This window comes from Haliotis rubra, unplaced genomic scaffold, assembly GCF_003918875.1.
Source record: "Haliotis rubra isolate DU_JTF1 unplaced genomic scaffold, ASM391887v1 Scf718, whole genome shotgun sequence".
In the NCBI taxonomy this organism is placed as follows: Eukaryota; Metazoa; Mollusca; class Gastropoda; order Lepetellida; family Haliotidae; genus Haliotis; species Haliotis rubra.
The window spans coordinates 62328-168624 of NW_025767433.1; the positions used below are offsets into that span (position 1 = coordinate 62328).

Genomic DNA, 106297 nt, shown 5'->3' on the forward strand with positions numbered 1-106297 from the left:
TTGGATGACTAAAAGGAATGATGCCCTTCATCTGAAATGTTCTTCAGTTGTAGAATGTATTGGAGCTTCTTGGATGTCTCGATGGAAGCGACCGTAGTGGAGAATCTACAATATCTACCTCCAGGCAACTGAAAACTGGATCGTCATGCATATTCATATTAATAATATGATACTATCGTGCTGTTCATTATTCATTGTTAGCGGTATGAGCATACCTGGTGTTGAGTTTGGCGCTATAGTATATAAATGGACACATTATTATATTTTCTAATTGGAGACGGGTTGTGGGGTGGGGGTGTGAGGTGTGTGGGATGGGGGGTGTGGGGTTTGGGGTGGGGAGGGGGTGACAACCATTATTGGCATGAGCATATATTCATTACTACTGAGAAAGCTAGATGACACGTTTTGAAAGGGTCATAGAGTCGATAGTTACAGGTCCATAAGTTGCTATTAGTGATGGACGCTATGGATACATTTTATTGAAATAGTTCTCCCTTGTGATGGAAAAATCAATACAGCCAAGCAAGACATGCAAAACGGAGTGAGTGAGTGAGTATGGTTTAACGCCGCTTTTAGCAATATTCCAGCAACATCACGGCGGGGGACACCAGAAATGGTACATTGTACCCATGTGGGGAATCGAACCCGGGTCTTCGGCGTGACGAGCAAACACTTTAACCACTAGGCTACCCCACCACCCCTGCAAACCGGAGGATCCTCAACTTTTAACAAGTACTCATGTATATATCGGGTATGACCAATGCGACACCGTCGCATAATGACCTCTTCAAATCTGCATTGATAAATAGTTCAATGTCAAAACAGAGAAGGGTCTTTTTAACGTTAATTATTATTTAATTATTGCATGTTTAAAAAAAATAGAATAGTTACATAAATTTTGATCAAAGGTTTGGAAACAGATAAATATTTTACAATTGTTAGTTTAATTGAGCAGCTGAAATTGTTAGTGGAGGGGTGAAGTATTGTAAAAATATTTTCCTCCTGTCGGGGTATGTAAGTCCCAAAACATTCAAAAAAATGAAACTTTCCGAATATTTTAAATGTAGTACTTTAAATCATGTCTAAATTTAACGACAATAACCAACGCCTGAAGGGGTGATGTAAATCCGGGTAGGGTCCATGCAAGTAGCAAAAGTACTGTAAGTCACCATGGTCTCCAGCATGGAGATCTACGTTCAGTTGCTGGTGATCCGGTTTTTTTTATTGTATTGCTAATTATGATGATATATTTTATAGTTAAATGCTAGTTTAAACACCATCTGTGATACTCTAGTTAGTTTTACAGTCCTTCGATGACTGGCTGTTTAACATATTGTATTTATTGTGCAAAACCTTTCTCATCACTATATGGCTGAACTACTGACGAGGTGACGTCAGATTTAACTCACTCACTCAGGATACGTTGGGAATCGTCCCATCGACATCGGCTTTTAGCAGAGAATGAATATGGTGACTGCACCCTGTGATAATTTAATGTCAGAGTTGATAAAGTTTGTTTTATAACTCCCATCATGTATATTTAATGACCTTATCGCTCTCGACACAGGATGTAACAATGCATAGGCAGAGATTTTCAAGGCAAATATATCTAGTCAAGTCAAGTGTTTATTTCCAGTACGAAGGCCTCAGGCCCATATGCAGTGCAAAATATATACAGTTGTATATACAAGAGATAGATTGCAGTATTGCTTTAGTTTACAAAACATAACATTATAGATATATATATTATGGTGAACAAATATTGTACATGTGACATCTATCATCTCAAGTGTTCTCAAGTTTTACATATACTCTCTCTTAATTTATATGCATGCCATAAGAATTTACTTAAGCTTTTTAAAACTACTACATTATCCGTTGATAGAAAAGATCTAAATTTGTACATGTTCGGATTTTGATGATATACATAAGGAAAGTATTTGATTCGTAGAGTGCTACATAATGTACAAATGAATAAAAAATGGTACTCGTCTTCAGTAGCTAAATTACTTTTATACTCACGATAAATACAATATCTGGAGCTATTATTCAGAGTACAAGTCCAACACTGGTGTCCTACCCTACCGATACTACCTTGACATTCACAGAATTTACCTAACACGGGAAATCGTTAACGCCAGGCTTTATGTCTGCCAGAGTGTTGTTCGGCAGTATGTATTTCGGGTAGCTGTGTTCATATGGTGATCTACCTTCTGTTGCTGGTGATCTATAGCCCGTCTGTATAGATCACATTGTCCTGCATTATAGTATAAAATGTAAATTTCATGCTAGTTTTATGTTTCTATCAGTCATAACCTAGTTGTTTTACTGCTATTTGTTGACAGGGCTTTTTTATATAATTAACCGTTAATTAGTATTAATCAAAAACTTGATTTAATTATGATATAGCTGAAATACTGCCGATGTGGCTTAAAATCTTAACTCACTCACTCACTCTTGGGTCCATCTACTGACCAAATCTACTGATACAAATATGTTTGAATCTTCAATACTTTCAGTTTGGCACAACTTCTTGTCAACGTTTCTAAATACAATAGATCTGCTCTTCATTTTCAAGTCCACATTCCTCTGTGCATTTGAACACGGCAGGAAAAGCATGACGTGTTTACGATAGATCGCAGTAAAGATGGTTACTGAAAGAAATCAATGTAACGCACATTAAACATTAATACAGATACCATAATACAGATAAGATTAAATCATGTCATATAACCTGAACCATATTTGATTAACATAAACACACAACTTTTTAAAAGGTTTTTGACCAAATTTCGCTGTGGGAACCATAATTTACGTATTGAGTCAGGACGTTGGGAAAGTATTTCAGTTGAAGATAGAGTGTGTTTACATTGTGAAAAGATTTATTCAATAAGATTGCTTGAGGATGAAGAACATTTTCTTTTAATTTGTCCATTGTATGAAAACTTAAGAAATGAATACATACATATTGCAAAATATTATTATAATGTTACTAATATCATGTCAATTTGTAACAAGCAGCACGCCTGGAAGTTAGGAGCTTTTATATTTTACAGCTTTAAATTAAGACAAAACTGGATTGAAAACAATTGTAAATGATTTAAATGTATCATGTAAGCATATTCAAATGTTGTTGGTAAATCAATCAAATATTGTCATATGTCCTAATTTAAATAATGAGGTACTCTGTCAAGTATATTAAAGGACTATGTATGTGAATTATGGGTCGGATGGACTACATTTCTGAAATAAAATCAATCAAATCATGTCATATACATTTCACAGTACAGCATTCCTGCCATCAACCCTATTGACCAGTACAGCCAGCCACACTTCTGGCATCAACCCTGCTGACCAGCAACATTCACCATTACCACCCCTGCAGAACAGCTACATACCCCACCAACAACCCAAGAAGGCACACTTACCCACTCTCACAATCCCAACAGCCTACATACCTACCCTATCACCATCCCGACATGCCAGCAACATTCACCATCCCAACAGACCAGTCACATACCCCATCTCCATCCCAACAGACCAGCCACATACCCTATCACCATCCCGACAGCTACATACCCCACCAACAACCCAAGAAGGCACACCTACCCACTCCCACAATCCCAACAGGCCACAAACATTCCCCATCCAGACATACCAGCAACATTCACCATCCCAACAGACCAGCCACATACCCCATCACCATCACAACAGACCAGCCACATACACCATCACAACAGACCAGACACATACACCATCACAACAGACCAGACACATACACCATCATCATCCCAACAGATCTAGACCAGCCACATACCATCATCATCCCAACAGATTTAGACCAGCCACATACCCCATCACCATCAAAACAGACCAGCCACATACACCATCATCATCCCAACAGATCTAGACCAGACACTTACACCATCATCATCCCAACAGATTTAGACCAGCCACATACCCCATCACCATCAAAACAGACCAGCCACATACACCATCATCATCCCAACAGATCTAGACCAGACACTTACACCATCATCATCCCAACAGATCTAGACCAGACACTTACACCATCATCATCCCAACAGATTTAGACCAGTCACATACACCATCGCCATCCAAACAGACCAGACACATACACCATCATCATCCCAACAGATCTAGACCAGACACTTACACCATCATCATCCCAGCAGATCTAGACCAGCCACATACCCCATCACCATCAAAACAGACCAGCCACATACACCATCATCATCCCAACAGATCTAGACCAGACACTTACACCATCATCATCCCAACAGATCTAGACCAGACACTTACACCATCATCATCCCAACAGATCTAGACCAGCCACATACCCCATCACCATCCAAAGAAGACCAGCCACATACACCATCATCATCCCAACAGACCAGCCACATACCCCATCATCATCCCAACAGATCTAGACCAGCCACATACACCATGACCATCCAAACAGTCCAGCCACATACACCATCATCATCCCAACAGACCAGCCACATACCCCATCATCATCCCAACAGATCTAGACCAGCCACATACACCATCACCATCCAAACAGTCCAGCCACATACCCTGTAATGATAAAAGACTTGCACACAGTCTACATGTACACTTAACCAGGCGAGCCGGACCGGTCCCCTACCCGGGTGTGCCTGCCTCGCATGTGTTTCTCGCGAACCGTGTCACCTTGTACACATCGCATTCAGTGAATCAATAAAACTTGTGCTGTTCAGTCGTCTATTGTTGGTCCTCCTCCTAGCGTCACATTGTTACATATACATCACCATTCCAACAGACGAGCCACAAACTCCATCACCACCACAATAGACCAGTCACATACCCCATCACCATCCCGACAGACCAGCCACATACCCCATCACATCCCAACAGATGTCTTGGATTGTAAGTGTACAGTGTTTCTGCGATTGTTGCTGGAGAGCAACGTTTTGAAACTTTTGTAAGTTCGTAGTGACATCAATTGTTCAATTTTGGCAGGCATTAAAGTTTGCTGTTATAACACTCATTTCTGTGTTAATTGTTTAGCCGTTCATTCTATCCACACAACATTGTCTGTACAAAGAAGCCAAGCGGAAAAGACTCTCTGAACACAGGGTAGAATTGATTTTCAGAACCCCATGCTTGAGAAGGAAGAAACGAGCTCGGGTGGTCAGGTTCGCTGAGTTGGTCGACACAAACTGATGCCCATTGATGTCAGTTACTGAATTACCTGGTCCTGACTTGATAATTTACAAATACAAACCTGCTGAGTGCGCGATTAAATAACAAACAAACACGTCAGGCCATCACTCAGATGCTCAGAACAAACGATTTTTACATGTGTACATGTCGTTTCTAGTTAAGCTGCAGCACATTGCTATGCTCATTGCTGAATGTTTCTACATCCTGGCTGCACTGAGTGGGCGGTGGGGTAGCCTAGTGGTTAAAGTGTTCGCTCGTCACACTGAAGACCCGGGTTCGATTCCCCAAATGGGTACAATGTGTGAAGCCCATTTCTGGTGTCCCCCGCCGTGATGTTGCTGGAATATTGCTAAAAGCGGCGTAAAACCCAACTCAGTCACTCACTCACGTCACATAGGATATAGGTGGTACTTTCGTATAAGGCTTCACAAAATGCGTGTGGGAATTTCCTTGTCACAGTTTCCTATAAGGATGCTCCGTGATATAATTGAAACACTGAGAAACCAAATTCGCTCATACATGTCTGAGACACTACACTTTGCCGAGGTGTGTTATAGGTAGTTTCTAGGCATGTCAGTCAGCTCGTCACCACGAATGTATCATTACTTTGACCGTCTTAGGGGCCATGACATTGCCGACATGTTGTGTTCAAAGCGACGTTAAACCACTAGGGAAAGTTATGTCCAGTTTGAAAGTTAATTAGCATAACGTGATTAACTGCCCTAGGGAAATTATTTCTATTTAAAAAAAACAAAAAATTGTACTTATTTTGATAATCATTCTTAATACATTACACGCGTATTAAGTATGCCCTCGTGGTGTAAGCCGTTTAATCACCCTCACTACGGTAGTTATTTAAATAAAGCTCTCGCTATGAAATACCGTATACCATGCAGCTTTTTCATCGCAGCCTATGCCTCTTGAAAACAAATGATGACTTTTCATCCTGTTTGAAATATGAACTTTCTCCATGTCCTCTATCACTATTCGATGAGTACTCAATGAGAAAAAAACCCAGAAAAATATGTCATATACTCTGTCATTGATTGTTTGCCAGGCAAACAAAGCCTTCCACATGATGGGGAAGTTCCTCCAGATGCTATGTACATAGTTGATGGTGGATACTTGCTGAGAAAAGTGATATGGCCCAAAAGCAGAACATACAATGATGTTTATGATGCTTATCTGACATATGTCAATAGACACTTTGGAAACAATTGCATCATTGTGTTTGATGAGTATGGCGAGTCTGTGTCCACAAAAGGTGTTGAACAGAGTCGGAGAGCTTTCAGATTTCTGAGCACTGATAGTGTCTTCAATTCTGAAACACCATTGACGATCCAACAGGATAAATTCCTGTCTAATGGTAAAAAACAGGCCACATTTGATAAAGGATCTGACACAACAATTTCATGAGCTCAGTATCCCAGTGAAACAAGCCAGTGCAGATGCTGACCTTCTCCTTGTACAAACAGGTATTGATTGTGCTGATAATGGGCACAAAGCCATTGTTGTTGGGACTGATGTTGATCTTCTGGTGCTCCTCATCAATTTGTGTGCTTCAGAAAGATTATACTTCCTTAAAACTGGGAGCGGAAAGATTGCTGATCGTCTATATAACATTTCGTTGTTACGGCAAACATTGCCAGAGAGCTTCATTTCTGGGTTGCTCTTTCTCCATGCCATGACTGGTTGTGACACTACATCAGCCTTGTATAGACAGGGAAAGAAAAAAAATGTCATGTTCACAAAACGACAGGACTTGCAACCACTTGTCAAAGCATTCCATAATCAATTATCCACAAAGGATATGGTTGCGTTTGCAGGAGAGCAGTTCTTACTGGCATTGTATGGAGCACCTAAGTCTGTTAAAGCTCTGAATGAACACAGATATCATTGTTTCACAAGAGCCGTTGCCAAGTGTCCATTGACACACAAATGCAGTTATCTGCCTTGCCATCTACATCAGCAGCGGCAAGAGAACATTGTCTGAGGGTTTATCTGCAAGTGTAGTCTGTCGCACAGTCCCTGAACCACATTAATTTCCCTACTGCCAAGCCTCTCTGCAGTGCTAAAGCCCTTAGTAAAGCAAGTCTAGATTTCCTCAGGTTCTGAATCTCTGGTCTCCCTAGGGCTCCTTTTCAATATAAATGGGCTTGTTTGTTACTATCAGAATTATATATATACCCGTGATCCCCCAGCACCAGAGACATTGATCAACATGATCAAATGCAATTGTAAAACAGGGTGTGAGCGTATGTGTGGGTGCAGAAAGGCAGAATTGAAATGTTCGCGTCTATGTAGATATTGTCACGGTAGTTGCAGCAATTAAAAGACAGTACACCTTGCAGAGGAGGATGAACAAGATCATGAACTACCATCTGATGAAACATCTCATGAATTGTCTTCCAGCGACGCTGATGAGAGTGAAGTTGAAGATGAGCCATAGCCTTCAACTTCCTCCAGACTGACAAGGAAAAGGAAACTATCTTTTTAGATCTTTAATCATACGTGTTTGAAGATGTCCTGTTACATAATCTGTAAAAAGTGTTTGGTAGTCTTCGTATTCTGCAGAATATCAGTTATTTTTAGGTACTGAGTTGGTTGAGTTATGATATTTTCTTGAAATTGTGAGTATCCAAGGGCGATAACTCTTTTTTAAAACATGGAATTGGCTACTTAAATGTGTTTTTATGAAATTATATAGTTTCACTTGCTTGATTTTTGGGTGTAAAAAATCAAATTATTGCAATTGTTCGGCCATTTTTTAGTTTTCATTGACTTCTAAAAATGCCCCCAAAAATCAAATTTTCAGTTTCATTCAAAAAGTAAATATATGATTTTATTAAGTTATATTTGGTGGTTTGTGGTGGAAAAGACATTGAACAATACACTTCAAGGTCTTTTGGATATATCTAAGCCTTATCATTATACCTATAGGTCTTTATGTCACCCAAGGGTAAAAACATATATACATTCTATTTTTAGCACACTAAAAGGCCATAACTCCGAAATGTGAAATTCTTTTCTTTCTGAAATAAGTCAACAATGTTGAGATATATTCACTCAGTTGTCAAACATTTATGTACTTATGTACACAATTAAAGAAGTTGTGACTATTTTATCAAGCACATTTGGTCTTCTAGGTTAGCAAAAGGTTGCATAGGGTAGTCATGTTTGCACGTGCACTGTGGATTTAGCTCAAGTGAATTTCATGTTGAGTGCGTTTTAGCGATTCACTACCAACGTGAGTGTAACGTTTTTTTACTCAACGTTGTTTTTAAACGTTTTGTTTGTTTTGTTCACATGTTGGGAATCAGCATGGATTTGTTTGTGTCACATATTTTTCTAAAATTCAAATTGTTCCTATGTCAAGTTTCTTTTTTTGAAGAGTATATATTATCATTACATTAATAAGAGAGTTGATGCTGTTTCTATTGACAATTCAAATAGACAATAAAAACATTAAATTGGGTCAGAATGTTTTCTTTTATTCATCTCATACACATTACTTTACAGTTTTAACAAAATTCTGTACAAATCTTTAAATATAAATATATAATACTCAGACTTCATCACACAAGGCGGGAACAGGACCCAATGCTGTTTTAACCTGGGTCTTTGTCTCAACAGTAACAGAGGTAAAATTCAGTTCCTGTTTCTTTTTTCAAGAACCTGGAGTGTTTTTGGTTCTTGTCATGATTCGTTGACCTTCCCTATACTCTAGTGGCTTAAATTCTGCCTGGAACACATGGCACCATCTGAATATCATAGTCAAAACTCTGCTGTATGAGGCAAAATCTAAGTATCAATATCCTGATACTAAGTTTCTCTGACATAACATGGACGGATTTTTTCAACAGTTATTGTTCAAAACATTACTCGACAGATCACAAGGTTTGTGCTCAACAGGTCTGAATAAATTATATATGTTTAGCAATATTCGAGCAATACGGCAACACACTGTACATAATCGAGTATGAACCAGACAATTCAGTGACAGCCTGAGCATCGATCTCTGCCATTGGGATACCTTGATGTAGGGGAACAAATGACGAAATGCAAGTTACACATGTTTTACCAGGAAGGAATCTAAAACTGATCAGGACCTGAAATATATAACATCTCATTCAGCAGTATTCCAGTTCTATGTAGTTCCTAAGTGGGTGTGTAGATATCCAAGACTAGACCAGACAATCCAGTGATCGATATTAGGCATACACTGATGACATCCAATCACCCAAGTCACCAAGCCTATCCACAAAATCATGATTTTTCGCCTGTATAGATCAGCAAACGTTGCAACCAATGATGTAATTAGAATTCACAGATTCGCCACCAAACTCAAAGATATGGGTGTAAGAAATAATCAACAATTAATCAACACTTTTTGAAAAAATAAATTCAATACGGTTTGCTTGAAGTGTGTCAAACTGAAAAATCTACAATCTAACCAACAGCTGTTGCAAGACATTTGATTTGCATACAGACACACCTACGTAATGTCATTAACTTAAGACAATAGACATACAAAAATGTTAAGTTAAATATACTACCCAATATTTTCTAAGGACCAAATCTTCAAATAGATGACTAGTTTGGTCCTGTCTTGCTGAGAAGTATATTATCATGCCGAATTGTAGCAATAGTGTTTCCAATTACAAACATAACTATCAGATTTCGATGTTCTTGGTACCGTTCGTTGCTCTCTTCCAAAGCACAGCGATGCCAGACAAAAATATATTATTATATACAGCTCAAAGGAGGTTAAAGAAAGAAGGCTGTGCCGCAATACACACCAGACACAACACATAAATTATAGATATATGTAATTATACGTAGAGAAACAAATACAGGAACATAGAAAAATTCAAGTGTTCTTTTAAGATTTTCTAGTTTTCATCATCAGCTTTGAATAGCGCTGTGTTGATGAAAACTGGAAAATAATAAAGGAACACTTGAATTTTCCTGTGTTCCTTTATTTGTTTCTCTACACATGTTTTTGTCCAAGCGACTTTCTGAAACACAGCTGATGCCTGTATTCTGCATCATAGAAAGAAATTAACAGTCTTTGCTATGCAGTTGTGTGACAGAACCAATATGGATGTGTTAGACCAGTATTGCTATCGAGAATGAGAGCATTTACATGCCAACTTGTCAAAACAGTGAGTCACATTTTGTCAGTCAAAAAGAAATATATGCCGTCTGAGGATATCAAATTGCAGGTTCCAGCAGTGTGTCTGAGTAATCCTATTAAAGCATATATGTGTGACAGTGAGTATAGTCTTATGCCGCTTTTAGCAATATTCCAGCAATATCACAGTAGGGGACTGCCGAAATGGGCTCAAACACTGGACCCATGTGGGAAATCAAACCTGGGTCTTCAGCATTATGAGGCAGCACACTAACCACTCAGTTGCCCCAACCCATATATCAACATGGCCATATACATAACAACTAAATAAATAAACATTGTATTAATATATTCGTGAACATTATAAAAAGAATAGCTATCACAGCACTTGGTAAAATATCAATCAAACTAAAAATGCTTCAAAATGTTTCTTAAAGTATCCTAAAATGTAAGTACAAGTCATGTGTATAATCGCCGCAACTCAGATTGTTGTTTCCAAAACAACATTCACCATGCATAATTCAACATTTAAGGAGAATATAAAAATATTCCACTGAAACCGTGGACATAGTCACATTAATATATAAAACATTTGGACGGAAAGATGTCTTGCCAAAACTAATTGTTATGCTACATAACTGAGTAAAGAAAATAAATACATCTGAGGTATTTTATGTACATCGAGTATATCTTTTGTTGTAATGTTAACAATGTTGTACTGAGTGAAACAGTGAGTGAGTGAGTTGACAATAATTACAACCTCTTTGATTCAGTCACTAAACCACAGGTGCCTAAACTATGCATAACCTACCGGTATCTGTAAATTGCAGTAATAGTAATTTTATTTATTGGTCTGTCATGATCCATGTAATGTTTCAAAGTTCAACTGTTTTTCATTTCAAATTTCTATTGCTGTCAACCTTCGTGTTCAAATTTGAATGTCCAAACTAAGCAAAAGATTGCAAAAAGGTAAAATACCATAAAAAACAAATGACTCCATGAAAAGTCACTAGCCAGTCGGGCAAGTGACTGGAGATTTACTGGTCCAACTGGATTTTTACTAGCCACGGGCTAGCAGGCCAGTGGCTATTTCACACAAACTTGCTCTATGTGTATACATGTAATTTGAAGCACCATACATGTACATGTCTAGCTACAATCATTTGCATATATATTCCTGATGAGGAAAATTTAATAAATATACATATTTTGATTAAATAATGACTATTTTTTTATCAATCTTCGTTGATGGTATGGATTGTAAGCAAAGACAATTTCCCCAAAATGACTGCATGGTAACAAGCTTAGTACCACCAGAATAGTGAGACTGCTTTCCACACAACTACTTCTGAAATGAATTTAAAAGAAAAACATTTGTAATAAATTAATTCTGTACATACCCCATATTAACACTCAGAGCAGCATCACGTGTATCACAAATACGCAGCAATAAATGATATCAGTCATTAATACATCACATAAATAGATATCACCACCTGAAAATATGATTAATAAATATCTGCCCCTTTCATATTGGAAAAGGATCTTAAAGTGGATTACCATTCTCATTTCATATAGGGGTATGGAAAAATAAATCATTAAACTTCAAACCAGAATTCCACTTGTCTGACAAAGTCTACCAGATTAGTGACCAAAATGGTGTTTTATCACCAAATACATGATGCAAAATATACAATTTTTGAGAACAGTGTACATATTACTTTCAAGAATATACAGCGGTGTTGAGTAGAACATCCTATTGTCATGAGTTTTGATTATTTTGCCCAAGATAAAAACATCAATTTAGCATGGAACATTGGAATTAAAATGTCTGTAAATCCATACTGAAGAAGACAAGTTGCCAGTTGTCCTGTTAAGACGGTTATAAAACGGTCTTCATTTTAACATCTGGACTTAAGTTTAAACTGAGATAGGAGTTGTGGTACATGGTTTTGAACACTGTGCATCAGTCATATCACAGAGTGTCAACCTAATGGTGAATCAAACCCCAACTTAGTACAACTCATGGACACGTGTATGTGAACAGGCATAGGTATGGAACAAACCAATGTACACCGTCAAGTCAATCTGACAATCGGACCAATATCCAACAGATTTCATCAAGGGTCACAACTCTCTTGAGTAAAATGAGTTTCTTGTCACCTCATCAAGCAAAAAAATTTTATATAAAAACAACATTTTAAATAGTTTTTATTTAGAAATATTCAAAAATAATGCTGTATTATACCAACAATAAACACCCAGTCAGAGGGGCATCATAATATCTTAATACTGAGCAACATGATTAGTGAGAAATAGTAACACTGAGTTTGAGTGTGTCATTTCTAGGAATTAAAATCCTTTCCTGCAACATTTTATCTGTAATCTCCATCTTCATCATCAGCATCTGAGACTTGTATTTTATTGACGAACTCTTCGGGCGGAACGTCGCTCAGTGTCGGCCTTTTTTTGTTGAATGCGCTCGGGGGCCGGAGGACGACACTGCCGTACGTGGTCGGGGTTTTGGTCCCCCCGGCGCGGAGGCGGCTCGGGAGGGGTGGGAGGGACTTTGGGGTGGCTGCACTTGGGTCTTCGTCTTTGACTTTTTTGACTTTCGGTCTTTTTTCTTGCCTTGTTTCTTGGGGGGGCGGAGTTGGCGATAAAGATCTGCTTCTTAGTGACTCTGAAAATGTGCATGTATATCATTTTAGCGGTTATCTGAAATGTCTTAGGAATGACAATGAAGTGAAAAGACAGACCACCCGACCCCATTAGTTGACAAGAATAATTATTCCTGGAACTTCCTGAGTCTCAGATCAAAGAATTTCCAGGGTACTTCAAATCAGTTGTATGATAATTCCTATTCTCCAACCTTGAAAGCAGCATGCTAAAATGTACTACATTTGGACAATCATATGAATTTAGCTAACATTAATTAAAAGTAATAAACTTAAAACAGACTGGACCATTTAGCAGTTTCCCTATTCCTCGATCAGCATATGAGATGTTTGACAAGTTTTTCGAGTATGTATTCATCTTAAAGATAACCAAGACAAAACATAAACCATCAAATAGCAAAACATAGCTGCCAAATACTTTTATCAAGAGAAGCATTTTAGCATTAATGAATCAGTGAACATTAATCTATGTGTTTAATTGATATATTCCATCAGTAGATAGTGTTGAGCTGTCTTGTATCATGCTGTGGAATGAGAGAAGATAAGAACACCATGCTCAGTGATAACATCCATATTTGTGTACTGCTTCGACTTAATGCAGTTGGTGCCTCTAGATATCATGCTCCTGAACCAATCTGTGATCTGTTCATTCATTCCATCAGTAAATTGTGTCATATCATGCTGTGAACTGAGAGAAACAAGAGTACACCATGCTGTCACAGAATGATGCAGTTTTCTACCACTGAAATAGACCCCCTGTGCCTAAACAATCATGCTGTGATTCACAGACACTTTATGCCCTCAAATCATGCACCAGGGCATAGCTATCATTACAAAAAAGAGCCTATCGGGCTTACACGAAAAAAAATGACTTCCTACGCGCCTGTGCACTGAATCTGATTGTGTCTGTTTTGATGCACCATGATCTCACAAAGAAAGTAAAAAAATCTCTGCAGTGCTGCGAATGTAAGGACATGGCATAAGGTGAAACGATGCACCTTAAAATAATCAACTTGATAAATGACTCATTCCAATGTGACATCGTGCAGGAGACCTACCACCGCCGTCAGTCTCCACAACCGTTGCCCACGTCGCCTCCTCCAACATGGCCACAGTGTTTGGAGAAGGGACAGGCAGGGGATTCTCTTCCGCAGAATCCGTAGTCTGATTGGTTTGATATGTCATATTGTCCGAATCTGACAATACGCCCTCTTCATTTTGTAACAATTCCGTTTGAGAATTAATCAAATTTTGATCAACGTATGAAATCTCATCATTCTGAGAGTGAGTCGACATGCGACTGAGATTTGATGGTGAAGCCCGGCCAAAGTGGGTCGAACTTGGAGCAACACCATTTTGTTCAAAGTTTGGCGACAGACCGTTATGTTCTAATGCCTTGTTAATGAGGCTATCACTGCCATGGGGAGATAACTCTTTAACTTCCTCAATTGCAGGCATGGGCGTTACGGCCCGATATTCCCCACTTGTCAGATCTTTCGTTGATATTTTGGAATCGTTGCCTGACTGAGCATTCTGAATATCTTTTTGTTTAGACGTCTGAGAGCTATCCAGCAGAGAGGATGACAGCAGAAAAGGGAAATGAGCAGAAAAATTAAAATCTTATTACATTGTTGACGTTCAGCTTTCTTACCATCAATTATTCAAAATTTGGCATACCAGGGATTTATGTATGATTCTGTACTAAGTGGCAGAAAAAATTGTCAAAAATTACTTTTAATTTTTTTTTCAACTTTCTTAAAAGTCTTTACTTTGATGTATTTAATGCAAAAATCTAAAACTAAATATCACAGTCTATTGTTTATTGATACTGTTGTCAGTCAAATGCAACTCAGAAATGCAATAACATTAGATATTACAAGCATACACTGACAATTTCTGACAAATGTTTAGTTTTCCACAAGTGATAAAATAAGGACATCATTATGTTACATCCTTTCGTGTACTGCCACTCTTAGTAACATTTAAGCTATATAGACAAAGATCCATCCAATCGGATGATGTGGCACACCGTCAACCATGCCACTGAGCATGTTATGTATAAAATTGCCTCACATGGCAAAAGTTTCCTTGGACCAGTTCTAACCAATATTCCCTTCTGGGCAATTTTATGTAGACTGACAAATGTACAGAATACTTACGTTCCATTCAGCTTCTCTTCAAAGATGGGGACCTGCACAGAAATGTTGGTCTGAACACTTCCATCCTCCGATCCTGACTCGCTGACCAGAGCCTGCTTGTCTGACTTTTCCGCTCGGTAGTCACCCATCTTGTAGCTGACAAACTTCATGTTGGTCTCACCAAACCTGGAGATATTACACATACATGAGAACGGCAAAGCACAAAACACACCGAAAATTTAGCCAGGGGGTTTGGGGTCTTATTGGCCTCACCAAACCTGCGATATAACAGTAAATATGTGTGAAGACATTCATGTTGGTCTCACCAAACCTGGGGATATGACGGTGAATGTCTGCAAAGTCTGAGCTACTGAAAGAACCCTGATGATAAAACATATCATGGTACAACAACAGAAGTGTGACAATTGTAAGGCTCTGTTGACAGCAATATCCTACCTGTCCACGTAGTGCCACTGTGTGCCTCCCTCGGGTACAACCTTGGTCACCAGACAAGGACCTGGAACACATAGATCATCACTGACTGGTTGATGTCTGTTATAGAGACCCTTCAGTACAATCACATAAACATACAGTTAAAATAACATAGTTACAGAGATTTGGACTTTATCCACAAAATATTGAGTAAAAAATGCTTAAAAAATATTATGCTTCTCACTGTTCGAAAACATAAATTTCTGCTACAAAAAAATACATTCTTGCAATACGTTAGTTTGGAAAATTATCTTATTTTATTAAACAAACATGCAGGTGTAGTTGAAAAACTATCGAACTTTTGTACATTGTCCCCAGCTACAATATAATATAGCCAGTCACTTACACTAAACACAAGCATGGGATGGCAACCTAACACAACATGCTTGTTGTCTGTCGTCTATAGAACCGCTACAGCTTTAGACGCTACAATATCAAACACTGTAAATAGCCAATAGTGTCTTCGTGTACTTACAGCATCTCTCAATGACCCCCCTGCAGCAGCAGCAGACGATGAGGATGATGAGGAGGAGGATGAGAAGAATGATGATAATGATGATGGCAATCAGCACCCAGTCCATGTTCCCGGCTGTACTTGCCCCTGTATCTGTTGAACAAAAATAGAGCGAGTATAGTTTTATGCCACTTTTAGCAATATTCAAGCAATATTGCGGCGGGTGACACCAGAAGTGGGCTTCACATGTTGTACCCATATTGGGAATTGAACCCAGGTCTTCGCGTGACAAGCAAACGCCTTAACCACTAGGCTACCCCACCAACTCTTGAACATAGAGGAATAGTAAGCAAGTACAGTCAACACTATGAGAACCCTATCACAGAGATTTAAAATACATCAAATTTGGGCCTGCCCAATCCTGTCACTAACCACCAACATATCCAGACAATGCCTGTTATGAATCACTTGCGTATTCACTGAATTAAAGAGTATCCCTTTATGAATTTAATTCGTTATTCACGATCAGTGGAATTGGTTATTGACCAAAAGGTTATATAAAGCTGCATTGAATTTGCACATTACTTATCAAAGTGAGATTTGCAACAATATTCACTATATTTGTAAAAGAGGTAACAAAAACCATATGTAATTATATATATACTGGCTACCAAACAGTTATCGCTATATTTAAGCGGTATTTACATTACTCCACCATTCGTTAAATTCGAACTAACCTGTAGAGGTTTCAGATTCTTTGAATATATTCCTCCTTGGGGTACTTATAAGCATTTAAATGTCCATTTAAATTCCCTACGACAGTTGTAACAATATTTGAATAAAATATTTACAAAACAAAAACTACGTTTTGTCTTGTGAGACCACCCTTACAGGGCCTTCCAGTCCCCTACAGCCAAGAGCAGGTAACTCTAGACCGTAACCTCATACCTCACTTTCCATGCTGAACGAAGTCAGACAGAATGCGGGGAGGTGGGCAGGCGTACCCCAAGGAGGAATATATTCAAAGAATCTGAAACCTCTACAGGTTAGTTCGATTCTTTTTTATATATTCCTCCTTGGGGAACTTATAAGCATAAGACAGACTCCTAAAGACGGATCTCAGGAGCGGCATTCTGTCTGCTTAAACACCCCCGACAAGAAGTGGAATTTCCCAAGCTAATTATAGCAGAAAAGGCACACTTACCGGTCACGTGTCCACCAAAGCCAATCAGGCGGGGCATGAGCCAGGGTCAGGGTTAAACGTTATTCAAATTTGTCCAGCTAAACCTCGCTAATGCAACGAACGAGACACACCCTCCCTCCTTCCCGTAATCTACTCGGAAGTGAAGATAAGGGTCCCGCAATAAACCCAGAAACGAAATGCCGGAATGTGAACAGCAAAGTTTCCAAGGGCAATTTAGTCTAGAGCTTCTCGGTTAGAAAGCAAGAGACATGGGAATAAAAAACCAGCACCACATAAAACCCATCACCAAGGGAAAATGTAACAAGATTTGTAAAACCCAACACCAGTGTTAAAAATTGGCAGATAATGGTTCACACAATAAAAAACCTCGAAAGCTCAATCGGCTAGAGAGGTGGAACCATGCCCACTGGAGAGAACTGACTGACTGAACCGAGCACGCTCACTGGAGAGTCTGTCAAGTTGGTAATGACGGATGAACGATTCGATCGGCTCCAAATAGCAGCGGAGCAGATCTCCTCAATGGGCAGGGCTGCAGCGTAAGCTGTCGATGTAGCTACTGCCCTAACCGAATGAGCTTCCAACCCTACAGGCGGGATACGCCCTGTTTGAGTATAACTCATATGTATGGCAGAGACAAGCCACCAAGAAATGGTCTGCTTGGTGCCGGAAGACCAGCCTGAACCCGCCATAACAACAAAACAATTGGTTACCCTTACGGGTACCCTTTGTTCGTTTGATATAAGCCTGAAGTGTCTTACGGACATCTAAGGCGTGAGCACGTCGTAGAGAGGTACCTGGACAGGGAAGGCTGAGTGAAAGCTGGGAGCTCAATAGAAGCGCCGTCACATGGAAGGGACTATCCTTCTTAGGACGGTAAGTCTCAGGCAGCCGAATGCTAACTCTGTCTTTGTGAAAACTGTAGCGGGATCGGTCTGACATTGCGTGAATATCGCCAACCCGCCTGCCAGAAGTCACCGCCACAAGAAACGCCGTCTTCCACGTCAACAGCTGGAGGGAAAGAGCCGACAGATTGTGAAACAGTGGACGGACAGCCAATCAAGAGCGATTGACAAGTCCCATCGAGGACTAATCCGTCCGGACAACCGGACGGATTCTGTCCACACCTGCTAAAAGCTGTACAAGAGGGTGCTGCCCCAAGAGAGCACCGTCAACAGGAATATGAAGCGCAGAAATAGCCGTAGAATATCCCGAACAGTGGAAGCCGCTGGGCCGGCTTCCAACCCGAGACTGGAGGAATTCTAACACACAGACTAAATATGTAGAAAGGGATCAAGAATCCCCTGTTGACACACCAGCGAATAACAGGCCCATCTATCCTCATATTGAACGTTTGTCGAATCCCTCCGCGAAGCCAGAATTGTGTCTGCAACTGGTGCAGGAATTCCGTTCGCATGGAGGCGATCCCTGATAGCGGCCAAGCCACCCACTGAATCCTGGGATTCGGGTGGGGCGCTCCGTTCTGGGATAGGAGGTCCGGTCGAAAAGGTAATAGAACAGGAGGCTGAGCCAGAAACCTGAGAATTACCGGAAACCAGCTTTGTGCCGACCAAAGGGGTGCCAGAAGCACAAGTAGCCGAGCTGGTTGTGCGGTCAGCTGCGACAGGACCCTGGAAATCAGTGGTATCGGGGGGAACGCCCACAGTACCCTGTCCGTCCAATCTAGCTGAAAGGCGTCGTTGGCTAACGCACCTGGATCCGGAATCTGGGAGCAAAACACAGGAATCTGGTTCGTCACCCCAGACGCAAACAGATCCACCTGGAACGACCCGAACAACTGGGAGATAATCCCGAATATCTCCCGGTCGAGCATCCACTCGTGTGGGGCTAGTATACGCCGTGAGAGAGCATCTGCACGGACGTTGTCTACCCCCGGGAGATAAACAGGCAAAACCCGAATGTTGAACTGATCGCACCACAGTAGAAACTGCCACGCCTCCTGAAGGAGCGGCGGAGACACTGTGCCGCCTTGCTTGAGAATGTAAGACATGGCGTTTGATTGTCCATTTCTAGGCGAACCACACGCGGCCCTGCACCAACACCCGGAAGCTTTTCGAACACCTTGCGGACTGCTCTCAGTTCTAACACATTGATGTGTAGGCTGACCTCCCGCTCCGACCAGAGGCCGGAGGCTGAGTGCTCGCCCAGGACCCCCAACCTGTGAGGGAGGCGTCCGTCTGAACTGGCGGGGAAGGTGTCGGGTGTCGTCGGGGATCCCCCTGGACAAATTCCGGCGTCCGTCCACCATCGCAAGTGAGGGATTAACCACTCTGGCGTTATGAGCATAATCTCGTAGCCCTGCGTAGTGGGACCACAGCTGAGCTAATGCTTGCTGAATTGGTGCATCCTCAAGCCAGCGCGCGCCAAACCACGTCCACTGTCGCCGCCATGCTGCCCGAGCAACCCGAAGCCATGTTGGGCCGGCCTTAGCGGGAACTGGAGGAACTGTAACACAGTCCAGCCGGACTTTGGCGATGCGGTCGAAGCAAGGAAACAATCCCTAGCGCCGTGTTGAATCTGGCTCCCAAGAATATCAGATCCTGCGTCGGAACGAGGTCTGATTTCTTGAGATTGATAATCAGCCCAGTGACACCAGAGTATCCAGCTTGCGCACAGTGTGGAGGCTCTGCTTAACTGAGCCCTAAGGCCCATAGAAGTCAATCGTCCAGGTGCGGGTGACAACACCTGCCCTGAGACCGGGCTAACTGAGCTGGGATTAGCATAAGTTTGGTGAACACCCTTGGCGCCGTGGAGATGCGAAGGAGGAGCACGCTGAAACTGGTAGCACGTCCCGTCGAAGGAGAACCGGAGGTACTTCTTGAATTGAGTGCATTGGAACATGGAGGTATCGTCTTTGAGATCGATTGGCGTAAGCCAATCCCCTGTCACCGACGGAGGAGATCACTGACCTGAGTGTCTCCATCCTGAAAGACGGCACCTCCAGTAATTTGTTCAGCCCTCTGAGATTCAGAATGGGTCTGAACCCTCCGTCCCTTTTGGTCACGAGGAAGTAGGTGGAATAAAACCCCTCTTCGCTGACTCACAGGAACCACCTCGATGGCGCCTTGGTCAGTAAAGACTGAACCTCGGCACGGAGGACTTCCGCCTTGTCGCTGGGGGTCGGCACAGGCGTGTGCGAACCCGGAGAAGGACGGAGGATCGGCGCCTCCACTGTGGCAAATGGCCATCCCTGGCGTGGACAGGACCCAGGGATTTGAGGTGGCTGCCTCCCACTCCCGGAGGAATAGGGACAGCCGACGCCGACAGGGGCGTGTGGCAAGAGGCAGTGCACCCCACCGTCGGCAAGTCTCCGCTTGCGTGAGTGGGGACAACAAGGGCTCTGGGGAATGAATCAGTGGGAAGCGGGGCTGGCTTCCCCTTGCCCCGAAAAGACTGCTGCGCTGGAGCAGGCTTGCCCCTGCCTCTCGTCGCCTGCTCGCTTGGACTGCAAAGGGGCAGCCCCTTAACAACATCGCGCCGAGGGCAGAAGGGTAGCGGGCGCAAGCGGGGAGGGCCGATGGCGAGGGGCGGAGGGCTGCTCCAACAAAGGTTTGAGTCTTAAAGGTAGAGACAGCCTCCGCGCGGCCTCCCCTTACCACCTGCAAGGCCCCAGGGAACAGGGAAGATCCCATGGTATAGGGCAATGACAGTAGAGCTTGCTGTGTGGCGGCGAATACCGCGCCACAGACAGCCACAGGCGGCGCAAGCCCATGAAGGCACCATCATCTGGCTGGCACAGCACCCGAATGCTGTCGAGCCAGATGCGAATGTACGTCCGTTAACTGCCGCGCGAGCACCGACTCGATGAATCGGCACCGCATAGCGCTGTGGGCCACCAGCTGTCCCTGCAATGCGAACAGACAGGTAGGCTGAATGGACGGCTACTTTAAGTTGCTGGGCGCGTGCACGGTAACATTCTTCGAATGACCGGTAGGCAGACTTCAGCGGCAGTGGCGTACTAGCGGAAAAAGGGGGCGCCTGCCCTGCCTGGCGAGGCCAGGGAAGGCGAAGCGACCCTCCTAACGTGACTGAGGCAAAGGCGCTTTCGTCCACCACTGGTGGTTCGAAGAAGCGTCTCTCCTAACTGGTACCGCCTGCCGGCGTCAGGCAAATCAAAAGCAGCGGCGAGTACCAGCCAGGGAGCGGATTCACCACCTCACTGACCAGTGATGGGAGAATCGCGTGGCGTGCCTCTGCGACCGGTTAGGTCGCGAGCGCCTCCCGGGAGCGAAACTCAGCGGGGTCGGGTGCGGGGGGAACAGCCACCTGCGGCAGGACCCGGCGATCTTATCCCGAACCTGCCGCAGGGACGAGGCAAAGGAGTACGGCACTCCCGCCTCCGATTCCACCGTCCCTTCCTCCTCCTCCATATCGACCTCGGCAGAATCCTCGGCCGCCATAATCTCAGACTCCTGAGAGAACGCCGAGGAGACGCCAGAGGCAGGACCAGAAAAACTCATAAGGTCAAGAGGAGCCAGGGGAAAAGCATCGCCCTGCCGGGAGGAACCCGCACCAGGTCGCCGAGTCGCCCGAGAGGAACCTGCCGCAACAGGCTTCCCAGGCAACCCAGACTGGCTGCCAGGCGCCGAGGTGACCGCCAGTCGGGACACCAGGCAATGACAGGGGCAAACCTGTATCGCCGGCACCAGGCACAGACCAGCGCATAAAGCCAGGTCGCCACCAGACGCCGAGGGCATGCTATCGCCACGGCCGAAGCCAGGATCAAACGCCCGAGGCGGCGTTCTCGAGCAAAGCTTCGGGCGCAATAACCCCAGATGTGTCAGCTCCGTCCCCGACGACCGCGCGGCTGAGCTCCTTACGGAACCCGCTGCGCCCGTATCAATCAGGGACTTGACTGGCGACATCTGCTCCTGGAAAAAAGCGGTTAGCGAATCAACAGGGCGCTTTTTTACAGGTGCTGAATCAAGAGGGGGTGGCGGGTACAGAGGCGGAAGCAGTTGGAGATGCAGAAGGGGCATGAGTCGCGTGAAGGCGAAGCCGCCTTAATTAAGCCTTTAGCTTTTGGGAACCCGGCTCGGCGTGGGAAGCGGCTCCCGTGGACCCTTTTTTAACTATGGGGGCGCTTAGGCGGGGATCTGTGCCCAGAGATCACCCCCGCCCGAAGCAGGTTGCTGTAGAACAGCGTGTCTATCCGCCTCGCCCGAATGGTTTGGGGCGAGAACATGGCACATGCCACACACCCCTCTTCCTCATGTTCCTTCTGCACTAAATAAGCGTAAAGCGAACACTCGTGGGAATCCCGTGCGGGAATTGCAGCAAAAGGCACGAAGTACAGGGTTTAAACTGCAACAAGTAAAAACCTGTGCAGCAATCTACCCTATACCCACATACAAATACATGTAAAAGACGCATGGGCGACACAACTAATGCGACAAGCGTAGCATGCAGTTGACAACCTAGTACACACTGCAGCATAACTAACAATTCCACGGGTTTTTAGCGTAATATAGAAAATGCGAGCAGTAGACATCGCCCTACATTACAAAGATACAAATTAAAACCACTAAAACCACCTGTAACATTGAAAACCACATGGGAAACCAATGAACAGGAAGGCTAGCGAAGGGACCTGTCCGCCATCTTGACACGCACTAGCGAGCCGACCGCGACAGGTACCAAGTTACAACGAGAAATTATGAATGAAAAAATTCAGAAAAAACCTCCAATTCGCCCATGCAGGGAAAAAAGAGAACCATACATACAGTTGCAGTTTCTGAAACACTCATAACTCTCTTAGTCGCAAGGAAAAACCTTCTGGTATGGACCCACGTCTTGTCGGTACAACGACAGCATGGAAAGTGAGGTACGAGGTTACGGTCTAGAGTTACCTGCTCTTGGCTGTAGGGGGCCAAATATTCAAATATTGTTACAACTGTCGTAGGGAATTTAAATGGACATTTAAATGCTTATAAGTACCCCAAGGAGGAATATATAAAAAAGAATAACGAAATAGAATTAATTATGATACTTAATTAGCTATTCACTGATGTGTCCAGCCCGATCACTGCCGCCGATCATGCTTTTATATAACGCGGTGGAAGGGAATCATGACAGTATAAATAGATGTTTTCTCACAACTAACTGTAACACTTATCGCCATTCAGAATTTGTCATGTCATTCATGAAATAATATATAGATTTATATCATACAGTAACCTCGAATAATTGATTGTGTGATAGTAGATTCACAGGGAATGAAACAATTAATGACTTGTGAACTTGAACTTGCTATATACCCGACTAAGTTAAAAAAATGTTATAGGGTTCATAACTTTATATTTAATTTTCTCTTATGTTACTTACCGTGAAGAATTTTCTTTTGCTTTCCTTTATTGTTGTCAAATACCATAGGAAAAAATACCGGAATTGTAATTGACCGGAACTGCGCACGGATGATACTGATGTATTGGCGATAACTGTTACACGGCGATAACTATTCGGCAGTCAGTATAGGTACAACAGAGCTGGGAACACGCCGTGTTTAATAAACTTACTTGGTGGTGATGATGTGGTTGTTGCACCGACAAAGTCATCTGAAAACACAATACATAGTGAGTGAATGAGTGAGCGAATGAGTATGGTTTAACGCTGCTTTTAGCAATATTCCAGCAATATCATAGGGGTGGACACCAGAAATGGGCTTCACACATGGTACCCCTGTAGGAAATCGAACCCAGGTCCAGGCTACCCCACAATACATAGCATCCTGATGAGCTTGAACAGCATTTAAGAAGTTCTAGTGAATCAAAACAAGGCAAGATACTTTTATGGATAACAACTTCGGTTTTTCTATCATGATGTACCATAGAGATCTTGATGCTCATAAATTGCAAAATGAGTCAATATTAAAATCATGAATACATGTATTTACATGTATTCGTATTCATAACCCATTATTCGCGATGCATGTCATATTTGCCTCACAGTGTTCTGCTATTCAAAGCACCTTTTCAATAATACGCATGTGAGGATGACGTTGCAGGAAAACTCAAAGCATTGCCCATCTTGGTCATGAATCAATTTGTTAAAAACCACAAGGACGGGGAAGGTGGTGACAAACTTCGGAACATAATCGGGGTGAAACGGGATTTGGACAGGACACATGCAAGCCATATGCAGAACATAAAAGTGTCATGATGAATTCAACTTAAAGCAGATTGCCCCAGTTTGTGAGACTCAGTCATTTTGTACAACCGATCTCCATATTGACAAAATCATGCTTCACAACACAGACTGTCCCAGTTTGTGAGACTCAAACATGCAGCCTCACTCAAAAAACTGTCTCACCACTGACTGAGAGTCTATACTCTGCCATTTTGTACAACCAGTCCCCATATTCATAAAACCATGCTTCACAACACTAACTTCTCCAGTTTGTGAGACTCAAACATGCAGCTGCACTAAAAGAATCAATATTTAGTCATTTTGTACAACCAAACCACATATTTACAAAACCATGCTTCAAAGCATAGACTGACCCACTTTGTGAGATAAACATGCAGCCGCACTCAAAGACTGTCTCATCCCTCACTAGAAATCAATACTCAGCCATTTTGTGCAACCAATCCCCATATTGACAAAACCATGCTTCATAACAGAGACTGTCATACAAACCTGTAGTAATCTGATAGACTGAAATAACCAATGGGATTGATAATTAGAACAGGTTCTCTGTAACCATTGCTGGTCATTAGAGGTGAACGATTCAAAAACTCCATGACTTGCTTGATTGTTTGTGACAATACTCCAAACAAACCGAAAATAACTATTGTTTTTTTTACTGCGCAGGGCTCGAAAATTCCACTCGTACGCTCGTATTGACGAGTAAAAAATATTTCGGGCAAGTGAAAAACATAATTTGCTGGTCCTAGAGGACGAGTACGTTTTCTGACCCAAAAGTAACATTTTAGTTTTTCTTTGAAGTTCAGCTACTAGTATCTTAAATGTTGGATGAATTCAATTTTGTCAAATATTTCGTACAGAAGACAAAGTAAGTAATGTTTATTGCAGTTTTATTCCAAGCAAACATTTTGAAATAAAGTAATTTAAATTCATATTCATTGTGATGCATGATTTATAGGGCCAGTACAATTTTAGAAGGACGAGTTCATATTAAGTTTTCGAGCCCTGCTGCGTGTGACAAAATCCCTAAACAAACCAAGATACAACAGAATTTTTTCATTACATTAAAGATGCTTATAAATATGTATAATACAACCATTTCTTATGACCAGCGATGACAAAACATTATGTTTTTCATATTTCACCAAGTCAGAAAGTATTGTTTCTCTCTTTCAAATACATCCTGATTGTATTTGGTTGTTAGGTTAAACCAAACATAAGATCACAGCTATTTGATTAAACAACAGTCTAGACGAAACTAATTACTTAAGAGTGAGAGAGTGAGTTTAGTTGTACGCCGCTTTTAGCAATATTCCAGCAACATCACGGCGGGGGACACCAGAAATGGGCTTCACACATTGTGCCCATGTGAGGATTCGAACCCGGGTTTTCGGCGTGACGAGCCAACGCTTTAACCATTAGGCTACCCCACCGCCCCCAAGAAAATAACTACACAGTAAGTATTATCAAAACATTTTAGTTTCATCAATGTTTTAACTGAATTTGATCACAAGATTTCTGAAAATGAACTTGTGACTGATTTCCATAAGCAACTAATTTTATAAATTTTCTAAAAGATCAGGCTGCTTGTCAATACTGCTCAATCTCTGAAGATAGATTTCATTTGAGTGAGCACAACCTTTAAAAAATTACTAATTAGGTTCAGCACTGTGGCCAATATGGCATATATACGGAGTACAGTTAGTGGTGGTGTTCCAGTTAATTGAAATAATCGAAGATTGGTCGCAGTGACCAAATGACCAAGCAATCAATCACATCAACCACAAACGATTTATAAGATTTAGCTCATGTGGGTACTGTACCCACTGTATTTTTTGGAGAGGGTATTATGAATTTTGAGTGGGTATTTCATTTTCCGTTATCCACTGCTTTCAAATATGTGCGTATTTCACATATTTCACATATTTCAGTCATTTTACTCACCTAGTATTGTGTCATTGAGTAAGTTTACTAAGCAGGTATGTTCTGCCTTATGTCAAACCTACTTAAATATAATGGAAATGATTTCATAAAAAATCACTCCTCCTATACTAACAGTACAACTTGATAGAATTCGATGTCTTTTTCATTACGCAAGCGATTTTTATAAATATATTCCGTACACATTTGTTTTAAACTTTTTGTGTATCTAACATTTTAAATGGGTAATTGCTACGCAACAATTATTTTTCAGTGCGTAATTGGAAATGTTCTATGCGTATTTTACCCGGATACGCAGCTTATCTGGGCCTCTGGGGAACTACTGTTTTAGTGTTTGAAACACTTGACGATGAAACATGCCTCATTTCAGAAAACTTCGCTTACTGAAGTCATGACTGAATATTTTTTTAAGACTCCAGGAAGTTTATGTTCATGATATATTAGTCATCACTTTAAAGCACGATGTATCATTTTAAATTGGATGTGTAATTTGCAAATGCAATTTGCACAGTTTCTAGATAAAGCAAAAAACAACAGATGTTGTACTTATCTGCAATAACAACCTGAAAAGGAAAATCTGATAAATGACGCTCACCAATTTTTTCCGATGATTACTCACTGGTAATGAACCAATTTTGAGATTGCAACCAATTCCCAACAGTAGTACTTACTTCCACACTGTGTGACAGAGGATGACCCCACTGCTTCTGTGGTAAGCCCCACCCCACAGGGCTCACAGTAGAAGGTCCCCGGGGCAGGCTGGTAGAACCCCAGGGGACACTCTTGGCATTGCCCCACAGTCAGATTGTAGAAATTGCCGATAACACACGTCACTGGAATCAGAGTGAATATTGAGGTTAATGAAGCCATGTAGAAAGTTGTTTAAGAACAGATATGTCTTGAATGGTCATCTGTTTTCAATCAGAAAATGTCAGGGCTTCAATGATAAAAGAATTTTAATATTCTCATTTATTTGTCAAAAGTTTAGGAGTGGGGTATGAATAGTTTGCCATGATTTTAGAAATTCTCAATTCTGATTGGTTAGTCGGAGGTTTCAAATCACAGTTACCACCTCTGAAAGAGTGAGCGAGTGAGATGAAATTTAAAGCCACATCAGCAATATTTCAGCCATATCATAACACCTCTGAAAGAAACAGCTTCTTAAAGTGTTTGGTGTATAAGACAGGTCAAGAGGTCACAGAAACCTTGTAAAAAAAACCAAAATATTTATTCCCACTGTTGATTCTCTCCATGTGAAGTAATATAATAGGTGTGATTTCCAGCAGACATTTCTTCCATGGATGTTATATCCACAGTCAGTTTCTGCAATATTTTCTAAGATACATATTCTTGCTTCGAAAAACTATTTGAGCCGGAAACATTATTCTTTTCCATTCTCACCTCTACACTCGTCTTCTGTCTGTGCTCCAGTGTTGGGCGTCGTCTTGCCTCCAGCACACAGCTGACATGGACTTGACAATGCCGTCCCCACCTGACCAACGTCCACCAGGTATGATCCGAGCTGACACACCACACACTTGCCCGTATCTGTGTTGAAGTAAGTCCCTGGCCCACACTCAGCTACAAATACAATACAGGACATGATGACGTTCTTGGACAACCATTTGGAGAGTCCATTTGTTGTTTAACGCTCACTCAGCAATAAGGGACATGCTGGGGGTGCAGTGAGGGGTGTGGGGTGTGTGTGTGTGTAGGGGGGTGGTGGTGTTTTGATGATTTTAAGGGGGGACACCCATTTTGTTCTAGGGCATGTACTAGCGGGGTGGTCATTGATTTTGTACATGACATGCAAGGGGTGGGAGCTTACTTTGTACATAAATTTTAGGGGGGCCATTCACATTGTACATGCGTCTCCATAAGAATCATCATCCCGCCCTCCTAGCCATAAATTTTTAACATTCCCTAATCAAGGTGTATGATGGTGGTTTATAAATTACTGAGATTGGACTGGACAATCCAGTGATGAAGTATGTAATAGGTATGGACAAGACATTCCAGTGATTAATGTTATGAACAGTGTTAGTCAGGATACGTTGATATGCAGTCAAAAGAGTCACAAAGACAGACAACATGGGTCCTGATACATAAAAAGTTTGTATGTTCGTAGCGATTCAATCGCTTTGTGGTGCAGGACCCTTATCCATTCAGTCACCTTTAGGACAGGTTTTCATCTAACCATGGGATCAACTCCGTTGGGGTTGAAATGTCATTTGGGCTTACTTTGTACATAAATTTTAGGGGGGTCATTCACATTATACATGCTTCTCCATAAAATCAGTACCACCTATGACTAACAAACAACGCCACTACCAGGAACCCATTTAAACCCAGAATCCTCATAGGTAACAGGATTATAATCTTTTATTGATGATGGGAAGTCATATGAAAGTCACTTTCTGAAAGTGAATTACCAAACACACCCTTCATCTTGCAGTGAGTGAGTGAGTTTGGTTTTACACCGCTTTTAGCAATATTCCAGCAATATCACGGTGGGTCACCAGTAATGCCTTCCTCTTGTAGTCAGTGAGTGAGTGAGTTTGGTTTTACCCTGCTTTTAGCAATATTCCAGCAATATCACTGCGGGGGACACCAGCAATGCCTCTTGCAAAGAATTATGTCCTTGATTGAGAGAAGTATTCAAGTCGAGTACATCATCCAGTACACCAAAATCGTGATAAACTGCTGACAAAGGGATTCAGGGTCTATAGGATGGAGATGACACAACTTTATGGATGATCAACTTCTTTATTTTAACAATAGCAAAGTTTCAGTGTAGATTCTTATACCATTTTTAAGCATATGGGGGAATGATGGGGTACACCAGTTTATATACAACGATATAAGAACCTAGACCGAAATGTCGCTATTGTTAAAATAAAGAAGTTGATCATCCATAAAGTTGTGTCATCTCTATACCAGCAACTTCTAGAATGCCACTCAAACAAATCTCTAGGATGGGTGAATAACGTAATTATAAACGACCTTACCACAACAGTCTCCAGTGAGTTGTCTGCCGCTGTCACATGTTGGAACATCCACTGTCAGGAATGACGAAACTATCGGAGTACCGAGCTGGGGAAAGACAGATTCATTGATCTACATATTCGGCATCTCGGTGAGCTGGCAGTGTTTCAGTGTTTCAGAGAAAGCCAGTGATTTCTTAGACACTTTTTGATTGTTTGACGTTTAACGTTGCACTCAGCAATTATCCAGTTATTTGGTATCGGTGTGAAATAACTGAGTCTGGACCAGACAATCCAGTGATCAACAGCATAAGCATCGAAGTACACAACTGGGATACGATGACAAGTGTCAACCAAATTAGCAAGCCTGACCACCCGATCCCGGATCTTTATGTGTATTTCAATCAAGAAGAATGCCAGTGATTTCTAATGTCAGCAACACCAACAAGATCGACTACTGTTCTGATCACTCTAATTGAACATTGGTGACAGAGGTTCTGAATACATGTACATAAATGTATCAGTTAGTGGTAAAGAAGCCTTGAGTTAAATAGAGGCAAAAATCTGTCCCCACAATACCCCCTGCTCTGTCTTACCTGGAAGTCAAATTTCTTTTCATCAATGATGGCCACTGACAAAATCTCTTGTGCAGACATTTTCAAAGAGTTGGCATTGGTCAGAGCAGTCCTGAAAGAACAGTGTATATAATATAAACAAGAAGACATGGTCATCAATATCCCCCGCCACACGGTTCATGTTTTTAACTCCACAATGACATATATGTCCTGAAAATACACACCATTTCAGGGCTCCAGATAACTTTTGGGGGTGCGAGTGTACTTACACATCATATTGCAAGTGGAGGTGTACTGAGAATTTTGAATGAGTACTGACATGTTTTTGTGTGAGCGAGTTGGTGATGTGGTTTGTGGATGTCAGGTCCGACTGGATATAAATAGGAACAGTGTAGTTTTTAGCCAATCGAAAAATAGTGACACATATTGTTGCATGGCAACGCAAGTGATTCCTACTGTCAGGGTTTCCTCGTGTCAAATCGTGTTTCAAGAGAAAAGAAACTTGACAAGTATAAATAGATTTCCATTTGCACGATACGCATGGAAATTAACTGTTAGATGTAAAAGGTATTTATGTGCGTACCACGACACGCTTGAAATCTTATATTATGTCGTGACTTAATTGATTTTGAGGCGTACATTACGCCTGTACGCCCCTTTATCTGTAGCCCTGCATTTGTTTTCCCTATCTATAACTGTTTTCTGAGAAAATCTTGCCCCAGCCCCCCATTGGGGATGTTACCATGCACTAAGTCCGAAACGCACAAGGGCCATAAGTCAGTAAAGAACCATAACACAGTTTCCACTTTCAAACTCCATCAAGGCATTGGTGTTCTGAAAATACATACCAAATTTGGTTTTCTATCTATAACGGTTTCTGACGGAAAATCTGTCCCCATTGGGGATACCGTCCCTATCATCACAGACGGATGCTCAAACCAATATACCCCTCACTTCATGGCGGGGATAAGAATGATAATGATGATCAACATCAATAACCATACTACTAAACCTACTACTGACTGACTGAGTTTGGCTTTATGCCACTTTTAGCAATATTCCAGCAACATCACGGCAGGGGACACCAGAAATGGGTTTCACACGTTGTACCCATGTGGGGAATCGAACCCGGTCTTGGCGTGGACGAGCCAACGCTTTAACCACTAGACTAAACAACTGACTCAGGCAGTAGGGATGTCTATCTTACTTGACTGTGAGGAGGCGGATCGTGACGGCCATCATACGAGTGGCCTGTACACACACAGTCTGCACATTCACACCAGAGCAGGTGGCCGCGTTACACAGCTCCTGTCTCCATTGGTTGTTGATTTCTGACAGCGCATTCTTGATCTGCCTCTGGAGCTCCTCCATGTTCTGAGTCTGGAGCGGACCGGAGCAGAGGGACTGCATGAGGAAGTCCATGGTCACCACGATGTCATGCTTTGGTTCAGTGCAGCCTGTAGCAGAAACAAGTGATATATGTTTACCTTTTATATCAAAGGTTCAGAAGCTCACCTTCAATCTTAATGAGTGAGTGAGTGAGTGGGTGAGTGAGTGAGTGAGTTATGCCCCTTTAAGCAATATTCCAGCAATATCATGGCGGGGACACAAGAAATTGGCTTCACACAATGTACCCACGTGGACAATCAAACCCGGGTCTTTATGTGACAAGCCAACGCTCTAACCACTAGGCTAGCCCATCGCCCCTTAATGAATGTGAACTATTGTGTACTGTGTGTCGTTGTGTAGATCGCATGTGTTTTGTTGTTTCTTCTAACATTGCTCATCCCCTGATAAAGATGCACACATAACATCATATTTTTTACAGCGTTTGGTATAAAAATAGCAAACATCTGATTCTGGGTACAGGGTATTAACTGTCATATACTATACTGATATTTAATCAGTAAATCCTGATTCTGAGTCCTTTCGCAATTCATCATTCTTATTTGGAGACAAATGGACTCTTGTTATTGTAATCCCTGCATTTCATACAGTACCAGTAAACACAATTGGGATGGAAAATCATCCTGTGTAGTGATGTTTAAAAATATATTTCACATTTCTTTTGAGAAGCTTGTTGTCTCATGTTCATTCACTTGAAACGACATAGTTTAACCTTTACACAGATTGACTCCTTTATACCTAGTCCTCAAATCTGACTTATGTACCGTCATACACAAACGTCGCACAACTTGTCCAGGATGACTGACACTGAGTGTCATTAAATTGAAATTACCAAGCGTGATCAGCATCCCATAAATAACGACCATCAAATGATTAGGATTACACAATGCCATTTAGAAAGTGGTCAAACTTAACATATGTTATATTTGGAATTACACTTCCTTAGTAAAGTAGATTCTAGTAGTTTTGTTGGGTTGAGTCCAATCCGGGATTCGAACCCACACCCTCAGACTCAGACACCTAATTGCCAGCACACAAAGTCAGCCGCCTAACCCACTCAGCCACCGCAACTTTCATCAAATCAACCCTACTCAAGTTATCAACCCTCATCCAAAGTCCTAAACAAAAGTACTACTAAAAAAGTGTAATCCCAACATTACATAACAAATGTTACATCAAATGATTCGCGAAATATACACGTCATGGCTATTGGTAAATTAGCTTTTGTAATTAAATGGACAACGGTTTCCTCAAAGTGGTCACCATGACAATACACTGAAGGTGAGGTGAGGTGAGGTGAGGTGAGGTGAGGGGTGGGTTAAGCGTCGTGTTTGTGTATGTGTATGTATGCGGCTGCTTGTACTAGCCCAGACTTAAGCTGGTTTTATAGTGCTAGCTCACTGAGATACCATGCGCGAGTGAAGCATGAATACCCCACTCAGACACAGTATACTGACTCGAGCCGACCAGTCCTTGTTGTAGCCATTAATGCCAAGCGACAGACAGGGACCAACAAGTACCATATTTTAACGTCTGTTGGTATGGCGGTCGGGGATCGAACCCGTGACCTTCCGGCTCTCGGGCGGATGCTCCACCACGGAGACGGCCATACACTGATGGAATTGAAATACAGTATTCAGTGCCACCTACTGGTGCATGCCGACAGCTCGTAGGGTAGTGGTGTATCAGCTTCCTGGTACATGCCGTGGACGCCACAGCTGTAGTATTTGGGACCCGGTGTTGCCATGGCGAAGTTGTTCTCGGTACATTGCACTGTACACCGAAAGCCTCCTTCTATTACTGTACATGTCTCATCTCCAAACAGAGGCTGGGTCGGCACCACACATGCTGTGCCTGAAACAAACATAGACTGGCTGACTGAGTTTTGGTTTTACGCCGCTTTAGCAATATTCCAGCAACATCACGGCGGGGGACACCAGAAATGGGCTTCACACATTGTACCCATGTGGGGAATTCGAACCTGGGTCCTCGGCATGACGAGCCAACGCTTTAACCACTAGGCTACCCCGTCGCCCCCGAAACAAACATAGAAGAGCCATGATACGCCTACCTTGTATCGATACGTACACCTGAGTCTCGATACTCAATTAACAGATGTATGCAGGATAATATACAACGGGCCCCTGGAAGGCGAAATGGGACAAAATCATTTTCTTTAAAAAAATGGAACTTGTTATACTTATTTTTCTAATTTAAGTGAGTGAGTTTTACAGCTTTGTAAAGCCAGAACATGCACACTGACTGCTGATCTCCACACAGAGTGGTACTTACGTCGGTTGTAGAGCCTGAATGTACACATGGCTGCATCTCCATCTTCATCGCTGCCAGCGTACGCTACTCCATATGTCCCCCACGTCAACTTACTCTCTGAAAAACACATGCGCTAGGTTTGTCATCAATGTTAGGTCAGTGTCATGCGCAGGCCAGCTAGCTTATTTACACAGGTGGCAGCTTGTTTATATAGGTGGTAGCTTGTTTATATAGGTGGTAGCTTGTTTATATAGGTGGTAGCTTGTTTATATAGTTGGTAGCTTGTTTACACAGGTGGTAGCTTGTTCTTAGGTGTGAGGTTGTCCCGTTGATAGAGGTGCCAGCTTGTTCATATAAGAGCTATTATGTTCCTAATCATGCTACCTTCTTTACATTGGTGCTAGCATCTTCACATTGGCGCTTGTTTCGATAGGTGTCAGCTTCCTCATATAGATTCTAGCTTGTTCACAGAATCAAATAATACTGGGGCATATATCAATGCTCTCAGGATACTCATGAAGTTCAAGTAGATTCCTATTTTCTGATAATACATTGGTCTCGAGGAATTCTATATTGGTTTGAGAAGAGATCTAAGCACACGTACCTCCGGACACATAGTTAGCTCTGACAGTGGTGGCGCCACTAAACACAGGCACTGGCCATACTGGCGTGGACTCTCGGGGAGGTGTCCGCAACTGGTCATCAGGACAAGAAGTGGGGCTTGGGCTGGATGTCACTGAAAGCAATTTTCTCAATGTTTACAACACATCTGTATATTTCTCATCTTACTGGGGAAATTGCTACCAATTATAGCGTTACACAAACATACACATTCATTTCAGTTCCATGTAAGTTTATTAAGAGATATTGTGAAAAACTTTGCTAAAACTGGGTTTTTCATTTATTATTTCACTAACAGCCACCAGTCTTAAATGAAGATATTCAACATCTAGTCACAGTCTGCCTTTTCTTCATCTATTTCATTCTTAATCATATCAACAAACTATCACTATAACAAAGACAGACAAACAACGATCTAAGAAGCCACAACCTGACTTGAGCTATGAGCTATGACATGATCTATGATCCCACCCGGGATTTGAACCCACACTCACAGCACCTAATTGCCAACACACAAAATCAGCCATACAACGCACTCCTGATCACACTTTTATGTTATCTTTGTGCTAAGATGAATGTACCGTATATGACCGACTATAAGTCGGAAATTTGATACCAGAAAATGTAGGTAAAAAATCAGACCCGACTTATACTTGAGTTCATTAATCTACCCAAAAAATTCCCGAGGTCAGGTGTGTGAATCTGCCAGCTCTGCGAACTCAACTGGCAATGTTTACACCGGAAGCAGGAAGCATATACGTACTGACAACGTTTCCAAAGGTAAATGACATCGTGGGACAAATAAAACATAAAATATAAAACTTTGTTGTTTGTCTTTTGTAAAATATATTTTATAGTATAAACAATAAATTAAATTTAATCAGATATTTTGATCACAGCTATGTACCTACCGGTACTTTGTTATCGAGCGATAAAGTTGGGACACGTGACACGACTTGACACGACATGTTTCACGTAAAGTAAACTTATTTGTATTCTGTGGCAGTTTTGTGTGGTGGTTTTGAAAAATACTGTTAATGATGAAAATGCAAGTTTACATTTATAATGTCCAGATAAACCACGAAAGAAGCAAAAACTAAGACGATTTTTTTCCATTTGTGACATGTCATAACATGCCCGTGACTTTTTCTTTTATATTTTCATTTTTACGTAATCAGAAAATTATTATAAAAAGATTTCTTTCCGATATCAGTGGCTTTTCGCTCGGTAACATGACACAACAACGGAAAATACCTCCGTTTTCGAAGCTTCGTATGAATAACATGTGAGGCGAATCGTTTGATGTCGGGCATCGTTCGAAAGCTCTGAACATCAACACTATCACTGTACCCTTGCCGAGAGTATTTTCACACTTGTAAGAAGCAATTTTATTGGATAAAAATTGGTTTCTAATGACGCTTTTTTCGCCACAGTCTGCTATAAGGGTCGTGATTGGTCAAAACCAGACACGTGACCTAAGGCAGCCAATCATATTACGGCAATGGATACCGTCCTCGTAAACGAAAACCTTTAGATATAGACGAAAGTTTTGGGTAAAATAATGCTATTCTGAACATATTAAGCAAGAAATCGCTACCTATACGTAAATTATGGGATTTATTTGACGTATCGTGCTAGGTTATGACCTGTGACAAAAATGCTTCATGCATATATTTTCGCATTAAACATCGTGTCCGAGCGTGAAGATTGAGGCGGCGATACCGATTTGTACGGGGAAAGGGGCCGACTTATACATGAGTTACATGGTTTTGGCAAGAATTTAGAGGGTTGAGAAAGGGGCCCGACTTATAGTCGGTCATATACGGTAAGTCTTTCTGAAGTTTGGTAGCTATGAATGTCTGAGTCCAGGAAATTTGAGCCTTTTTACAAAGCCATCACAGGACTACATTGATCATAAGCGAGTGAATGAGTTTGGTTTTATACAGCTGTTAGCAATATTCCAGCAATATCTTGACACCAGAAATGGGCTTCACACATGGGCCTCTAAGGTATATTGAGACTTGCTTCATTTTGGGCATTGACATTACAGGCACTGCTGGGACAAAGGGAAAAATTAGCGACTGACTGCACTACTATTTGTTTGTTTGGTTGGTTGTGTAACTCCACATTCACCAATATTCCAGCTATATTGAGGTGAGTCTTCACCAGACAATCCAGTGATCAACAGCATGATCATCAATCTACGCAATTAGAATACAATGACATGTGTCAACCAAGTCAGTGGGTCTGACCATCCAATCCCCTTTGTCAAGGCATGGGTGTTGAAGACCAATTCTAACTTGGATCATCACGGGTAGACAAGCATGGGTTCGTGCAGACCAATTCTAATTCAGATCATCACGGGTAGACAAGCATGGGTTGCTGAAGACTAATTCTGACCCAGATCTTCACAGGTAGACAAGCATGGGTTGCTGAAGACTAATTCTGACCCGGATCCTCATGGGTAGACAAGTACAGGTTGCTGAAGACTAATTCTGACCCGGATCCTCATGGGTAGACAAGTACGGGTTGCTGAAGACTAATTCTGACCCAGATCTTCACAGATAGACAAGCATGGGCTGCTGAAGACTAATTCTGACCCGGATCTTCACGGGTAGACAAGTACGGGTTGCTGAAGGCTAATTCTGACCCGGATCTTCACGGGTAGACAAGTACAGGTTGCTGAAGGCTAATTCTGACCCGGATCTTCACGGGTAGACAAGTGCGGGTTGCTGAAGGCTAATTCTGACCCGGATCTTCACAGGTAGACAAGCATGGGTTCGTGAACACCAATTCTGACCGGATCTTCACAGGTAGACAAGTACATGGGTTGCTGAAGGCTAATTCTGACCCGGATCTTCATGGGTAGACAAGTATGAGTTGCTGAAGGCGAATTCTGACCCAGATCTTCACGGGTAGACAAGCACGGGTTGCTGAAGGCTAATTCTGACCCAGATCTTCACGGGTAGACAAGTACGGGTTGCTGAAGGCTAATTCTGACCCGGATCTTCACAGGTAGACAAGCATGGGTTCGTGAACATCAATTCTGACCCGGATCTTCACAGGTAGACAAGTACAGGTTGCTGAAGGCTAATTCTGACCCGGATCTTCATGGGTAGACAAGTACGAGTTGCTGAAGGCGAATTCTGACCCAGATCTTCACGGGTAGACAAGCACGGGTTGCTGAAGGCTAATTCTGACCCGGATCTTCACGGGTAGACAAGTACAGGTTGCTGAAGGCTAATTCTGACCCGGATCTTCACGGGTAGACAAGTACAGGTTGCTGAAGGCTAATTCTGACCCAGATCTTCACGGGTAGACAAGTATGGGTTGCTGAAGACTAATTCTGACCGGATCTTCACAGGTAGACAAGCATGGGTTACTGAAGACCAATTCTGACCCGGATCTTCACAGGTAGACAAGCATGGGTTGCTGAAGGCTAATTCTGACCCGGATCTTCATGGGTAGACAAGCATGAGTTGCTGAAGGCTAATTCTGACCCAGATCTTCACGGGTAGACAAGCATGGGTTGCTGAAGGCTAATTCTGACCCGGATCTTCACGGGTAGACAAGTACGGGTTGCTGAAGGCTAATTCTGACCCGGATCTTCACGGGTAGACAAGCACGGGTTGCTGAAGGCTAATTCTGACCCGGATCTTCACGGGTAGACAAGTATGGGTTGCTGAAGGCTAATTCTGATCCAGATCTTCACGGGTAGACAAGTACGGGTTGCTGAAGGCTAATTCTGACCCGGATCTTCACGGGTAGACAAGTACAGGTTGCTGAAGGCTAATTCTGACCCGGATCTTCACGGGTAGACAAGTACAGGTTGCTGAAGGCTAATTCTGACCCAGATCTTCACGGGTAGACAAGAACAGGTTGCTGAAGGCTAATTCTGACCCGGATCTTCACGGGTAGACAAGTACAGGTTGCTGAAGGCTAATTCTGACCCAGATCTTCACGGGTAGACAAGTACAGGTTGCTGAAGGCTAATTCTGACCCAGATCTTCACGGGTAGACAAGCATGGGTTGCTGAAGGCTAATTCTGACCCGGATCTTCATGGGTAGACAAATACGGGTTGCTGAAGACTAATTCTGACCCAGATCTTCACAGGTAGACAAGCATGGGTTGCTGAAGACTAATTCTGACCCGGATCTTCACGGGTAGACAAGTACGGGTTGCTGAAGGCTAATTCTGACCCGGATCTTCACGGGTAGACAAGTACAGGTTGCTGAAGGCTAATTCTGACCCGGATCTTCACGGGTAGACAAGTACAGGTTGCTGAAGGCTAATTCTGACCCAGATCTTCACGGGTAGACAAGTACGGGTTGCTGAAGGCTAATTCTGACCCAGATCTTCACGGGTAGACAAGTACAGGTTGCTGAAGGCTAATTCTGACCCGGATCTTCACGGGTAGACAAGTACAGGTTGCTGAAGGCTAATTCTGACCCAGATCTTCACGGGTAGACAAGAACAGGTTGCTGAAGGCTAATTCTGACCCGGATCTTCACGGGTAGACAAGTACAGGTTGCTGAAGGCTAATTCTGACCCGGATCTTCACGGGTAGACAAGTACAGGTTGCTGAAGGCTAATTCTGACCCAGATCTTCACGGGTAGACAAGTACAGGTTGCTGAAGACTAATTCTGACCCGGATCTTCACGAGTGACTACACTACTAACCTGTATCAAGAGTCCTGCAGCCCTGTGAACCTGATACACACACCCCAGCAGTCAGCTCACTGTTGTAGTCCACAAGACCATTGATGCCATCGATCATGTCTGAGGTGAAGCCCAAGATGGTGTCGGACAGAGTAAGGTCTTTGTTACTGTACAGGCTTTCCCTCTCTGAAGTGGTCAGTATCCGCGGCACCAGGGACAGGCGGCTTATCCTGCCAACCATCCCGAGGGATTGATCCACAGTTCCCTTGGCGGAGTCATAGGTTCCATCCAGAACAAGCCAAATGCTGGAACAAGACAGTAGAAGACTTAAGGACAAGAAGGTACTGTATATGAGTGAGTGAGTGAGTGAGTTTAGTTTTATGCCGCTTTTAGCAATATTCCAGCTATATCCCGGTGGGGGACACCAGAAATGGGCTTCACATATTGTACCCATGTGGGGAATCGAATACTGTATATGCACATAGGTAAGCAGATCTCACAGATTAGCCGAGGTCCTAGCTTGACCATTAAAATCAGTACTTGCACCCAGTGGCAAGGTAACCTTGTTCACCAGACAAACCATGTTGCACCTTCTGCTCAATATAAAATTAGAAAAGGCACTTGAGTTTTGGTACTGATAGTTGTAACAAAAACATTCTTGGTCTGATAAGAGCATTTTATCTCTCTTCATAATACTTCACGATATCAACAGTAACAGTCTGTGTCGTCTCTAGAGTCACTGCTCCGAGCCAGTTCCTCATCATTCTGTTTTCCTGCTGAAGTCTGCGTTCTTTCAGTGACAAAATATTAACAAGCACTGGTCGCAAGTTGGTGTAAATTTATATGAGGTTGCATTTTGCACTTTCAATTGGCACCAGTGCAAGTTCTAAATGCTTAAATTGAGCCCCATCATTGCACATGACTAACCATGTCGTGGAACAATATTTTTGGTCAAAAGACATAACTTGGAGTCCATTCATTAAACAATGTCACCTCACAATCATATCACTGACTGACTGACTGAGTTTGGTTTGACGCCGCTTTTAGCAATATTCCAGCAACATCACGGCAGGGGACACCAGAAATGGGCTTCACAAATTGTACCCATGTGGGGATTCGAACCCGGGTCTTCGGCGTGACGAGCCAACGCTTTAACCACTGGGCTACCCCACCGCCCCACAACCATATCAACTAATGTCACAAAGTATGACTGAGTTGTATCTTACTAAGATGGGATGTTGGTATTCCAGCCATACTGCTGCTCGTTGATGAAAGTCCCATCAATGTACATCGACAACTGACGGCTGGACGAGTCCCACACCAAGACGATGTGGTGCCAGCGACCATCATCCAGGGAGGTGAAGGAGATCTCAGCCTGCCCTGTGTTGCTTGGATTCTTCACCATCACTCGGTCCTTCTCCAGCCTCAGCAACTCCTGAGCAGTGTTGTCTACAGCACTGGTGCTGAAAGGTCAAGGTTATATCAAGGTCATTTTTCCAAAGCTTCTATTCATGTATGACTGTTTCATATTCTGGGAGTCTGTAATATTGCTAATGGTCCCTAAATGCATGAAGTGAGTGAGTGAGTTTGGTTTTATGCCGCTTTTAGCAATATTCCAGCAATATCACGGCGGGGGACACCAGAAATGAGCTTCACACAATGTACCCACGTGGGGAATCGAACCCGGGTCTTCGGCATGACGAGCGAACGCTTTAACCACTAGGCTACCCCACCGCCCAAAATGCATTAAGTCAATAATTTGTACGGCAATGATATACATCAAACTATCGCTATTTTTTCTTACAGCAGTATTATATCGAAGGCATTTTACAATGCCAATAGTATCACAGACTCAATTAACTATACTATAATCGAGGACCAGGCAGTGATATGATTCACATCATGAGCATCAATTTATGCAATTGGGATACAATGACTTGTGTCAACCAAGTCAGCAAGCCTGGCCACCTGATCCCGTTAGTCGCATCTTATGGCAAGCATGGGTTACTGAAGACATAATAATAGTCCATTTATATTGCGCGTTTATCCATGCACATTGCATGCTCAAAGCACTGACATATTACCCCTGGTCAACGAGTACAGAACACTCCATGTGGAGAATACAACCGGTCGCCTGTCAGGTGCTCAAGGTTCAAATTCAGACTACCATCGTATCATACCAGGTACCCAATTTTACTGCAGGGTGGACAGAGGCAATTTTGAACAAACTCACTTGCCTAAGGTGAGACCACATGCGTCACATGTGCTTCGTTGTGGGGCAGGACTGAAGTCCTAGAAACTGAAGCTGCCAAACACGGTCACCCATCCGAGGACTGTCCGCGACCAAGGTTGCTTAACTTCAACTGATTGTGACCTGAGCTCTACGCACAGGGCCACCCACCGCCACATCATATCATTAACATTGATCTACACAAATGGGATACGATGACATGTCAGTGAGTCAGCGAGCTAACCATACAATCCTGTTCGTAGCCTCTTACAACAAGCATGGGTTGCTAAAGACCAATTCTATCCCTGAACTTCACCAGTATAGGTAAAATCCTGCGACGTGTCCCAGAACAAACTGCATCAGAATGCTTGCAAGCACATTATCGGATACCATGCTATCAGAATGGTTTCACTGATCTCTTTCCACTGTTACTGGTCAGCTGTACTTTTTCCTCTGAAGACACTTCTTATTACAGTTTAAAAACTGAGAAAGTTGATGGAATGATTTTGGATATCAAATACTATCTCATTCCTGTGTCTTTTGATTTGAAATATATGAACACTCATCAGCAGAAGACTTTTACCTCAGTCCATACAGTGTTGCGATGATCCCCTGGGGTGTCTGGGCAGTGTACCGGACCCACACAGACAGCGAGAGAGACTGAGACCCAAGTCTCTGGGGTGTTGACAGGGCGTCAACAAGGTACGTGCTTGGCCCGGGGAACGCAACATCAAAATCTGATGACACAGCTGAAACAGAGTGGGCATGCTGCATCTTAGATAATAATATTTGGAATTGTTAGAGATGCAGGATTATTTAGCTTAACATGTTGCATATCCATGATGATGATGATGATGATGATGATGATGATGATAAAAGTCTGCCAACGACTGTAAAACATTTCACTGGAACCATATTGGGAAATTGTTAATTGCTTGATAATGTTGTAAGTAGTAAGAATCTAAGAAGCTGGGATTATTACCTTTCTGGCAGGTCGCCCCCGATCCTGTTTGGCTGACATTGACAAGTATAGGCATTGATGCCATCCACACACACAGATCCTGCAGGGCATGGGCCGCTGTCACAGTCATCAGTGTTGGTCTGACACCGGTCACCACTTGTACCTGCATGAGACAAATACTCTCTGAACCAATCAAAATTGTTGAAATTTTTGTGCCTGGATGTAACAAATACTCTCTGAACCAATCAAAATTGTTGTACTCTTTTGTACCTGAGGAGACAAATACTATCTAAACCAATCAAAATTGTTGTACTCTTTTGTTCCTGGATGTGGCAAATACTCTCTGAACCAATCAAATTTGTTGTAATATTTTTAACCTGGATGAGACAAAACTCTATGAACGGATCAAATTAGTTTCTTACTGCATACAACTATGTCCAAGCAGTCTGCTCAGTTCTCAGCATATCATAAGAACGTTTTGTTTCTGTTTAATACTGCATTTGTCAATATTAAGCAAAATGATGATGGTTTGTAAATAATCTTGAACAGACAAACCAGTGACTTCTGTTACAGGCAATGTTCATTATCAGTCATGTCATTGATCTGACAAATCTTTTGAGTCCGCCGTGATACTGCTAAAAGAGACATAAAACCCAACTCAGTCAGTGTTGATTGAGTTGCCCTGTATGGCAAGAACAGGTTATTAGAGACCACGTCCAAAGGGAATTCCCATGGGAGTTAAATACAGCTGACTGAATACTAGTACATTCAACAAGCATGATGTACCAGGGAGACAAAACTTGGGTACAGGCGAACTGTTCTTTCCTGGAATCACCACGGTGACACAGAAACGTGTTCCACTAGGGGCCCTTTTCATTCCTGGAATTGCATCAGTGATTCCTGTTTCACATGCAGATGCATGATCCACTGGGGCTTATTCTGCTCTGCAATCAAGAAGACATTGAGGTGAGGTGTTCTCCCTACCTGCAGGACAAGTACACCGGGCAGCTCCAAGGTTGTCGTTACACGTCCCTCCATTCTCACAAGAGCTTGCAATGCACTGAGACGTCCTCTGCTCACAGTTGTCGCCATCGTAACCTGAAAATACAGATGAGGTGAGGTGAAATTGGGTTTAACGTGTGCTTGAGAATATTTCGCTCATATGACAACGTGCATGCATGTCTATGTGCGGCTGCTTGTACTAGCCCAGACTTAAGCTGGTTTTATAGTGCTAGCTCACTGAGATACCATGCCGCAGTGAAGCATGAATACCACACTCAGACACATTATACTGACTCCGAGCCGACCAGTCCTTGTTGTACCCATTAATGCCGAGCACCAGGCAGGGACCAACAAGTACCATATGTTTACGTCTTTTGGTATGACGCGGTCGGGGATCGAACCCGCGACCTTCCGCTCTTCGGGCGGACGCTCTAACCACTACACCACGGAGGCGGTCATGAAAATAGCTGAGATGATGCCTCATTGAACAAAATGTCAGTTTAATGTGTGCAGAAAATGTGGAAGTGATGCAGTAACCAAAAGCAAGAGTATGGTGCTGAAAATACAAGAATTATGATCTGGGAGACTCTGGGATCAATCCATGATCGCTGTATCCCTGCATCATTAAGGGAGGCAACTCTTACAGCAATTTTCCAGATCATAGATGACTGAGCAAGAAGGTATCAAGATTTACTTACAGGGCAAAGCCTGCATTGTTTTAGAAGGATGTAAATTTTACATATTCCTGACCTGAGTGAGTGATTGGATATATGATATGATATCTCTTGTGGCACTTCCAGTGAGTGTGAGTGAATATGGTTTTACGCCGCTTTTTGCAATAGTCCAACATTGTCACGGCGGAGGACACCAGAAATGGGCTTCACAGATTGTACCCATATGGTGAATCAAACCTGGGTCTTCAGTGTGACGAGCTAACACCTGAACCACTAGGCTACCCCACCGCCCACTTCATGACTGGCTACTCTAGAAATGGGCTCAACACATTGCGGGGAACAAAACCTCAGGTCTTCGGCGTAAAGAGTGATCACTTTAACCACGAGGCTACCCCACAGCCCCCATATGTTTCCAGAGACTGAATGTCAGTTGAGGGCCCTTTGCAGCAGTTACTGTAAGTGTCACATACCTGTACTACACTGACAGGTCGCAGTGTTGCCGTTGTTGTTACAGCTGCTGCCAGGGCCGAGACATGGCCTGGAGATGGAGCAGATGTCATACACACCGCTGCAGGTCAACCCAAGGAAGCCAGGCGGGCAGCTGAAAACAAATTGCCATTGAAAAGTTTTGAAGTTACCAGTAGCAGACATCTTGTTTAATTATCATACTTCCATAAACTCAAAAACACATTGAAGTTAATAAACGTAAATATGCGTGTCACCAATAATGATGTCCCAATTTACCTCCATAAGCAAACAAAAAATCCTGAAGTCAATGAATTTAAATATCAATTTCAAACCTAATATTGTTACAGACTGCCTACTTCATCATTAACACAAGAACTCTGTAATCAACAATATGAAATGACATTGTCCATCAGAACAATGCAATACTTTCGCTTCCCAATAAATTATCAGGAATAAGTATTTCATTTATTGTTGTGCCATGTTTTTAAACAGATGGATATAATCGTATGACTGACTGACTGAGCCTGGTTTTACGCCGCTTTTAGCAATATTCCAGCAATATCACGGCGGGGGACACCAGAAATGGGCTTCACAAGCTGTGCCCATGTGGGGAATCGAACCCGGGGCTTCGGCCTGACGAGCGAACGCTTTAACCTATAGGCTACCCCACCGCCCCTATAATCGTATGAGATAGAATCACCTGCAATGTATTCAGTGAGATGGTGGGTGGGGGAAGATACTGACTCCAAGTCAGGCTTGATGAATTATAATACTGACTTGATCACTAAACACAGATTGTGTCTTCCCTGGAATCAATTTTTAAATAATAATGTAAGTGAATCTAACAGCCCTATTTAAAACCTCTACTTACAGCACTCACCCTGTTAAATATAGCTTTTTGGGGGTCCAATTAAAATCAAATAATGGCCCCACAAAAAGTGTAAACTTGTAAAGTGTGACTTACATGCAAATGAAAGTCGTGTCTGAGTTGATGCAGGTGCCCCCATTGATGCACGAATTGCTGGCACAGTAGTCGATCCTGGTCTCACAGTTCGTGCCGGTGAAGCCGTTGGGACAGCTGCAGGAGTAGGCGTTGGTGCCAATGTCGGTGCAGGTGCCGCCATGGCGACATGGGAAACTCTCACAATCGGTATCTCCCTTCTGCAAGCAGTTACAGAAACAACATGAGAAATCAAACTGGCCCACAAATAAGGACACGACTATGTTATTTTGACTGTTTTGGTTCCTGATTTCTAAAGCTTTCAGAACCTGGCCTACTGGCACAACCTGATCTTCAAGTGCTATGCCTATCTTAAGTCTCTGGATAACTGTTGAGGCCCAGTGTGTTCCTCAAGGAGTTAAGACTACTAAGTCAAGTAAGTCTATCGTAAGTCTATGTTGGATTATATGAGTTACGATAACGATGGCTGTTAGATTGCTTGTACAAGTGAGCCCTAGACTAACGCTTAGTCTCTGCATATATATATATATATTTTTGATAGTAACAAACAAGCCCATTTAAATTGAACAGGAGCCCCAGTGAGACCAGAGATCCTGAACCTGAGGAAATCTAGACTTGCCAGAGCTCCAGATAAGCTTTTGGCCATGTGGGAATGATACCCAAACTTTTGAAACTAAGTGCGTATTTCTAATTTCAAGTGGGTATCTATACTTTTAGATACCCACCATCTTTCTAAAATCTGGGTATTCATTTCAAATGCGACATTTTTTTATTCAATAATAAAATAAGATAAAATCCTCCCAACAATGCTAAATTAAAGCTAATAGCTAATACAGCTTTATCCACTTGTGCTGTAAGAAAAAAAGATGTGCCTTAGTCTACATCCGTTTGGTGTAAAACAAGATATCAAGATGGCTATTAGATGATAATAACAGCCATGTCTTCACTCTAACAGATAATTTTTTTTTCAAAACCTTGTCCCCATCGTGTTGTTTCACTTCCACGCCGTGAATAGCTAATGTTACAAGTTCATTTAAAATATTACCGGCAATTGATTCTGGTTGTGAAACACAGGACTTGCTAGTCTGTCGTACAAACCCTGAAGCAAATACAGTAAAATCCCGATGAGTCGAATGCCGGTGTCTCGAATATTATGCATAACTCGAAGTACCTGTTGGTCCCGACCTTTCCCTGTTATAGTTGTCATCATTTGAATACCGGTTACACGAATTCATCTCATAAATACACACGATGACTCGAGAAAGAAATTTGGTCCCATGAGATTCAAACAACAGCAATCTTGTATACATAAGTTGAAGTCAGTCAATAAGAAGTTGATTGGTGTAGCAAACTGATCCAATTAACAAACCAGCACGGCTCACACCTTTCGTATTTCGGGTGAGTTCAAAAGGCAGATTAGTGATTTTACGCAAATCACTGTCTGTGCTAATCAGACTGGAACTGATAAGGTGCCCCTATTAGTGATATGGAAATCATTAGATAAACAAATGCTTAGGCAGAGGAATTAGGACTGGATCATCTTGTTTTCTACCCTCATAGACATACCTATGTCTCGAATACATTGATAAGTCGAATTTATTACTTGGTCCCCCGCGATTCGACTCATCGGGATTTGACTGTATATCCAAGAAAGGCCACGCAAGTCTAGAAAATGTGGCAAGTCTGGATTTAATCGGCTTCTGAAAATGAAGAAAGTCTCAGGGCTCCTTCTCATTATATATTTTTTTTTTTACTATGAACTTTTTTCAGTAACATATGTTCATTTAAACAACTAGCTGTTAGTCTAAGGACTTGCCTATTAATTCATCTAGCAAGTTGTTTTCTGTTTGTAAAGCGTAACAAAATAGATAGTTTACTTTGAGCATGTGGAAGCTTTCGACAACACTAGCTCACCATTATCGATTTGTTTACAGAAAGAAAACAGCTATTTGATTGGTCGCTATTTATAGATGGACCAATCATTGAAGGGTTAAGAAACTGCGATTGGTAGTCTATCTCTGTTGCACATTTAAATTGCGTTTAGAATTATTCCAGACTGTTTTAATCGCGAATATTTAGAGATGGAAAAACTTTAATTTCGATTGGCTTGAATGATACGATATGCAACATGATTTTGATGTATTGGGTAAATAAACATTGTTATTTTGACATAGCATATACGTAAATATTGTGTTTTTTCATACGCTGGCAATTACTTTTCTTGCGTATTTCAACTTTTCTATTGCGTATGTTACGCAAATACGCAGCTTATCTGGAGCTCTGCTTGCTTTATTCAGGGCTTTAGCACTGAAGATAGGGCTTGGCAGTAGGGAAAATAATGTGGTTCAGGGACTGTGAGACAGACAAAAGTGGGCCCTTGCATCTATAATTGTTGTGCTTCTCTTCATTCGGTAAGCACTGACAGACAGAGAATTTATGGATGTCAACTTCTGTATTGCAAGGAACATGACACTGTACTCAGAGTCTGGCACCCTATCCATAAGTTGCCTTCAAAGACTAGCATTGAACGCTGCAGACCAGTTCTAAACATGGTCGACTATGATAAGCATGCGGCCTGTAAATAATGAAGTCTGGGCAAAACAAAGCAGTGACTAATGTTATGAACAATGATCAATGTCCATGTGTTCAATGACACACCATAAATTGAGTCACTGACCCTTCGCAACAGATGCAGTATGACATCTTGAAATTACCATATGTGGGGTATGCAACTCATCAACTTTTCAAATGTGGGTATCAACTGAGTTGTGATATCTGACAGGAAATCAGGACTATTACTTCTTCACAGATTTCAATATTATATCTCTTTTTTTGTTTTCCCGAAATTTGTTTCACTTTGTCATTTCGAACCTTCGATACTTGTAAATATAATAAAAATAATAATAATAATAAAAGTGCATACATAATATTAATTATAGATTATATCTCTTTGGGTTTTTTTCCGAAATTTGTTTCACTTTGTCATTTCAAACCTTCGATACTTGTAAATATAATAAAAATAATAATAATTACAAAAGTGCGTACATAATATTAATTTTGAGTGACATGTGACGCATCCAAAATAAAAATAGCGGTTTCATAGGCTGAAACCGAGTAAATTACGCAATTACGCTGCCTAGATGCAACACTGCACATGCGTAAGTTCTGTTCTAACCATGACACCCTACAAACCAAACACCACTCAGCATATCATCTCATCAAAACGAACAAGAGTCATCAGGAGATGTCGCTTACAAAAGCTGTGTTATAGTGAGTCAATTTCATGTGTGAAAAAAAATTACTTTACCATTGCTTCTTACAATTACAAGTGGATCAAGTCTTTGAAATAAAATCCGTTTTTCATAATTAGTGACAAAATGGAGAGACATGCAATAGTTATTCATAAGTATTTTGTTCAACACCATTTCAAAATTGAAATGTAATTGTTTAATTACTCTAAACTTTTCATTGATATATGAGTGCATAAAGTTTTTAAATCAAAATCATTGTCAAAAGAGCCAGACAAGAAAACAAAAACAGCTAAAGAAATGTGTTTGTGGAATGGCAAGTCATAGCTTACTTCCCTTTCATTTGTTTTCTGTTGCTAAAAAGTAAAAATGAGTCAGTGAGTGAGTGAGTTGAGTTTTACGCCCGCACTCAGCAATATTCCAGCTATATGGGAGCAGTCTGTAAATAATCCAAATAATCGCGTTAATCGCTTCTTACGACGAGCATGGGTTACTGAAGATCACTATTCTAACCCGGACCTTCACGGGTATAAAAAAGGTAAAAGTAGCAAATGGACACAGGAAAAATCAACAACAAAAAAATATGCATTTAGGTGAACCAAGAAATGAGGCAAGCGTATAATGGTATATAGTTTTCATAACTGTACATTACACAATACATTCATGTTCACAATTTCATGCACAATCATGCATCATGCACATAGTCAGTCCTCGTTTCCATGACATCAAAGACTTTTCACAAAGTATCTCATATTTGAGTGACATGAATAATAACCTTTCATGAAGTGATTGTGACAGTACAACTGTCATAAGACAATGACCTTAGCGCTAAGACCACTATGTGGCATGGGATCTTAGCGTTAAGTTGAACATAACTACCATTCTTTAACATAGACTTAGAGTGAGTGAGTGACAAGGTTTTACGCTGCTTTTTAGCAATATTCCAACAAGATCACAGTGGGGACACCAGAAATGAGCTTCACACATTGTAACCATGTCAGGAATCGAACCCAGATCTTTGTTATGACAAGCCAATGTTTTAACCACTAGGCTACCCCACCACCCCACATAGGCTTAGAGCACTTGAAGCACCGACATTACTTTGTAGAACTGGGTCCTGTCAAGTAGAAGAATATGACAACAAACATGCTAGTGAACTTCAGAACTTGTGCCTGTGACCTTTATTTAGAAGAATCTATCATGCAATGACTATATGCTGAGATCTTCACACTGAGGACTGTGAATATATGATTTGAAACTAAACTAACGAAGACTCACAATTAGCGTTTCCTGGAATAGAATAATATGGTAAGTCTTATGTCAATAACAAACCACGTGTAAACATCATACACAAGATCTCTGCCAAACATTTATGCATCTACTACTTACCATGACTGACTGAGTTTGGTTTTACGCCGCTTTTAGCAATATTCCAGCAACATCACGGCAGGGGATACCAAAAATGGGCTTCACACATTGTGCCCATGTGGGGATTCGAACCCGGGTCTTCAGCGTGACGAGCCAACGCTTTAACCATTAGGCTACCCCACTGCCCCACTTACCATGAACATAGCATCATTTCAGAAGTCTTGGCGTTATATGGACAATTAGTGGCTGAACAAGTCTATGAGTCGCAGACTAATGGCCAATCGAATATTTGCTTCTGGTTTGTTTAACACTACACTGAGCAATATTCCAGCTAAGTGATGGAGACAATGGTGCCCTCTTGAGAACTGAGCAACCCTTGCCACAATTCTAGAGAATATATAAAAACATATATGTACTAGACTCACGGAGCAGTTCTTGCCAAAGTATCCATCTCTGCAAGTGCACTGGTAGTCCTTGAACAAATCGTTGCAACGAATGGTCCCCACAGTGTCACAAGGAAATGGGGTGCAGTCATTGAGTAAATCTTCACAGTTTTTGCCTGGGGATAAAAATATATGATTTTAAACAATTTAAACTGAACATTACACTTACTCTGTTGTTATGACAAGTGTGCCATTGTACAAAGTGATCTTAGTGCTAAGGTCAGTGATGGCAACCCGAAAAATCTATATATTACCTTCACATAGACATATGATGTCTTAGCATTAAGATGATCATAGGTCCCATACCTTAACATAGACATACAAAGTCTTAGCATTAAGATGATCTTAGGTCCCATACCTTAACATAGACATATGAAGTCTTAGCATTAAGATGATCTTAGGTCCCATATCTTAACATAGACATATGATGTCTTAGCATTAAGATGATCATAGGTCCCATATCTTAACATAGACATATGAAGTCTTAGCATTAAGATGATCTTAGGTCCCATACCTTAACATAGACATATGAAGTCTTAGCATTAAGATGATCATAGGTCCCATACCTTAACATAGACATACAAAGTCTTAGCATTAAGATGATCTTAGGTCCCATACCTTAACATAGACATACAAAGTCTTAGCATTAAGATGATCTTAGGTCCCATACCTTAACATAGACATATGAAGTCTTAGCATTAAGATGATCATAGGTCCCATACCTTAACATAGACATACAAAGTCTTAGCATTAAGATGATCATAAGTCCCATATCTTAACATGATCATATCTGCCATACCTTAACATAGACCTACGACAGATGTAGCACTAAGGTGATCGTACCTCCCATACCATAACATAGACCTACGACAGATGTAGCACTAAGGTGATCGTACCTCCCATCCCATAACATAGACCTACGACAGATGTAGCACTAAGGTGACGTATCTCCCATACCATAACATAGACCTACGACAGATGTAGCACTCAGGTGATAGTACCTCCCATACCTTAACATAGACCTACGACAGATGTAGCACTAAGGTGATCGTACCTCCCATCCCATAACATAGACATATGACAGATGTAGGACTAACGTGATCGTACCTCCCATGCCTTAACATAGGCCTACGACAGATGTAGCACAAAGATGATCATAGGTCCCATCCCATAACATAGATATATGAAGTCTTAGCATTAAGATGATCATACCTCCCATACCTTAACATAAACCTACGACAGACGTAGCACCAAGGTTGTCATACCTCCTATAACTTAACATTGACTTGGAACAGTCTTAGAGCTATGATTGCTCTGTACAATGGCACACTGAAACAATGGGAACATTATTACATCCTTAATCAGCCGGATATATGGTTAAACATGACACAAGACCTTTTCCAGAGTACTAATTATGTAACAAGAATAAACTTCAAGATAGAGCCTCTTACCTTTTCATGTTAAATAATATACTTTCTACAAGAAATACCTTTTACATAAGGAACTTTCTGTGACATTTATTGCTTGAATAAAGTACTGTTAACAAACCATAGGCGGATCCAGAGGGGGGACGCAGGGGTGCGCTACCCCCCTTTTGTGCTGAAAGTTTGTTAAATGACCATTGAAACTCCCCTCCTTTTCTCAATAATGTGCACCGCCCCCTTTCTCAAAAAGCTGTATCCGCCCCTGCAAACCCAATCTTCCAAATCTTTCTTATCACTCACACTTTATGAAGTGACTTCTTTAGATACTTTCACGTAGTTTAATAAATTTATCATTGAATAAATTCAAATGAATGAATGAATTCAACTCTGTAGTTTGCTATTTTACAAGAGTGTTATTCAAGTAAGAATTTCAAAGAATATAATTCATCAATGGTAATGGCAATACACAATATGAACAAAATAGATAGGTGTACATATATATATTCTCCATCATGCAATGTCCATGCAATTTTAAAAGAAAAATATTAAATATTTAGATGCGTATATTTAAGCTAAAGACATTGATGTGAACTATTTTAATCTAGAGAGTGAGTGAATAGGGCTTCCTACCGATTTGAGTGATATCATTAAGTGGAATCACTGGGCCACAACAATTAATCTACTTTCAATCACCTAAAAGTATCATTTGACAATGACAATCATGCTATTTTTGACGATGTCGTTTGAAAATGTGGTTGTGTGATGTGACGAGAACCATACCATGACTCATTCTGACAACAAAATTCTATCCTCTTGTACAGAGTCAGTTTTTTTCAACAGTATTTCAGTCATCACAGCATCACAGTAAAAGGTGGAGGAAATCGGTTGTCCCCCCCATTTGTGAGAACTCCCAGTTGTCAGACACATTAATTAATGCTTCAGTGCACATAGATGGTGCACTGAGCAATGAAAGTGGGATCAGCCCAGTTGTTGAAGAGTACCCACAGGAGGCATAGTTCATTGATGAGTTGCTTAATGAAATAGATTATCAAAGATTTTATTTACAAAGAAGAAATAGTTCATTAAATATTTTATTTATTCAGAAGAATATGTAAAATTATGATAACACATTATTATTGACTATCATGAAGTTTGAAAGTCATTTTGGTTTAAACATATTTTATTATCATTATCAAAGTGTTTAATTTTTAAGGACATTTACTGGAGTATGTTAATCAATTTATCTTATAAAGTTTCATTAAGTTTCCTCCAAAAGATTCAGTTACATAGCAAATCAGTAATTAGCTAGGGTTAATCCATTCTATCAGACAGGGGAGTATGGTGTGTTTTCTTTGTTAATTACCTACTCCACTGTCTCATAACTGGGAGTCTCACAATTGGGAGTTCTGACAAATGGGAGTAGACCAGGAAATCACATTGTGATGCGGGTATTCTGAACTGAGATTCAAACTCATATCCCTTAGTAAATCACAGTATTCATGCAACTATAGCCAGTGTAGGAAAGATAGCCCGTCCCAACATCCGAGACGGGTGAATTTTGTGGAGGACGGGTTAAAAAAATATCTAGTCCGTCCTCATGTCGGGTCAATTTTAGCAAACCAATGACATATATATAATGATTATAACCTTTTTGAATATTTATTGCCGAAGGTGTTTTATTTATATTTGGAGGACAGGCTAGATTTTGGCAGGACTGGTAAAAAATTTGACCTGCCAGTCCTGTGGACAGGCTAGATTTTCTACATCTTTCCTACACTGCTATAGCACATGAGAGCTATTAAATGTGTAAGGGTTTACACTGCATTTAACAAAGTCAATAGGTGTTCACTAAAACAGGCTCCTAATGTTAGATCCGAGAGGAATATCGCATCAGGGCTTTCGTAAAACCTGAACAAGGCTTTCATCACTATAGGCTTCTCTGTGACCCAATAGGCACATTAAAATGCTTCATCTATTGTTTACTGTTTATTATCTTACCTTCATCTAAAATACTTTAATTTCATTGGTCAATGATGCTTTAACAAATTTCCATGTCACCCCTCCCAGGAGGGAGGAAAAAAATATTACCCGCTACCACGGTAACCGCCAAACTCTCCGCCGAGAAGCTGTATGGCTAACAATCGATTGACGTCAAAATATGACGCATGCATTGCCTGGAGTTCGAAAACCGTTCGATTAGCTGTTTTTTAGTTCACTATTTAGACATTTATTTCATCGACTTTCTCTGCTTTATATAAACTATTTTATACACTAAATCGTTTGCACATTCAATTTAAAAACATAATTAACCATTTTAATAGCAGTTTTAAGTTTCTCAGAATATGTTTCACTGATTTTAAAAATCCAGTCGAGAGGCAGACGCCATTTTCTTTACATGTCATCTAGTCGGTAGCGATATTCCAAATAGAATAAGATGATATTTTGTACATTTAACATGGCGGTAAGATAAATACATTGTATGCTTCTCCCTCAGGTAATACGGTCTGATGTACGTCTCTTTGTAGCAGTGTCATCCCTCGCCTACCGGCTCCGGTAACACTGCTACAAAAAGGCACACATCAGACTGAATTACCCTCGAGAGAAGCACACAACTCATAATGTCACTGTCAGCAATATTCCAGCACTATAAATGTGACTCGTAAATAACAGTCTGGAACAAAAAAATCTCAAGAGAAAGTAAATTTGAAATCTCCATTACTTGTCTTCAGAATTAAATTACTGAATCAAACATAAAATAGAAAATAATTGTAATTATATATTAGGCTTCATCCACACACATCAGACAATGAAATCCACATACATCAATTTTCAAAGTTCTTAGTAAATATTTTAAAAAGTCAATCATCTGAATAAGTCCTCATTGATGTTTCAATAAGAATACAAATATTGTTAGTAGTGAGCACTATGACTGTTAGAACAGCAGGATCCAAGCACAGACATATTCCTACAACTGTTCCTAATGGCATTAGTAGAAGCAAGGAACTTTTCTCATGTGTTAGAATAGCAATCTTGTGTGATACGCAATCTCAGTCAAATCAGATCTATCAGGCAGTTCAAGAGTTCAAGGTAGTGAGAAAACAAGCAGCCTGTAATTTTGTTTACACATAGGTGGATCCAGAGGGGGGGGGGTGCAGTGGTGCACACACCCCTTTTGTCCTGAAAGATTGTTCAATGACCATTAAAACTCGGGTAAAAATGAAGTGTGCACCCCCCACCCCCACTTCTCAATAGTGTGCATCCCCCCTTTCTCAAAAAGCTGCATCCGCCCCTGTAGCACCATGGTATCTACTCCCCAAAAAAGCTGTACTATCAACAGTAGGTTTATACATTTTTCAGCGTGTCTTTCGTATACTGTTTCTTTGTGATTAATGTCATATCAATGCCCAACAGACATCAAATGTCTGAGGTGGTTCCAACGCTATCTGCAGGAACACTGTTGAAACACTATCGTTTATTCAGACAGGTCAGCATTTTGGTTGGTCCAAAATGGTTTTCATTAATAATTTGAAATCAGTGTTTAAATGTGTTTGTTGTTTAACACCCGGTACAATATAATATAAATAACGAAACCAGACAAACTAAAGGTTGATCTTATGACAATTACCAAACATCACTGGGGCACAATCACACAATAAAACTGTATTGTAAAGTAATTGCCAAGAAAATCAGCAAAAACAAGATGAAAACCTTTTGGCAATGTAAAACCTCAAATTGGCTAAGCACATGTACCTCAATCACAATACAGTATCTACGGCAGTGTATGAAATAAGCCAAAAACCCAGCCAGACATCTGGGCTGGTAACTTCAAAAACTTACCAGCCCAGAAGAGATTTAACCAGTGGGCATGTTATTGGAATATTTGTTTTCACCCGTCCTGATCTACGGCATTTATGAACAAGAAAGAGTCGAGACAACGTCAGGAAATATGTTCACAAAGGGCCACAATGTATATCAATACATAAACATCAATGGAGGTGAACTAGCGCAAGCATAGATGGCTTAGCAAGAAAGGAGAATGTTCTACTTACCGTAGGTAGAATTAGACTCTATACACATGTAAGCAAGATAATGTTACATTTTGAACTAACTGTTACATAGTTACAAAAGGCAAGAACATGTTGTGGTTCCGGTAACAGTCCTTGCAGACAAAACACTTGGCGGTGCTAGAAAGGGGGTCGGATTTTGAGGTATATTTATTAAGTAACTTCTATAAAAATCACTGTGTGCGAAATACGCATTATGTCAGAAATCACACGTCAAATTTCCAAATCATCATCATATAAAAATAATTTTGCATTGGGATTTACACACGAAAAAGGATTAAATTTGGCTGAATATAAAGGATTCATTACATAAAAGAAAAAGAAAGGAAAAAAATATGTTCAACACCTTTCTGAGAAAACAAGTCTCTACCTCCGAAGTGGTGACAGCATTAAATTTGTCAACAACGAAAATCCCAGACCCTTCCCTACACACTGGATGGAAACATTTTTTAAAAAGAAATGCCATTTTTGAAATGCTATGGCAAGCTGATAATGAAGCTGTTCAAGTTGGGGATTCAAGGAAGGGATGCTGTTCAAGTTGGGTATTCAAGGAAGGGATCAGAGTTACAACATGTTCTTGTGGAAGTATTCATGCAATTACACTACAATTATGTCAATTACTACTTGTATAGTTTGGCAGCAGCGGCTACTATATATTGGAAGGTAGGTTGATACATTGGTGATTTTGGTTTCCATGAGGTATGAATGTGTCGCTCTTGTCTACGAAGGCTCAGTTTCACAAGAGCGATCTTAGTGCTATGGTGATTGTAACTCTCAAACTATAACATTGACTTAAGATGGTCGTAGATGACTTGTAGATGGGGCCCATGCTTTACATTGGCTTAAGATGGTCGTAGATGACTTTATGGTAGCCCCATAGAGCGATCTTAGTGCTATGGTGATTGTAACTTCTCAAACTATAACATTGCTACTTAAGATGGTCGTAGATGACTTGTAGATGGGGCCCCATAGAGCGATCTTAGTGCTATGGTGATTGTAACTCTCAAACTATAACATTGACTTAAGATGGTCGTAGATGACTTGTAGATGGGGCCCCATAGAGCGATCTTAGTGCTATGGTGATTGTAACTCTCAAACTATAACATTGACTTAAGATGGTCGTAGATGACTTGTAGATGGAGCCCCATAGAGCGATCTTAGTGCTATGGTGATTGTAACTCTCAAACTGTAACATTGACTTAAGATGGTCGTAGATGACTTGTAGATGGAGCCCCATAGAGCGATCTTAGTGCTATGGTGATTGTAACTCTCAAACTATAACATTGACTTAAGATGGTCGTAGATGACTTGTAGATGGGGCCCCATAGAGCTCGATCTTAGTGCTATGGTGATTGTAACTCCTGTGATAACACTCCAGTGTCTCAAACTATAACATTGACTTAAGATGGTCGTAGATGACTTGTAGATGAGGCCCCATAGAGCGATCTTAGTGCTAGACCATGTGTCTGGAATATGACAAGCCCGAGCAAAACTCTTGCATTAAGAATTTATGACAGTTAACAAATGTTAAGTGAGTGCAGTCGGTGAGAGTTGTGCAAGTGCTCCTCAAACAGTAGTGAATGTTGATACAACACCACACAGAGACTGGTCAGATCAAATATGAACTGCAAGATAACCAATTTTGTAACCATGAACGCCTTCACAATAAGCTCTAACCAGCTGTAAATATTCAAATCTGGGCTTGCAAACCAGTGGCTGACTGCATGAGCACCAGTGATGCCGCACATGCAGCCATGTCAGAGACGAAACAAACTAGGGGTTATCCAGATTCACGGCAAATATTTCAACAAAAACCAAAAGCCAATTAGGTCTAAATGGAACCTTTTTTTGATAAATTCAAAAGTATTTAACATTTTATTAATGTCAGGAAAGAACAAGAAGCAATCTAAGGCCTTGTTTGTGGTCAACCTTGTGGAGACGGCTGATAGCCTGAAGTTGGAATTTGAGATTTCAATCTGGCATGGCCTGTGAATCAGCTCTAATTTCAGTGAATGTATCGAAATGGGGGTCTATGGTTCCCCATCCCCTGCAGTATGTCTGACCACTGATCTCGTATCTCTAAAAGTAATCCTCGCACCACAGAGACACTTACCTCCAGTGTCGGCCTTTCCAGGCTCACAGATACAGGTGTAATCCAGGTACCTGTCAACACAGGTGGCGCCGTTCTTACATGGCTGTGACGCACACTCGTCTGTCTCGTGCTGACAGTGGAAGCCCTCATAGCCTGGCAGACAACTGCAGCTGAAGGTGGACCCACTCGCCTGACATGTGGCGCCATTCATACAAGGCAAGCTTGAGCACGGGTTCTTCGCCACACACAAGTTATTCACTGAAAGTGACATCAAACATGCTTCACCTATCACATATATTACATCACATGCGCAAGTAGACTACTGGAAAGCAGTTTTGGAAAACCCTAGGCTAAAAATAGCAGCAATGACGCATTGCGATACCCTCTACATTTCTGATTGGTTGTTAGGGTGCAAGGTCTCATACACAATGAAAAGCTAGATCACTTGACCCGTAAAATTTACAAATGACCGGTATTTGAAATGCTAGCCGGCCACAATGTCCAGCTGTAAAAATTGCCAGCAGAAACACTGCAATAAATATTAGGGGTGGGTATTGCAGAGAATTTTCATATTGCAATATATTGCGATGTGAAAGCATATATTGCGATATGAATTGCAATATATTGCAAGAAGTTTTTGTTAACAGTAAACTACTTATAATCGAGTTAACGCTTTATTTGTAATGCATGTCAAAATACCGGTTTTCGATCAGCATATCGCAATACGTATCGTTTTCATGTCTGAGCCGGTTATGTTGCACAGCCCTAATAAATATGCAAATGAGGTATGCTGACAGGTCTTCTGCTTTTTCTGCTTGCTCAGTAAAAATTTTAAAGCACCATTCCTTACCGGATATACCAGATAACAGAAACAGTGTTTATTGGCTAAAACAAATTCATCTGGACCTACTCTAGATATCTGGCCCCTGGCTGCCAATGACCTCTAACACGCATGTTCAGTATCACAAATTTCCTATTTCATATTAACAGAGATAAATATCACCTTGTTAACTAATTTTATGGCTTTATAAAGATAACCTGTTTTGCAATAACATATATAAAAAGAGGTGAGGTGAGGTGAAATTGGGTTTTACGTCGTGCTTGAGAATATTTCGCTCATATGACGATGTGCATGTGTGTATCTGTATGTGCGGCTGCTTGTACTAGCCCAGACTTAAGCTGGTTTTATAGTGCTAGCCCACTGAGACACCATGACGCAGTGAAGCATGAATACCCCACTCAGACACATTATACTGACTCCGAGCAGACCAGTCCTTGTTGTACCCACTAATGCCGAGCGCCAGGCAGGGACCAACAGGTACCATATTTTAACGTCTCTTCGTATGACGCGGTCGGGGATCGAACCCGCGACCTTCCGTATATATAAAGAGATTTCAGTGTGAAGTACAATATGAAACTATCTCTGAATTTCAGAAACTAAGGTATTGACATCACAATTTGGAAAAAAACAAACCCAATCTTGCCCCATTTGGTTGCAATTTTAAAATACTGAATAAATCCGTGCCTAATCATTATTGCTAGTCAGCTGACCTCATTTGCATATGTATTCAATTGGCTGATTGCATTTACAGATGTGCCAACCATTTTCAGCTTTAAATAATAACTAAATAGTAATAAGCTGTGACAGAGTGTAATGGTATTGCCTGATGTTCCTGAAGTTAAGAAATAGCGTCACCATGGTGACCTTTATGTTTCTGCTTACAACTCTCATATCCTGGGGCACAGACACACATGGCCCTGTCATTGATGTAGTCGTCGATGCAGGTGCCCTGGCTGCCACAGGAGTTGGGGAAACACAGGTTGTTCCTGACTTCGCACACCCTGCCACCGTAGCCGCTGGCACACGCAGGAGAAGCTGTTGTTGCCGTTGCGGCACGTGCCTCCACTCAGACAGGGATTAGACAGGCATTCATCTGAAACAGTGGAATCCTGCATGAGGAATTTTGGAACTTCTGTTTCACACTTCCGGATTAGATCAGCAATGTGCAGCTCACAAAGTGCAATGCTTCGTAGACTATTCCGATCTCACTGGATACCATGACATAAAAACCAAGAGACCAATGATGATTTTAAGGGGAGGTCACCGATTTTGTTTTGGGGAGGTAGGGGTCATCAGATATAGTAGGTGGGTCAGCAACTTTAAAGATATTCAAAACTTATGGACCGGGGAAAGGGGGGGGGGGGGAAGAGGTAATTGATTTTGTACATGACATGCAGGGCTTTGGGGTGTCACTTACTTTGTACATAAATTTTAGGGGGAGGGTGGGGGTCATCCACATTGTACATGCTTCTCCATAAAAAAACAAAATTACCCCATTAATGCTCAACACTGCCCCTCTTTTACTAGTTTCTGTGGGAATTAAGTCCTTGTTATTTTATTTGTGTATTAACCAAATATTTCATGACGTAAGGAAGAAATTATATTTTCGGATTTTTGTCACAAGTTTGCAACAAATATCGCAAATTGAGCATAGAGGGCACAACTCTGCGCAGATAGATACTGCTCTGATCTTCAAGAGGACAATCCATAACCGACATTGACCAGCAAACTGGAAACACTCATAGCTTATACCACCATGGTTGTCTGGTTGTTTCTTGTCGTCTTACCAATATCTTGTGTACAATCTGGTCCCGTTAACCCGGGACTGCACACACACTTGCGTCGCAGGTTGCCAGCAGCAGTACACAGGGCATTGGCTGGGCATGGGTTGTCTGTGCAAGGCTGGCGGGGAACTGAACAGCTGGAACAATAACAGTAAATATTCTAGTGTCAATTTAAGAATAGTGTTTAGTCACTTTCAGCTTTTTAAAGGTAGACTACAAATGACCGAGTCTGGACCAGACAATCCAGTGACTGATATCATGAGTAACACTTCACGCACTGGGCACAAAGAGACTGGGCTGGACTACCAGATCCAGAAAGTCAACACTTACCACCAGGGAATGATGCCAGGAACCAACTCTTACCAAGAATCCTCAAGGGGTTTTATCTGATAGGCACAAACCATTTCACATATTTCACATGCATTAGTCAAGGGTGGGTAGTAGAGCTGTAAGCATTCGGTTCGTTTCATCAAAAATCGAATTAGTTTCGATTTTCGATAACCATTATGATTATTTCGATTCAATATTTGAGTGCTGATCTGTGTTTAAACATCATATTTTATTTGTTTGAAAAAAGTTACATCATTTACATTCCTGATTTCCCAGTCAAATTTTCACAAGTTTTCAGTGTGATATGTTTTGTTTAATAAACTCTGAAAGTTAAATGAAATCTGATGTTGTTACTTGTATGAAGAATCGAATAGAAAATGATCAAATCGAGGGTCCGGTATCGAAAATCAAATCAAATATAGGTCTGGGTGAATCGTTGCAGACCTAGTGGGTAGGGGTGATCTGTGAAATGGTGAAATGGTGAAATAGGACACCAGTTTAAAAGTTTCTAAAAAGGTTGAATAGAGAATGTTTTGCATGACGTTTTAGGGAAACAAATAATTGTTCACTAGTATAAAAAATTACTGTATTTGGCTGCAAAGCAGTTACAACAGCAATTTTGCATCTCAAACAACTACTTGTCTGGATATAGTTACACATACCTGCTGCCAGTGTATTCACTGAAGGAAGGACACAGACACGTGTACGCCCCGACCTTGTCATGACAGGATCCGTTGTTGCGGCAGGGGTTGAACGCACAATCGTTTCTGTCAATCTCACATCGGAGTCCTGAGTACCGACCTGAGAAGTACAGCCATAACATCACCGAGAGAAGATGAAACCGAGAACATTGATATCCATTTCGTGATACCATCTCCATTGTTGTCATCTGGGCAGCAACTCAGCAAGGAGATTCTTTCTTTCAGTGAGTGAGTGAGTGAGTGAGTTTAGTTTTACACCGCACTCAGCAATATTCCAGCTATATGGCGGTGGTCTGTAAATAATCGAGTCTGAACCAGACAATCAAGTGATCAAAAGCATGAGCATCGATCTGCACAATTGGGAACCGATGACATGTGTCAACCAAGTCAGCGAGCCTGACCACCTGATCCTGTTGGTCGCCTCTTACGACAAGCATCTTTCAGATATATAGAGTATAGTTTTATGCCACTTTCTGCAATATTCTAGCAACATCATGGCAGGGAACACCAGAAATGGGTTTCACATCCATGAAAATAGAAGAGATCAAAGTCTTTCCTGGATCAAAACAAATATCTGTATGACATACTGACTCAACCACATGCTTTAGCATCGCTTTCACTATCAAACTGTAATCACATAAGAGGTTTGTAAACATGTGACCAGAGCCTGTCCCAATTTGAGACAAATGCATACAAAAAGGTAAGTCAAGTTTTCAACAAGCAAAACGCTGGTATGTATGGTTCATGTCAAAATCCTGAATTTCATTAGAGTTTATTATTGTCATTTATGTGTCAATTTCTAAAGAATCCTGAACATCTGAAAAACTGTAAGTGAAACATTTGAGCAAAAGTTTTATGAGACGAGTCAAGAAACAAGTAACACCATCATTTCAGAAGAAATACCTAAAAATTATTTTGGGCACCTAGGATATGCAGTGACATAAAAAATGTTTGTTATGTTAACATTAAAAATATTTTTTATGTAACATCTTACAGTACACATGTACCATTAACTAATTATGCCTTCAGAAATATCGTTCACACAGAAGCAACGGGCAAATATATGCCAAAGAGTCATAGAGTGGATCAATCTATCCAGAACCAGATAATACTTACAAATAGTTTTGAGCTCACACAAAGCGCAGTTTGTACAAAAGGCAATTGAAAGAATATTTAAACAAGCTGTAAAGCATAGACAAGATAGAACAGGATAATTTCAACTATTAAAAAATGTACACAAACGCCACTCCTATTTCATCTGGAAACTTGAAATAAATAATTAAGATTGTGAAAGTACCTATCTTAGAAAGAAAGTTAAATATTCTTGGAGCAAACCAGCGGGTGTTTACATCATTTATACTGGTTGCTGTGACAACAATGTAACGAGAGAAGCAGTCAAATACATAAAAATGTACTCAACTAAACTTCAAAATATGACAAAATAATTATCTATGGAATGATGACACATTGGGGACAGAATTTCTGTAGGGCTAGAGTACTACCAAGCACTCCTTTGATTGTTAACTGGGCTTTAAAGGCACTGAAACATATTGCAAATGACAGTTGCAAACCAAATTGTCACATTAACATTCAATTTAAAACACTGTACATATAGAAACTATTAAGTTTATCTGCTGATTTGTAAATTCAAGTGCCCTGGTACAACATACTTGACTGATAACAAATTGCTTGTTGTTTGAAAGTTTTCACTGCTCGCTTAAGTTTTGATAGATGTACGACAGACAATAACATAAAGCTTATATTTAAAACGATCATTTATTTGAATATTTATGTTAAATTCAATTCTTTCTGAAAAAGCTAGAGGTAAAGATTAAAGATGAAGTCACATATGTCAGGAAAAGATTAACACAGATCCTGTCTTCTGAGCTGACATTGGACTCTGGATCAAAACTACATCAGGGTTATATTCCACAAAGCCACCTCAGAGCTACTGCTATAAACATGACCAAATACTTGAACCTCTGATCTGCAGAATTTCAAGCAGTCAATAACAAGGGGGTGGAAAGAATACACAATGCCATTTAGAAAGTGGTCAAACGTAACATGTTATGTTTGGGATTACACTTTCTCAATAAAGTACAGTTTCAAGTACTTTTGTTGGATTGAGTCCCATGCTGGGTGCTAACCCACACATTAAAGTGAGGCATCTAATCGCAGATCCTTGGCTTTGACAACACTTGAGGACAAGCCCCATGCGCATTGAGTCAGACTCCACCCTACCCAAAAAAACAGACTCTTTCAAAACACACAGATCACTAACTGTCAAGTCGAAGATCACCCTGCTTCTCAAGCTTGTTTGTTAGTTTGTTGTTTAATACCGCAATCAGCAATGTTCCAGCTATATGACAGCGGTCTGTAAATAATCGAGTGCTGACTAGACAATCCAATGTTCAACAGCATGAGCATCGATCCAAGCAATTGGGATACAATGACATGTGTCAACCAAGTCAGCAAGCTTGACCACCCGATCCCGTTAGTCACCTCTTACAACAAGCATGGGTTGCTGAAGATCAATTCTAACCCGGATCTTCACATTGTTGTCCAGCAGGTCAACACTTATAACACCCTTACTTCACAACAGCTTAAAAGAGCGAGTTTGGTTTTATGCTGAATTTATCAATTTTCCAGCAATAACATGGTAGGGGAAACCAGAAATGGCCTTCACACAATGTACCCACATGGGGAACTGAACCCTCTATCCTCCCCTCAATACCCTGAAACTTATAATCCTGGGCCTAGATTTTCAAAGCTCTCTTAGCGCAAACATAGTCGTAAGTGCTATACATTAACATTAACTTAAGACTATCTTAGTGCTAAGAGAGCTTCGAAAATCTAGGCCCTGGTGTAAACAAAATCAATGTTAATGTAATAAACTTGACAACAAAGATTGAAAAAGCCACAATAGGGTAGACTGTCTCATGTCATACCTCCCCCAAAATCAAAATAGCTTAACACAGTCTTAGCACTAAGATTGCTTTGTGGATCCCTGTTTCAGAAAGAGAGCGAGTGAGTGAGTTTAGTTTTACGCCGCTTTTAGCAATATTCCCGCAATATCATGGCGGGGGACAGCAGAAATGGGCTTCACATATTGTACCCATGAGTGGAATTGAACCTGGGTCTTCAGCGTGACGAGCGAACGCTTTAACCGCTAGGCTATCCCACCGCACCTTCAGAAAGGGAAGAAACAGAATGGGGTCTATTGAAGATTATTTTCTTAGCATGATATCTAAGTAGTTGTCAAGCCACCTCTACCACTGGAAGCAGAAGATAAGGGCAGATAATACACATACTTACTAGTTGAGCTTCCCACACCTGTTTACACAGCAGTTAGTTTCATTATTTGAAAAAAATAACTGAGACAGAAATAAACAAAAACACATGCATTTAAAAGATACACAGTGAAACTTGGTTGAACCAGGAATCCTGTTATATTTCTCAGATCCTATTTGGATATGGTCTGTTTTTCTCCGCATTGTGCACCGTCCGATAAAGATGACAATTTGTACACAGAGCATGACAGTTCCTTAAAAACTGTTTCCAGAAATAGGTATAAAAATAACGTTCATGCTGGCGCTATCTATAAACCCGAAACTCACAACAACTTCAACATATGTTTCCCGGCACACACTATAAATTTAACTGACATTATTTTTCAAAACTTATCAAACATCCTACAGTCATGATGGCAGCATCAGTCAAATTTGCACAGAGTCCTGATATCCATCTGCCTCTCTCAGTACCGAGCAGCAGTCCCAGTATTCTGAAGGTTTTCTGAGATAGCTCCCAACTTGTTTGTTTGTGTGAGGTGAGGTGAAATTGGGTTTAACGTCGTGCTTGAGAATATTTCGCTCATATGACAACGTGCATGCGTGTGTATGTGTATGTGCGGCTGCTTGTACTAGCCCAGACTGAAGCTGGTTTTATAGTGCTAGCCCACTGAGATACCATACCGCAGTGAAGCATGAATACCCCACCCAGACACATTATACTGACTCCAAGCCGACCAGTCCTTGTTGTACCCATTAATGCCGAGAGCCAGGCAGGGACCAACAAGTACCATATTTTAACATCTTTTTGGTATGACGCGGTCGGGGATCGAACCCGCGACCTTCCGCTCTCCGGGCGGATGCTCTAACCACTACACCACGGAGGCGGTCTGTTTGTTTGTGTCATTGGCTGCTGAAGCCGCACTTACCAATTTTCTAGTTTATGACCATGGTCTGTAAATAATCAAGTCTGTTACTACAAGTTGCCCCGGAGAATGCACCTTAAAATCTGAACTCGTATTCGTGTTAATGTTTCCGCCATTATTGTGTTTACCAAGCAAGTCAATGAACACTGTTAATTAATTATTAGTTCAGATTAATGTCAGCATATGAAAGGTGGTTAAATATTCACACAATAACATTGAAACATTTCTAAGATTTATTTATTTTTACACCTAGCAAATATTTCTAATAAATAACAGCTCATTGTTCACTAAAAGAAACAAAGAAAACTGGTTCTCTGTAACTTCTGTAACACTGTATAACCTGAATGATGTCATGAATACACAATGCCATTTTAGAAAGTGGTCAGTAAAGTACAGATTCTAGAACCTTTGTACATCCGGGATTCGAACCCACACCCTCGACAGCACACAAAGTCAGCCGCCTAACTCCATGATTCGACATGAACTAATGCAGATGATGACCAAAAAAAGTGATAAATAATATAAAATACTCTTATTGGTTGTCCTTTCAGATGGACTTTCTCTGTTATTGATGTAAATGACAAGCAGTAAATGCATTGACGGGTAATTGAAGATAAGTTGAATAATTCAATAAATGATCATTCAGCCTTAACATGACATACTTGATGGACAGTGGCAGGTGTAGGCAAGGGCTCCCTGGTTGATGCAGAAGCCGTTGTTGTAGCAGGGACTGGAGTCACACGCTTTAAGTTCCGTCACACACGCAGACCCTGTGAAATCTACACAAAGAAAATCAGCAAGGTCAGAACACATTTCTGGCAAAATTACACAGATTTTTGTCCAGTTTAGTTACCAATGTCTACTTCATGTCATACTGAAATACTTTTGACATTGCTTCATAGAAGTGACCCGTGAAGATCTGGGTTAGAATTGATCTTCACAGATCTTCACAGGTTAGAACTGACATTCGGTAACCCATGCTTGTTTTATGAGGCGACTAATGGGATCGGGTGGTCAGGCTTGCTGACTTGGTTGACGTTATTGTATCCCGTTTGCATAAATCAATGCTCATGCTCTTGTTCACTGGATTGTCTGGTCCAGACTCGATTATTTACACACCGCCGCCATATAGCTGGGATATTGCTAAGTGGATACATCAGAAAAGGGCTTCACATATTGTACCCATGTTCGGAATCGAACCTACCACCAGGTGACCCTGTCACCCATAAAAATGTTCATGAAAGGTCTTTGTCTCAGAACCCAGTAGGGATCATTCTCTTCCCACAGAGGTAACTTGTGATATCTTCCTACGAACCTCTGTTCTAATACGGCCATATTTCCCGGTTCTCGTAAAATCCCCTAGCGGCAAAAAATTGCAACACGAATTACCTCCCTTCTTTCTATCAAATCAGAACTCGTATTACATTGATGTAAGTAAAAATGGGGCCACAAATATCCCTCTTCTCTGCCGGGGACTTGTGTTGATGTGACACACAAAACATTTAATGGCAAGCTTGTCCGTTGTCAACGAGGGAGGTGGTTCTGTCAAGAAGAAACGTTTGTGTATGGCGCAGGGGAAGAGGTTCCAGTTTTCCCAAAGCATACGGAAATTACCGAGTCCTTGCGAATGATCACTTTTGAAACAAGGTCGCTGATTGCACAACTAAATCTGATTGCAACCAATCCCGAATCCTGAACACTCGCACCATGAAAGGGCAGTATTAGAACAGAGGTTCATAGGAAGATATGACAAGTAACCTCTGTGGGAAGAGAATGAGTAGGGATGAGTTTTGAAGTCTCCATGTTCCCTATTTATGAATGACCTACTTACCGGGTGGACAGTCACAGAAGTAGTCATGGTTGACAACTCTACAGGTTCCCCCGTTGAGGCATTTGTTACTGGGACACACGGAACTGACTGCAAGAGAAGAAATAAATTCATAGAATCATCGGTATTTCTTTGAAGTCTTCCAAAATGAGATCATATGAAAGGAGACTAACTGGGTCTAACAGTTTTCAGCACAAACATGGGCTTGGGGGCAAAAATATTTCAGAGATAATATAGCATTTCTGTGTTAAAAGGTCTCAACACAAACATGGGTTTCGGGGCAATTACTTTTTAGAGATAATAGCATTTCTAGTGCAACAGATTTCAACACAAACATGGGTTTTTGAGCAAACATGTTTCAGAGATAATAGCATTTCTGGGTTAAAAGGTTTCAACTGAAACATGGGTTTCAGGCAATTACGTTTCAAAGATAATAGCATTTCTGGGTTCAAAGGTTTCAACACAAACATGGGTTTTGGGGCAAACAGGTTTCATTGTTAACAGGGTGTCTAGACTGGGTAAATGCTGATTAACAACAGTTTTGTCCATCAAGGTTTCCAAACTAATGATGTCCGACTGAATATACAAGACAACCTACTGGCCGTGATGCACTGTGCCGACGATGTAGCCCCAACTGATGACGTGGTTGTGATGGAGGAACACTCTAGACATGTTGTTGCCCCCGCTGAGGGCTGATAGAAGGCTTTGGGGCAGCTGAGACACGGTGCAAGTCCAGTGCTGGAGTATGTGCCCGGCTGGCACCGATCTGGAAACAGCAGACCAGGGTTTTACATGATGTGAGTAAATAAGTGTGGTTTTACACTACTGTTTCAGCAATAACTTGTTTGAGTGGCATTTAGAAGTTGGTGTGATGAACGAGGAGAGTTCTATGGAAATACAACTTCTTTAATATATTATGAGCTACGTTTCGGTGTAGCTACTAACACCGTTATCAAGCAAATGACATTGTTTCAGCAATGTTCCAGCAATATCATGGCAGGGGACACAATGGGCTTCACACATTGTCCCCATGTGGGCAAGCAAACTCGGGTCTTCAGCGTGATGAGCAAATGCTTTAACCACTAGGCTACCCCCGCCAACCCTTTTCACGATGTACAAATGGATACAGAAAAAGAATATCATGCGCCCCGAGCAAAAAGGACTCAGTGAGCTACTACTTCATAGCTGTTGTTTATATTGCTGCCTTTTTATTCTTAGTAGGATATGCTTGTAAATTATTAATTATATCCACATGATATGCCAGTGCAATTGAAAACTAAGACCAAGAATATTTAAGACATTTTATGTAACGATCACAAATTAATACAAGAATATGACTTACATTCTGTAACTCATGTGGAAGCCAATAAAATAATATCGAGAATGAGCATCACTCAGTGGTCTTTTGATGCATTATGACATGTTGAGTTATTTAACTTACAATACGTTTTTTCTAATTTCAAGATGGATTAATGTCAGATGACAGAATCTGACACTCATACCATATCCAAATAGCAACAATTGCTAAACAGATATTGTCCAGTACAATTTCAAGTTTCACTCTCAAGATTACCCACCCTGAACGGAGACTTACTTTTGCAAGCAGTGTTGGAGGAGTGACCCGACCCACGTGTGACCTGTCCGGTGGGGCATGGCTGGCAGTAGGTGGTGTTGATGCTGTAGGTGTTCACGGGGCACTGGTTGCATGGTGCCTCTCCAGATGGAGAGACCGTCCCCGTTGGACACACACCTGAGAGAAAGGCGAGAGAGAGGACATCATTTGATTATCTGTTTCAGGTGTCAAATTTAACATTTCACTCGAGGATCTCCCCCCTCCCTCTCGCTCTCACTCATTGTCTCTGTCTCTCTCTCACTCTTTGTCTCTCTCTCAGTGTCTCTCTCACTCTCTTTGTCTCTCTCTTACTCTCATTCTCTCCTCACTTTGTCTTTCTCTCTCACTCTTTGTTTCACTCTGTGTCTCTCTACCCATGAAAATCCGGTAAGAAAATTGATCTTCAGTAACCCATGCTTGTCGTAAGAGACGACTAACAGGATCGGGTGGTCAGGTTTGCTGACTTGGTTGACACATGTCATCGTATCCCAAATGGCGTAGATCGATGCTTATGCTTTCGATCACTTGATTGTCTGTTCCAGACTAGATTATTTACAGACTGCCACCATATAGCTGGAATATTGCTGAGTGCTCCGTAAAACTAAACTCACTCACTCACAGTGTCTCTTTCTCTCACTCAGTGTCTCCATCTCTCACTCACTGACTCACTCTCTCTGTCTGTCTCTCTCTGAGTGTCCCTAAAACTTGTGTTTCTCTCTCTGTCTCCCTCTGTCACCAAGTGTGTGTGTCTCTCTCTCACTCTGTCACTGTCTAATTCACCCACCCATCACCAGTTTCTTTCTCTCAATATCATTCCTTGAATTTAACAACAGACTTACGATAGCATTCAGCCAGGCTGATGAGTCCTGAACCGAAGTTGAGGGAGGCTGGAGGACAGGGCAGACAATTCACTGATGCCATCTCCCTGTAAGAGTGAGGTCCGCACTGACTGCACTGACTGCCACTGATTACAAAGCCAGGGGGACAGGCCACTGGACAAAAATAAATATTATTGGTATCATTAATCTAATACAAATAGGGATTTGAAGAACAAAACATTCTTCTCTAGATCTAAGATAGAGGCCAAACACTTTTCTCTAACATCCTTTAAAGGCCCACCGAACTGAACATTTTCTCTCAAAACTAACGAGAAAGTTGAAAGATCATTGAAAAATTCACCTGGCTATTCAAAACACTAAACTTGAAACATGTTTAAAATTATCCTAATAACTCTGACCTTCAATTTACTTCGTTCAATGTTCTTGTCTCATCATATTGAGTGAGTGAGTATGGTTTCACGCCTCTTTTAGCAATATTCCAGCAATATCGTGGCATTAGGGACACCAGAAATGGCTTCACACCCCATCATACTGAACATTTTGTGGTATGAAAAAAAGAAGACAAAACTTGGAAAAAAAATCTTTTTACGTACCAGTAAATAACAACAATAATAATAATGAGTCCATTTATATGGCACCAACTCCATACACTATGTGTATGCTCATAGCGCTACAAATATACTATAATGTCATCTTAAATTCTGTAAATAGGGACACAAAGTCTTAACTTCTGAGCAAAAAATCATAGACATAAACAGAAAAATGATGAAGTCTTGCCTAACAAACATAATTTGAACTCACCACAGATGTTTCCAGATTCTATAACGGAACTCCGGATTTCTTCCACGCCATAACAACCAATGCCCTCTGCTGCGGCCCCATTGTACGTCCCTCGTGACGACGCAGCACAGCTGCCCACCTGTGCAAGCTGCAGCACGCTGCTGATGATGTTGTTGCTAGTAGAGAAGATGGTCTTGATGGTGTTGACACACTGTGAGTATTGACTTGCTGAGTACCCATGGGGAAGAAACTCCAGGTTAAACGTTCCTGTTACCTGAAGGAGGGGGAAAATTGTCATGTGAGAGTGGCCATGATCATCCACACTCATCCATAATAAATCAGCAGCAGCAGCACTTATCCATCATCATCAACATCGACATCAACATCATCATCATCATCATCATCATCATCCGCACTCATCCATAATACATCATCATCTACATCATCATCATCATCTGCACTCATCCATAATACATCATCATATACATCATCATCATCATCCGCACTCATCCATACTACATCATCATCTACATCATCATCATCATCATCAGACCCGTGAAGATCCGGGGTAGAATAGGTCTTCAGCAACCCATGTGCTTGCCATAAAAAGGCGACTATCTTGTCGTAAGAGGCGACTAACGCGATCAGGTGGTCAGTTTCGCTGACTTGGTTGACACATGTCATCGGTTCCCAATTGCGCAGATCGATGCTCATGCTGTTGATCACTGGATTGTCTGGTCCAGACTCGATTATTTACAGACCGCCGCCATATAGCTGGAATATTGCTGAGTGCGGCGTAAAACTAAACTCACTCACTCATCATCATCAACATCATCATCATCATCATCCGCACTCATCCATACTACATCATCATCTACATCATCATCATCATCATCTGCACTCATCCATAATACATCATCATCTACATCATCATCATCATCATCCGCACTCATCCATAATACATCATCGTCTACATCATCATCATCATCTGCACTCATCCATACTACATCATCATCTACATCATCATCATCATCATCTCATCCATACTACATCATCATCTACATCATCATTATCATCATCATCATCTGCACTCATCCATAATAAAGCATCACTGTCATCAGCAGCAGCAACACTTATCCATCATCATCATCACCATCATCATCATCATCATCATCATCATCAAAACCTGCACTTATCCATTATCATGGACTTATCCTACCACAGCTGGTGATTGTCTCTGTACTTACCACACCAGAGAAGGAGGAGATGGTGACTGGGGAGTAGTTGGTCGGGAGTGATACTGTCACAGAGGGCACCTGGCCCTGACACAGGGCACTGAGGGATGGCAGGAGAGCTGCAATCTTGTTAGACAAGTCATTCTGATAAGAACTTTCACACTCAGTGGTGATGACAGTCGCAGTCACATAGCGGAAGCTCGGGGCATAGCGGTATGGGGTTCTCGTCTTGCCTACAAATATTGTAACAAAGGTCACATGTCAACAAACAGTAAAATCTTTCCAGGCTAACAACATTCTTAGTTCTCAAGATCTTCTGCACAGGGTAGCCTATTGGTTAAAGCCTTCCCTCATCACATCAAAGAGTGAGTGAGTGCGTTAAGTTTTAGACTTTTAGCAATATTCCAGCAATATCACGGTGGGGGACACCAGAAACGGGCTTCACACATTGTGCCCATGCGGGGATCGAACCTGGGTTTTTGGCGTGACTACCGAACACCTTAGCCACTAGGCCACTAGTGAGTTTCAATAGCTGACAGTGAGTGAGTGAGTTTAGTTTTACACCGCTTATAGCAATATTCCAGCAATATCACGGTGGCGTGACGAGCGAACGTCTTAGCCACTAGTCTACCCCACTGCCCCTCAATAGTTGAAAGTGATGCTACCTACACGAGGCTATTCCACTATCCCTACAAAGATATGAAGCTACATACGGACACATTTGGGCAAAGTCGGCCAGCCTGTTGTGAAGCTACACTGGATCGTCGTTGATACAGCATCATTTGTCTCGAAAAGCGTGTAGCCAGAGTTGCAGGTGATAGTGCACTGGCTGCCGACACCAGTGTTCAGACAAGATTTCTGCCCATTCTCGATGTTCACAGTCCATGGTACACAAACAGGACCTGAATAAGGTAAAACAGTGAGTGAGTGAGTGAGTTTAGTTTTACACCGCACTCAACAATATTCCAGCGATATGGTGGTGGTCTGTAAATAATTGAGTCTGGACCAGACAATCCAGTGATCAACAGCATGAGCATCGTTCTGCGCAATTGGGAACCGATGACATGTGTCAACCATGTCAGCAAGCCTGACCACCCGATCCCGTTAGTTGCCCCACAGTTTGTATCACCTATTTCAGCACGGCTCCCTTGGGAGCTGCATAAATCACCTTACATGCGCAGGCCGCGTGTCATTGGACAGCTGGGTCCGGGAGCTACACAGAGAATGTTTCTGTTTGTTTTTATGCAACTTTATAGCCGAGCAATTAAGGTTTCTGTGATTTTAAGCTGTGTGTTTTTCTTCCACGTAGGTCCCGGTGGAAGAAATTTGTTCCACCCAGCCTCCGGTGGAAGTCGCCTGCGCCATTGCATTTTGCAAGCCTTCTACTTTGTCATATCTATACATTGTTGGAAACCTGAGGAAACGACAAGCATAGGTTACAGGTCATTGGCTCCCTCCCTCTGCAAGCCGTCTGCATTCTGCTGTTTATTTTGTTGACAGTTACATAGACAGATTCTTTAATACAAATGCATAAAATCGGTGATTTACAATGTGATTAGGTTGTCTCACAAAACATCCACTTGCACAGTTTGAGATCGATTGGATCATTGGATGAAGAGATATTTACAAAAAAACGGGTCCACATGCATTTCATGCCAAACTATAGTTGCCTCTTACAAGAAGCATGGCTTTGCTGAAGACCAATTATAAACCGTATCTTTATAGGGAACAAGACCTGTGATATTACCTGGTTAAACAGAATAGTTTCAAGACAGGATCACCTGTACTTATCATGAAAGTTGACTATTTGGTAGCTATGTAACACTTGTGACATTGTCACAAGAGATCGACAGCTGTGAGGACTACAGGCCTTTGCTTACCCTCACCTTATTAAGATGAAGCTTTATCAATCGTCCTCAAGTCAACATCATAATCAGCAGGAGCATTTGACACAAGCTGGTGCCAAAATGCTCCATCTTTTGGATTCACATACATGCACATGTTCACTCCTAGAGCAAACATTTGATCACTCAGCCCTGAATTGCAATGTATTGTGGTTCTGGTACTCGTATTCCAATATATATTGCAATCTACTGAGAGCCTAAGTGTTTGACAGTGAGTGACATCGATTGTACATGCAGAGCCTATTCTCTACATACTAAAGCCATAAAAATAATGTAATATTTGTGATAACAGAAATTTCGAATTTTTATTTGATTTTGAGGGATTGTATTTTCTTTTCTATAAAATGCTTTGTATGTAAAGTATGCTGTTTTGTCAAGTAATTACAATGATGTGAATGAAAGTCTGTGTAGATTTAAACTTAAACCACGGAGATGATCACAGAACTTCATGGATACTGTATTACCAAATATACCGGTTCTGAGTGAGTGAGTGAGTGAGTATGGTTTTACGCCGCTATCCGCAATATTCCAGCAATATCACGGCGGGGGACACCGGAAATGGGCTTCACACGTACCCATGTGGGGAATCGAACCCGGGTCATCGGCGTGACGAGCCAACGCTTTAACCACTAGGCTACCCCAAACCCCTTAAAAATGATTAAATGATGACATTATATTTACATGTTATATATATTTCAATCTAAAAGTGAAAGGGATAGTAAAGATAAGAATATATTAGTGATACTTATTTATGCTTATAGCTTAGGATTGAAAAACTAAAATGGTTACATATAGCACACCTACATGCTATACAATATACAGTCAAATCCCGATGAGTCGAATTGCTAGGGACCATGTAATAAATTCGACTTATCAATGTATTCGAGACATAGGTATGTCTATGAGGGTAGAAAAAAAGATGATCCAGTCCTAATTCCTCCGCCTAAGCATTTGTTTATCTAATGATTTCCATATCACTAATAGGGGCACCTTATCAGTTCCAGTCTGATTATCACAGACAGTGATTTCTGTAAAATCACTAATCTGCCTTTTGAACTCACCCGTCAATGGCGGAAAGGTGTGAGCCGCGCTGGTTTGTTAATTGGATCAACTTCTCATTGACTGACTTCGGCTTATGTATACAAGATTGCTGTTGTTTGAATCTCATGGGACCAAATTTCCTTCTCGAGTTATCGTGTGTATTTATGAGACGAATTCGTGTAACCGGTATTCAAATGATGACAACTGTAACAGGGAATGGTCGGGACCGACAGGTACTTCGAGTTATGCATAATATTCGAGACACCGGCATTCGACTCAACGGGATTTGACTGTATTACCAAATATACCGATTCTGAGAAAATCATTGCAATACATATTGTTTGAAAGGTGTATTGCGGTACATACCAGTATAGCGGTAATACAGCGCTGTCCTACTCAGCCGCCACTCCTACACCATGCAGGGATCACTCACCTGTCACTGTGACCTGTATGATGCAAGTGTCTTCATTGTTTGCATCATCTCTTGCCGTCACGGTGATGGTGTGAATTGTGCCGATGCTGTTCTTGTCCAGGGACAACTGAGTGAAGGAAAACTGCAAGCTGCTCCTGCCCATGTTGTCTGTGGCCGAAGCAAAGGTTGTTACATCATACGTCTGTGAGTCGAACTCATCCTGGAGCTGATAGTTGAAGGAGTCTCGACACGTCAGAATGGGAGGTTCCTCATCTGTAGGGAGACAAGGTGTCCTGATAAATTTGTCAAAGATCTTCTTGATCCAATAAAAACATATACAGGTTGGAATGAAACGATAATAATGACTCGTTTACCTTGTAGTGACAGGCATTGAATTTTAGCCAAAATACAGGCAATACAAGGAGAGTGATATGAGCAATGATACAGCTCAAGAAGAGCAAGAAAAGAGGTGGAGTGTATTTACATTCTGGGCAAAACCAGACATGTCATGGCACCACCTTAAGATGTGAGGTGAGGTGAAATTGGGTTTAACGTCGTGCTTGAGAATATTTCGCTCATACGACGACGTGCATGCATGTGTATGTGTATGTGTGGCTGCTTGTACTAGCCCAGACTTAAACTGGTTTTACTTACTGACTCCGAGCCGACCAGTCCTTGTTGTACCCATTAATGCCGGGCGCCAGGCAGGGACCAACAAGTACCATATTTTAACGTCTTTTGGTATGACGCGGTCGGGGATCGAACCCGCAACCTTCCGTTCTCCGGGCGGACGCTCTAACCACTACACCACGGAGGCGGTCCCATCTTAAGATGTTTACTCACCAATGACCTTGACAGTGACAACGCAAACTTACTTAGAGATATGAAACCAGTACCCAGATTAGAATCATTCACCTCAATCGTGAACCAGCTAAGGTTGTTAACCAATAACCTTGACACTGGTGGAAAGACCTTGACCTTGACGATGCAAACTTCAATAATGACACACAGTACAAAGTCAAATCATTCCCAACAGCATCAACACCTTCTAAACTCGCTGAACTCACCAATGACCTTGACATTGATGGAACATGTGCCAATGTTCCCTGCGTAGTCCTCAGCTCCGTACAGCACCTGCGTATCAGAAGCAATGAGAGTCTGGTTTCCCCGAAAGTTGGCTGGTGACACACTCCGCCTTAGCAGTAGGTTACTGTTATCCTGTGGATTGGGGTCAATAATGGGCAGAGGGTTGAACCGCCTGACTGACCTCTCGCTGGACGGGCAGTTGTAAAAGAAAGGTCGCTCCTGATCTGAAAACAGGCACATTCAGGACATCTAAACAAAAGAATAGCTGCTAATTGGAACTGCATATTATGTGTCCCCAGTGAACTAATTTTGTGAGTCCTGAGCCGTATTTCACAAAAAACGACATGAGAAGCATGTCAGTCAACAATATAGGTATATGATACTGGAGGTGAGGCGAAATGGGGTATAACGTTGTACTTAAGAAAAGTTTGCTCATATGACGACGTGCATGCGTATGTATGTGTGGCTGCTTGTACTAGCCCAAACTTAACCTGGTTTTATAGTGCTAGCTCACTAAGATACCATGCCGCACTAAAGCATGAATACCCCACTCTGACACATTATACTGACTCCAAGCCAACCAGTCCTTGTTGTACCCATTAATGCTGAGTGCCAGGCAGGGACCAACAAGTACCAATGTTAACGTCTTTAGGTATGACGAGGCCGAGAATTGAACCCACGACCTTCCTCTCTCCAGGTGGATGCTCTAACCACTACACCACAGAGGTGGTTATGATGCTGCAATGTTGAAGCAGTGTTGCTAGAATTTAGTGATGGTGTAGGCACTTAGCAGGAATTTAGCTAAAATAATTATGCAGGAATGAAGCAATGTTGCAGAATGTATTAGCAATATTACAGGAATGTTACAGAAATACTGGAGAAGTGTTTTGGTCACAACACATTATAGCATTGAAGAAATTTTTAAAAAAATAACAACTGAACAATGATAACAGTTTCTGTTGCTGGGACAGGTATAATGCTGACAAATCAAGAACCACTCAGAACAAATTTGAGATTCCAATAAAGAGGAGACAACTCTGCACCATCGATTGCTACACTTTAGATGACCAGACTACCAAACACCTAGGGCCTTAATGATGCATCGAACTATCGGTGGATTGCAAGTGTTGAGTCTCTGATAGCAATTAATCGATGGTAGAAATGAAAAACTTTCGATGCATTGATAGATACGTATGACTATCGATAGTTTAGTAATTGATCTCCGTTGATAAATGCGCAGCGTGAAATACAGGATGTGTGGGTGTAGACTTGCAGCTTCATTGAGTTCATGTTTAAAATGTTTACTTGATCTGGGTTTCCAGTTTCTTGTAAGTTATTAAAAGAAACTGAAACTACTTCAACTTGTTTTTATTTCATATAAATATTTCATTCATTTGGGAAATGACATTTAGGAGACAAATCAAAAAGAGAAAAAAACTATTGCAATAGTTGGTCACAATAGACTATCATGATTGCAACACTTGTTTCCCCCTCCATAGTCACGCCTACTTAAGCACCCCTTGCAGGTCATCAAGGACAAAAGGGAATGGTCCTACCTGTGCAGGTAGGCATAGTTGCATTCCACTGTAGACTGCCATTTTGATAGTTGTAGACACATTCAAGGGGGTACGGGTTGGTGGGTAAGAAGCCTGCAAGCTCTCGATCACAGCGGTAATACACCAAGCTGTATTCTTCGTATGACGTCGCCACCTGCTGTGCACCAGGTGGGGTGCCAGGATCCGTACACGTTGGGCCTACAACACAAGAAAACATTCCCGAGTCACTTCCAGTATTTCAGTTTTAACATTTCAAATAATCTTAGCCATCAGCAATGTTATAATATGAAATCTGTTGGTTCGTTATTCATGCAAGGATTTATCAATACATACCAGATTTCTCATTGCATATTTCCAGTTTTAATAATGAAAAACACATAAAATTGAAACGACTCTTTATTTCAAGTTTAGTTTTGAGGGTATGTTTTAGCTTTATCACTGGTAGATTTGGAAGAAATGTAGGCACAGTTGATTGTTATTACCAGCTTCGTTTATGACACAATACACACATGAGTTTCAGACAATGCTTCTGAAACAATACCTAACACATCCTCGATAATCTCCAGGGTATACGTTACGATCACTCTCCACTATACCCTGGATGCATCCACGTCTTGGCCCGATGATTTTATTACCTCCCTTTGCTGGCTTTCTATCCAGTCAGGTGTCTACGCTGGGAAGTTGAGCGTACCAATCACAACTCACTTTCGCTTTTTAAATAATCGAACCAATTACACTTGGCAAGGTAATAATATATTGTTGCAGAGGTACTCGGAAAGAGGTAGAAGGATTTCTTGCTAATATTTGTTTAAGATTTCAGACATGTCAATTTGTCTGTTTCCTCTCTCTCTTTCCTCTCCTCCCCCCTCCCCCCCAAAACCCCCCAAAAACAAAACAACAAACAAACAAAAACAAAATCTGAGTCGCACTGTGAACAAACTTTCGCGGCTGCAACCGCTATCTTTGTTGACGCTGGCAAACTCGGATGTAACGGCGGCTTAGCTGATTGACTACTGTGAGAATGCGGAGCCAGCAAAGGGAGGTAATATAATTATCGGGTCAAGACGTGGATGCATCCAGGGTATAGTGGAGAGTGACCGTAACGTATACCCTGGAGATTATCGAGGATGTGCCTAACAGAGCAAGAGATATAATTGAAATAGTAAATCACTGTGCAGCTTTTCCATCTCAAATTTCAAATCTATATTTACCAAGTTTGTCAATAAGTGTTCGTTGATGCGTCAAAAATGCTGAGGCAACACAACGTAGTCTCTTGTCTTCCCATAATACTCTAATAGTTTTGGCCTTGAAATGATCCAATCTGAACAGCACTGATGACATATATTCCATTTACTTTCAACTTAGGGTACAACAAACTATGTTTAAAGGAATATACAGTCAAATCCCGATGAGTCGAATGCCAGTGTCTCGAATATTATGCATAACTCGAAGTATCTGTCGGTCCCAACCATTCCCTGTTACAGTTGTCATCATTTGATTTCTGGTTACACGAATTCGTCTCATAAATACACACGATGACTCGAGAAGGAAATTTGTTCTATAAGATTCAAACAACAGCAATCTTGTATACATTAGCCGAAGTCAGTCAATGAGAAGGTAATTTGTGTAGCTAACTGATGCAATTAACAAACCAGCGTGGCTCACACCTTTCCGCCATTGACGAGTGAGTTCCAAAGGCAGATTAGTGATTTTACGGAAACGAAAGAATTAGCACAAACAATCAAAAGAACGCCTAACTGTCCTTGTCTGTGCTAATCAGACTGGAACTGATAAGGTGCCCCTATTAGTGATAGGGAAATCTGCTAAGCCGTGTTGTTTTAAGAACGTCAGATCTCTGCCGACTTCATACTGTCACAAGTCTGCCTGGATGACGTCTGGTTTATTTGTTGATTGGGTAATTGACATTAATGTCAGACTTTTTCCATAAGTGAGTTCGTCTTTTTGTTTCAACTAGATTCAAGATGGCGCCATGTATATCTGTTGATTGCCGATAGATTTTGTTCATGGATTTTAAGACGTACATGTATTTTGTATTTCATTGTGCTAGTATTGAAATGTGTTCATATTTATATACTATTTGTTTTCATTATCTATGTCACCTAATGTATTGACGTGTGCTATATTTTGATATGATGTGCTGAAAAAAGGACTTGTTCAATATTCGATCATCTTTTTATCTACCCTCATAGACATACCTATGTCTCCAATACACTGATAAGTCGAATTTATTACTTGGTCCCCAGCGATTCGACTCATCGGGATTTGACTGTACTCTGCATCAGCTTTTCATGCTGAACTGAATGTTCAGCAATGAGTGTGTGAGTATGGTTATATGCCGCTTTTAGCAATATTTCAGCAATATCACAGTGGGGAACACCAGAAATGGGCTTCACACATTGTACCCATGTAGGGAATGGAACCCGGGTCTTCAGCATGATGAGCGAATGCTTTAACAGTTAACCTTCCCCACCGCCCCTTCAGCAATGAAGTAAGTTAGACAGATAATTTTATCTTTTATATTTCTTGAGGATGCACTCATTGATCTTTCAGCTATATCAAGGGTGGCTTGTTAATATTCCAGCATGGACGAGAACAGCACTGAGCATTCAGGATTTTCACCAACAATCAGCCAAGTCTCATCAAATGATCTACAAAGACGCTGCATTCAACAAATATTATATATAGGTTGCTGAGTACCTATTCTTATCCCTATTCCCCACAGGGTGCAACAATGATGCCACATGATTCAGCAGATGCCGCAAGATTCTGAAGCAATGCAGAAGAGATTGAGAAGAGATGCAGCAAGATTGAGAAGAGATGCAACAAGATTGAGAAAAGATGTAGCAGAGATGCAGTAAGATTGAGAAGAGATGCCGCAAGATGTAACAGAGATGCAGCAACATTCAGCAGAAATGCAGCAAGATTGAGAAGAGATGCCGAAAGATGTAGCAGAGATGCAGCAAGATTGAGAAGAGATGCAAGATTCAGCAGAGATGCAGCAAGATTCAGCAGAGATGCAGCAAGATTCAGCAGAGATGCAGCAATATACAGCAGAGATGCAAGGTTCAGTAAAGATGAGGCAAGAATGCAGCGCGATTCAGCAGAGATGCAGCAATATTCAATGGAGATGTAGCAGAATGCAGCAACGATGCAGCAAGATTTAACTGCAATGGAGCAGGATACAGCAGAAATACAGCAAGTTTCAACAACAATGCAGCAAGATACAGCAGAAATGCAGCAAGATCCAATACAGATGCAACAAGATACAATAGAAATGCAGCAAGATAAGTCAGAGATACACCACATAGACAGCAAGATTCAACAGAGATGCGGCATAATACAGCAGAGATGCTGTTTGTCCCTGACTGATATTAAATGCATGGGCTACTGTGGACCTCCTCTAAACCTACGTGTGAAGATCTGGGTTAGAATTGGTCTTAAACAACCCATGCCTGGTGTAAGAGGTGACTAACAGGATTGGGCGGTCTGGCTTGCTGACTTGGTTGACACATATTATCGTATCCCAATGGCATAGATCAATACTTATGCTGTTGATCACGGGATTGTCTGGTCCAGACAGTATTAATTACAGACCACCGCCATATGAGTGGAATATTGGTAATTCCAATATTCCACAACACAGGGTAAGCATCCTACCTGAACATCGAAGGTTGTTGAAGTCCCATTGTCCATCAGAGCCACATCGCACATAGAAATCGTTTGAGGAGCTGGTACCTTCACGGGTGAACAGTGGAGACTTGCACTCAAACAGAAACTGGCAGCCAGTCTTGGTGCAGGAAGTGGTATAAGAGGTCGACCCCGAAATGAGAGGGGGCTTACCGCATTCGGCTCCTACAACAAAGAGTGAGTTTGTGAGTAAGCCTAAAATGCTTGATTCATTTAACTTCTGCTCCTCACTACTGAAAATTAAAACAATTTTATTTAAAGAATATTTAAGCTCATTATTGTTCTGAATAAAGATCTGATATGATATCCATCTGAACACAAAATCCCAAGCCAAGGTTTCTGATTGACTGATTATGTACTATTCTCCATCAACAATTCATTTATAACAGTGATCAGAACATCATCAAGGGTGGGTGACTGCATGCTACGTTTGACTTTGTTGTGAATTTAATTACACTACAAACAGATACCAATAAAAAAAGAACAAATGTTTACCATGTATGTAAGAAAGTTGAATGGATTTAAATGTACTACCACCTTTACATCATAGCCTTTTTTCCTGCAGTTTGGTTAAAATAACACTATAACAATCCCTCGATATCTACATTACTGACTGCCATCCCAACCACTTGTTAGGAAAAATTTCCCTTGTTCAAAAATATTTGCACATGTTGGGGATGGGTGATTTCTTCTTCATGTTTAATTAACAACTGACAAATTGTTTGGCAAATCAGTTTGAGCTGATGAAAACTATATTTGTCAAAAACAGTAAACTAGTTTATAATGAACACGCTTATGATGAATAATGGCAGAAGTAACTTAATCAGATGGACATCAAACCTTTTATATTACAGGATTATTACGGGGAAATTACATTCTTATCAGTGAGGGAGTCAGTGAGTTTAGTTTTACGCTGCTTTTAGAAATATTCCATCAATATCACAGCAGGGGAAGACAGAAATGGGCTTCACATATTGACATTCTTATTAGGGCGAGGCAAAAAAGCGATAGCAGCATGGCCATTTTAGAAGAAGGTGCAAGTGCTCAGAACTGAGCAACTGATTTGTCTGCTCTACACAATTTGTACATGGACACACCAGGTGAGCTAAAACGAGGCTTTCACGGGCACTGGCCAAATGCCCCTTGCTACAAAAGCCCATCAACCAAAAGCCCCACTGGACAAAGACCCTTGCTAATTTGAGCACCCCTGTGACTTTTTTTCCGCCATTGGCCACAACATTAGGTTGTGTTAATTTGTTTAATTACTAATTATGATGCAATACAATTTTTCATGTCATTAATAATTTCTTGTAGATTTGTTATCATTTGTTTGATATTTACTCCGTAATCACTAAATCAATTGCTAATTACATATTAATTTATATCGTATTTAGGGTCATTATATTATGAACCAATAAAACGTTTCATGTTATTGATCATTTCTTGTCTTTAATCTTATTTTCTCCTTAATACATAAAGTGAGGGGCTTTTGATCAGTTTTCGAGGGTTTTTTGTCCTGAGGGTTTTTTTGTCCTGAGGGGGCTTTTGGTTGAGGGCCTTTTGGTTGAGGGGCTTTTGACCCAGATTCCTATTTCATCTGTACTCACTCTGACATGTGAGGGAGGTGGAGGACACCTGGTAGGTGTTGGACTGCTTGTTGTAGTAACATGGCCGCTCCTCTGTTGTCGAGCCACCTCCGGACAAGGAACAGGTGAGCGTGAAGTAGGAAAGATACGAAATGCTACTTTGGGGAGAAACTGTTGGAGTGTTGGCTGAACCCTGGGGAATGATCAGCTGGGGACAGGTTGCCTCTGGAAAATTAAGCACATGCATATAATTATAGCTCCCATCGTTGTTTTCTGAGTCCTTTTGCAATCTGTGCGAGCAAGTGGAGTAATTATGTTTAATACACTGAAATGGAGCTTGAAAATTTCGTTAAGAGGGAAGGTAATTAAGTGTGTGTGAGTGAGAGAGGGATAGAGTGAGTGAGTTTAGTTTTACGCCGAACTAAGCAATATTCCAGCTATGTGGCGGCGGTCTGTGAATAATTGAGGCTGGACCAGACAATCCAGTGATCAACAGCATGAGCATCGATCTACGAAATTGGGAACCGGTGACATGTGTCAACCAAGTTAGCAAGCCTGACCACCAGATCCCTGGATTGTCTGTTGCAGACTCGATTATTTACAGACCTCTGCCATATAGCTGGAATATTGCTGAGTGCGGCATAAAACTAAACTCACTCACTCAAAGGAAATTGAACAGTGGAAGAAGGCACCTACCAACACATACTGGAGCAGGAGCACTCCACGTGTTGCCGCTGAAACACTGCAGAGTTCCCTGCCCCTGGAGGATGTAGCCAATGTCACAGATGTAGGTGACCTGGTCCCCGAAACTGAAGGATGTCTGTTTGGTCGTCACTTTACCATTGGTGATTGTCAATGCTGGAGCAGGGCATGTCTGTTCTGTAACACACAGGGGTCATTGTTTGTGTAATGTCACGCTACGATACTGTTTGCGAGGGGGCTGGTTTTACTGATACAGGTGTGGTTCATTACAGCCTGACACAGGTGTGGTTTTACTGATACAGGTGTTGTTAATTACTAAATGATACAGGTGTGGTTTTACTGATATAGGTGTGGTTTTACTGATACAGGTGTGGTTCATTACAGTCTGACACAGGTGTGGTTTTACTGATACAGGTGTGGTTTTACTGATACAGGTGTGGTTCATCACAGTCTGACACAGGTGTGGTTTTACTGATACAGGTGTTGTTAATTACTAAATGATACACTGATACGGTGTGGTTTTACTGATACAGGTGTGGTTCATTACAGTCTGACACAGGTGTGGTTTTACTAAAACAGGTGTCGTTAATTACTGAATGATACAGGTATGGTTTATTGCTACAGGTGTCGTTAATTACTTAATAGTACAGGTGTGGTTTATTGCTACAGGTGCCGTGAATTACTTAATGATACAGGTGTGGTTTTATTCCTACTGGTGTCATTTATTACTAAATGATACAGTTGTGATTTTATTGGTACAGGTGTTGTAATTTACTCAATGATACAGGTGTGATTAATGCCTTACTGATACATGTGTGGTAAATAAATGACTGATACAGGTGTGGTTAATTACTTACTGATACAGGTGTGATTAATGCCTTACTGATACATGTGTGGTTAATGCCTTACTGATACAGGTGTGATTAATGCCTTACTGATACAGGTGTGATTAATGCCTTACTGATACATGTGTGGTTAATGCCTTACTGATACAGGTGTGATAATTAGGTGCGTGATTAATGCCTTACTGATACAGGTGTGATTAATTCCTTACTGATACAGGTGTGACTAATGCCTTACTGATACAGGTGTGATTAATTCCTTACTGATACAGGTGTGATTAATGCCTTACTGATACATGTGTGGTTAATGCCTTACTGATACAGGTGTGATTAATGCCTTACTGATACATGTGTAGTTAATGCCTTACTGATACAGGTGTGATTAATGCCTTACTGATACATGTGTGGTTAATGCCTTACTGATACAGGTGTGATTAATGCCTTACTGATACAGGTGCGATTAATGCCTTACTGATACACATGTGGTTAATTACTTACTGATACAGGTGTGATTAATGCCTTACTGATACACATGTGGTTAATTACTTACTGATACAGTTGTGGTTAATAACTCCCTGATACAGGTGTGACTAATGCCTTACTGATACAGGTATGATTAATGCCTTACTGATACAGGTGTGACTAATGCCTTACTGATACAGGTGTCATTAATGCCTTACTGATACAGGTGTGATTAATGCCTTACTGATACACGTGTGGTTAATAACTCCCTGATACAGGTGTGGTTAATGACTTACTGATACAGGTGTGGTTGATATGGTACAAGTTCCAGGGTTTGTCTCCAGTCTCTCCGATGGGGATCAAGATCCCCCCCAGTCCATTGTAGGTGTACAGCTGGTAGCCCGTGGGGCAGGTACAGCGATAGCCCCCGGGGAAGTTCTCACATGTGTTTGTACAGCCACCATTGCTGTAATTGCACTCGTTTATATCTGGAAGACAAACAACAGCGTTATAGTAACAATGGTCTGAAAGCATCTGGCTAGTAAAATTATCACTGGGTGAGTGAGTGAGTATGGTTTTACATGGGTACATTGTGTGAAGCCCATTACTGGTGTCCCCACCGTGATATTGTTGGAATATTTCTAAAAGCAACAAACCAAACTCACTCACTGTAACTCAAATTCTGATTGGTGATGCTAGATATAGTAGCGAAGCCAAAAACACTGACAAGTATACATCAAGGGCAAGTAATTCACCCCGGGAAAGGACCCTCATATTACAGAAGTTGACATCCAGAAATTGTTCACCCTTTAGGTGTAGCCCTTCCAGATGCCATTCAAAGACCCTAACAACATCCTGTTAAGGCATGGTTACATCTGAATCAGCAACGGAGGTCATACATAGAATTGAGATACTGTGGACACTGTTGGACAAAGCTTCAAAGATTCAACCCTAAAGCTACAGGGGGAGTGGTGGGCGAGCTGGCTAGGGCGCCAGGCTAGTGATCCACCAGGCACGATGTGCCAGGATCAAGCCAACTTGTGATCGGGTGTAAAAACCTTGGAGTCAACTTTGTGTGCAGATTCTTTGTGTACAATACACAACCCTGTGCACTTAAAAGAACCCATGAATCTGTTGGTATATGACCAGATGGGGGCCACATGAATACGTGCAAACGCCTATGCAGTAAACTTGGACAAAGTACTGTGACTATGTGTCCCAGTCCACCCAGCTGTGAATGGGTACCTCGTTAGGATGGGAAAGCCACAATAACTCGGTACGCCTTGTGGCAGCAAGAGTTGTATGCTCCCCAGAGAGCTGAGATTGATAATAAGATGTGCCGTTTTTTTAGATTGACATCCAATGATCGAGGGAAACAATACCAGTGCCTTGAGCATGCACTAGTGCGTGGATATGTGCGCTATATAAATATCCAATAATAATAATAATAATTTCATTTTGAAAGTGGACTTACCCTCACAGACAGCAGACCCAACGCTGATTGACCGATAGCCTTCATTACATGAACACGTGAACCCACCATCCTTGTCTGTGCATACTTGAGAACATCCAGAGGTCCCCTCGGTACACTCATCAATGTCTGGAACATGGAAGGACAATAAGTCTAATGTTAACTCATGCAGGTTTGATGGACGCTATTCACTGTAAACTGTTGTCACTGCTGAAAGACCTTGACAGCAACTACAAAAATTAATGTCAAACATTATTCTTCAGGAAAAGATAAGTATCTTTTTCATGTGTGCATGGGGCATGCATCAAGGTGCTAAGGTGTGCCACAGGACATGCATCAAGATGCTAAGGTTTGAGCCAGGGCATTCATCAAGATGCTAAGGTGTGCCCAAAGATATGCATCAAGATCCTAAGGTGTGCCCAAGGACATGCATCATGATGCCGAGATGTGCCGTATGTTGTATATGGTCATATGTCAAGAAATTTTGGCATGCCACAGTGCACGCATCAATATATTGAGCTGTGCCACGGGGCATTCTAATTTAGAAAGTTCCTTGTCATTAAGATTTTGATAATATCATTTTTAATAAATCTGGGGGTTACTTTTAAATCATAAGCATCATCATACATCCCTTTCTGTGTGTTTCTTCACGAGTGCATACATGAAAGTACAGGCTTCATACCATGAATAATTTAGTTTGAAAAAAACAAGACAATTCTAAGTGGGGCCCTCAAACTGTATTCTTCTTGCCATGTCACTGGCACCTCTAACATGTATTTTTTACCGTTTTCACAATTTCCGAGACACGTTTGAAAAATAGTCATTTTTATCCCTGTCACAATCAACATAGAGGATATTATACGAGTGCCCACGTCATACTTTATTATGTAAGCATACTTTTACGGCTACCTGATTGGTCTAGAGGCGGTCACGTGACCGTCGACAGAAAAGCATATTGACTTCAACCCAGGTCCGACCAAAAGTCATATTGACTTGAGTTACTAAGAATAGATTTTGACATCAAGCTATGACGTCATTCTATTGTTTACATGTCCAAGTATTGTTGACATAATGTTATTGGTTTGTAGAGGAAAAAAATTGATATGTTTTGGTTTTGAGGAGCTTTTTTATCCGGTAATTACATAATAACACAATTATGGACTGGTGAATTCCGTCAATACCTGTTTTTATGGACCCACGGTCAATATTGAGCAGCTTTCCATAAAAACAGGTATTGACCTCATTACCAGTCTATAATTGTATAATGTTTACAACACGAGTGCCGAAATACCAATATTTAGGCACGAGTGTCGTAAACATAGTATAATATGGGCACAAATATAGTATTCTGTTTATTACCGAAGTCATCAACTTGAGGAAAATAAACCCAAATCTACCTTCAAACATAGGCTGGCTACCCACCATCGCCGCATGTAGAACACAATGTCACAGAAGAAAACGTGACATCATAGCAAAGTTCATGACTTCACGTCACCATGACAAAGTTACATTTTGTCCTAGGGTATTGTATGAAAAATATGAACCCAGACATTTTCGCCCTTGTAGGTAATAAACAGAGATATTTGGACTTACTGATACACTTTGGTGGCGTGTCAATTCCGCACTTGAACGTTTGTTGTCCTGACAACCGGTATTCAGAATCACAGGAAACTGTCACATCTTCGTTGACATTGACCCCTGAACTCGGGGACAAGGAAGCATGTTCGATGAAAGGAAGGCCGCACTTGACCTCTGTAACCATGGAAGTAATGTTCTCAGTAAACAAAAAAGCCAGAAATAAAAGTCCATTAATGGTTAATGATCAACATTATGACTAAATAATATCTAACATTACTTCAAAATGGTATATACAGTGTATGAAATAAGCCAAAAACCCAGCCAGGCATCAGGGCTGTTAACTAACAATGAAAATAGTACCATCCCTAAATAGATTTAACCGGACCAGACAGCAAGATATGGTGGATTCACTCATATGTGAGGAACATCTAAAACCTTTACCAGACCATTGGGCTGGCAAGCTGTAAATTTAGACTGTCCGTCAGAAATCTAGCCTGTCTCGGGCGGTCGGACATGCCTTATTTCATACACTGACATATTTTTCTAAATTTTTATCATTTAATTAATAAAGTTAATAATACCATACACCATTCCGATAAATATGCAAATGAGGTCAGATATTACTTTTGCAAACCACTATACATTGATGCCAAACCTTCTTGGAAACTTGAACATTGCAACATAGTTCAGGAAGTGGTTTAAAATTAGAGTGTTTCTATAAACAAGGAATGGTCCAAATAATTATGCAGTACATCATCCCAGGCTGTGAATACTCACATGCTTTTTTTCGTTACTATATTTAATGATATACAGTGGAAACCGTCTAAGAAAAGACTGCTTCACTAAACAGACCGGATAAGTAAACACTATTCTTTGTTCCGGGCAAATTTCTTTATTAATTATCACTACTAGAGTCCAGTTAACTAAATTTGGATAAGTAAACAATACCGCTTAACCAAACGTCTTCTCACGGTCCCTGGAAGTAAATTACTTAACAAGAGACTGGGTAACTAAATTAGCGATCACCACATAATCCTACATGAGGGGCACGTGTCAGTCTCCAGCTGAACAAACATCCCACTTAGGAGTCCCTTGAAATTTTCCGTATCAGGTTTCCACTGTATGACACGATTTGGTTAAAGCGTACACCCTTCATGATGAAATCTCTATTCCCAATAGGTACAATGTGAGAAGCCAATCCCAACATATGATATTGAGGGGATATTGCTAAAAGCAGATAAAAAACATACTCATTTACTTATTTGTGATACATTTATGATATTAAACACACTTGATATTTTCTGCTTTCAAAGGTTCTTTGTGAAATAGGATTTTATTCAGGCAATATTTTCAATTCCTTGCAACATTTAACAGTCCCTCCTGGATTCTGCGATGAATTTTTTAAGCATTCCGCAGCAAATTTAAGTAAATACTGCATCCCATTTTTCAAAATTCTGCAGTTAAAATAAATCATCTTTATTCGTGAATACTTTGAAAATATCATTATAACAAATGTCTCAGTTGGTTTGTGTAACCAATCATACTTTTGACATTTACCCCTACTTTTCATTTCGGTTGATAGTTAATCTTGATTCAACTTTCAAAATACGTAAATTCCGCGGCAGAAAAATGGCTAATTCTGCATGAAAATGTGTTTCCCGCTGACCATACGTTTTTCTGCATCAAAAGGTATATTTCCGTGATTTAATCTGCAACCTGCGGAATTGCGGAATCCAGGAAGGACTGATTTAACATCCATATATACAGGTATGAGTTATATGTAATAGTTGATTTCAACATACTTGCACAGAGAGGTCTTTGTCCTGACCATACCCCTTGTGTGCAGGTGAGGGTATCCACTCCGATGATGTCGTACCCAACAATACAGTTGTACCGAACCACAGAGCCGTGGTCAAAGCCATTGCCCTTCAGCGTAACAAAGTTCCCATTCAAAATTGTAGGTAGAGGAGCACAAGTCGGAGCTGGAAGACAGATGGGGTACTATATGTTAAAACAAACTTACATGGGCAGTTCCAAATGGGACTAATAAAGGCAGTTTGCATATTGTGAATGATGGTATTCTAGTCGTTAATATAACAACAACTGCCATATAGCTGGAACATTGCTGAGTGCAGAATCAGGACTATTCTTATGTATGTGCAACTTCTTTATTCTATATAGGCGATGTTTCTAATGTCATTGTCAAGCAAGTGGTGACGTTTCGACATAGATTCTCATAGTCTTTGTGAATGACATTAAAATCTATGTCAAAACGTCGCCTATATAGATTAAAGAAGTTGTATATCCATAGAAATAGTCCTCATTCTTCATCTACCCAACTGCTAGAATGCCAATCAAAGAAGTCAAATTGCTGAGTACAACGTTAAACAACAACCAATTCAATCCGTTACTATTACTACAATGAGACCCGTGAAGATCTGGGTTAGAATTGGCACATGTCACATCCCAGTTGCGTAGATCGATGCTCATGCTGTTGATCACTGAATTGTCTGGTGCAGACTCGATTATTTACAGATATTCAGGAACCCATGCTTGTCACGGACCACTGGATCAGGTGGTCAGGCTCGCTGACTTGGTTGCATGTCATCACATCCCAGTTGCGGAGATCGATGCTCATGCTGTTGATCACTGAATTGTCTGGTCCAGACTTGATTATTTCCTGTACCTGAACATGTTGGTGGTGTTGCCCATTGTCCATTACTGAGACAGGTGATGGTCTGCTGCTGTGTGGTGGAGTAGCCGGTGTTGCAGGTGTACGTTGCAGTGTCGCCGCCATACAAGCCTGTCACGATCACCAGGGCACCGTTGTTGATACTGGGAGGTGAACCACAGAACACCCCCTGAAATAATATAAATGATAATAATAATAGTCCATTGTATGACACATATCCATGCAGTGCATGCTCAACACACATAACAATAAGAATTCATTCAGAGAAGGAAAAAGTGAGCGAGTTTTAGTTTTACGTTGCTTTTAGCAATATTCCAGCAATATCCTGGCGGGGTGACACCAGAAATGGGCTTGACACATTGTACCCATGTGTCAAATCGAACCCGGGTCTCCGGCGTGACGAGCGAACATTTTAACCACTAAGCTACCCCACCACCCCTTAATTCTAAAGAGAAAAACTTGGCTTGGGAGCAGTCATAGACTAACAACTAGTCTCTGAAATGAACATATTTTACTGAAAAAAAAGTTCATAGTAAAAAAAAATAAAATATAATGAAAAGGAGCCCTGAGACTTTCTTCATTTTCAGAAGCTGAGGAAATCTAGACTTGCCACATTTTCTAGACTTGCGTGGGCTTTCTTGGATATATTTATTTCAGGGTCTGTACGACAGACTAGAGCAGTCACCGCAGTAAAGGAGGTGTTATGGTAGACTGTTCCATGCAATACTTCTACGACTGATATTTGTCATCATATTCATGTTATCCAATACCAAACTCATCAGCATTATATTTATACCACACAGAATAATCTGATTTTGCCAGATTAGTTAGTCTGAGAATATGTATCAATCTAAAATGAGACAACAGATAAAGAACTATGGGTTTAGAGTTGGTGGAGACAAGGTTCAAAACTGTCAACGTTCAACTCAAATCTGTTACCATGGTTACTCATGTTGGGATGGGCTCTGCTATAACTAGATGGGTGTCGGACAGAGCATGTAATGCAAAAACTGGCATCAAGGCAGATATTGTCATGGACAGGGTCTCAGGAAATCTTTTCATATATTGCTAACATCCCTTCTGTGACAATATATGCCTTTGTGCCATCAAGGGTGTCATGGCCAGTAAGTTTGCAATACCATGATGCTTAGATACTAGCAACATTTAGCACTATCTGGTTGAATAACATTATGTGCCTGTCAGTTACACTGCTGTTTCCATATACAACTCTATTATTCATCTTTACAACCAATAATTCATCATTATCCCAGATATGTGTCAAAGTTATAGTTGTTATAAGTCATATCCACATTGGCACATAACGTCAAATACTATGTCCTTTAACGATATATTTTCAAGACCCGGTTCGAATCCCCACATGGGTCCAACAATGTGTGAAGCCCATTTCTGGTGTCCCCTGAAGCCCATTTCTGGTGTCCCCTGCCGTGATGCTGCTGGAATATTGCTAAAAGTGGCGTAAAATCATGTCTAAAATTATGATATCTGACAGTTTGATGACGGACGTTAATTGACATTATAGGGCTGCAACGAATACACTATGTGGCAAATATGATACATATCATGAATATTGGGTGATGAATACGAATAATTATTCACGATTACAACATTGTAGTTAAGTGATTGATGTACAGTATGGAACGCCCATGTTGACAGTTTTGATTTGAGACAGCAATAACCAGTGATCTCATGACACTCAAATTTCGTATGTAATAGTTATAGTCAACAATACCATGTGTGGCCTTGGCAAACTATCATGACTTGCACTACTGGAATGCTAGAATATGTTCCATTCCTGCATATCTCACTTTGGAAAAGGACATAAAGGTTCAAGTAAAACATGCCCCCTTAAAAAAATTGTAAATATTCGTTAATATTAGTTTCTGGTAACCACGAATAACGAATTGAATTCATGAAGGGCTACAGTTCGATTCACCGAATATGCGAGTGAATCGTTACAGCCTTAATTGACAATGATAACTCTTAAGGGTGAAGCTTGATTGTTTTCATGAAATTGTTTTTCGTATTTTTTCAGGACCAGTTTGAAAAAAACTGCCAGCAGCCAACTGCTGAAATAGAAGGACTGGCTCCGGTATGCCAAAGATCGGCAAGGGGCATGGAATGACAGATGAAATAAGAAAAATAACAAAATGAAAGAAGAATTAAATAGTTCAGTTGGTTAACTTGTTTTGTTGTTGATATATGTTTCTGATTGCAGAGGTCAGGAAATAGTTATATGTTGAAATGTGGTGGTGCAAACATAAGACCAACAAAATCACTTCGCTGGGCCAAGTGGTTTAGTGTGGTTTAGTATGAATTTCCATTCATCAGCCCAACAATGAGCCAACATGATGGGTTACTGTGGACCCGATAAGCATATCCAGATGGGCCTATCGTCAGTTTGATAACCATGGGCTAACCAAACCGGTGATTATGGGCAAACTATGGGCCAACATATCAATACTATCTGGGATCAGGCATGGAATGAGATTTACCCATGAACAGGTTGAAATGGCTGATGATAAAGATAATGTTTGTTGAAAATCTGAAGTTTGTATGATTGCAATGAGAATTTGAAGTTCGTATGATTGCAATGATAGCCAAATTCCAAGAATTTCGGTAATGATTTAAGGGAGATAGGGTAGTCAAAGGAATGGGAATTTGATAAAACATGAAAATTGGAGAAAGGTCAGGGTAACTTTGAAATGTTTGCGTGAAGATGATCAAACTTATTAAAAAGAATGTCCATTTTCTTTCTTTCAAAGACTTACTGACTGAGACATTGTACCAATGCTTGGATTATTCCAGCAACATCTCGGTCGGGGACACCAGAAATGGGCTTCACATATTGTACCCAATGATTTAACCACAAGCCAATGCTTTAACCACTAGGCTACCCCACCGCCCCTTACAAAGAAAAACATGAACACTTAGCACATAGTTATGCATAACAACTTCTTTTTATTCTTTATCAACTGTTTCAGGGTTACTTATTGCTCCTTCATCAGGTGGAGGATGAGTGAGTGAGTGAGTTTAGTTTTTACATCGGTTTTTGCAATATTCCCGCAATATCATGGTGGGGGACAACAGAAAATGGGCTTCACATATTGTACCCATTTGGGGAATCGAACCCGGGTCTTCAGCGTGATGAGCGAACACCTCAACCACTAGGCTACCCCACCGCCCCTGGGGCTGGATGATGACTGACTGACTGAGTTTGGTTTTACGCCGCTTTTAGCAATATTCCAGCAATATCACGGCAGGGGACACCAGAAAATGGGCTTCACATATTGTACCCATGTGGGGAATCGAACCATGGTCTTCAGCGTGATGAGTGAACACCTCAACCACTAGGCTACCCCACCGCCCCCGGGGGTGGATGATGAAGATTCACCCAATGAAGGAGCAAGAACACAGTCGACATTGCACTAATGGTATGCTTGACACAGGTCACGGTGCACTTACGTGAGCATGTTGGGAGTGGGTCCATACTCCACTTCCCCTCAGAACATGTCAGCAGTATGCTGTTCCGAGCTGACAACTCATCCGTCGAAAAGATGTATCCCACCTTACAGAAAACAGTTATCTTATCTCCATGGTAACGTGGGTAATTTGGTGGCTGAATTTCAAGTGTTGAGTCTATGATCAGTGGACATCCTGAAATGCAAAAAGTGCATGTTTGGTTAGTTATTAATGAAAACTCTCATACTTGCAGTGACCAGTTTCTAGGGTAAAACTGATGGTGGAAGCTCATAAATTCTTAGTACAATGTACTTTCTGGACATAACATTCTTGGTTCAAAGACAAGAAGCAATGTTCAATGACATGATGTCACTTCAAAGCTAGTTAATAATAGGCAGTCAGAGCTCCAGATAAGATTTAGCTCATGTGGGTACTGTACCCACTGTATTTTTTGGGAGTGGGTATTATGAATGTTGAATGGGTATTTCATTTTCCGTTACCCACTGCTTTCAAATAAGTGCGTATTTCAGTCATTTTACTCACCTAAGTATTATGTTATTGAGAAAGTTTACTAAGCAGGTATGTTCTGCCTCATGTCATACCTAATCAAAACCAACTTAAATATAATGGAAATGATTTCATAAAAAAATCACTCATCCTATACTGACAGTACAACACTTGTCCTATACTAACAGTACAACTTGATAGCAATCGATGTCTTTTTCATTACTCAAGTTATTTTTATAAATATATTCTGCACGCATTTGTTTTAAACTTTTTGTGTATCTAACATTTTAAATGCGTAACTGGTACGCAACAATTATTTTTCAATGAGTAATTGGAAATTTTCTATGCGTATTTTACCCGGATACGCTTCTTATCTGGGCCACTGGGCAGTTATTGAAAAAAAAAAACAGTGACAATGGTTTTATGTCACATTTATCAATATTCTGGCAATATCACAGTGGGGACACCAGTAATGGACTTCACATATTATACTCATGTGGGGAATCGAATCTGAGTCTTCAGCATGACAAGCTAACGCTTTAACCACAAGGCTACCCGAAAACCCAAAGAACAGAAGTACCTGCAGTGAAATCAGCTGTGAATCCTACATCCGTCCCTGTAGCACTGGTGTACAGATCGACGTACAGACTACCATCTTCTGTGTCAATCTGACCTGGTGACACTGACCCTGTGAACCCTGACCCAGAATGCACTGGGGTTCCAGACACATCATTTGCTTTATACACCTGCAGGTAGAAAATAGACACCATAAATACACCTTTTCAGAAAAGTGTAGTCAGTGAGTGAGTCTAGTTTTATGGCGCTTTTAGCAATATTCCAGCAATATCACAGCGGCAGACACCAGAAATGGGCTTCACACATTGTACCCATGTGGGGAATTGAACCAGGGTTTTCAGCATGACGAGCTAATGCTGTAACCACTAGGCTACCCCACCGCCCTCAGAAAGGTGTAGTGTTGGAGTGATCGATCAAATTATCTGTCAATCAATCGATCTAATCAGTGATTATCTATATGCTTGGGAGATCAATCGATATTCATGAAAAATCAAACGACTTGAGGAAGTATGTTTCTTAATGTTAAGTTAAACAACAGATGTTTCCTGTCCCGTAAAATTGCAATGTAAATAACATACTTGCGTGTGTGTCTCGACAGAAAGTATCCTTGATCGTCTAAACTGAGTGTTATTAATCGTTGGCAGTTTCGTTTACACAGTGTTATGATTGTGTCCAGTTATTGCCCACATGAGGTTTGTGGTGGGGTCTTAGAAAGGTGTGTTTTGGTGTTTTAAAGTGTCTACTCATGATACCTTGCCATAATTTGCCATAGTCAGTAAGTCTAGTTTTATGCCACTTTTAGCAATAATCCCACAATAGCTTAGCAGGGAACACACATTTACACATTGTACCCTTGTGGGGTACAGAACCCGGGTCTTTGGCATGATGAGTGAACGCTGGAATATTGTTAAAAGCGGCGTAAAACCAAACTTACTCGCTAATATTTTGGTTGGGGATTTGACAAAGTGACATAAAAACTTTTCACTATTGCAAAGCTTGAGTTGTTTCCATTTTGCATATATCTTGTTTTTGATGAAATAAACACTGATCTGTTATATTTAGTACCAAATTGCAACTAAATCTTTTTTTTCAACCCAAATAAAAATTACGCCTAGGACTCTCAGAAACTTTACCCGTAAAAAATCCTTTCCATTCTCTATTCCGAAGTTAGATTTGAAGGTGAGTCTGAGGGGTGTGGAGACTTTCAGAAGCCAGGAACAACTAAGGATGCTTGGATATTGTCCGGTTGAGTATCCTGGAGAGGATATCGTGCCAGAGGTCGCGGAGATTTCCAAGTCACAACCTGAACACAAACAGTTGGCATTAATTACACATGTTGTTTGTAACTTCTGAATAACTTTCTCATCCACGAAAGATCTAATGACAAACTTTTGCAATAGATGCTTATGATGTTGTCAAGCAGGCTCAGTCTTGCTTAATGGCATAAACTCTAAAAAGCAATGATCCAAACTGTAGATATGATAACATGAAGTAAGATGCAGCAGCAGTGAAGCAAGACGCAGCAGAGACACAGCAAAGGTGAAGTAAGACACAGCAGAGACACAGCAGAGGTGAAGCAAAATGCAGCAGAGACACAGCAGAGGTGAAGCAAGACGCAGCAGAGACACAGCAGAGGTGAAGCAAGACGAAGCAGAGACACAGCTGAGGTGAAGCAAGACGCAGCAGAGAGACAGCAAAGGTGAAGCAAAATGCAGCAGACAGCAGAGGTGAAGCAAGATGCAGCAGAGACACAGCAAAGGTGAAGCAAGATGCAGCAGAGACAGAAAAGGTGAAGCAAGATGCAGCAGAGACACAGTAGAGGTGAAGCAAGATGCAGCAGAGACAGCAGAGGTGAAGATAGATGCAGCAGAAACAGTAGAGGTGAAGAAAGATGCAGCAGAGACAGTAGAGGTGAAGCAAGATGCAGCAGAGACAGAGCAAAGGTGAAGAAAAATGCAGCAGAGACACAGTAGAGGTGAAGCAAGATGCAGCAGAGACAGCAGAGGTGAAGATAGATGCAGCAGAAACAGTAGAGGTGAAGATAGATGCAGCAGAAACAGTAGGGGTGAAGCAAGATGCAGCAGAGACAGAGCAAAGGTGAAGAAAGATGCAGCAGAGACACAGTAGAGGTGAAGCAGGATGCAGCAGAAACACAGCAAAGGTGAAGCAAGATGCAGCAGAGACACAGTAGAGGTGAAGAAAGATGCAGCAGAGACAGAGCAAAGGTGAAGAAAGATGCAGCAGAGACAGCAGAGGTGAAGCAAGACGCAGCAGAGACACAGTAAAGGTGAAGCAAGATGCAGCAGAGACACAGTAGAGGTGAAGCAAGATGCAGCAGAGACACAGTAGAGGTGAAGCAAGATGCAGCAGAGAGACAACAGAGGTGAAGATAGATGCAGTAAAGATACAGCAAAGGTAAAGCAAGATGCAGCAGAGACACAGCAGAGGTGAAGCAAGACACAGCAGAGACAGCAGAGGTAGAGCAAGATGCAGCAGAGACAGCAAAGGTGAAGCAAGACGCAGCAGAGGTGAAGCAAGACGCAGCAGAGACACAGCAAAGGTGAAGCAAGATGCAGCAGAGACACAGCAAAGGTGAAGCAAGATGCAGCAGAGACACAGTAGAGGTGAAGCAAGATGCAGCAGAGACACAGCAGAGGTGAAGCAAGATGCAGTAGAGACACAGCAAAGGTGAAGCAAGATGCAGCAGAGACACAGCAAAGGTGAAGCAAGATGCAGCAGAGACACAGCAAAGGTGAAGCAAGACACAGCAGAGACACAGCAGAGGTGAAGCAAGACACAGCAGAGGTGAAGCAAGACGCAGCAGAGACACAGCAAAGGTGAAGCAAGATGCAGCAGAGACACAGCAAAGGTGAAGCAAGATGCAGCAGAGACACAGTAGAGGTGAAGCAAGATGCAGCAGAGACACAGCAGAGGTGAAGCAAGATGCAGTAGAGACACAGCAAAGGTGAAGCAAGATGCAGCAGAGACACAGCAAAGGTGAAGCAAGATGCAGCAGAGACACAGCAAAGGTGAAGCAAGACACAGCAGAGACACAGCAGAGGTGAAGCAAGATGCAGCAGAGACAGCAGAGGTAGAGCAAGATGCAGCAGAGACAGCAAAGGTGAAGCAAGACGCAGCAGAGACACAGCAAAGTTGAATCAAGATGCAGCAGAGACACAGCAAAGGTGAAGCGAGATGCAGCAGAGACACAGCAAAGGTGAAGCAAAATGCAGCAGAGACACAGCAAAGGTGAAGCAAGATGCAGCAGAGACACAGCAGAGGTGAAGCAAGCTGCAGCAGAGACACAGCAAGGGTGAAGCAAGATGCAGCAGAGACACAGCAAAGTTGAATCAAGACGCAGCAGAGACAGCAAAGGTGAAGCGAGATGCAGCAGAGACAGCAAAGGTGAAGCAAGACGCAGCAGAGACAGCAGAGGTGAAGCAAGACGCAGCAGAGACACAGCAAAGGTGAAGCAAGACGCAGCAGAGACACAGCAGAGGTGAAGCGAGATGCAGCAGAGACAGCAAAGGTGAAGCAAGACGCAGCAGAGACACAACAGAGGTGAAGCAAGACGCAGCAGAGACACAGCAGAGGTGAAGCAAGACGCAGCAGAGACACAGCAGAGGTGAAGCAAGCTGCAGCAGAGACACAGCAAGGGTGAAGCAAGATGCAGCAGAGACACAGCAAAGTTGAATCAAGACGCAGCAGAGACACAGCAAAGGTGAAGCGAGATGCAGCAGAGACAGCAAAGGTGAAGCAAGACGCAGCAGAGACACAGCAGAGGTGAAGCAAGACGCAGCAGAGACACAGCAAAGGTGAAGCAAGACGCAGCAGAGACACAACAGAGGTGAAGCAAGACGCAGCAGAGACACAGCAGAGGTGAAGCAAGACGCAGCAGAGACACAGCAGAGGTAGAGCAAGATGCAGCAGAGACAGCAAAGGTGAAGCAAGATGCAGCAGCGACACAGCAGAGGTGAAGCAAAACACAGCACAGAAGCAGCATTGGTGAAGCAAGGTGCAGCAAAGGTGAAGCAAGACACAGCAGAGACAAAGCAAAGGTGAAGCAAAATGCAGCAGAGACAAAGCAAAGGTGAAGCAAGACACAGCAGAGGTGAAGCAAGACATAGCAGATAAGCAGCAAAGGTGAATTCACGGCAGGGGTATCAAGATGAGGTAGGGATGCAGCAGGATGAAGAAGAGTGACAGCAAGATACATTGGATTGGCTCACCTGACTGATACGACAAAAGGAATCCTCTCTTGGTTGTGCTTATCTCTGACGTCTTGAACAGAACATAAAATGAGGTCCCAGTGGAGATAAGTGTGCTGTGCTGGGAACCCTGTGTAACGATGGCGACAGTGGGAGATGAAGGACCATCGCCATCCAGTACTGCCACAGTGTCGCCTTCGGCTAGGTCAATATCCAGAAACTGAAATGTAGGCATAACTCATTAAAACGTGAATTGACTTAATGCAGTATTTTGACCTAAGGATACACTTCATCATGATATGTTAATCTTGTATGTTACAAGGTTGCGTACACTTTCCTTAATGTTAATTGTTTTTTATATTTGTGTTATGCAGAGAAAGAATATTCTTAAACCAATCTGAATACAAAAGCTAGCACATTATCTTCAATCCCAACTAGGGTAGAGTGAGTGAGTGAGGTTTAGTTTTACGCCGCTTTAAGCAATATTCTGGCAATTTCATGGTGGGGAACACCAGAAATGGGCTTTTGCCAATGGGGGAAATGAACCCAGGTGTTCCGCGAAATGAACCAACACTTTAACCACTATGCTACCCCACTACCCCCCAACTAGGGTAGAAGTGAGATGTTGCCAACTGTGTTTTTGTATGTTTTTCACTACGTAAGGACATAAATCTTAGAGTGGTGAGGAAAACTGAGATAAAAACATTTTACAATTTCATATCTGAACGAAAATTAAGGGCGGGCAGGCATGAAGGAGATATACTGTGAAAAGTACTGACACTGACTGACAGCATTATCACCCATCACATTCAGTTGACCCGTGAACGTCCGGGTTAGAATATTGATCTTCAGTAACCCATGCTTGTCGTGAGAGGCGACTAACGTGATCGGGTGGTCAGGCTCCCTGACTTGGTTAACACATGTCATCGGTTCCCAATTAAGTATATCGATGCTCATGCTGTTGATCACTGGTTTGTATGGTCCAGACTCGATTATTAACAGACTGCCGCCATATAGTTGGAATATTGCTGAGTGTTTCGTAAAACTCACTCACTCACACACATTCAGTCTGGCGTCTCACCTCAAGGGAGACAACTCTTCTGCTAGTTGCTATGATGGTCCACGCCATGGTAGCCTCTGCCAAATAGTACACAGGGTACAGAGGGGAGTGTAGACGCTGGGGAGTTACTGTTGCATACAGGGTTCCACCAAGGTTGGGAATCGAAGGTACGGCTGGAAAAAATAGCGAACTCATAATAATTTTGATATGACTTTTCCGTTGCGACAGATATTTTTTTTTCTTGTTTAACCATTGTCTAAACTTCCATTTTTGTTGTAAACATTCTGTTTAGGTTCAGACAAAGTGGTATAAATATATAGACATTAACTCACATCTATAGGGGTAATAATTAACTGCTGATTTCTTATAGCACACTGCATGCATTCTAAAATTCCGTAATTATCCTTTTGTATGAAATAATGTAACTATGTGGCTATTTTGGTAATGATAATAATAATAATGAGAATATTTATAACACACCTTTTCCAGGCCAGATATCCTGCTCAAAGCGCACAATCTGATCGTCCTTACCCCGGATAACAAAAGATGCCTGTTAGGCTCTAGAAGGTTAAAAGTCCCACCGGGTACCCATTTTCTGCTGGGTGAACAGAGGCACTTTTGAACAGTCTAAGTAAACTTAGGCTCAGTATTATTCGTTACACTGCTATACTGAGTCTAACAAAACCTTGTAGAAGGTCGCGTCAGCTAACCTTTTGGACTGACCAATCAGATCACAGCTTACCAAATCGCGAAAGTTAACATTCGCACATAATGTTTGAACCATTACCTCAAAAACTTGAACGATTCAGAATGCTATTTTCCGCACGATCGCTTCCGAGTGATACACACAATGAGTAAACAGTCGCAGAAAATAGCTTTTTGTAAATATTCAAGGATGGCATCTTGCGAAAATATAAGCAAATAGTAACATCATTAGAAACCCATAAGTGTATATACAGCAGGTCAAATATCTGTGTTTTATACAGAGTTTCGTTTTGGGATAGATCAGTGTCAGCAACGAGGGAAGAGAACATCCCAAAACTGTTTTGTAAGTCCCGCCGAACCCTAACAAGTAGTCGTTGTCGGTTTTGTTAAATCCGTTTGGCCGTCTCATGTTTGATTGGATGGTCATAAGTAGCTCAAAGGTTATCTGACGTAACCTTCCATTAGGTTTTGTTAGACTCAGTACAGCAGTGTAACGAATAATACTGAGTCTAAGTTTACTTAGACTGCACTTTTGAACAAACTCACTTGTCTAAGGTGAGACCACAAAACCATATCAACACCGACACAACATAATTTATTTTGTCAAAGTTTACCCCCACACCTCACCCCTCTAAATATGCCCTTGGGCTGTAACTGCCGTATTGTTACACCACAACTCACTGAGAGAAAGGGGCCAGCTTATTGATATACTTACTAGTATCGCCCACTTCCTGGGGGCAGGTCTTCACACTCAGCTCACAGCAGGTATCAGAGACAGCTCGAGGCATTGTAGAAAACACCTGGCAGAAAATGAAACATTTTAGAGTAAAATTAATATTTTTATACTTATCCTGACTCATGTTTATTTGCTTGTCTTCTTCTTCTGGCTTAACCTAGTGGAACACTTGTATCTCCCAATTGAAGCTCCCTTCAATAAAAAATCACTCATTAGTACTCACCCCGAAGTTATCTCCCCTTCCGTAAGCTGGAAGGAGGGCTTCACCCAAGCCCATGTGCCTCACTCTCCTTTTTGTTTTGAGCCCAACACTTTATTTTTCCCAGAAATCCAAAGTGTTAAGTGGGGAGGACGGAGGGAAGTTATTTCATGAGTCAGGATAAGTATAAAAATATTAATTTTACTCTAAAAATTTCATATTTTTTCTTATCCTGACTCATGTTTATTTGCTTGTAGAATCCTACGGAATAGGAGGTGGGATTATATATACTTTGGATTTTACTAATTAGTGATTTGAACTGAAATGATTGTAATAACCCTAAGGGAACTTCATGAAGGCACTGAACTGAATTCCTGCTGTTAAATTAACAGCTGCCTTTAAATAGGTTATTACAATTTACTGAATAAAAGTATATAGAATATTAATTAAGCTAAAGCCATTAATGTGGTAGTATAAACTGTTGATAGTTTATAGTGAATACTTTTATAAGAACCAAAGTAGTAAGCTTACAATATGCATATATATAAGCTATAACATAACTGTGCCTAAGGTATAATGATAACTTGCTGTATAATAGTAACCAACTACTGAGAGTTTGTTAACTAATACATGTTATGAAATGAACATATGATAGAGCTTAAAGATTAACTTAAGCTGAACATATATATAATAGTAAAACTCGTAAGAGTTGTAAGTATATATATATATTATGATAAAGAATCATAGTACTGAGCTTAAGATAATATGTTAACTTAAGCAAATATATATATAGATAGCATACAGCTATTAATAGTGTTATCAGATAAGTATAAAATCAGCAAGATAGACTTATCTTCTCCGTGGAACTGTCAACTGTTGAGCGAGGACCATGGGACCGAAATGGTGGATACCTGAGACGTCCTTGGTGGTGATATCTCTCAGATAATGGTTTGCAAACACCATCTCGACCTCCAAAACATCCCTCCATAATGGTATTCAAGGAACAATTTCCATGTAAAGCCAAAGTTGAGGCTAGTGCTCTAATTTCGTGGGGATTAGCAGCACTTGGAGGGTTCAGTCCAGCTGCCTTGTAGGCTTTTAGTATGACAGTTCTGATCCAAATAGAAATGGTAGTGCTTACACTTCTGTCTGTGAAGCGGTAGATATAGGGATAAACAATCTTTGAATTTCCCTCTACTCTGCTTGGATCTTTGGAGATATATTTTCAGTGCACGACGGGCAAAGTGATAAGTCCATTGTATCCTGCGGCCCAAGTATGGATGAGAGAGCTGGGACATGGAACAACCTGTCTGGTTGACCTGGTAGTTGATTTTTCGCTATAAAATCCCAGCGAAGTCCCAGATGAGCCATGTTGTGAATATCATCAAATCGCGTTCTCTCATAGTCCAAAGCTGAATTTCCGACATTCTGGCTATGCAGTGGCTAACGCTAGTAGGAATAAGGTTTTGTGGGTCAATGATTCATATGACGCAGATAACAACGGTTCGTGAAGCCTCACTTGTGAGGTGTTGAAGTATCACATTTAGATCCCAGGCTGGCGCTTTGAAATTTCCGCTTTTCTGATCTTCCAATCGGAAGGCGCAGAGCAAGGCGAAAGTAACTCCGTGTTCTGGTCAGTTTGACGCCCGTTCTCATAGTAATGACTGAGCTTTATGGCTGCAAGATAAGTGGATAGTGTAGATCCTTTGAGATTCTTAGTTTGACGAGGGAAACATAAGAAATCTGCCACTTGAGGATGTGTAGCAAATCTGGCTGAAAATCCTTTCTTAGCCGCGATAATTGACAAATCTGAGCCATTTATCATCGTGATAAATTACGAAGTGGAGTTACGTAGAGCGTTGCCGCCTTCGCCGCTCTGTTGGAATAGCCTCTCTTATTCAAACACGCCTTGATACAATCCACACGTGAAGTCGGAATGCTTCTGGTGTTTTGTGCACTTGTTTGGTGTGTGGATGTATCAGTAGATTGGAGCGCAGGGAGCTGAAGTACTGGTTTTCCGATTCTTCGCAGATGAGGTCTGGAAACCACGCTCGCTGGCCAGTATATGAGACCAAAATCAGATCGAGGCTCTTCGCTTGACTGATTTTAGCAAGACTTGTGGGATCAACGCAGGAGAGGCGGAAAGCCGTGACGCTTAGTCCCTCCCACGACATGCTTAGTGCGCCCTGCCCATGCTAGTGGGTCTGGTACTGGCGATAATGGAAGGTTGTCAGTTGATTGTTGAATCGGTTGGCAAATAGATCTATCAGAGGAGATCCTATTTCCATGATTATCTGATTGAATATTTCTGTGTGGAGCATCCATTCTGTCGGGCGATGGTTGGTGTGGCCGAGAGAGCCGCTCTGCTAACACATTCTTTGCTCCTGGAATGTGGCAGGTTTTGATATCACGATGTTTAGACTGTCGACTAGATCGAACAGTTTGAAACATCGAAAGTGAGTAGATTCAGTGATCTTGTTGACCCTTGTTTGTTCACATAGAACGCCACTGTGGAGTTGTCTGTATGAATCATTAACTGAGCGCTCTGTAATAGGTTGCTCCAGTGATTTATGGCGTTTATGGCTGCTTGCATCTCTAGCAGATTTATGTGACATAAGCTCTCTTGAATGCTCCATAGGCCTGACGCTGTCCTGCCGAAAGGTGGGCTCCCTCAACCTTTTAGTGACGATCCACGAAGATGTGTTTCCTCGATTCGCTCTAGTAAGGAGACGCGCAGACATTCAATCTCTTGGTCCACCAGAGTAGATGTGGTCTGACGTAATCTGGTAGACTGAACGGTAGAAAGTCCTCGAGATGGGTATTGATAAGGACTTGTAATGGACGCTAATTGAGCCTGCCTCTGAGTGTCAAGTCTTGAGCCGATGTGAGTAGTCCAAGTAGACTCTGCCACTGTCGAGGAGTGGTAACGGAGAGAGTAGGGGCTTGGGGATCAGTTGTTGTATCTTGATCCATCTGTCCTCCGAACTATCATACGGTTCTGAGCTGTAAGGAATCGTGATACCTAGAAACTGCAGATCTTATGCGCGGCTCTAGGTCCGACTTGAGTAGATTTACTAACCAGCCTAACCGCGCTAGTAGCTTGATTGTAAATTCCAGCTGTAGTTCGAGACGCTGTGGATGTGGATCCACCTGTATGCCGTCGCTCAGGTAAAATGCACTCGCAGGCCTTGACGATGTAGATATGAGACCATAGGTTTGGTTATTCTTGTGAATATCCATGGGGCCTAAGTGATTCGAAGGAAGTACTTTCCATTGGTAGTGTATGCCGCCTAGCATGAATCTCAGATATTTCCTTGAACTGGGATGAATCGAATGTGTAGGTATGCATCCTGCAGATCTATACTTACCATGTAATCTAGTGGATCTAATTAGATGACGGTTGAGGTAAATGTATCATGCTAAACGCTGGTGGTTTGCATAGAAAATCTCTGCTGAATATGCTCATGTTGTATATTAGACGATACTTCTCTTTGGAATTCTTTTTCGCACTAGGAAGACTGGGGAGTAGAAACCTGGTATGATGTTTTGCTGATCGAGAACTTCTAAGGCCTGTTTGTTTAGTAGAGACTGTACTGTTTCTCTTAACATGGGTAGTAATGCCAGTTGATCGTTGAACCCTGGTGGGTTGACTGTTAACGGTGGCTTGGCCTTGAGTTGTAGACGATATCCGTGATCGTAAGGATGTTGGATACGCATCGGGTCTTGAAGTATCTCCCAGTTT

At 41.4% G+C, this 106297-nt stretch overlaps 1 protein-coding gene across 1 annotated transcript; it reads right to left on the bottom strand.

Moving 5' to 3' along the window:
- Nucleotides 1-41813: 41813 nt before the first annotated feature.
- Nucleotides 41814-102421, bottom strand: LOC124259322 (sushi, von Willebrand factor type A, EGF and pentraxin domain-containing protein 1-like). The gene is made up of 38 exons (XM_046693444.1): nucleotides 102336-102421; nucleotides 100937-101088; nucleotides 99877-100075; nucleotides 96781-96950; nucleotides 95652-95817; nucleotides 94568-94759; nucleotides 91079-91252; nucleotides 90195-90374; nucleotides 88408-88566; nucleotides 86818-86943; nucleotides 85640-85831; nucleotides 84034-84216; nucleotides 83359-83562; nucleotides 81722-81916; nucleotides 78044-78241; nucleotides 76469-76711; nucleotides 75423-75674; nucleotides 72758-72946; nucleotides 72057-72277; nucleotides 70831-71083; nucleotides 70030-70182; nucleotides 69173-69328; nucleotides 68177-68344; nucleotides 67582-67668; nucleotides 66413-66529; nucleotides 64853-64870; nucleotides 61499-61637; nucleotides 60510-60643; nucleotides 59648-59815; nucleotides 57903-58139; nucleotides 55775-55792; nucleotides 50284-50417; nucleotides 49769-49780; nucleotides 45246-45442; nucleotides 44284-44414; nucleotides 43122-43235; nucleotides 42159-42300; nucleotides 41814-41925 (listed from the first exon to the last, which is right to left on the bottom strand). The coding sequence occupies exons 1-38, from the start codon at nucleotides 102406-102408 to the stop codon at nucleotides 41907-41909; spliced, it is 5865 nt and encodes a 1954-aa protein (XP_046549400.1). The 5' UTR covers nucleotides 102409-102421; the 3' UTR covers nucleotides 41814-41906.
- Between the last annotated feature and the right edge of the window lie 3876 nt (nucleotides 102422-106297).

Excerpts from the sequence above, each read along its gene's own strand:
- LOC124259322 (XM_046693444.1), bottom strand. The coding sequence starts at position 102,408 with ATGCCTCGAGCTGTCTCTGATACCTGCTGTGAGCTGAGTGTGAAGACC. Across the intron at positions 83,563-84,033 it reads TCCTGCTCCAGTATGTGTTG|AGGCAACCTGTCCCCAGCTG; the intron begins GTAGGTGCCTTC and ends TTAATTTTCCAG. Across the intron at positions 66,530-67,581 it reads CTTCTGTGACTGTCCACCCG|ATTTCACAGGGTCTGCGTGT; the intron begins GTAAGTAGGTCA and ends TTCTTTGTGTAG.